At 43.6% G+C, this 144179-nt stretch overlaps 3 protein-coding genes and 1 pseudogene across 6 annotated transcripts in view; 1 reads left to right on the top strand and 3 right to left on the bottom strand.

The window, feature by feature from the left end:
• The window catches only part of LOC121276896 (atrial natriuretic peptide receptor 1), a 55869-nt gene extending 4485 nt beyond the window's left edge, over positions 1-51384 (bottom strand). For 2 of the 4 annotated variants that reach the window (XM_041185512.1, XM_041185514.1), the window contains exons 1-22: positions 51239-51384; positions 50715-50820; positions 41674-41806; positions 38372-38495; positions 37713-37817; positions 34526-34628; positions 33382-33521; positions 33185-33257; positions 28695-28833; positions 25655-25741; positions 22640-22783; positions 21279-21400; positions 20748-20889; positions 19986-20034; positions 18074-18178; positions 17854-17973; positions 15676-15769; positions 14760-14847; positions 7069-7208; positions 5065-5217; positions 4822-4920; positions 1021-1112 (exon numbers count right to left, since the gene is read on the bottom strand). In XM_041185512.1, coding sequence (XP_041041446.1) covers positions 1021-1112; positions 4822-4920; positions 5065-5217; positions 7069-7208; positions 14760-14847; positions 15676-15769; positions 17854-17973; positions 18074-18178; positions 19986-20034; positions 20748-20889; positions 21279-21400; positions 22640-22783; positions 25655-25741; positions 28695-28833; positions 33185-33257; positions 33382-33521; positions 34526-34628; positions 37713-37817; positions 38372-38495; positions 41674-41806; positions 50715-50820; positions 51239-51292 — 2412 coding nt within the window. In that variant the 5' untranslated portion in view covers positions 51293-51384. Of the gene's footprint in view, positions 1-1020; positions 1113-4821; positions 4921-5064; positions 5218-7068; positions 7209-14759; positions 14848-15675; positions 15770-17853; positions 17974-18073; positions 18179-19985; positions 20035-20747; positions 20890-21278; positions 21401-22639; positions 22784-25654; positions 25742-28694; positions 28834-33184; positions 33258-33381; positions 33522-34525; positions 34629-37712; positions 37818-38371; positions 38496-41673; positions 41807-50714; positions 51121-51238 lie in introns of all 4 variants that reach the window. The other 2 variants (XM_041185513.1, XM_041185516.1) reach the window with 2 other exon arrangements.
• A 10543-nt stretch (positions 51385-61927) lies between these two features.
• LOC121276865 (thioredoxin-like) lies at positions 61928-85904 on the bottom strand. Its single transcript, XM_041185446.1, has 5 exons — positions 85751-85904; positions 74671-74775; positions 67629-67688; positions 65924-65989; positions 61928-63445 (listed from the first exon to the last, which is right to left on the bottom strand). Exons 1-5 carry the CDS (start codon positions 85775-85777, stop codon positions 63383-63385), a joined length of 321 nt encoding a protein of 106 aa, XP_041041380.1. The 5' UTR covers positions 85778-85904; the 3' UTR covers positions 61928-63382.
• Positions 65305-65404, top strand: LOC121277547 (annotated as a pseudogene).
• A 7736-nt stretch (positions 85905-93640) lies between the features above and the next one.
• On the bottom strand, positions 93641-143949 carry LOC121276775 (thioredoxin-like). The gene is made up of 4 exons (XM_041185319.1): positions 143878-143949; positions 140057-140161; positions 99287-99352; positions 93641-93703 (listed from the first exon to the last, which is right to left on the bottom strand). The coding sequence occupies exons 1-4, from the start codon at positions 143947-143949 to the stop codon at positions 93641-93643; spliced, it is 306 nt and encodes a 101-aa protein (XP_041041253.1).
• Between the last annotated feature and the right edge of the window lie 230 nt (positions 143950-144179).

The raw sequence follows: 144179 nt of genomic DNA, 5'->3' as shown, positions 1-144179 counted from the left end.
CATGAGGGGTGGAACTTCAGTTGAAATCCACGTGGGGTAAGTCAGAGACGGAGACAGTCACTGAGAAAGGAGATATGGCTGTGAAAGCAGGTTTTAGTAAACACCTTGTCAAACACCAGGAGAGAAATGGAAAGCAATGAAGGTGAACAAGGCTAAAGAGAAATACGGAAATCTTGTCGCAGAGACGAACAAAACTTCTTCAAGGTAGGCATTTCTTGAAGAGGAGTGGCAGTCAATTAAACACAGAGAGTGCGGTGATAGTACCGCCACACTACCATCTCCTTGTGGTAGCAAGTTCCACATTCTCACCATTCTTTGGTAAAGAAGTTTCCCCTGAATCCCCCCATTGGATTTATTAGTGACTATCTTATACTTATGGCCTTTAGTTTTGAAATTCCCAGACCGTATACCCCTGATGTAGGTCCTTCTGTCCTACTGGTCTATGCTGGTGTTTATGCTCCACAGAAGCCTCTAGCACTCTATTTCATTTCACCCTATCAGTATATCCTTCTAGTTTTTTCCTCCCTCGAGTATTTATCCATCTTCCCCTTAAATGAATCCATACTATTCACCTCAACCGCTCTCTGTGATAGTGAGTTCCACATTCTCGCCGCTCTCTGTGTGAAGAGGTTTATTTGGAAATCCCAATTGGATTTATTAGTGGCTCTCTTACATTGATGGCCCCTAGTTTTGGATTCCCCTTTAACACTGCACAGTGCTTCACATGCTCTCATGGATGAAAGCCATTCCGAGCAAACGCTATCAAGCCCGACCCTGCTCACATTCACCTTCTCTGAGATATGCACACTCCACCCGGAATGCGATTTAAAAATAACTTTGACACATGGATCTATTAGCCTGGTCAGTGGATTAAATTAACTCATGACTCAAGCATTTTATTTGATACCGTGACAAGGCTAAATTTTCATTAGAAAAGTTATTTTACTCACGTCATCATCATACATATTTTTCACTTGTTTCACTAAAGCCCAACATAGGATGCAAATGAGATTCACTTACTTTTATTTGCAAAGTGCCACGACATACTAAGACATATCCTCCAAATTGCTCCAGTAGCATGTTTGTGCTGGAACTGCACTGTATCTTCAGAGCTAAAATATAAGTAACAAAACAGCTTGGTACTTAGAATCTTACAGTGTAGAAGGGTGGCCATTCAGCCCATGGTTCTGTTGAAAGAGCTATCCAACTAATTCCACTGCCCTTGCTCTCTTCAGGTACCATGTTCTGAAAGGGCATCAGTGACTATGGATTCTACCTTGGTCTGTGATTATGCTTGGCAAAGTACTGCTGTTGTTTACCATTGCCTTCTACAGATGGGTGACCAGGAAACTCTTCTGCTCTTACCATAGGTATATCAGCAGGATTTACAGATTGAAAATCAAACCATTTGGCCCATGTTGTGACACATTTTCTATGGCCATCAAGTCCTGAAGTGGAACTTGAACCCAGAGCTTCTGGCCCAGAAGTAGGGATGCTACCACTGTGCCACAAGACCTCCTCTTTCTCCCTAGCACTGAAATTCTTTCCCATTCAACTCTCTAGGCCTGTTTCACATCATCTTTTGCAACAAGACTCAAAAGTGTGATGATTTTTTTTAATAAGCTTACATTTTTCCCAGCCATTTTCCTACTGTCTACCTCTTCCTCCAGTGATTTCTTATCTCCGTATGTACAAACGTAGGAAACTGATGGGAAGGAAAAAATCAGCTGGTGTTGATTGAGCCTGGCACACATGCATGATGCCTGGAGCACTTCTACTGTTATCGCCATAAATAACTTCTAGTCTTTAGCTTTGACTGGCAGCTCATGGTACAATCTTGTGTATAACTTTGGTTGGGGGGGGGCGGGGTGCAGACTTTGACATTCTCTCTTCCATATTACTCCTTTTTGTTTAACTCTTTCATTGGATATGGGCGTCACTGACAAGGCCATCATATATTGCCCATCCCCAACTGACCTTGAACTAAATGGCTTGCGAAACCATTTCAGAGGGCAATTAAGTGCCAACCACATTGCTGCCAACGGCTGCCATAAACCCATGTCTCCAGAGCATTAGCCTGGGCCTCTGGGTTACCACTCCAGTGACATTGCCACTGTGCCACCGTCTCCCTTAAACAGAACTTACTATCACTATACCTTTTTTTTTAAGCAGTGCGGGTAGTAAAGGATGTTTAATTGCTGACAGAGCTGATGGTATAATACTATAGACAAAATGAATATTGACAGCACCCTGTCAGCCAATGAGTCAGAAGTGGGACAGGCTTATGGCAGAGCTCAGAGCAGTCTATTTTACAGCAAACAAAATCTATTTAATCAACAAACAGAAAACAGAGTCCTTTTAAAAGGCACCCTGCAGCAAACAGTCTACAGAATCTATTCTCAAAGAGTTTCCTCAAACTCCATCATCAGAACTCATGACTGAAATTAGGGCAAAGGCTCCCAATAAAAGCAGGGTTATTTCTCTAGCAAAATGCAGTGAGTGGAGGGTAGTTACAAAATACAAATTATGGGCTTAAAATCAAGCTCAGTCTTGAGGCAGTATGGTCTCCAGGCATGATTGTGGTGGGGAGGGTGGGGAAGGGAAAATTACTCAGTCATCTCCATTCTGACCAGGGCTTGTTGTGTCACTATAGGCAGCTTACCATAAAACAGGGATGTCCAAGGCAAGACCTTTGACTTAATGCCGACTGTAAGCTTCTCTGTTTCAGATCAACCACAGCTTGTGTGTAAAATTGATTGTGATACCATTTTAAGTTGTTTAACATTCCCAGTCTGGACAATTGGAAAAGTCTACTTCCGGCTTGCTGGGTTGTGACTGATCAGGGAAGAAACCTTGTCTAGTCCCTCAAGACCTGCAATTTTAGGGAATTGATGTGTTCTCTCCCTCTCTCTCTTGCTGTCTTTAGTATTTATCTATGCACCCATCAAAATCAAAGGTGTCAAAACAATCAGTGTGTATCAGAGAGAGTTCAGAGAAGGTTTACGAGAATGGTTCCAGGGGATGAGAGATTTCAGCTACGTGGATAGATTGGAGAAGCTGGAGTTGTTCTCCTGGAGAAGAGAATGTTGAGAGGAGATTTGAGAGCGGTATTCAAAATCATGAGAGGTCTGGACAGAGTAACCAGAGAGAAACAGTTTCTGTTGTAGGAGGGTCAGAAACCAGAGGACGCTGGCTTAAGGTGAATGGCAGAAAAACCAAAGACGACATTGAGGAAAATGATTTTTTTACACGGCGAGTGGTTAGGGTCTGGAGTCCACTGCCTGAGAGTGGTGGAGGCAGATTCAATTGTGCTTTCTAAAAGGAATTGGATAGTTGCTGAAGAGAAAAAAATTGCAGGGTCACAGAGAACAGGTGGTGGAGTGCAACTAGCTGAGTAACCTTGACAGAAACCTGGCATGAACATGACAGACTGAATGGCCTCTTTCTGTGCTGTAACTGTTTTATGGATTCAGAAGGTCCTTCCTTAAACTTTCCAGCAAAATAATTCATATGACGGCAAATTAGGTCTTAACAGCTCCAGGGGCAGTAGCATGGTAAGCTAACTGGTCGCCTTTATAGATCCCATTCAGTTTTCACTTTGTTTAAATCAACGGTCCATCTCCAAACCATCTATAATAGGCTCGTCCAACCTTTTTGGGTTTGGGTTTGGGGGTGGGCGGTGGGAAGGGGGCATATTTCAATTTTTTTCCCTCACTCAACAGGCCGATGAGCATATTTCAGAAAGAGGTTTGAGCCCAACGCAAAACGTGAATTTCAAATAAAACATCAGCTGACGTATAAAAAGAAACAACATGCCGAGCAAAAAACAAAATGCCAAAACGATAAGGGGAGAGAGACCTGGAGTGAGGCCTGAGGCCTAAGGGCACCTGACCGCGGGTGCGCCCTGAGGGGTCGTGAGCCTATCAGCAACAGACATGGGAGGGAAACAGGTGGTGACTGGAAGAGCAGCCCCTTGAAGAAATCTTCAATTTCACTGACCAGTTTTAGCGGCATTTTGATCAGTGGCTCCGGGAGGCCATGTGGAGGGGCTTCTTGGGCCACGTGGAGGGGCTTCTTGGGCCACATTAAGGCCCACGAGCCTCCATTTGCTCGAGCCTGATTGATAACCACACAGTGGAAATTATTGAGCGTTCCTATACACAGGGCACCTCACCAAGCTCCTCCCTGCAAAGCCACTCTTCCATCTCCTGACATGACACTCTTCTTTGCTCTGTTTTATTTACAGATTCAGGTGCAGCATTCGAATGACGAGATTGTTGCTCAGCCCTCATCTGAAAACAGAACCTCAATTATAAATCAAAACAGAAAACGCTGGAAATGCTCAGCAGGTCAGGCAGCAGCTGTGGAGAGAGCAACAGGTTTAACGGTTCAGGCCGATGGCCTTTCATCCAAATCAGCGCTACCAGCAGAGCCAAAGCTGAATAACGTGGATACATTTAAGAAAAATTGAGACAAGTACATGAGGGAGAAAAGAATGGAAGGATAAGTTGATAGGGTGAGATGAAGAGAGGTGGCATGAGATTCCTGTGGAAGATAAACACTGCTTCTATACTCTAGAATTATCTGTAAGAATGGCTAATCTTCTTGAAGCCACAGCTCAATTTCCTAATTGCCATCGTTTAGAATTTGGTAGGGGACTCAAGCCACTTCAAAAAAGGTTCCAAAGAGGAGTGATATTGGACTTGAAAATGCTCTCTATAGATGCTGCCAGGCCTGTTGAATTTTTCCTGCACTTTCTGTTTTACTTTCAAAAAGATTTGAATTGGGAACAAAGTGGGAGAATAAATATTCACATTCTACCTTGACTTGTTGACTCCATCCTTGAAGCAGTGTTTACGGTGTCACCAAATAAGCAGTAACGAGGCATCTTTGTTCCAACCACTCCGGCAACCACAGGCCCTGCAATTGCCCGTGTTAGAAGGAAAAACAACTTTCAGTGTCATTGCAACTTGTTGGCAGGTACATGCGCAAATGTTGCGATAAAATGAAACAATCTTTATAAGTACTATGTCAAAATGATTAATTATGGTAGTCTTCCATCACCTGAGTGGATTCCAGCTCGAATCTTGAGTTTTGTCTGTGGCTTGTGTGGAATTTTGAAAGTGTTACATACAGCAACCAAATCCAGGGCCATGCTTGCTATCTCACTGGCATGAGCAATGCCGTTTTCTTTTGGCACGCCTGAGACTACCATATCTGCAAAAAAAAGATCAGGCCATTTAGCCTTCACAATCTTTTCTTATTGAAATCCTACTGTTTAAAAACACTGAGGCCTTGCAAATACTGCTCCTCCTTGGATCAGTGTTGGGGCACAGGGACAGGGACAGCGACAGGACTGGAAGAACCTAATTGGATGGAACTTGTGGCCGCTTAGTTTTCGCCCTACCATGGCACGTTCTGATGGAGAGAGAAGAGATGGTGCCTCTTCTGCCGGATCCACTCCTCCACCCCACACTACCCTCCAATAACTTTCGTCTGGATGTCAGTTTGGGTGGACGTCAGGGTGGGGATGGGGTGGCCTGGAATGCTGTCAGATGTGCAGCTTGAAGCAGACCCATGTAGGCTGCAGCAAGATGAAAATGAATGTCAATCAAACCCTGGATTCACCATTAATTTGTGTCCAGATTGTGTGGCCATATTGATCTATTTAGCTGTGCTGAAAGGTTAAACCACTAACCATTTTACTATAGAGCTGCCAACTCTGATACGATGCATTCCTGGAAGATTCACCACATGAGTGTAAAGTTCTTGAGACAGGAACAGTTATATATTCAGCCAGAGACATTTAGGGCAGAATTTTACGGCCCCGCTTTGGCAGGGATGGAGCTGTAAAATGCGGCGAGACATTCTAAACCACATTGGCTTCGGCGGGAATGTAAAATCCCACTGTCGTAAAATTTTGCCCTTAGAATTAAAAATGCACAAGCTGTTAAACATGGATCATTTATTATCTCTGCCTAGTAGACCCCTTCTGCTGGTACATGTATGTATGGTAGCCTCAAGTGGACAAATGCACATTGCAATTTTCAATATACTACAATGATCGCCTGCCTCCATCACCCTACCCCAGTCAAACAACATTCTTTCCCATTTCCAGTATTTTGTAACTAAGAAACAAAAGTGTTCAAACAAAAGCAAAAATGATTTTTTTTCTAATACACTGCAACCTCTAGTGTTCAGAGTGCTCAGGACTGAGGCATTTCAGGATTTTGGAATTTTCTGGATTATAAAATGACTTTAGAATTCCAAACAACAAGTGTATGAAATAGAAAACACTTTAGATATAAATATTTACCTGAAAAATAGAAGTGACAAAACCTTATAAAGCAGTAATAAAAATTGTTTTACATATTCAAATATTGTATGTTCCAAGTTTCTGCTTTCCAAATATTGGACTAAAATGATGTCGATGACATCCAGAATTTTCTCAAAAAATTTTTGGACAACTGGTGTTTCCAAACAATATTTCTGGACTGGAGCGATTACAGTGTATTTTTTTTCTCTGGTTGCTCATAACAGCTTAATCTTTAATTTCCGGACACTCCTGGCGGGTTGGTAATCCTATTTTACCAGCACAACCCCACATTCAAGATTTGACCAATATGTCTATTCAATGGTTGTGGTGTGCTTGCTTTCAAATCCTTCCATGGTCTCACCTCTCGCCCCTCTCTTTCTCTGTAGCCTCCTCTGCCCCTATAACCCTCTGAGGACTTTGTGCTCCTTCATTTCTGGTCTCTGTACAGCCCCTATTTTCTTTACTCCACCATTGGCTGGCTGGGCTCTAACCTCTGTGATTTTCTCCTTAAACCTCTCCAACTCTCTCTCCTTCTTTATGAGGCACCTTAAAACCTGCTTCTTTGGCCAAGCTTTTGGTCACCTGTCCTAATATCTCCTTACGCAGCTCATAGTCAAATTTTGTTTGATAGTGCTCCTGGGCAGTGTCTTGAGAATGTTTTACTTCATTAAGGATGCTCTACATAAATTAAGTTATTGCAAAAGAAACAATTCACAACTTTGATTTTTAGAAAATCCACGTGAAATACTTACATGCATCTCCTATAGTTTCTACTTTGTAGACATCATAATTGTCTATAATTTCATCGAAGGTTGTGTATAACTTGTTTAACAATTCTACAACTTGATATGGTGTACTCGTACTGGACAACTGTGTAAAGCCTTCAATATCACTGTGGAGCAGAAAGAAAAATGGATAAATCATAACATAAACTTCTTTACCCAGAGAGTGGTGAAAAGGTGGAATTTGCTATCATATCGCACACCATTTTCTCAAGGGCAATTAGGGATGGGCAACAAATGCTGGCCTAGCCAGCAACACCCACAACTCATGAAAGAATTAAGAAAAAACTTGAGATAAATAGCATGTTTGCATTTAAGGGGGAAGCTAGATAATCACATGAGGGAGAAAGAAATAGAAGAATATGTTTCAGTTCTGATGACGAGTCATACGGACATGAAATGTTAACTCTGTCTTCCTCTCCACTGATGCAGTCAGACCTGCTGAGTTTTTCCAGCTATTTTTGTTTTTGTTTGAGAAGAATATGCTGATAGGGTGAGATGAAGAAGGATGGGAGGAAGGTCATATGGAGCATAGGCTAGATGGACAAATTGGGCTGAATGGCCTGTTTCTGTGCTTTAAAATTTGATATAAAACTCACTGCAAGTAACACACCATAATCTGGTGCACCTCAGTAATAAAACCAAACTGTTTGTATTCTACAGGTATATAAGAACATAAGAAATAAGAACAGAAGTGAACCATACACCTGGAACCTGCTCCGTCATTCAATTAGATCATAGTTGATTTCCTATCTCATTCCTGCCTTCCTGCGTTATCCCAAAAATCTATTAACCTTAGCCTTGAATATACTCACCAAGTGAGCACCCAGAGCTCTCTGGGGAGATGGCAGTGTAGTGGCTTATGTCACCAACATGTAATCTGGGAATTTGAGTTCAAATCCCAACATAGCAGCTGGTAGAATTTAAAATTCAACTAATAAAAATTCTCTAGGGCTGAGAATTCCAAGGATTTATAAACTTCTGAGTGAAGAAATTTCTCCTAAATGGCTGACCCCTTATCCTGAAACTGTGACCCTTAGTTCTAGGTTCTCCAGCTGGAGGAAACAGCCTCAACATCTACTCATTTAAACCCTCTATGAATTTTACATGTTTCAATGTGGTTACCTCTCATTCTTCCAGCTCCAAAGGCTACAGGCCCATTCTACTCAATAGAGGAGGTTCCATTACATGGATATCTTTACTGCAATTGTCACACTTCCACAACTGTTTGTTCCCCATCTATGAATGTGAGTCTACTGTTGACAATCTATTCAGCCACAACACAACTCATTCCTGTCTAAGCATTCAAACCCTTTCCATCTGTTTCAGATGAAGTCACATTGTTTCATAGTTTGCCATTGTGAGATTTGAACTCTTGATAATCTTTTAAATGAAAACCAAATCAACAAAATTGGGATAAATCAGGCACAGCCCCCAATCCAGGCCAGCTGCAAAACCAAGAACAAAGTTTAAAGGAAACTTACAAACTTTAAATCAAAATGTGATTAAAGGGGTCAACAAAACACCCCAGTCCCCGCGGTGCCCACCGAGCACGGAAGGCCTCGAGAGTGCCAGCAGACACCGCGTGCTCGCTCTTCAGGGACATCCGGCAGCGAACGTAGCCGCGGAAGAGGGACAAACAATCGGGCGGGACTCCCCCGTCGATCGCCCGCTGCCTGGACCTGTTAATGGCCAACTTGGCCAGGCCCAGGAGCAGGTTCACGAGGAGGTCCTCCTCCTTCCCGACCCCCTTCCGCACCGGGTGCCCATAGATCAGGAGCGTGGGGCTGAAGTGCAAACAAAACATCAATAAAAGGTTTTTCAAATAACTAAAAAGGGAGTGCAGCCTACAACACCCTATGTATACATGGTCCACGGACTCCACAAGACCGCAAAAAAGGCATGTGTCCTGAGAGTCCGTGAACCTATGCATCCTCTTATTATAAGGGACTGCCGCATGCAACACCCTCCAACCCAGGTCCCCAATAGAAAGGGGGAGGACACCTCCGTAGAGGGCCTCCCATCGAGGGCCTCCGCCGCCGGACGGCAACAAGGCACGCCAGGGCGTGTCCGGTCAACGGACAAGGGCGAGAAAATGGAAGGTGTGCAGCAGCAGTCCATACAAAAAAACCCTCTTTGCCGTGCCAAAAGGCACAGAGGGCATGTCCCCGAGGCGGCTCATATTGCGGGGCACCAGCACCCGAGGGAGGGTTCGGGGCTTGGGGCCAATGTGGAATTCCGTCCGAACAGGGGAACGCTCAGACGGAAGACCACCGCGCACCTGGGCCACCTCAAGACCCAAAATAACGTCGGGTCCGAGCACGACCGTTCTCAGGTCTTGGATGGCATCGGCTGCGACCTGGACACTCACAGACGCGCGTCGCGCCAACTCCTGCGGGAGCATCCAGCCCAGTCCTCCGCCACCCAGCACGTCCCCGATCCTGGTCACCCCTGCGGCCACAGCCCTCCTCTCCGCCAACCACTGAAAAGGACGGAGGGGCGGATTCCTGAGCAGCAGCTCTCTGACGATAGCCGCTACTCCTGACGGGGGAGAGCTGCGTCGCGAGGCGACCACTTTCCAGACTTTGATCAGGTCCTGGTAAAAGACGGACAACGCCTGCAAGGAGCCACCGAGGCCCAGCTGTTCTATAAAGAGGAGCTGCACGTCATAATTCAGGCCGTGCGCCTGACGGAAGAAATACGTCATCAGGGCACACCATCTAGGAGGAGGCTCAACGTAGAGGTATCGCTGCAGGGTCTGAAGGCGGAAAGTCGCCACCTGTGTGCGTAGGCACACTAGCGCCTGACCACCCCCCCTAAGCGGGAGACTCAGAACCTCGGCAGCGACCCAGTGCAATCTTTTGTCCCAGAAGAAGTCGACTAACAATCTCTGGATTCTTGTGACAAAGTCCGGGGGAGGGGTCAAAGTGACCAGCCGATACCACAACATGGCGGCGATCAGCTGGTTTATGACCAGAACTCGACCCCAGTAAGATAGCACTCGGAGCAGTCCTGTCCAGCGCCGCAGGCAAAGTGTTTTGCCATGTGTTTCCGCCTTGTTGCACTTGTTCCCTGGAGGCAGGTTTGCAATGTTTCATGATTTTAACCATTGTGAGATTTGAACTCTTGATCTTAGGGTTACAAACCCAGTACCATAACCACTTGGCTATTTAGGCCAAGCCTGTCTGAGCATTCAAGGTGCTCCATTTCCATCTTAGTTGAAATTAGCTAACTCAGTACAGGTGGTTCAATCCAGCCTTGAACCTTTCTGGTTTATATGGTTTAAGCCCTGAGCCACTGAGCCACTCCATCTTGAGATTTCTAAATGGTTAGCGACTCCTTCTCACCAACTTACCAAATCAACTTGAACCATACAGTGAGGGAAAGGAACCAATCCTCTGATGTAGGGATGGGAAAAAAATCCAACTTAAAAAGTTACTCGAACTGTCGAATCATTGAATGATACATCGTAGAAGGAGGCTCTTTGGCCCATCATGTCTGTACTCTCTCTTTGGAAGAGCTATCCAATTAGTTCCATTCCACTGCTCTTTCTTCATGGCCCTGCACATGTTTTCCTTTCAAGTATTTATTCAATTCCCTTTTGAAAGCTACTATTGAATCTGCTTCCACTGCCCTTTCAGGCAGCACATTACAAACCACAGCTTGCTGCATAATAAATTTCTCCTCATCTGCCCTTGGGTTCTTTGGTCAATTATCTTAAATCTGTGTTCTTTGTTTATAGACCTTTCTGCCACTTGAAAGTTTCAACTTATTTACTCTGCCAAAGGTGTTCATGATTTTAAACACCTCTATTCAACCTTCCTAGCTCTAAGGAGAACAATGTCAGCTTCTCCAATCTATTGACTTATTGAAGTCCCTCATTGACAGTACAGTCCTAGTAAACCTCTCCTGCACCTTCTCTAAGACCTTGACAACCTTCCTAAAACATGGTGCACAGAATTGGACATAATTGTACACATTAAGATATGATGAGGCATGCTGCAGGAGGTCTTGGGGTGCAGTGGATAGCATCCCTACTTCTGGGCCAGGAGCTCTGGGTTCAAGTCCCACTTCAGGGACCATGGCCATAGAAGGTGTGTTCATAATGTAGCCAAACAGGTTGATTATCAGCCTATAACTCCTTCCAATATGCCTAGTGGCAGGCAGCAAGCACAGGAGAGTTTCCTGGTCAGCCATACTGCAGAAGGCAATGGCAAACCACTACAGTACTTTTCCAAGCGTAAGCATGGGCCAATCCAATGGAAATCCATGGTTACCGATGCGTTCTAAGAGCATGGTTACCTGAAGGAGGAGGAGTGCTATTGAAATGAAGCACTGTGCCATAATGGGGGTGCTTTTGGGAGAAATGAGGAATTAAACTATCAACACCCTCCCTTAGCCAATCACAAACAAAATTGAGCAATGGTCACAGAGGAGTTTACAGCTTAGTATCTTACTCTCGTTTTTTTTTAATTCATTTGCGGGGTATGGGCTTCGCTGGCTGGGCCAGCATTTATTGCCCATCCCTAATTGCCTTTGAGAAGGTGGTGGTGAGCTGATGTTTGAAAAACTGCAGGTGAAATAAAGAGTGAAAGAACTTCTGTTTCTATTGAACCGTTTGCAATCTCAGGATGTCTCAGAGTGCTTCGCAGCCAATGAAGGACTATTAGTCGTTGTTGTAGTGTCGTGGAAACATGGCAGCCAACTTTTGCACAGCAAGATTCCAAAAAAAACCAGCAATGTGATAATGACCAGTTAATGTGTTTTTGAGATGCTGGATGAGGGATGGCTAATAATAGAATGGATTTAAATGGGAAAGATTTTTTAATTTAAAGAAAAGTGCCAAAAAAGGGTACATAACCCTCAGCAATTTTCAGTCTTCAAACGATTGTGGTCAACAAATTCACATTGGAGCTGCTGTGCATCTTCTGTGACAGGCAGTACAATAATGGGCATAAACAAATTAAAGATTGGTTGGAAGCTCAAAAATGGAAGATCCAGATTCTATCATATTTTACCAGATGCCATCCACTTTAGATTTTTAGTCTCAGATTCTACATTTAGCTTTCTCTTACTTTACAGAGCTGGGCAGGAATTTTCTAGTCTTCACTCACATGTGTTTCATCACTCTGGTCTTGAAATTAATCGTATATACACCTGTAAACTGTTCTATGCAAAACTGCTTTCTCTGGATATTTTATTCTAGTTCTTCAACCCTCCAAGGACTCTGAGCTCCTCCAATTCTGGTCTCTTGAGACCCTCCACATACCTTCACCCCACTATTGGCAGCCGTGCCTTCAACTGCCTGGGTTCTATGCTCTGGAATTCCCTCCCTAGACCTCTCCAGCTCTCTACACCTCCCGTCTCCTTTAAGACGCTCCTTAAAATCTACCCCTTTCATCAAGCTTTTGGCCGCCTGTCCTAATCCCTCCTTGTGTGGCTCGGTGTTACATTTTTGACTCATCATGCTCCTGTGATGCTCTTTGGGATGTTTTACAATGTTAAAGGCGCTATATAAATGCAAGTTGTTGGTGCTGTGTTAACCTATTTATTTTAAACATAATTAATGACATCGGTTTTAATAGCAGAGAAAGAAATTTTATGCAAATGCATTATTGCATGAACTGCCGTCCTATGATGGAATTGCAAAGTTAGTGTACTTTAGTAGATCATATATACATCACAGATGATCTTGTATCTTGTATCACATGGCAAGCCCACACTTGACACATGGATTAATTGCCAGCTCATACATTAGGACAGACCTTAAGGTGACACTTAGTTATAATTCTTCCAGGAAATGTTTGTAACATTCTTCAAATGAATGAGGTGTTAAACAGTCTGCCATCTCAGTGGGATGTAAAAGATCCCATGGCACTATTCAAAGAAGAGCAGGGGAGCTCTCCCTGGTGTCCTGGCCAATATTTATCCCTAAAGCAATGTCACTAAAACGGGCAATTGAGTCATTATCTCATTGCTGTTTGTGGGAGCTTGCTGAGTGCAAAATGGCTGCTGCATTTCCTGCATTGCAACACTTCATGAAAAAGTACTTTATTGGTGGATTGGCACTTTGGAATGTCCTGAATTTGTGAAAAGAGCTATATAAATGAAAGTTCTTTCTTTCATTTAATTGTTACCAGAATGCATTCTGCATTTTCAAAAAATCATTAATCACTGGATAGGCCAGCATTTATTGCCCATCCCTAATTGCCCTTGAGAAGATGGTGGTGAGCTGCCTTCTTGAACCACAGCGCAAACTTACTTTAATAAGTAAAAGTGCTTCTATTTTAACAGCATTTATTTATAACAAGTGCAGATTTACTTCAGCAAACAGCTGGTCATTTTACATTTGTATGCTGAGTATCGAAGTAAACATGACAAGGTGAGAAACGGTGTGACATATACGTGGAATCAATTTTCTTCTAATCTGCTTTCACGTGTTTTTGAAGTGTCAGATGGCCCACAATTTTGGGCCAAAATACATAAACAATTTGGATTTGGGAATTGGAGGTACCATTTCCAAAATTTGTGGCCGACACCAAATTGGGGGGGTGGGGGCTGGGGGTGTTGTTACTTCAGAGGAGGGCTGCGGCAAAATACAGGAAAGGCATTCATAAAATTGCAGAATGGTCATGTAATGGGCAAATGAGCATGGTTAACAGGCGCAAATCCTTTTTATACTCCACACCACGACAGTGAAGCTTGATTCAATTTGGATCATTTTCTTCGCTCCCAAACACATACTCAAAGATAAAAAAAATCTGGTGAACTGTTTTTCAGTCACAAAGAGGCATAGTCCCTGTTTAATACAACATTGACATTGTCAGGATCATTCGCTTGCTAAGCAGGAAGAGCTGCTGACAGTGGTAGCAAATATAGACATACATCTTAGCTTCCCATCACTCAGGTTGAAGACATAGCTCTGTAATAGCTTGCTGACACTTTGCTATTCAAGACTGCTCAATATAAGCTGGTTCTTTTAATAGAATGCCTCTCACTTTACAATACTCTGGCCTTTATAGCTGGTACAGTATGCAGTCAAAATCCTTGGAGTACAGTTTACAAACTGGGTTGGTCAGGAAGAAATCTACAGGTGTTGCACATTCTAACTATTCCAGCTCACTCCTGGTTGGCCTCCCACATTGGCCTCCCACATTCCCACCCTCTGCAAACTTGAGGTCATTTGAAACCCTGCTGCCCATGTCCTCTATCGCACCAAGTCCTGTTGATCCATCATCCCTGTGCTTGCTGACTTGGTCAAGCAACATCTTGATGTTAAAATTCTCATCCTTGCTCTCCAATCCCTCCGTGGCTTCACCACCCCTCCCAATCTCTGTCATCGCCTCCAGATCTACAGCACATTAAGATATCTGCACTCACCTAATTCTGATCCCTGATTTCCGTTGCTCCACCATTGGCGGCCATGCCTTCAAGCTGCCTGGGCCCTAAGCTCTGGAATTCCCTCCTTAAACCTCTCCACTTCCCTCACTTTCTTCCGTTAAGCTGTTTAAAACCTATTTCTTTGACTAAGCCTTCGGTCATCTTCTCTAATATTGCTTTATTGGGCCTGGTGTCTTTTATAATGCCCCTGTGAAGTGCCTTGGGTCATTTTATTACATTAAAGGCATTTTATAAATAAATATTGCTGTTGCTGTATTTACCTGAAGAATATTGTTGCGCTAGCATAGTTTTGAGCTTGAGTTGTGATTCCCTGCCTTAGGTCATCAGCCACTTGTTTTGGCAACATACCTAAAAGAGGAACAAATACCTTAGACGCATGCAAAACCTAACTGTAAACATAGTGCAACCTGTCAAGCAATATCCCCTTCTCATGTTGTCCTAAAAGGGTCAGTGGATTATTATACATATTGCATAATGTATGGGGGAGGTGGTGGAATAGTGGTATTGTCACTGGACTAGTATTCCAGAGACCCAGGGTAATGCTCTAGGGAGTGGGGTTCAAATCCCACCATAGCTAGATGGTGAAATTTGAATTCAATTTTAAAAAATCTGGATGACCATGAAACCATTGTCAATTGTTGTAAAAACCCACCTAGTTCAGTAATGCCTGTCCTTAGCTGGTCTGGCCTATGTGTGACTCCAGACCCCCAGCAATGTGGTTGACTCTGAACAAGGGCAGTTAGGGATGGGTGATAAATGCTGGTCTAGCCAGTGATGCCGACATCCCATGATGTAATATAAAAAAAAGGCAACATATATGTAGTATATATTTTCACATAAGATGACCGGCACTACACTCCAATCAGTAAGCGTTGATGAAAAATGGCCCATGTTACAAGAAGGCCCATTCTGACCCGTTCTCATTGCTCTGCTGAAAAACACATGATTGCTTTTGCTTATATAGTGGATATATTAATATAGCCTGATACTTGTTAGGCATCCATTTTCTAACACTGCTGATAATAATTTCTAGGCTTGCCTTTAATCAGTTTTATTCAGAACGAAGCATAGCAGGGAAGGCTTTTGTTTTTGAATCCACAATTAATAATCATTGTTCTATTAAACTGCTGGAATGTGAGTGGGTTTTATTGAAGGTGCTGCCATTTTTGGACTCACTGTAAAGCAGACGATCTGTTTTCTGTTTCTCATGAACCAGGTCTTGTGTCCTTTCAGCTACCAGAGTTTCCAGGTGTTTGCTGTATTTCTCCATCTTAACACAGACATAAATAAGTTAAGAGCTAGCCAGTCATGTAACAGAATCAGGATGAGTCCTAACTTCTTTACTTCAGTGCAGTAAGAGATGAATATTTCCAACCTGAACTCTGGGCCAGGTGTGGTGACCTCTATTTAGCCCCAAGCTTGGACCTTGTGTCATATCTTTTTCACATTCTTATGGCAAACCTGCTTGGGCCAATTTCCATCATGCCGTTACCATTTATGTATCTGTGAATGGGGCATTGCCAAGATTAAAACTAGGAACAGAGCCAGCCAATTAATGCCAAAGACCCTGCCCATTTACCAGAACAGGCCCTGCCCACTTACTGGCATTGGCCACATCTAATGCCCACTGGATGATATGCCCACTGACAGCCAAAGGAACTGTCCGTATTCCACGGGAGACTCCACCCATTTACGGCCAGAGGACCTGTCCACTAACTGCCAGAGAATTTGCCCACATTTCACTGGAGACTCCATGATTTACCAGCAGAGGATCCACCACTTACCACAAGGGAATCTGCACATGTTCCTCTAGACGCTCCACCCACTTACCTCCAGAGGACCTGCCTACTTAGCTTTGAAGGCCCCACCCACTTATTAGCTGTGGCCATGCCCACTTACTACAAGAAGGCCTGCCCTCTTACTCCAGAGACCCTACCCACTTATTGCCTGATGACCCATCCACATTGCACACTTTTTTTTTGAATAACTTTTAATTTTGTGAGACACTGCTACAAGAGACAGTTTGGGGTTCCCTCGTGATCCTTCTATCCTTCTGGAAGTCAAATCAACAAAAAACAAGTGATTATTATTTCTCTGGCGAGCACATAAGTTCAGAACATGTGGCTAAGTTGTTGTTTGCAGCTCTTTCATTGGATAAGATCATTCAGTCGCTAGTTAGGAATTTTAATCATTCGATGCATATATTTTCTGATATGCTTTGAAACTGGATGAGGGAGTGTGTCTGTACACACTTACTCAAAGCAAAGCAGTTAATTGGCACACTGAATTGAACAGCATAGATGGAGGCCATTCCGCCCATCGTGCCTGTGTCAGCTTTTTGGAAGAGCTATCCAATTAGTCCCAGTCGCCTGCTCTTTCCCTTAAAAGCCCTGATTTTTTTTTTCCTTTTCAAGTATTTATCCAATTTTGCTTTTCAATTATTACTATTTTTACACTTTTACTATTGAATCTGCTTCCACCACCCTCTCAGCCAGTGAATTGCACATCATGACAACTTTCTGTGTAAAAATATTTCTCCTCATCTTCCCTTTGTCCTGCGATCTTAGATTCCCTGGCTTTGACCGTTCTCCCAGTATATACAGTTTCTCTCTATCTACTCTATCTAAACAATTCCAAATTGTGAACACCTCTACTAAATCCCCTCTTAGCTTTCACTGTTTTAAGGAGAATGCCCTAGATTCTCCAGTCTCTCCACCTGTGCTGCTTAGATGCAGCTCTTGGTCAATTAGTCAAGTTGCAACACAACCTTCTCAGGCCCAGGATTCCAACAGAATCCTTGAAGAATTCTCTTGGGCTCTGCTGTCTGCCTAATGGATTGCATCTGGGTATCTGGGGAAGCATAGTGTCAATCATAAAATGAGAGAACATAAAAATGGGGTCATTCGGCCTAATGCCTCTGTGCTGGTTCTTTGGTAGAAATGCTCTTTCACTTTTTGAGAGCTGTTGAACAAAGTGGTGCAACATTGACATCAACTTAAATCCAATACAGAATTCAGGAGAAACTCCTTTATCCAGAGACTGGTGAGAATATGGAACTCGCTACCAGATGGGAGTGGTATAGATAGATTTAAGGGGAAACTAGATAAGAACATGAGGGAGAGAGGAATAGGAGGATAGGGTGAGGTGAAGAGGGATGGGAGGAAACTCATGTGGAGCAGTTGGGCCAAATGACTTGTTTCTTAGTTGTATATTCTCTATAACTGAAACATAGAATGTGTAACACTTAACTGTGGGTTTTTGCAGAAACCATTAGGGAAGATACTGGCACTTGAACTTACTGTGATTATACAGTTTTAAATAACATATACTTAAATTCCAATTTTTTATCAGTACCAGGGTCATCATCATGTCCACAGGGCTGACTTTATTGGGGTTAATTTTGTGCAGGTATTTCTTTATTTGTTCAAACGTGGGTCGATTGGTTGGATTCTTCACCTGGCATTTCCTTATCAGCTGTGGAGCAGAAGGAGAAATGTGTGAAAGAGGTTGATTTTACTCATAAAGCCGTTTAATAATTCCTCTATTGCTTTTTTGTTTGTGCCAGCTTCCTTACCATGACATATTCAGCGGGGCAAGGACAGGCATTTTCCGATTTTCCACTTATTAATTCAGGTAGAGGTGGGCATTGGCCACATTCAGTAGAATTTCCATCTTCCTTCTGCAGTGCAATGTAAGGATATGTAAGGTTAAAAATTCCCTTGGTCACTGTCATTTTCGACTAAAATACCGAGTCACAATTTTCTCGGTGTCAGACTGGAGCCTTCTCAAACTCCTGTTTCCATGCCAATGCAGACCATTGATACAAAATTCATTTCCCTTCCCTCAAAGCTGCACGAATTTTCCAACTCACTGCCTGAGTCACACGCATCAGGGACTCTGTTAAAACCTTATGGATGCTTTTTGCCGCATCTCAGTGTTTGTGGAGAAAATTACTGCTTTGAAGCTGTGCCTCAGCAAACAAAGTATGGCGATTTGATTTTAAAAAATGACACCTGATGACCCCTAAATAATTAATTACAACAGCGACAAGGAGCGGAAATACCTTGAGGGATTCTCTTGGACACCGACTTCTACCCAATAAAGTGCATCTGGGGTAGAATGGTGTAAATCATAGAATCATTGGATGATGGAACGCAGGAGGAAGCCATTTGACCCATCATGACTGTGCTGACTCTTTGATGGAGCTATCTAATTAGTCCCGCTCAGTCCCCACAGCTCTGCAAATGTTTTCCCTTCAAATATTTACCCAGTTTTGCTCTGAAAATTGCTATTGAATATTACTATTGAATAATGCTATTGAATATTACTATTGATTCGTACTATTAAATATTACAATTGAATATTACCATTGAATAGCGCTACTGAATATTACTATTGAATAGTTTGATTAAATATTATAATTGAATATTACCATTGAATAGTGCTACTGAATATTACTATTAAATAATATGCTTAAATATTACTATTGAAATTTATATTGAATAATACTATTGAATATTACTATTGAATATATTATTGATTATTACTATTGAATATTGCTATTGAATGTTACTATTGAATATTATTTATTAGAACTATTAAATATTACTATTGATTAGTACTATTAAATATTACTATTGAATATTACCATTGAATAGTGCTATGAACATTACTATTGAATATCAGGATTGAATATTACTATTGAACAGTGCTATTGAATATTACTATTGATTAGTACTATTAAATAGTGATATTGAATATTACTAATGAATATTATTATTGATTAGTACTATTGACTATTACTATTGAATATTACTATTGAATAGTGCTATTGAATATTACTATTGAATCTGCATCCACCATCCTTTCTGAATAAATTTGAATAGCTAAAAATAAACTGGCCTAAAAATATTCTGCATGTGATGGGGAAAGGGCAGTCTTTCCTTAATATGATGCTGTTGAAGGGAGAAAAGGACAATAGCCTTGTATTGAGAAATGTACTGGGTGTGGTATTCATACTGCAACAAATAATTGCCATGGGCTACATAAACAAAACAAAAGGGAACCTAGCAACAACTGAAAGTATGGGAAAGACACAACTGTTGTAGGAATATGTGGCCTGATTGGGCTGTTCAGGGATGATGGCAAGAAGCACTTCTTCACACAAAGGGTCATGGAAATCTGGAACACTCTCTCCCAGAAAACTGTTGAGGTCTGGGGGCTAGGGCTGCGATCAATTGAAAATTTCAAAGCTGAAATTGATGGGTTTTATTTTTTAGACAAAGGACTACGGAACCAAGGTGGGTAGATGGAGCTAAGCGACAGATCAGCATGAGCTAATTGAATGGCGGCATAGGCTTGCGGGGCTGAATGGCCTCCTCCTATTCCTATGTTCCTTACAGAAATACAATTATGGAGCAGGTTATCGTAGGGTCTGGATCAAAGGATAGGGCTGGATTCTGCCTCACCTTTTTAAGTAAACTTACCGGCACAAGGTCGCTTCTGGTTGCAATTTCTAGTAGAATGATGCCATAGCTGTAAGAATCACAAAAACTTCCTTTAACAATCTTTTCCACAAGGGATAAATACCAACACAAAATTTCAGTCCTGGACACAAAGCTATAATGATCCCCATTCTACCTGGGTGGCACACATGCATTACTTCAATACATTTATTTAAAATCCTCTTTCTCTTTATACAATTTCCATGTCCAATTCATCTTTCCCAGCTAAGTTGGAGATCAACTTTGTTTTCCCCTAATGGTACTCCTCCAGTACAAGTTGTGCACAGGAGACCAAGCTAGGTTGGGACTTCTGGTGGGACCTGGGAACACCTTGGGCTGGATTTTCATGTTGAGCCATTTGCTGACTTTAGAAACCTGAGCCGAACACCTCTTCCCATATCCACCATATTTTTGTCTCCTGGAGATGTGGGTGGGCAGGATTTGGGCTTTCCAAATCTCAAGGCAATATCAAAGGGGTGCTGAGGGGAGCTGGTTAGAAGACCCAACTCTATACATAGTTTTCACACCCCCTAACCTATCCCCATACCCCTTATATCCCTCATGCTGCTTCCATGCTTCTATACCCCCTCATACTTCCATGACCCCTCATGCCCCCATGCTAGATTGTTGTGCCCAAACCTCTGGAGTGGGATTTGAACCCACAGCTACCTTAGTTGGATGCAAGAGCATCAACCTACTGAGCCTGGTTTAAACAACATCCATTGGATATATTCTCCTAGTTACCTGTACACATCTGTAGTCAGGTTGGGCTCGAAGTTTGGCATCATCTGGGCCTCAGGGGGTAAGTACACTTGAAGTAACCTCTGTCGGTATACTGTAAGGGGTTCTGCAAAGTCCTCCTTCCTGTAAGTTGGCAAGCAGAAATCTGGTGGAAAATACAGGACAGTTTATGAATGCAGGACAGAATTTTAAGGCAATTGAGAAAAGAACCGGGGTGGGGTGGGAGGGTGGGGGGGATAAGGAGAATTTGTTTTAAGCAGTGAGTTGTTGTGATCTGACAAGGTGGTGGAAGCAGGTTCAATAGTAACTTTCAAAAGGGAATTGGATAAATGTTGAAATGGAAACATGTTGCAGATCAATGGGGAAAGAGCAATGGAGAGTGGGACTGATTGGATAGCTCTTTCAAAGAGCCGACAAATATACGATTGGCTGAACGGCCTCCTTCTGTGATGTATGATTCTATGATGAGAGTCTTAGAATATTGTATGGATTCGAAAGCTGGTCCAGCTGACTTTAGATACTGCCATTCCTCACCTGTAAGTTTGCAAACCCAACGGTCATCAATCATTGTATTGGTGGATTTTAAGCTGCCGTGGTAAATTTTATGCTGGTGAAGGTAAGCCATCCCTCTGGCGATATCCGTGGCAAAGGAAAATCTGGGGTGGAACCACACAGAATCAACCAATATTCATCATATAAACCACACAAGACTGAGGTATAACTGTATCATTTAAAATTATGCTAGATCTTCAATATTCAGCTCAAGTCAAAGGGTTATTATCTTCATGACACTATTTTGGCAAACTATTCAAACTACTTTTTGTTTCTTGACAAAATACACAATTTTGGCCCAGATTTTATTGTCAAAATAATGGTGAGGCTAATGGAGCTTTCCATTATTTATGTGAAAATAGTGCAGCCACTTCAGGCATGGGACAGTTAAATGCAGTTAAACACAGAAGTCCAAAGGTTGCAGTCTGAATTGTGACACTCTGCTGCTAGCTTCACAAAACCAAGACGTCGTTGTCTGCCTCACCATTGACATGCAGTGAGTGGTGGGAATTTGCATGGTTTATAAAGTTAAAACCTTGTCTATTTCAGTCTAAGTACTTTTTTAATTACCTGTTTAGAGTTATTTACTTACGAACAACCTCTCTAGCACTGAAAATTTAGCTTTATAAGTGTGGAGGCGCTTTCCTTCAGGAAATTTTAAAAATGTATAATTAAAAATGTAACGATTTTGCTTTTTACATTTCCATTCCATCTCTTTTCTCTAACATAATCCATCTTTCCTTTCTCTCTTTTTATTTCTCTGTACCTGATGACACTGAATTCACCCGCTCCAGTTTATACAGTACTTTCTTCTCAGTCTTTGTATTGTTATTTCTCAATCTTTCAATTGGATCGGATAAGGAGATATCCAATTCCTTGCCCTGTTCGCTCAGGTCCTCGATGCCTGTTTTCCCTTGCTGTGGCATTATCAGCTCACACTTACTCAGAAACATAAGCTTGCAAGGGAGACTAATTGACAGCAAAGACCATTCGATGCCCTGCTACAGCAAATGCTGGATTGAGGATGCGGAGAACATCATTGTTTTGGCTATGCACAATGCTGTTTTAATAAAAGGAAAACACAAGGCTCTTTTCTCTCCACAAACACAGTACAATTATCAAGTCCCTTTTGCAAGAAGGCAGAAATGAACAACCAGAATATTACCCTCTTTGATATCCCTTACACACAGGAATTGAAGTTGTTCTTTTAACCATGGCCCATTTTTGGATGGTTTGTGATATTTTACTCTATTAAAATGCTTGAGAAAGAAAGAGCTTCCATTTGTATGGTGGGTAGGGAGTCTAATTATAAGGTAGTGGAATTCTCCACTCTAAACCCTTACCTGAAACCCCAGTTTAATGGGATGTCTTCATTGAGGAGGACATCATTCAAGCTGCCTTTCGGGCAATACTCTGTTATTATTGCCACATTTGGAACTTCAATACAACCTCCAATAAACTTGCAGAGGTTTGGATGGTCAAGTTCACTGTCAAATCCAAACAGGCACAGATTATAAAGTTAACAGTTTCCTTAAACTCCTGATGAACAGTGAATGTTTGCCTGATAGAGGAAAAAAAGACTTTCATTTCTATAAGCACCTTGCACAGCCTCAGGATGTCCCAAAGTGGATTACAGCCAATAAAGTACTGTTGAAGTGTAGTCGCTGTTGTATGCAGGAAATGCAGCAGCCAATTTGTGTACAGCAAGCTCCCACGAACAAAATTGAGATCATGATCAGGTCAGGTAACATATTAGCCTGGATAGAAGATTGGCTGGCTGGCAGAAAATAGAGAGTATGCATAAATGGGTCTTTGTCTTATTGGCAGGATGTGACTAGTGGGGCCCCACAGGGGTCTCTGAGGCCTCAACGTTTTACAATTTACATCACTGGCGTAGATGAGGGGAGCAAAGGCTTGGTAGCTAAATTTGAAGAGAACATTTTGTGAAGAAGACATAAGGAGTTTGCAGACGGATATAGATAAGTTGATTGAGTGGGCAAAAATCTAGCAGATGGAGTATAATGTGGGAAAATGTGAAGTTGTTCACTTTGGCAGGAAGAATAAAAAAGCAGAGTATTACTTAAACAGAGAACAGCTGCATAATTCTGAGGTGCAGAGGGATCTAGGTGTTCTCGTGCACGAGTCACAAAAATGTTAGTATGCAGGTACAACAAGTAATCAAGAAGGCTAATGGAATGCTATCCTTTATTATTAGAAGAATTGAACAGAAAAGTAAAGATGTTACGCTTCAGTTATTCAGGGCATTGGTGAGACCGTATCTTGGATATTGGTTTTGGTCTCTTTATTTAGGAAGGATGTAAATGTGTTGGAGGCAGTTCAGAGGAGGTTTACTACATTGATACCTGGAATGAGTGGGTTGTCTTATGAGGAAAGTTGGACAGACTGGGCTTGTTTCCACTGGAGTTTTGAAGAGGGAGGGGTGACTTGACTGAAGTATACAAGATCCTGAATGGTCTTGACAAGGTGGATATCGAAAGTATGTTTCTTCTTGTGGGTGAGTCCAGAGCTAGGGGGCACTGTTTTAAAATTACGGGTCATCCTTATAGGACAGAGATCGAGAGAATTTTTTTTCTCTCAGTGGGCTGCGCAATTTTGGAAATCTCTGCCTCAGAAGGTGGTGGCTGAAAGTCACTGAAAATTTTTCAGACAGAGGTAGAAAGATTCTTGCTGGGCAAGGGAATCAAAGGTTATTGGGGGTAGATAGGAATGTAGAACTTAAAACACAAACAGAGCAGCCATGATCTTATTATGGCAGGGCAGGCTCGAGGAGTCGTCTGGCCTACCTCTGCTCCTATTTCGTATGTTGATATGATTGTCAGCCTCAATTGTGTGCTCAAGTCTCTGGAGTGGGACTTGATCCAATTGTGGCCTTTCAACCAAGAATTGAAGTGGCTTAATTGATCAGTAGGGACATGTTAACTCTGGACTTCAGTTGGAAATGAATTCTATCTAGTTCCATTGTTGCCTAATATATTTCCTCATACAAGTGGACCTTCCAGGGCATTAGTTGGAGGATACCCTGTTTATAACGACAGGAACCATCAAACCACATTATGCACATTACGTTATTATGTAAGATAATTATGTGAGGTCAAACCCCTTCTCCCTGCATTTTCTGGGACCCCTCTGTAATATGTCAACCATGGTCTAGAGTGGGTTCAGGGTCACTGTTAGTATTCTAATGAGGTGAAAGGGAAGTTACCCAGTTGCCTGCCTCATTTTGTGATTATTTGGAGTCCCTGGTTCAATGGATCCTGATGAAACACTGTTCAAGATCCTGTCCTCTGAACAGTGTGAAGCAATTATATCCCATTATCAACATCCTGGGAGTTACCATTGACCAGAAATTGAACTGGGCTACACAAATAAATACTGTGGCTACAAGAGCAGGTCAGAGGCTAGGAATCCTGCAGTGAGTAACTCTCTCCCTGACTCCCCAAAGCCTGTCCACCATCTACATGGCACAGGTCATGAGTGTGATGGAATATTTTTCACTTGCCTGGATGAGTGCTGCTCCAACAATACTCAAGAAGCTCAACACCATCCAGGACAAAGCAGATGGCTTGATTGGCACCCCATCCACAACATTCAACCCCTGCACCACCAACGCACAGCGGACGCAATGCGTACCATCTACAAGATGCACTGCAGCAACTCATGAAGGCACCTTCCAAACCTGTGACCTCTACCATCTAGAAGGACAAGGGCAGCAGATACATGGGAACACCACAACCTGGAAGCTCCCCTCTAAGTCACACACCATCCTGACTTGGAAATCTATTGCCATTCCTTCACTGTCACTGGGTCAAAATCCTGGAACTGCCCCCCTAACAGCACTGTGGGCGTATCTATACGACATGGACTGCAGCGGCCCAAGAAGGTAGCTCACCACCACCTTCTCAAGGGCAATTAGGGATAGGCAATAAATGCTGGCCTAGCCAGTGATGTCCACATCCTGTGAAAGTACTAAAAAAACAATGAAATGGACAGGCATGAATTTTTTAAGCTCTTCTCCAGAATGCCTACAGACCTCTGGTGTCTTCTTGCTAATGTCTTGCAGGACATTGGCAGATGTCAAGGTGTGAGGCCTAGCTGGATGTGAGCCTGCACTACCAGTGAGCCTGGGCTCCTCAAAAGACCTTGGGAGAGGAAAGCCGCATGGTTCTTCTTCAGGAACAGGTGCAACAGAGCTGAATGCTGTGGGTTTCTGTGGATCAGGATGAAGCGGATGGTGCAAATGGCCTCCTTTCATGTGTACTTACCAAGGTGACTGGAGCCAAGCCAATCAGAACACCGCATCAGTTAAAAAAAGATACCATTTACAGTTTGTGACTCACCGGATGAATTTCACTTCTTTGCGAATGGCTTTCGAAAGGGCAAAAGTTCTTTTCTTAATTTTCTTAATGGCAACAGTTCGGCCATCACTGCAATGACAAAAAGAGTTAAGAGCAGTGGGTTTCACATTTCATCATTAAGGATTACTGCTAAAAATGATTACAGATCGTCAATTCAACCAGATGGATTCACAGTGAAGCATCTATTTATTACAACCTTGAGATCACAGAATCACACAGTGCAGAAGAGGCCATTTGGCCCATCAAATCTGCACTGACACATGAGAAACACCTGACCTACCTAAATAATCCCATTTACCAGCACTTGGCCCATAAACTTGAATGTTATGACATGCCAAGTGCTCATCCAGGTACTTTTTAAAAGTATGTGAGGCAACCCACCTCCACCACCCTCCCAGGCAGCGCAGTCCAGACCATCATCACCCTCTGGGTAAAAAAGTTTTTCCTCACATCTCCCCTAAACTTCCTGCCCCTCACCTTGAACTTATGCCTCCTTGTGACTGACACTTCAACTAAGGGGAACAGCTGCTCCCTTTCCGCCCTGTCCATGCCCCTCATAATCTTGTACACCTCGTTCAGGTCGCCCCTCAGTTCTGCTCCAACGAAACCAACCCAAGTCTATCCAGCTATTGCTAATTAAAGGACAGAGCTGAAGAAGTGAGGTGTTGGAGTGGGTAGTGGAACAAGTCCCTAGACAAGTGCCGCAATGTGTGCATATGATTTCAGCAGCGGAGCTGTAAACAGGCATTATATAAACGCCTGTTGTTCTGTCTAACCCGTGTTGTACCTCAGTAGCAGCAACATACATTTGTGTGTAAAGCAGAGAATGGAAGGGAAAGAATTAAAGGGAATGTCTGTGATAGGGTGGGAGGCAAGAGAGATTAAATGACAAAAGGGATGATGGTGCAAGGCAAAAGGAGACAGTAGTGGGACAAGTAAAGAAACAAAAGACGGGTCTAGAGGAGGTGTAAATAGCAACAATGGTATCATCATCAACAGCTGCTCTCTGAAAAAATGGAAGCAAAGGTTCTGATCTGAAATTGTTGAGTCCGTAAGGCAGTAACAGTGTCTAATCGAAATCTTATGAGGAAACGTTAGACAGACTGAGCTTGTTTCCACTGGAGTTTAGAAGAGTGAGAGGTGGCTTGATTGAAGTACATTAAACCCTGAATGGCATTGACAAGGTGTACGTGGAAAGGGTGTTTCCTCTTGTGGGTGAGTCCAGAACTAGGCGGCACTGTTTTAAAATTAGGAGTCGCCCTTTTAGGACAAGGATGAAATTTTTTTTCTCTCAGGGGTTATGCGACTTTGGAATTCTCTGCCTCAGAAAGTGGTGGAGGCGGAATCATTGAATATTTTTAAGGCAGAGGTAGATAGATTCTTGTTAATCAAGGGAGCCAAAGGTTATTGGGAGTAGATGGGAACGTGGAATTAGAAACACAAACAGATCAGCCATGATCTTAATGATTGGTGGAGCAGGCTCAAGGGGCCTATTTTGTATGTTCCTATGAAAGGTCAGGTGGTGTTCCTCGAGCTTATGTTGAACTTCACTAAAACAGTGCAGGAGGCCGAAGGCAGAGAGGTCAGAGTGGGAGTGAGGCGGAGAATTAAAATGACAGGCGGCTGGAAGCTCCGAGTCATGCTTGCGGACTGAACGGAGGTGGCCCATAAAGTGGTCACCCAATCTACGTTTGGTCTCCCCAGTGTACAGGAGACCACACTGCCAGCAGGGAACACCATATACTAAACAGAAAGGAGTACATGTAAATCACTGCTTCACTTGGGAGGAGTGTTTTGGACCCGGGAGTGGGGAAACTACATGAAGATGACATCATTGCTGCTGCACACTGAGAATCTCCATTAAATTGCACTCCAATTCACTACACGACGAGAGAGTTAAAGTTCTCACAACAACGATTGCACAATCTCTCTGCAAGGCTACCTTCGAGGTCAGTGGTGAGCAGTCTTGTTTTGCTGCGAACTGCAAAGTTCGGGATAAATATTTGCACTTCTAAAGCACCTTTCATGATCTTAGCACATTCCAAAGTGCCTTACAGCCAATTAAGCATTTTTTCAACTGCAGTCACCATTTTATTTAGCAAACACAGTAGCCAATTTGCACACAGCAAGATCCTACAAGTAGCAATGTGAAAATGAAAAGGTAGTTTTTTTTTGGCTGAGATATAAATTTTGACCATGTCACCGAGAAGAACATCCCTGCCCCACCCTGCTGTTCTTCAAAATAGTAGCCATGGGATCTATTACCTCCACTAGGGAGGGCAGCAGGGACTTTAGTTTTACATCCCACCTGAGAGGTGACATCTCCGTCAGTGCCACAGTGCTAAGATAGGCTTCAACTTCCTGCACATTCATTGCAGGAAGCCAAGAAGCAAAGCAAGTGGTCAGTAAACAATGGGCCAGATTGGAAAACAATGATTTTCATCACTACACAAGAAACAGGAGCAGGAGTAGGCAATTCGGCCCTTCGAGCCCGCTCCGCCATTCATCTGATTGTGGCCCCATTTCCACTTACGTGCCTGCACCCCTGCCCCCCCAAAACCCCCTCCCCCACCCCCATAACCCTCAACCCTCTTTTCAATCAAAAATCAGTCCTCAGCCCTGAACATATTCAATGACCCAGCCTCCACCGATTTCTGTGGAAGGGGGTTCCACAGACTAACGAGCTGAGAGAAGAAATTCCTCTTCACCTCAGTTTTGAAACTGTGCCCCCTAGTCCTAGACTCCCCCCGTGAGGGGAAATATCCTCTCAACACCTACCCTGTCAAGCACCCTCAGAATTTTATATGTTTCGATAAGATCACCTCTAATTCCTTTAAACTCCAATGAGTATAGGACCAACCTGCTCAACCTTTCTTCATGAGACAAATCCCTCATCCTAGGAATCAGCCTAGTGAACCTTCTTTGAACAGCTTCCAATGCAAGTATGTTCCACCCTGAGGAAGGTGACCAAAACTGTGCACAGTACTCTAGGTTTATTAATGGATACATTCACTTCACTTACAATATGCCCGTCTGGGTAAAATGCTGTTTCCTGGATGCATTGAGAGCTCCAGTACAAGAGCTCACTGTGGTCATACAGCTGGCATTGGAATCACTGGCTCCATTTGGAACACTGACCATGCTACCCATCATGGTATGATCTGCAAGAGAGTTCAAAAATATCACATCAAGAAGGCTGGCTTGGATTAGACACAAAGCCTTCAGGTATTCGTCTCACTGTACTGAGCAGAGCAGGATGGAGTGAGCTTCAGGAGCCGAATGGCTTTCTCCTGCTCCTATGTTCCATTGGTTTTGTCAGTTAGCTATATGAAATTGGACAGTGTTTTTTGAAAAGAAAGGTATGAAAGAAAGAAAAAAACAGACTTGCATTTATATAGCACCATTCATAGCTTCAGGGGGTTCTAAAGTGCTTTACAGCCATTCAAATACTTCTTGAAGTTGTAATGTGGGAAATGAGGCAGCCAATTTGTGCAAAGAAAGCTCCCACAAACGACAAAGAAATAAAATTATCACCTGGGGCAACTATTGGCCAGGACATTGGGGATATCTCCCCCCTGCTCTTCAAAATCGTGTCGTTGGATCCTTTACATCCACCTGAGAGGACAGCAGGACTTCAGTTTAAACATCCAATCACATCTGACAGAATTGGAGCATCAACTCAGATCATGTACTCAGGTCTTTGGAATGGGATGTGAACTCACAACCTTCTAGCTCAGGGGCAAGAATGCTACCCACTAAACCATAGCTGACATTAGCACATAGCTTGTCATTGCTAACATATATGTCGCTTGTTGTGGTCCTGTTAAAATTTACAACAACAACCGCTTGCATTTATATAGCATCCTTAACATAGTAAAATGTCCAAAGGCACTTCACTGGAGTGTTATCATTCAAAATCTGACACTGAGCCACATAAGGAGATATTAGGTCAGATGAACAAAAGCTTAATCAAAGAGGTAGATTTTAAGGAGTGTCCTAAAGGAAGAGAGAGAGGTCGCGAGGCAGGGAGGTTTAGGGAGGGAATTCCAGATCTTAGGGCCCAGGCAACTGAAGTCACAGCCAACAATAGTGGGGCAACAGAAATCGGGGATGTGGAGAGGCCAGAATTAGAGGAGTGCAGATATCTCGGAGGGTTGTGGGGCTGGAGGACATTACAGAGATAGGGAGGGGTGAGGCCATGGAGGGATTTGGAAACAAGGATGAGAATTTTAAATTGAAACGTTGCTGGACTGGAAACAAATGTAGATCAGTGAACACAGGATCATGGGTGAAAAGGAATTACTGTGAGTTAAGATATGGGCAGCAGAGCTTTGAGAAAACTCAATTTGACATTTTCTATACTCCAGGAATTAATTTAATCTTTCATGGGACATGGAAGTCACTGGCAAGGCCAGCATTTGTTGCTCATCCCTAATTACTCTTGAAGTGAGTGGCTTCCTAGGCCAGTTCAGAGCACAATTAAGAGTCAACCACATTGCTGTGTACCTGGAGTCACATGTAGGCCAGACCAGGTAAGGACGGCAGATTTCCTTCCCTAAAGGACATTGGTGAACCGGATGGGTTTTTATAATGACAGTTTCATGGTCACCATTAGTGAGGCTAGCTTTCAATTCCAGATTTTATTAATTGAATTTAAACACCACCAGCTGCCATGGTGGGATTTGGACCCATGTCCCTTGAGCATTTGCCTGGGTCTGCTGGATTACTAGTCCAGTGATATTATCATTACGCCACCATTTTCCCTAACTGAATAATCCAGGAAGATACTGAATAGGATGGGTTACAATAGTCATTGAAGGTTTGATCATTATTTTGCCTGTTGCTACATCTTCCAATCATGAAAATAATGTTGTGCAAATAGAACACACAACATACGCTCCTCAGTGTCAACAATACAGTTCTGATGCACTCAGTATTGCTGTCACACGAATGAATATGCTTAGATGTGTGTTAAATGTTACAAGCAACAAACACCAAACATCCTACCAACCCAGGAACCAAGGAGTTAGGATACAGATCAGCTATGATCTCATTGAACAGGCTTGAAGGGCTGAATGTCTTACTCCATTGAATTTTCAAAAATTCACTAGATTCAGGGAAGGTTTCATTGGGTTGGAAAATAGCCAATGTAACTCCTTATTCAAAAAGGGAGGGAGACAGAAAGTAGGACACTATAGTCAGTTAGCTTAATATCTGCCATAGGGAAAATATTAGAAGCCATTATTAAAGACATTATAACAGAACACTTAGATAAATTCAAAGTAATCAGGCAGAGTCAACATGGTTTTGTGAAAGGGAAATCATGTTTAACCAATTTATTGGAGTTCTTTGAAGAAGTAACATTTGCTGTGGATAAAGGGGAACTGGTGGATGTACTGTACTTAGATTTCCAGAAGGTATTTGATAAAGTGCCACATCAAAGGTTATTGCGGAAATAAAAGCTCAAAGTATAGGGGGTAACATATTGGCATGGATTTAAGATTGGCTAGTTAATAGGAAACAGGGAATAAGCATAAATATTTCATTTTCTGATTGGCAAGCCACAGAGATCAGTGCTGGGGCCTCAACTCTTTACAATTTATATAAATGATTTGGATGAAGGGACCAAAGTTTTGGTTGCTAAATTTGCTGATGATACAAATATAGGTAGGAAAGTAAGTTGTGAAGAGGACATAAGGAGGCTACAAAAGGATAGCGATAGGTTAGGTGAGTGGGTAAAGACCTGGCAAATGGAGTATAATGTGGGAAAATGTGAAATTGTTAATTTTAGCAGGAAGAATAAAAAAGAAGCACATTACTTAAATGGTGAGAGATTGCAGAGCTCTGAGATGCAGCGGGATCTGGGTGTCCTGGTGCATGAATCACAAAAGCTTAGTGTGTAGGTACAGCAAGTAATTAGGAAAGCTAATAGAATGTTATTGTTTATTATGAGGGGAATTGAACGCAAGAGTAGGGAGGTTAAACTTAAGTTATACAGCGCATTGGTGAGACCACATCTAGAGTACTGTGTACAGTATTAGTCTCTTTATTGAAGGAAGGATGGAAATGTGTTAGAAGCAGTTCAGAGAAGGTTTAATAGACTAATACCTGGATTGGGCAGGTTGTCTTATGAGGAAAGGTTGAACAGGCTAGGCTTGTTTCCACTGGAATTTAGAAGAGTAAGAAGCGACTTGATTGAAACCTTTAAGATCTTGAGGGGTCTTGACAGGATGGAAGTGGAGAGGATGTTTCCTCTTGTTGAAGAATCTAGGACTAGGGAGTCACAGTTTAAAAATAAGGTGTCACTCGTTTAACACAGAGATGAGGAGAATATTTTTCTCTCAGAGGGTCGTGAGTCTTTGGAACTCTCTTCCTCAAAAGGCGGTGGAAGCAGAGTCTTTGAATATCTTTAAGGAAGAACTAGATAGATTCGTGATAAGCAAGGGGGTGAACAGTTATCGGGGTAGGCAGGAATGTGGAGTTGAGGTTACAATCAGATCTTATTGATCAGTGGAGCAGGCTCGAAGGGCCGAGTGGTCTACTCCTGCTTCTAAGTTGTGCGTATGTATGTACGTACGTCCTATTCCCCAATTCTTGACTCAAGGTGCCTGTTTATTACAGTTTCATAGGTTCATATAATCTGTGCTAAGCAACACACATCGTTTTCCATGTTCTTTCTGTTCCTTGTTCATGAGGAAAAGGCACTGGAGTTTCTGGGCTAGGGGAATAGAGGGAATTGGGAGTTAGAGTATGGGAGCCTTCCTCAAACTCATGGAGGGTTTCATTCTTTGTTTTTAACTCTTCATCTCCTGACTCTTTCATTCACACTATCATGAACAGGCAGATCTACGGCAGAACATTGTACCATCTAAGCTCTGTTACAAAAGCTCAAAATAACTTTCATTTTTGGAATTTTCTTTGAATTAATTTATTATGTTAGGACAACGGAAACTATTGCATTGTGGAACTTGCATGAGAGCCATAACTATCCAGGGATCATGCCTCAAGTATCTCCACGCAAATTTGTTTGAGCTCCAAGTTACTGAGTTTGAGAGAGATACTGAGTTGGAGATATGGTAGATCCCACTCCAAGAACACTGGAGTTACAGGAGCAACCCAATTGATGCAAATTGACAATACCACAGCAACAAAGTTTTCGGACCAGAGCAAAGTGTCACAGAATTCAATTCAAATGCAAACATCCTGTGGGATTGTTTACAGTGCATGCTTGACAGGCAGTTTTATTTGTGCAGAGCAAGTGTTCTTCTGAATTTTGTGGCTAGCTGATCTTCCGCTGCAGTTAAGAGAAAGGCAGTTTATGTTCTGGAATATCATCATGGAACGACTGCAGTCAGGCTTTGGCTGTAAACAAAAATCCACATATCTGTGCCTTCATATATTATGTACAACTGGCATTACCAATTTAAATGTGTGCAAATAGCAAGAAAGAACCCAATAAATGATCCATCAAACTTATGTCTACAGCTATTAGCTTCACAGAAACGTACAAACCTTGCTTAATTTGATTGAAGTCAATTATCCAACTTTCATCCCACAACATCTTCTGCTTCTGGTACTGAAACCACTGAGATAAAAGAAAAAGGAAAGGTCTGATGATGCTGCATATTCCATGTTAAGATCTATTATGTTTGTATCTCGTTTAGTGAAAATGGGTAGAAAGTTGCGGAGAACATCAGAAAGACGCCTACCACCATGGTAAGGATGAAGCCAGCGCATGCCAGTGAGATGGGGAAACTGATGGCAATTTTGATGGTTGCAGTGCAGTCACCGCAATCTGCCGGACAAGTGGAGCACGTTTCATCTTCATCACAGTTATCATCTCCACACACTCGACAGAGAAATAGAAAGATGCTATTAGTACGCTACTACAGTGCTTGTCAATCCATCACATATTTCAGATAAGTTACAACACAGGAACAGGCCATTTGGTCCATGCTAGCGTTTATGTTCCACATGAGCTTCATCTAAGCATCTCCTTCTATCCTTTTCTCCTGAATGTAATTTTCATGTTTCCCCTTAAACACATCAATGCAATTCTCCTCGACATTCTCACCACTCTCTGGATAAAGAAGTTTCTTTCTCTTGAATATCCAATTGGATTCGTTAGTAGCTATCCTTTAGATTGTATTTTATATTATCTTTTATTGACAGTTTGGCTATTCAAAATGACCATCATTCTCCAGATATCTACAGAGGTCGTTGGGAGTGAAAGATACTCACAATTTCATCAGGAAGGATCTGCAATGTTTATTTTGTGTGCTAAGGGAGTCACAGAGGCACATAGGAGAGCCATAGTTACAAAGGCTGAAGAGGCTTGAATGATACAGAATGTTTCACAACCTCAGGACGTTCTGAAGTGTTTTATAGCCAATGAAGCACGTTCAGGAGAATAGTTACGCTTGCGACGTAGGGAAATACAGCAGCTAATTTGGAGTAGCAGGATCCCACAAAAAACAGTGTGAGAATGGACAAATCATCTGTTTCTTTCGTGGTGTTGGCTAAAGGGTAAATATTGACCAGGAGCCTTTTTTGAAATAGCGACCATGGGTTCTTTTATGTCTCCTTGAGAGGGCAGACGCAGCCTCACTCTGATATTTCCCCCCAAAAGGTGGCACCTCTGACAGAGTAGCACTCCCTCAGGTGGGGTCTTAAAGCAGTGCAAACCAAATTAGGGTTGTCTTAGGCCTATAGATGAAACTCAGCCCATGGCATTTACAAGAAAGAGGGGTCAACCAATTGAGATGGCATGGTCCCTGTAAAATTATTCCAATCTTGCAGTGCTTTTCGGATCAATTCTTACACTGATGCTTAGTGCATTTTAGTCTGAATTACCTCTTGCAGGTAACACGGTGGTTTTAGCTTCCAATGCAGCTTGCATTCGACCCACCTTTACATGAGCTATTAAGGAGGTTACACCGAGATGGACAAGGACCACCTACAATCAGAAAACACCAGAAAATACGATCAGTATAGTCACTGTATTACACGTTGATGATTGTATTCCCTTTCTAAAATAACTGGTTTCTCCTGATGCTATCAACCAAATATAATTGTACCCCACTATTAAAGGGACACAACCACTAAAGAACTTAACGAGAAAAAACACAAAGGGGTCTGATAAACTTAATTAATAATATTATTGTTGATGCTCAGTGTGCGCTCAAACCCTCAGTTCTGAAAGGGCTCAATAGACAGCGGTGCTTGGTATTCCTGCCCTGACTGTCTCCCACCCCAAATACTAACCAGGCTCTGTTTCAGACCAAACCAGATTGGGTGCAATCAGAGCACCATGGAAGTCGCAACTGTTTGAAATTTAAAAGGAAATGGGACATTGATTGATTTGTTCAGATGCCTCAATCTGCTGGGGACCACATTTGGAAGAATAGCTCTATGATGCAGTGAACACATGAAAGGCAATGAATATGCATTGACCTGAAATGTTAATAAGGCAATTTTAGCAGATAGGAAGCTGATGTGATCAGATACAAACCTGGTGGGACCTCATCCATTGAAATCAGTCAAGACAAATTGAGATGTAGGCATTGCTGGCTAGCCCAGCATTTATTGCACATTCAGCCTTGAACTGAGTGGCTTGCTAGGCCATTTCAGAGGGCAGTTAAGAGTCAACCACATCACTATGGATCTGGGTTCACATGTGGTCCAGACCAGGTAAGGAGGGCAGGTTTCCTTCCCTAAAGGACATTAGTGAACCAGATGGGTTTTTACAACAATCAATGATGGCCCTGTGGTCACCATTATTGAGACTAGCTTTCAATTGCAGATTGAATTCACAGCTGCCATGGTTGGATTTGAACTCATAATCCCCAAAGCATTAGCCTGGGTCTCTGGATTTACCAGGCTAGTGACATTACCACTACACCACTGTCTCCCCCCAAGAATATTGGACATGATGTGAAACCGGCATTCACCCCCACCAACCCCAAAATCCTGTAGGATTCCCGCCAGCACATGAGGTTACAATTGTTCCTTGTTAACCCTGTTGCTCTCTCCACAGTTGCTGCCTGATCTTCTGAGCATTTCTAACATTATTGTGTTTATTATTCCTCACTTCTACCTCCTGGCTCAGACACTACTGCACCTACTCAGATCATCAGTGCTATCTAACCATTTATAACCATGCCAGCTATGTTTAACAAGTACATTGGAGGTTCACTTGAATATTTTATAAAATCAGAGCCCTGTTATTTTCCATATGATGTGTCAGAACAGGGTTGTGCGAACTGGGGGTTCACATACTTGTTTTCAAATCCCTCCATGGCCTCGCCCCTCTCTGTCTCCATAGCCTCTCACAGCCCGAAATCCTCCGAGATAGCTGCGCTCCTCCAATCCTGGCCTTTTGCCCATCCCCGGTTTTCATCATGCCAACATTCATGCTTGGCCCCCTTAGCTCTGGAGATGCCCCTGTAAACTCTCTTCCTGCCTTTCACCCTTTAAGGTACTAAAGCTTACTTTTTGACCAAGCTTTTGACCATCTATCCCGCTGTCTCCCTATGTGACTTGGATGTCAATTCTTGCTTGATAATGCTCCTGTGAAACCTCTTGGGGATATTTACAATGTCAAGGGTGCTGCATAAATGCAAATTGTTGCTGTTGGGATGGTCTAAAATAGTTTCACCACCACAAAAGTTGCAGCATAAATTCAGCTGAAGTTTCTTCCTCGATGGGACTCTATACCCTTGCTCTACCTCTTAGCCCCATTGAGAACAGTTTGTAGTCAGGAGCTTCAATTTACATGGTTCTCATGTACATTGGCTCTAGCAAAGCTGTTTTAGCCTCAAAATATATAGGCCATGGGAGCTCCCATGATCTTGATTTTTCCAACAGCTATCCCTCACCCTGCTGACCTTCTACATGATGTCACGCGATGCACCCTCTTCTGATGGAAGGTGGACAGCCCTATATGCTTTCCCTGCCTGCCAAAGGCTTGTTTCTTGTGGTCTCTCCTGCCCGACCCCCATAGAGTTTAGCAGAATGCAACTAACCTGCACATTTTCCAACCCAGAATGTGTGGCTTTAAAAGGTGTACTGGATTTCACCTTCATTCGTCCAATTATCCCTGGCTCCATTTTGTCCTGCCTTCCCATGACAGGATGGCCGCTAATATATATTTATCTGCTTTCAAACAAAAATGTATTTTGATTGGCTGGGGGCACCAATGAGGAATTTCCGACAATTTTTTTCCCACAAATTTGCCTGGGTTTTTAAAACTGATTCAAGAACATAAGAGATAGGAGCTGTAGTAGACCACTCAGTCCCTCGATTCTGTTCTTCCATTCAATACAATTATGGCTGATCACAGGCCTTAGCTAAAATTTCCCACCCACTCCCCATATCCCTTGATTCGTTGAGAGATCATACCCAGGATATCACATGGGCTGCAGAGTATGCAACATGATACACAGGATATAACGATTCTGTACGATAGGCTAGATGGACCATGGAATCATAGAATGATAGAGCTCAGAAGGAGACCATTCAGGCCATCTTGCCTGTGCCAGCTCTTTGAAAGAGTTATCAAATCAAACCTACTCCCCAACAATTTTCCTCTCACACTGCAAATATTTTTCTTCAAGTGTTCATCCCATTCCCTTTTGAAAATCATTATTGAATCTGCTTCCACTACATTCAGTCTGTGCATCCCAGATCCTAACAACTCACTGAGCTATAAAAAATTCCTTATCTCGCCTCTGGTTCTTACACTAATCACCTTTAATCTTTTTTCCTCTGCTGACTGACCATCCTACCAGTGGAAACAGTTTTTCCCCATTTACTCCATCAAAAACCCCTCATGATTTTGAACGCCAAAATTAAATCTCCCCTTGAAGGAGAACCATCCCAGTTCTCCATTCTCTCCACAAATGTGAAACCATCCCCCCCACCACCCCCCCAACCAACCACCCCAACCTCCCTTGTACCATTCTGGCAAACTTTCCTCACTAAGGCCAGGGGATCTTTTCATGTCCATCATTGTTCATACCTTCACATGTTCCTAAGTTACCTTGGCAGTCCAATTTATTTGACTGATTTTTCCTGCTGTAGATATTGTGTGGGTAACTATCTGGCCATCATCAGGGATCCACGGTCCACAAATCCCCCCTTTCACCTTCATTGAAGAAAATAAATGTAAGTTAAACATCAGCGCTATGCAATAACTTTGATTTATTCAGCTCGAATATAGAGAACAGGTCACTGATCTGCCGACTACACTGTTCCCATTGCAAGTAAGGGACACAGAAGTGAAAGTTCAATAATTTGCATATGCTGCAGAAAAACGAGGCATGCTGTTGAAGCTTTTCATCTTGCACTCATCAGGACAAATGCAAGAATGTCAAATACAAAGGGAGCAATAATTTATGCTGCATGAGATAAGAGTGTTGATTGGTTGGCAAGGTGACTCTGATTGGTCGAGGCATTGACATGGGGATGAATCAGAGTTGACTTGCCATCCAATCAGCGCCCTTTTCTCATGCTGTATAAATTGTTGCTCCTTTTGAAGTTTGGCATTCTTACATCTGTCCTGATGAGTGCAAGACAAAAAGCTTTGACAGCAAGTCTCTTTTTCAGCAATACTCAAGTTCTGTACTACCAACGACTATTTGTATATAGTACATTCCTACCCAAAAAAGTCTCAGACTAGGCAGAGATCTGATCACTAACCATAAAAGCGAGTGGGCAGGAGTGGATGTTGGCATGATGCACGCAGCAGTTGTCTTCATTTGCATTCTTCCAGTCTGAGGGGCACTCCATATCTTCACAGAAAGCTTTAGCTTCAGTTGGATTGCTAGATTTTTAAAAAATAGAACTTAGTTAATGACAAAGAAGGTGGTGGTGAGCCGCCTTCTTGAACTGCTGGTGTAGGTAGGGAGTTCCATGATTTTGACCCACTGACAGTGAAGGAATGGTGATATATTTCCAAGTCAGGATGGTGTGTGGCTTAGAGGGGAACTTGCAGGTGGTGGTGTTCCCATGTGTCCACTGCCCTTGCCCTTCCAGGTGGTAGAGGTCGTGAGTTGAAGGTGCAGTTTAAGGAGCATTGGTGAGTTCCTGCAGTACATCTTGTAGATGGTACACACTGCTGCTACGGTGCGTCAGTGATGGAGGGAGTGAATATTTAAGGTGGGTGATTGGGTGCCAGTCAAGTGGGCTGTTTTGTCCTAGATGGTGGGGAATGGAACCCTTTCATTAAACACCCAGCCTAAAGCAGTTGCAGGGTCACTATAGCACAGTAAAGTACAGGGCAAGCTCCCACCACCCTTCCCAAATGATGTGCATTTACATCAATAAAGGACTATTGAGCAACCCAGTGTGCAATTTTCCTTGACTTTTTTAGTATGACATTGGCAATTAGGGATGTTTTATATTAGAGATCCATGTCTATTGCAAACTGGATCGAGACCCCAAAGACACAGGTCACAGAGCAGCCTCATAGATAGTTGACAGAGGAGATCTTTAACTTATCAATCTAACATGCCTATGAACACAGGTCTCAGAAGGTGATAGTTCAGTGTTTAATTCACAATGGCACCCTACTTCCCTTATACAGGGAATGTTAAAGATAAAATTAATATTGCAAGTGAGAAGTGAAGAGCCTTAAGTATCTTCTCTGATACTACTGGACACCCAGAAATTCTAAGTGTATATTATCTGTAATTTACAATTCATTTATAACCAGCTTTGGGAGCTGGTGTTAGCTCAGTTGGCTAGTGTGTGGTTCAGAATAACATCTAACAGCACAGTTCAGTTCCCAATCCAGCTGACTTAGGACTTGCCTCCACACCTGCCCCATGCTTGGTGCAGACTGATGCCCCTCAAGCCATATAACCAATTGTCTCTTTCTAATCAAGAGAGATGCCTACAGTCCCTCATGGGCTATGGCTAATTACCTACCTATAGTAAGCTTTAAACCCACTTTGTTTTACTCTGTGCAAAGTGCAGATTTATTGGCTCAAGTTCTGCGAAACAACAACAACTTGCATTTATATAGCATTTTTACCATAGTAAAACATCCCAAGATGCTTCCTGGGGGCCTAATCAGATACAATTTTACACCGAGCTGCAGAAGGTGATATTAGGACAGGTAGGTTTTAAGGAGCATCTTAGAGAATGACAGCGAGAGGCGGAAAGGTTTAAGGAAGGAATTCCAGAGTCGAGAGGCTCAGCTGCTGAAGACACTGCCGCCAATAACGAGGAGATGGAATGTACAAATTGAATCTGATCTGCTCCTCTTGTGCTTTACCATACTACAGCAGTTGTTTGGATGCTGTATAATCAATCAATGCCTCTCTCAAATTACTCTCATTAAAGTTAATTTTATACCAGAGTGTTAGCAGCCTCCCTGTTCCTATTCCTGATTTACCAGTGATAGGGTTTATTCAGTTGTTGCTGTGAGATAGAGTAGGGTATTGAAGCATAATTTGCTTTCCACCTCTTCTGCCTGAGTTTACAAGGATAGCTGAAGGGAAGTGACAGCTGAAATTGAAAGGCGAGGAGCATCATATTGAATCACAGAATTGCTGCAGCACCAAGTGAGGCCATTCTGCCCATCATGTCTGCATCAGCTCTCTGAATGAGCAGTTCATTTAGTGCCATTCTCACGTTTTCTCCCCGTAACTCTGCACTGTCTTCCTTTTCAGATAACAGTCTAATTTCCTTTTGAATGCTTAGGTTGAAGCATCACATTCTCAGGCAGTGCATTCTAGACCTTAACCACTCGCAGTGTGAAAAAATTTTGCCTCATGCCGCTATTGCTTCTTTTGCCAATTACTTTAAATCTGTGCCCTCTGGCTCTCAATCCTTCTGCCAATGGGAACAGTTTCTTCCCATCTACAGTGTCCATACCCCTCATGACTTTGAATACCTCTATCAAATCTCCTCTCAAATTTCATATAACATCTACGTATATACACAAAATACATATAGGTGTCCCTTCCATATAAGATGCACACTCCAATTTGTGACTTCCTCCCAGATAAATATAAGAATTATTACTAACTCAAGCAGATGGCACCCTCAACTTAAACTCTTCATTTAATGTCACTAATTTATTTAATGAGCAGGTTAATAATGTGTCAGCTGTGGCTTGGTTACACTCTCATCCCTGTGTCAGAAAGTTGTGGATTCACTCCAGCACATGAGCTGAGGCTCCAGTGCAGTACTGAGGGATTGCTGCACTATCAGCGGTGCTGTATTTTGGGTGACCTATTAAAATGTGGCCTTGTCTGCCCTCTCAGGTATATAACAGCTCCCATGTCACTATTTTGAAGAAGGGCAGGAGGAGTTCTACCCAGTGTCTTGGCCAATACTTATCCCTCAAACGACATCACAACAAAAACAGATTTTCCGGTAATTATCACATTTCTGTTTGTAGGAGTTTGCTTTGTGCAAATTGGCTGCCACATTTCTTACACTAGAACAGTGGCTACACTTTAAAAAGTATTTCATTGGCTATAAAGTGCTTGGGATGTCCTGTGGTCATGAAAGGTGCACGATAAATATAAATCTTTCTTCTTTTTATTTGTTCTTTTCTGAAGACCATTTATAAGATAAGAGTGTAGATGGAATTAAAACTATGGTGACAGAGATGGAGGGAGGATGACTGCCTCGCAGTGGAGATTTTAATTCTTTAGGAAGTCTTTTTTTTGAACCAATAGCAGCACAGAAGGGACTAAATGTAGCACTTTCCCAAATGAATCATTAACTTGTTGAAGCGCTGGAAGAAATTCAGCTACCCTTTTGAATACTGCATTAGCTCGTCAAGCTGTTGGCATGAAAGAGGCAAGTTCACCCATCATGCAGTGGGGAGCATCACCCAGAAAGGTAGAAGGTGACAGAGAAGTGGCGCGACAGTATCTGTGATTTGTGTTCCCTTTCACGTGTGGCTCCCAGCTAGTGCTGTGCGATCAATGATCATATCCATTCAAACATCTACACAAATAACTGTGGGAGAAAGCAGTACCCACGCATGAGAGAGGATGCTGTTCGCCACTGCCCAGTGATAAAATTGATCTGACACCGTTACTGCATAGGTCACGTTGAATTCTGTGCCACTGAGCACCTTCTCTGAAGGTCTCTGCACCCAAGCCATTTCTAGACCTGCAGAAGAAAGAAAGAAGTTTATTAAAAACAAGCAATGCTAGGGATTCAATGCAAGCTAGAAAAAGTTTGTCAAATCCACTAAAGATAGAAAGACATGCATGTGTGTAATTTGAGTCTTCTACTGTGAAGACAAACACAAAATATTTATTCAACATCTCTGCCATTTCCTCATTTCCCCATGATAATCTCTCCTGTCCCTGACTGTCCTTCAATTCGGAGTGTGCCGGTTGTATGTACACTGGATCTCGGACTTTCTCAACAGCCAAAAATAAAGTATTCAATATGAATCAAGTACTTCCAGTTGGATAATGCTAAACACTGGGGTCTCACAAGGAACCAGGTTAGGCCCTACTATAACTTAAGCCATCATAAACAATGCCTGTATAGACATCGCCACATCTATTCATCGTTATAAATATGGGGATGACCTGACCCTTTTGGATTATCATAATCAAGGCAATGCATCTCACACACAAGGGGAAATCACTTCATTCAGCAAATGGGTGACAGCAAATCACCTGAGATTGAACCCCCAAAAGTGAAACTCTCAAGAATTGTTTCATGCACAACCATCTCATCAATTTAGACAATGCTCAGATTGTGCAACAAGCTGACATTAAACTATTAGGAACCTACATTCAAAGTGATCTCAGATGGGATTGCCAAGTATGTGAAATACTTAAGGGAGCATATGGAAGACTTCACATATGATGTCTTCTCAGGCATCACAATGTACTGCAAACTGATCTATTCACTGTGTTTAATAACTTAAGGCCCATTGTTGAATACGCAGTGCCAGTTCGAATGCTGGACTTACCAAAGAGCATGTAAACAAGCTCAAAAGTATTTTGAAATGAGCACCGTAACACGTGCCAAAGCTACTCTGACACAATCAAACAACTGAATATGTGTTCCCTTGCTGAAAGGCAGCATAAGCTCTGTCTGGACTTTGCTTAAATACTCCTGAATCCCATATCCTATTGCCACTTTCTCTTGCCAGAACTACATAAAAGTAAATGTGCTATGGATTTAAGGAGAAAAGACACCACTCCACAAATAAGATATAGAACGAATAGAGACAGTCCAATCCCTTACTTTATAAAACTCATAAATAGTATGTAAATGATTGAGGATTTAATGAATTCAACCTTCTCGAGGGGAATTAGGGATGGGCAATAAATGCTGGCCCAGCCAGCAAAGCCCACATCCCATAAACAGATGTGAAAAAATTTGATCCATGGACTTTAATGCATAATGCAAAGTGCAGTAGACCTTGCATTTTTATTCTGTAAATTAAGGAGACATACATTTTGCAACATATTGTAATTATTTGTAAACTGAAATGTTCATAATTGTGCAATCCTTTTATTATTTTATACATCAGTTTATTTTAATGATTGTCTATAACTGTGTTATGAATTATGATTACCTGTTTCATTTGTATTTGTACCTCATTTTTTTGTACTTGCTGCCAGGATGATTTTTCAATAAGCTAATTATATATCTCCCTACCTCTCACAAGCTCAGGATATCTCAAAGTGCTTTACAGCCAGTGGAATCACTGTTGCAACTTAGGAAATGCACCGGCCAATTTGCACAAAGCAGACACCCAGGAGCACTATTGTTAACTCCTCTGCCCTTTCACCCATTGGGCAGGACTTTTACCTCATCGGGCGGACACTGTGGGCGGGCCCTGGAGTGGTTGGGAAACTGACCGCTGTCCGTGATCGGACCCCGACCGCGATAATTGGCCAGCCAGTGTGAATTGCGCGCTGCAACGATGAGCACCGTTGGGGCAGGGGCGGAAGGAGGGAGAGCGTGGGGGGGGGGGGGGGGTGCGCGCTCAGTGAAAGCTCCCTGAAGGCACGGAGCTGCCTCAGGGAGCTGAAGATTTTTAAAAACATAAATAAAGCGTTTAAAAATGTTAAAAACGCATTCCCTCATGTGACCCTGCCGCATGAGCAGGGACATGTCATAAATCAGACTTCAACATTTTAATTTTATTTTTAATTCCTGTTGGAAACCTCATCCAACCCGTGGATGAGACTTCATAAAAAATCCAAAGGCCGCTTTGTCTTTTCACCTGCCCGCCAACTGAACGGTTGGACGGGCAGTGAAAAATCAGATTTAATTAATTGATTAAGGGCCTCAATAGGCCTCTTATTTGCCTGTGGGCGTGCTGCCACCTCTCACGTGCATCTGCTGAGCGAAATATCAGAGTGCGCAATGATGTCGGGACACTCACCCGACGTCTTCGAACACTGTTTTGCTCTTGTTCGGGTCAGCCGTGCGCCCGCCTGATGAGAGAAAAATTCTGCCCATTGAGTGTTTCCAGCATTCCCTGGTTCCCTTTCAGACTTTCAGCATCTGCGGCATTTTGTCTATTTCCCCTCAACTTTAATCGTGGTCTGGAATCAGAGGATGACAGAGCCCAGTGGGTGTGTTCAGGAAGAGCCAGAAGGAAAGAAACCTTTTGTGGGAAACAATCCTTTGCTGAAAAATCAGCCTTCTTTTCCAAGATTCTTGATATTTTTCGTCTCACGTTCACATTGCCAATTGAACTATTGCTTCTCAGCACATACTAGTGACTGCACTTCAGAATTAATACATTCATTGGCTTTGAGGGAATATCTCTGAGAAGGGATCAGGCATTTCATAAAATCTAAGGCCTGGATTTTAATGGCCCTGCAGGGTCGTGTATCCCCCGGTGGATGCAGCAAACCATTTAGTTCTCCATTCAGTTCGGCAGGACCGTAATATCCCGTCAGTCATGAGGGGCCGTAAAATCCTGGCCTAAGTCTTTCTACTTAGCCAGAGCTAGCTCATTATAAAACAAAAGTGATTTGACAATTAATGGCAAGGTGAAATAACAAATATTAATTGCTAACCCACCAGAGGTAAGTATGGCTCTTGCCCTATCTAAAGTACTTTCAGATATAAAGTTAAATGCTTAAAAAAGAAAAAAAATGCAGGGCTATGGGGAAAGAGCAGGGTGGAGTTGGACTAATTGGATAGCTCCTTCAAAGAGATTTTAAAGTTTCTACGAGTGTATAAAAAGGAGAGTAGCTAAAGTAAACATTGGTCCCTTAAAGGCAGAGACACAAGAAATTATCATGGAGAACAGGGAAATGGAGAGATGTTGAATAATTATTTTGTGTCTGTTTTAACAATAGAAGACATAAATTACATACCAGAAAGAAAGAGTAACCAAAAGGCTAATAAGGGTGAGAAACTTAATGTAATTACTTATAAACAGGGAAAAATTATTGGAGCAAAAACAGAAAACGCTGGAAAAATTCAGCAGGTCTATCAGCATCTGTGGAGAGAAAGACAGAGTTAACATTTTGAGTCCGTATGACTCTTCTTCAGGAAAGTCCAAAACTTCCAAAAGTATTGGAGGCCTGATGGCCTATATCTTAGGGTTCTAAAAGAGTTGCTCTAGAGGTAGTGGATATGCTGGTTATGATTTTCCAAAATCCCCTAGATTCTAGAACAGTGTCAGTGTTTTGGAAGTTAGCAAATATAACACCGCAATTCAATAGAGGAGGGAGAGAGAAAACAGGGAACGACAGGCCAGTTAGCTTCATGTCAGTCATCAAGAAAATGTTGGAGTCTTATAATAAGAAACTTATAACAAGGCAGTTAGGAAATCATAGTATGATTGGACACAGTCAATACAGTTTTCTGAGAGAGAAATCATGTCTGACCTTTTATTAGAGAATTTTGAGGATGTAACTATTAGGGTAGATAAAGGGGAATGGGTAGATGGAAGCCAGAATTTTATGTCCCCTCTCCTAGCGGGTGGGTTGGGGTGGGGGGGGGTGGGGTGGTGGGGGGTAGGGGGGGCGGTGGGAATGGTGTGTGTGTGTTGAGGGGGTGTAAAATTGGGTGGCTGGTGGGGGATGTTACGCCTGTCACCAGTATTGTAACAGAGGCAGAGGGGGCATCAGGCAGCTCACCTGCCTTAGGGCCAATTGAGGCCCTTATGAGGCCAATGAATGGCCGTTGCTGGTATTTTATCAGCAGTGGGGATGCCCATGCCATGTGGTGTGGTCACCTGTTGAACCACGGCAGCCTTGTTGCGGTCCTGGGGAGGTGGGTACCTCCTGTTAGTGCACCCTGTGCCCAACAGAGGCCGTCCCCCACAGCACTTACCACTCCTGCTTGTTTCCCCAGCCTGGAGGCTTGTGGGTGTTCCATCATTGAAAAGGTTGAGATAGACAATCTTTTGGTCTTTTAGGGAATCAAATGACATGGGTACGAGGGCAGGAAAGTGGAGTTAAGGTCAATGATCAGCCATGAGCATATTGAACGCTGTAGCAGGCTTGATGGGCGGAATGGTCTACTCCTGCTCCAATTTCTTATGTTATTGTGTTCTTATGTACAATTGACCAAATGACTTATTTCTGTGGTGTAGAATTCTATAGTTTACACCTCAATTACACAGTCATGGAAATCTGCAACTCTCACCCTAATCCAAAAAAGGCTGATCCATCTGAATGATACTGGAACAAAATGGGTTTGATTATGAGGACATAGAACAGGCTTGTATTCCCTTGAGTATAGAAGATTTTGGTGTGATTCATTGAGCTGTTGGGGAGCCCAGGACAAGGGGACATAACTTTAAAATTTGGAACTGGGTCATTCAAGAGTGATTTCAGGAAACACAGAAAAGGTAGTGGAAATCTGGAACTCTCTCCCCCCAAAAAACTGTTGTGGCTGGGTGACAATTGAAAATTTCAAAACAGCGATTGATAGATCTTTGTTAGACAAGGGTATTAAGGGATACATAACCAAAGCAGGTTGATGGAGTTAAGAAACAGAATAATCTTATTCTAAATGAATGATAGAGCAGGCTTGAGGGGTTGAATGGTCTACTCCTGTTCCTATGTTCATCCACTGAAAAGCTGACAGTGAGCTCACTGACGCCAGCCCAAGAAAGTCTGATCTGTAGCTTGCTCTGTATCCTGCTTTTGACTGTAGGCAGGCACTAGTCCAAACTAACAGGTACTCGAAGATAATGCTTTACTCGACTGGGCTAATTTTGATTCATCTCCAGACAGTTCCCATGTTGATCCTGTGCAGCAAGCTCTCTGACCAATTGTACCCCTGGATGTGGGGCAGGCTGGACTTTGGTTGATGTCTTGGAACAAGCCACCACCTCTTTCTCAGTGTCGCTGCGCTCACTATATGAGCAGCCCACAGGTTAAACTCAGTGTTTGCAAACATTCCCGAACACTTTTATTTCCATTTATGCAACAGTTCCTCTGCTGAACGTTACTACTGACCACCCCCACCCCCCGCCAAATGCTCTGTTAATCCATAAACTGTTTTTTAACATAACAAATTGCAACCAAACACCAGCCAATATATAAACAAACAAACAAAACTATCCCGAGCATACAGCCTGAAGATTGAAAGAGAATTAAACAGAAATTCACTGTGCCATTTAGTGTCCATATAGTCTGGGGTGTTGTTCATTTTAAAATGTTTGCCTCTGGCAGTTCATTTTCAGGTTTGAAGTATGTTTGTGTTTGCATCTCTGGAATGGATCCGTGGACCCAGTTACTTAGGAATAATTAAACTCCAAGAGATTATCAGGCATAGAGGTTAGAAAAATAGAAAGTTTACAGCACAGAAAGAGGTCACTTGACACATGGTGCCTGTACTGGCCGAGGTTGTGGGAGAAGATTCAATAATAGAGATTCCCCCCAGAGGGAATTGGATGAATGCCAGCAAGGTGGGGGGGATGGGAGGGGGTAGCTGTACTTTGGGAAAGAGTAGTGGAGGGGACTAATTGCATAGCTCTTTCAGAGAGCCAGCACAGGTACAATGGGCCAAATGGTCTCCTTCCATGATGCATCATTCTATGATTCTATGATGCCGTGCCCCTTTAAATATCACATGACTGGGTGGAAGAGAGAGCAGGCCTAGAGAATATCTGCCATTGAAGAACTGGGAATATTTCTAAATTGAACATTGCTGAAGAGAGAGACGTGCTGCTGAAGCTTTCCATCTTGCACTCACCTGGACAAACACAAGAATGCCAAATTTCAAACAATCGCAAGCCTATAGTTCCCTATTGTTTTTGCCATGGCAACTCATCAACCAATCAGAGTTGATTTGCCAACCAGCCAGGGCCCTTTTCTCCTGTAGTATAAATTGTTGTGATTGTCAGTGGGCAAGGAATAAGCGAGGGACAGAAATGTCAAGGGAAAGGCAAAAGTGCCAAAGAGCAAATCAGGATGGAATTAAACATTGGAAATGTACATACGAAGATACAAATTAGGAAAAGGAATATGCCACTTGGCCCCTTGAGCCTGCTCCGCCATTCAATAAGATCATGGCTGATCTAACTGTAATCTCAACTCCACATTCCCACCAACCCCCAATAATCTTTCACCCCTTTGGTTATCAAGAATCTATCTACCTCTGCCTTAAAAATATTCAAAGACTCTGCTTCCACTGGCTTTCGAGGAAGAGAGTTCCAAAGACTCACAACCCTCTAAGAGAAGAAAATTCTCCTCATCTCTGTCTTAAATTGATGACCCCTCATTTTTAAACAGTGACCCCCTAGTTCTAGATTCTCCCACAAGAGGAAATATCCTTTCCACATCCACCCTGTCAAAACTCCTCAGGATCTTATATGTTTCAATTAAGTTGCCTCTTACTCTTCTCAACCCTAGCAAATACAAGCCTAGCCTGTCTAACCTTTCCTCATAAGACAACCTGCCCATTCCAGGTATTACTCTAGTTAACCTTCTCTGAACTGCTGCCAATGCATTTACATTCTTCCTTAAATAAGGAGTCTGGCCACCAGCTTTGAGGCAAGACAGTGGCGTAGTGGTAATATCACTAGTCTGGTAATCCAGGCTAATGTTCTAATGACACAGGTTCAAATGCCACCACAACTGGGTTAATAAATTTGGAATGCAAAGATATGGTGACCATGACAACTATCACTTTTTGTTGCAAAAAAAACCTGTCAAGTTAAACAGGGAAATTTAGCCCATTTGTGACTCTTAACTGCCCTTGGAAATGGCTTAGCTTACAGGGCAATTAGGGATGGGCAACAAATTTTGGCCTTGCCAGTCACATCCACATCTCACGAAAGAAGGAAAAGGTTGCTTATTAATGACGCAATTAAGCCCCTCCATGCAAACCTCTCAATTCATCCTGTGGAAGTTACCATATGGAGTATAATTTATGGATTGCAATTTGTTAGAGCAATCAGGGCTCCAGTCACTAATCGAAGAGGACACTCATCCCAAAAACTGCTGCTGCTTCTGAAACAAATGCGAGGAGGGATGGAGGAGGAAAATCTCTAGCAATGATAAAAAGAAAGATACACCTACAGTTATATACTGCAATGACCACAGGATGTCTCATAGGACTTTCCAGCCAATGAAGTGTACTCACTGTTGTAATATAGGAAACACGGCAGCCAATTTGCACACAGCAAGATCCCACAAACAACAATGTGATAATGATGAAATAATTTGTTGTTGTGATATTGATTGAGGAATAAAATAATGGCTGGGGATAGCTCCCCTGCACTTCTTCAAAATAGTGCCACAGGATCTTTAACACTCACCTGAGGGCCTCAGTTTAACCTCTCATCTGAAAGGCAGTGCCTCTGATAATGCAGCACTCCTTCAGAACTGCATTGGAGTGTCAGCTTTGATTTTTTGTGCCCGAGTCCTGGGGTGGGACCTGAATTCACAAACCTTTGGACTTGGAGAGAATGAGAAGGCTTTGTGCCGGTACAGATTACAAAGTGCAGCAAAAATTGCTTCTAACATTTGATGAATTAGAGAAGTATAATGTAAACCCCCCACCCCAGTAACTTTATATTGTCTTTTGGTGCCAGTCTGCATCCTCAGATTATTCCAGAAAGAATAGAGGGCAGCTAACCCTGAGGCTAAATGGAGACATCAGCATCGGCCAGCTGGCATTCTAGCTCCTTGCCTCTTGCTCACCATTTCTTTCTGAACATGTTTCGTGGCCCACAGCACTTAATAGCACTTAATTCTTTTACTTTAACCTCATTAATGATGAATCCAAAATTTCTAAGTGATTAAAATAATCCAGGGTTTAACTTTCCATTCCTGCCATATTTTTCCATCACAGTTGCCATCTAATCTCTGTTCACATCTCGGTTTTTAAACTTTGTAAAGCATCTTCAGTGCTTCAAATTCGAAAATGTTCAAGTGCTCCCACTCAAATTCGCCAGTAATTTGTGGAGGTACAATGGAAAGGGCCACTGAAAACCCTGTACAAACACAGCAAGATAAACAGCAAAGGGAGTCCTCACAAACATTGGCCCATCTCCTTTGACCAGGTGACCATGTTCCTGATGTGAACTCTCCAGCTTTTCCCTTTGTAAACACAACACATGCATAACATACACAAATGTGATTCCTTCTTTGTGAGGAATATTGCAATTCCCAGCTACAAAGTCTTTAGTGTGTTTTCTAGAGAATAATCCTGTAGTTTGAAGGCTTTGTCAGTATTATTTCTTATTGCCACTCCCAGTTGTGTGTGTGTGTGTTTAAGTGCTGCTGCTTATGGCAGAAGAATCAGAGGGGAGATTAAGAGAAATATTTTTTACACAGTGAATTGTTGGGCACTGCCTGAAAGGGCGGTGGAAGCGGATCCAATAGTGACTTTTCAAAAAGGGAATTGACTGGGCAAAACTTGTAAAGGAAAAAAAATTACAGGATTAAGGGGAAAAAGAGGGGGTGGATGGGTGGATGGGTGGGGGTTGGGGTGCTAAGTGGATAGGTCTTTCAAAGCTCAGCCCAGGTAAGATGGGCCGCATGGTCTCTTTATGCGCTGCTTCATTCTGAGACATTGCCTATGGCATCGCTAGCTGTTAATAGTGGGAGAAATAAGGGCGACTCACCCCCGCAGTCTATCATGTTGTACTCGTGCGGGTTCTCCGAAGGCCAGCAATCATACTCGGTGTTGTCCAGGTCATGCCACTGTCGCGTACACTTCGTTAGCATCGCCTTTCCAAACATGTGAGGAGAAAAAGAAACGAGAGACAAACCGTTCAGGGTGATCTGGTCAAAACTGCCACTTCTCCCAATAGGAGCCTCCCAGTAAAAATGCTGTAAGCGTTAATTCAAAACTTCCCTTTCACCAACTGAAAGCCATTCTGATGCTCGATTTAAAGATTTATAGTTGCAGGGGTGTGTCGCATATGTTTCCAAACTGAGTTTCACAAACGAATATTATTCTGTTCCTTCAAGTTTCAGCAAGCTGCCTTTGTATTTCTACAAGTCACCGTCTTCTCTCCGGATTCATTTCTAAATTGTATTTTACATACAGATTACATGGAATTTATAGACTTCGTGTTATCGAGTACAGAACTATATATATATATATATATAAACGAGTACTGTTTCAATTTTAAAAAATACCTACCAGCAAATAGCAAGTAACAAAATGAGCAAGTCTTCCCGACTTCGAAGCTGACATAACCCTGTGCAGCGTAGCCCAGTCTCCAGCAACTAGGTATTTTAAATTGTTGTAAGATGCCTGTGATTTCTCTCTCTCTCCACCCCCCCCACTCCCTCCTCTCCGACGCTGGACTGGTGTATTCTCTGCACGCGCGTTTTACTGGGGTTTCTATGAGCATGCGTTGAAGCCTGGAGCATCTAAGAAAGTGGGGAAGAGCAGGTGGCAATGGGCCAGGGGAGACAGGGCCAACTCCAGAGCTAAAGATACTGATGCACGGGACCGAAGATTAAATCCGGGCTCACACTGACAGTGGCTTTGCACAACCCAAATTCTTGAACCCACCCCCTCCAAATGTAAAATTTGCTTGTGCTAAGCTTTGGCGAATAGTTGGCACACCAGATAACGTTTAAGGCGCGCCTGACTTTCAGGGGCTGGCCTGTAACGCTGGTCCTCTGTGTGTTTGCCACACACATGGAGGCTGTTTTAATAAGGCATCAATTATAAAGTGCCTTAAGGTGGACAATATCCCAAAAAAACCTGGGGGGGGGGGGGCAGAGTCAGAAAACAACTCCATTTAATACAAAAATACTATAATCATTCACTCTCACTTCAGAAGGATGAGGGCTGACTGACCATTTAAGACCAGCAGGAGGCCGTTCAGCCCTTCAAATATAAAGGCAAAATACTGCTGATGCTGGAAATCCGAAACTAAAAGAAACCCAGAAAATGCTGGAAAAACTCAGCAGGTCTGACAGCATCTGCGGAGAGAGAAAAACAGAGTTAAGGTTTCGAGTCTGTATGACCCGTCCCCAGCCCCCCGAATCCGTTCCGCACTTCAATCAGATCATGGCTGCTCTCTCCCTCTTAATACCCAATAAAAACCTTCACATTCTCAGGCTAGACATTTTCAATACCTCCCCAGACCCCAGACCCCACCACCCACTAACCCTCAGCAGCTTCTTGGGAGGAGGAAGTTCCCAGACTGTGTTCCTCTCCGCAGATGCTGCCAGACCTGCTGAGTTTTTCCAGGTATTTTTGTTTTTGTCCCAGATTTCCACAACTTGGCTAACAGACAGACATATATAATAGAAGCTGAAGCCACTCGCCATCCTCCCACTGCCCATTTCTAAGGAAACTGTTCCCTTTGAGAAAGCCTCATTAGAGGAACCGAATAATGTGCACCTTATTCTTAAACTCTCTCTGCCGGTTATATTTTCTGGCATTCTGTCTGTCCATTCGGGTTTCTCTTTTGTTTTTTTTTCTCTCTGTCCATCCCTCTAATTCCTCCCTGTGTGTTCAGCAAATTCCCCCTGACGACATCCTGGTTCACCCCCCCCCCCCGCCCCCCCCCACCCAATAGGGTTTATTAATCTCCATTGCTTGTTTCTTTTTTCAATGTTTTCACGGCATGCGGGTGTCGCTGGCTAGATGGACATTTATTGCCCAACTCTCGGGACAGATATTGCTAACTGCAAGTCACTGTGCATATCACCATAAACCATAATACACGTATAACAGAAGATTGTAGGTCAGTAATGATTGTGTTAGAAGTGCTTCTGGAGTCAATGCCATTTCTCCACATAGACGGGGACAGATAATTAGTGCTTCGTGTTCCCTGATTGTTTTCCACTAAACTATTTTCTCATATCGCTGATCAGGTAGAAAGTGGCATATGAATCACAGCCAAGAAAGATCCAAAACTTGAATCAAGACGCTTGTGTTCATGTTCAAGGGAAATGTCTGGACTGAGAATGTTAAGATTTTTAAAACAAAAATAAAAATACCTGGAAAAACTCAACAGGTCTGGCAGCATCTGCGGAGAGGAACACAGTTAATGTTTCGAGTCCGAATGACTTCTAAGATTTTTGGTGGATGAGGGCTTTAAGGGTGAAACAACTAAGACAGCTCGATGGAGGTAAAACACAGAGCAGCCATGATCTGATTGAATAGCGGGACGGATTCGAGGGGCTGAACGGCCTCCTCCTGTTCTTAATAACCGGAAGCTCTTGGGACAGATTTTTGAGCAGCCCAGGTGTGTGTTACCCCTGCGATTGTGTCAAGACTGGAAAATGGGAGAATATTGGTCCCAGTGTGCATCCTCGCAATGTATCTCAAGGTGCATCCACAGCAGAGTGGGTGGGTGGGCTTTGCACTATACTTGCAGCCACGGGTGTAAACGCTAACCTGAATTCACAATGAGTTCTGAAACGTTAACCTCTGTTTCTCTCTCCGTCGATCCTGCTGCGGGCTTCCAGCATTTTTCTGCTTCTATTTCAGAGTCAGGGCTCGGACGCTCCCTGACCACTGGCGGGTGAAGCAGAGTGAAACTTTCTGGAGGTGTTAATCTCACCCCAGTCCACTCCCGCGGACATTCGATGCTGCACTTGTGGTGCGAATGCCCTGTGAAGACGAGATCACCATTGCTAGGCCTGTCTGTCTCCACAAGATCTCAATGCTGCATTTCAACATGGCTATTCCCCGCCTTCACTGAGACTGACTCACTTTTGCCTCAATTGACCATAAGTCATTTAATATTTATCTTAGCCCATTGGATGCATTTAAAGATAACATGCAATTGAATGGCAATAGTAGTGTTACGTGATTTTAAAAAAGCTGTTCATTTTCATTCATTTTTTTCTCTATTGTAAAAAGCGTTGGATGATATAAAATATATAAAATGTATATGATATAAAATATATAAAGTACAAAATATACAAAATATATGGCGTAAAGTATACACGGCACAATATATATAAAATATATATGATATAAAATATATAAGATAAATATGTATAAAATATATGGTATAAAATATATATGGTACAAAATATATATGATATAAAATATATAAAACAATATATATAATAAAATATATAAAATATATATGGCACAATATATATAATATATATACGGTATAACATATGTATGATCCAAATTTTTTTGATCTAAATATGTATGATATAACATATATGAAACACCAGATACATCCTGGAATGCTGAAGGGAAAATTTATCCTTCAACACATTACTAAACAATGTCTTTGGAGGTTTAATTGAGGTTCAAAATTATGAAATATTTTGATAGAGAACCCAGGGAGAAACTGTTCCCAATTGGCAGAAGAATTGGTGACTCCGAGGGAAGAGATTTATGTTAATTGGAAAAGGAGCCAGAAAGGAGATAAGAAGATATTTTTTCTTGTGCAGCGACTTGTGCTGCTGTCTGAAAGGGCGGCGGAAGCAGATTCGATAGTAGCTTTCAAAGGAGGATTGGATAAAGATTTAAAAAGAGAAAAATGCAGTACTGTGGGGAAGAGCAAGAGTGGGCCTAATTTCAATGTGAAAATATCTTGTTTTTAAGAAACCGTTAGTTCAAAAATATATTAAGAGGAGCAGGAACCAGACTGCGGATGTATAAATTGGGGAAAATGCCCCTTAAATTATGGATGCAACTTGGAGTGTGCAACGCAGTACATTTCTCGCTCTGCTTTTGGCCATCATGACACACTCTGTAACCTCTGAAGTAAAACACACCTAGCACACACAGGCTGGAATCTCCCGGGCTTAAAACACTCTCGGGCTCAGGGAGGACTTTGCACATCCCGACTCTCCCCTGACCCTTGCTATGTCAGGATTGTTGACGGCGGGCGGGAGACCGGGTCGGCAATACCATGCATATATAAAAGGCGTATAAAAAAAACCTCACCATGCAGAGGAAAAACTCAGCAGGTCCTGGCAGCATCTTGTACAGAGAGAAAGAGAGTTGAACGCTTCGACTCCAATATGACTCTTCCTCAAGAGGGATGTGGGCAGTGGGCGCAATGTACCCCTCGCCCCCACTAATGACTCCCTCAAAAACGCTTCACACATTTGCTGCCTTGGCTCTCTGAGTATTCTGAGAAGTGGAGAATCACTTGTTGGGGGCCCTTTTAGTCCGTCTCAGGCTTCCAGCTAACTTATGTTGAAGTTAGGAGCATCACACTGAGGCAAAGTTAAGGTGTTCAATATTCTCTCCTCGTATTCATGAGGCGAGGAATCATCTATTTTACTAACAATCCCGGGCTCAAATTCACATTCTACTTTGAATACACCTCTTCGCCTACATTTTTACTGTTGTGCCCCTGAAACACTAACTTTCTGTCGTGTTCTCTATCTTTAGTCACTTTGTGTTTGTTAAATTCTCTGCGCATCCTACGTATGTTCTACATTCATCCCAGTGAAACTCCTTCACCCCTCTCCCTACGGGATTTATATGGTATTCTTTCCTCTTAGTCTCTTCTGATTCATTAGTTAATTGCATGTAGTCCTGCTTGGAGTGCTGCAGTTCTGTTGCTTTGTTGATCTGAGTGTCTGTCAGTCGCAGGCAGTGATAAAAACAAAAAAAACTGCGGATGCTGGAAATCCAAAACAAAAACAAAAACAGAATTACCTGGAAAAACTCAGCAAGTCTGGCAGCATCGGCTGAGAAGAAAAGAGTTGACATTTCGAGTCCTCATGACCCTTCGACAGAACTTGAGTTCGAGTCCAAGAAAGAGTTGAAATATAAGCTGGTTTAAGGTGTGTGTGTGGGGGGCGGAGAGAGAGAGAGGTGGAGTGGGGGTGTGGTTGTAGGGACAAACAAGCAGTGATAGAAGCAGATCATCAAAAGATGTCAACAACAATAGTACAAAAGAACACATAGGTGTTAAAGTTAAAGTTGGTGATATTATCTAAACGAATGTGCTAATTAAGAATGGATGGTAGGGCACTCAAGCTCTAGTGGGGGTGGGGAGAGCATAAAAGGTTTTTTTTATATAATGGAAATAGGTGGGAAAAGGAAAATCTATATAATTTATTGGAAAAAAAAGGAAAGGAAGGGGGAAACAGAAAGGGGGTGGGGATGGGGGAGGGAGCTCACGACCTAAAGTTGTTGAATTCAATATTCAGTCCGGATGGCTGTAAAGTGCCTAGTCGGAAGATGAGGTGTTGTTCCTCCAGTTTGCGTTGGGCTTCACTGGAACAATGCAACAAGCCAAGGACAGACATGTGGGCAAGAGAGCAGGGTGGAGTGTTAAAATGGCAAGTGACAAGGAGGTTTGGGTCATTCTTGCGGACAGACCGCAGGTGTTCTGCAAAGCGGTCGCCCAGTTTACGTTTGGTCTCTCCAATGTAGAGGAGACCACATTGGGAGCAATGAATGCAGTAGACTAAGTTGGGGGAAATACAAGTGAAATGCTGCTTCACTTGAAAGGAGTGTTTGGGTCCTTGGACGGTGAGGAGAGAGGAAGTGAAGGGGCAGGTGTTGCATCTTTTGCGTGGGCATGGGGTGGTGCCAAAGGAGGGGGTTGAGGAGTAGGGGGTGATGGAGGAGTGGACCAGGGTGTCCCGGAGGGAGCGATCCCTATGGAATGCCGATAGTGGGGGGTGAAGGGAAGATGTGTTTGGTGATGGCATCATGCTGGAGTTGACGGAAATGGCGGAGGATGATCCTTTGAATGCGGAGGCTGGTGGGGTGATAAGTGAGGACAAGGGGGACCCTATCATGTTTCTGGGAGGGAGGAGAAGGCGTGAGGGCTGATGCGCGGGAGATGGGCCAGACACGGTTGAGGGCCCTGTCAACGACCATGGGTGGAAAACCTCGGTTAAGGAAGAAGGAGGACATGTCAGAGGAACTGTTTTTGAAGGTAGCATCATCGGAACAGATGCGACGGAGGCGAAGGAACTGAGAGAAATGGGATGGAGTCCTTACAGGAAGCGGGGTGTGAGGAGCCGTAGTTGAGATAGCTGTGGGAGTCGGTGGGTTTGTAATGGATATTGGTGGACAGTCTATCACCAGAGATTGAGACAGAGAGTTCAGGGAAGGGAAGGGAAGTGTCAGAGATGGACCACGTGAAAAAGATGGAGGGGTGGAGATTGGAAGCAAAATTAATAAGTTTTTCCAAGTCCCGACGAGAGCATGAAGCGGCACTGAAGTAATCATCGATGTACCGGAGAAAGAGTTGTGGAAGGGGGCCGGAGTAGGACTGCAACAAGGAATGTTCCACATACCCCATAAAGAGACAGGCATAGCTGGGGCCCATGCGGGTACCCATAGCCACACCTTTTATTTGGAGGAAGTGAGAGGAGTTGAAGGAGAAATTGTTCAGCGTGAGAACAAGTTCAACCAGACGGAGGAGAGTAGTGGTGGATGGGAATTGTTCGGGCCTCTGTTCGAGGAAGAAGCTAAGGGCCCTCAGACCATCCTGGTGGGGGATGGAGGTGTAGAGGGATTGGACGTCCATGGTGAAGAGGAAGCGGTTGGGGCCAGGGAACTGGAAATTGTTGATGTGACGTAAGGTGTCAGAGGAATCACGGATGTAGGTGGGAAGGGACTGGACAAGGGGAGAGAGAAGGGAGTCAAGATAACGAGAAATGAGTTCTGTGGGGCAGGAGCAAGCCGAGACGATCGGTCTACCGGGGCAGTTCTGTTTGTGGATTTTGGGTAGGAGATAGAAGCGGGCCGTCCGGGGTTGGGCGACTATCAGGTTGGAAGCTGTGGGAGGGAGATCCCCAGAGGAGATGAGGTCAGTGACAGTCCTGGAAACAATGGCTTGATGTTCAGTGGTGGGGTCATGGTCCAGGGAGAGGTAGGAGGAAGTGTCTGCGAGCTGACGCTCAGCCTCCGCGAGGTAGAGGTCAGTGCGCCAGACAACAACAGCATGGCAGTGATGACTGTTTTCACTTCTCCTCAGTTTATGGCGCTGCACTTGGTGAAACAGGGGCAACTTATACATTTAATCACGAGAATTGGCTTCCCGCCGCGGCCAGTCCGCCTCCGATAAAATGGCACGGCGACGGGGACACAGGGGGGAACCCGCCTGCTGCTTCCCTTTTAAGGATTATTTTCGCTTCCCCCATGCCTCACGAGCCGTGTCCACGGGTCTGGGAAAAATTGCAGTCACAGATTCCCACTGAATGGGGCTGAGACTGATAAACTTGATCTGGGTTTGCTCTCTAGCAGAGTCACCTGGTGGAAGTGCCAAGCATTGCAAAAATTGCCACGGCGTTGGAGATGTGTTTAATTTTAAAGATTGACCTGCTGACCATGTCGCACTAGCAACACCTGCAGCAGCAAGTGGACAGACACTCACGCGGCAAAGAGTTTGGTTTAACCATGGGCATCAGGGAGGCAAACGTCTTGGTCCAAGATGTTGCCATAGCACCATCCATGGGGGAGGCAGTGGTATCGTGGTATTGTCACTGGACTAGTCATAGAGTTATACAGCACAGAAACAGTCCCTTCGGCCCATCGTGTCCATGCCGTTTATTTTTCACAGACATCTTTGAACTTAATTTTCAACCTTTAAAGAATGGTGACCGCTTCATTTTAGCTCCCATCCCTACAAAAAAACTGCAATTGAATCATTCATAAAAGTGAGATGTATCTAAACATAAGAGATAGGAGTAGAAGCCAGCTGTATGACCCCTTGAGTCTGCTCTGCCATTCATTAAGATCATGGCTGATTCTCCCAGCCGATTCCTCCATATCCCCCGATTCCCTCAGTGCCCAAATATCTATCGACCTCCTTGAATGGACTCAACGACTGAGAATCCACAGCAATCTGGGGTACAGAAATCCAAAGGCTCACAACCCTCTGAGTGAAGTAATTTCTCCGTGTCTCCATCCAGCAGGGCTGACCCCTTATTCTGAGACTGTGACCACTAGTTCTAGGCTCTCCAACCAGGGGGAAACAGCTGCAGTACAAAGGTCTGGCATATAAAGGGTTAATGTGGGACTGGGTACCATAGCGCCTACAGAGTGATGTAAGAAGGCACATGATCCAGAGCAAGGGTCAGTCTAGAGATGGACACAGTTAGGTTAATACATAGATGGGGTCAGCTCCTTACCCATACCTTCTACTGTAAATATGTCCCTAGTTATGAGTTGTTAATAAAGACTTACTATTAACATACTCCAGACTGGAAGCCGACTTCATGTGTCTGAAGCAGAATTCTTCAACAACCTCATAGCATCTAGCCATATTATACTTCATTCTTTGCACCATGACTGCAGGGTCATTTCACAAGTGATTGAGTTTATATGCTCTTGTTGGATCATGATATTTCACAACACTATTCCCAATGCCCTTTAACAACATGCATTTGGGATAGTACAGCCGGCTTGTCTCAGGCCAGCTCAGTGGGCAGAGCTTTTGCCTTCAGTCAAGAGGTCGTGGTCTTCAAAATCCACCCCAGAGACTTAAACACAAGTATCTGAGTCAGCATTTTACAATCAGGGTTCCACGAATATCCCTAAGGGATTCTGCGCAATTTTCAGGTCATTTGATAATTGAACCAAATCCAGATTCTGTGCAAAAGACTAAAATGAAATAATTATATGTTGGCATTGTATAATCCATAATAGTATATTACAAATATGTGTATTTAACAGTAGAGTTTAATTTCACATTGTTTTAATCGTGTTGTACTTTGTTTTCATTTTTGCTTTAGTGGGAGTGGAAGGGGGATAGAGGGTTGGGGTCCCACAGGATTTCACCTCATTAGGTTCCTTAATCAAAAAAAAGGTTGATCTGAGGACTCTCAGCTTCTTCCTCGAACAGAGGCCCGAACAATTCCCATCCACCACTACTCTCCTCCGTCTGGCTGAACTTGTTCTCACACTGAACAATTTCTCCTACAACTCATCTCACTTCCTCCAAATAAAAGGTGTGGCTATGGGTACCTGCATGGGCCCCAGCTATGCCTGTGTCTTTATGGGGTATGTGGAACATTCCTTGTTGCAGTCCTACTCCGGCTCCCTCCCACAACTCTTTCTCCGGTACATCGATGATTACTTCGGTGCTGCTTCATACTGTCATTGGGACCTGGAAAAATTTATTAATTTTGCTTCCAATCTCCACCACTCCATCATTTTCACATGGTCCATCTCTGATACTTCCCTTCCTTTCCTTGACCTCTCTGTCTCAATTTCTGGTGATAGACTGTCCACCAATATCCATTACAAGCCTCCCGATTCCCACAGCTACCTCGACTACAGCTCCTCACACCCGCTTCCTGTAAGGACTCCATTCTCTCAGTTCCTTCGCTTCCATCGCATCTGTTCTGATGATGCTACCTTCAAAAACAGTTCCTCTGACATGTCCTCCTTCTTCCTTAACCGAGGTTTTCCACCCACGGTCATTGACAGGGCCCTCAACCTTGTCCGGCCTATCTCCCGCGCATACGCCGTCACGCCTTCTCCTCCCTCCCAGAAACATGATAGGGTCCCCCTTGTCCTCACTTATCACCCCACCAGCCTCCGCATTCAAAGGATCATCCTCCACATTCAAAGGATCATCCTCCACCATTTCCGCCAACTCCAGCATGATGCCACCACCAAACACATCTTGTCTTCACCCCCCCCCCCTATCGGCATTCCGTAGGGATCGTTCCCTCCGGGACACCCTGGTCCACTCCTCCATCATCCCCTACTCCTCAACCTCCACCTACAGCACCTCCCCATCCATATGCAAAATATTCAACACCTGCCCCTTCACTTCCTCTCTCCTCACCATCCAAGGGCCCAAACACTCCTTTCAAGTGAAGCAGCATTTCACTTGCGATTCCCCCAACTTAGTCTACTGCATTCATTGCTCCCAATGTGGTCTCCTCTACATTGGAGAGACCAAACGCAGACTGGGCGACTGCTTTGCAGAACACCTGCGGTCTGTCCACAAGAATGACCCAGACCTCCCTGTCGCTTGCTATTTTAACACTCCACCCTGCTCTCTTGCCCACATCTGTCCTTGGCTTGCTGCTTTGTTCCAATGAAGCTCAACGCAAAGTGGAGGGACAGTACCTCATCTTCCGACTAGGCACTTTAAAGCCTTCCGGATTGAATATTGAGTTCAACAACTTTAGATCTTGAACTCCCTCCTCCATCCCCACCCTTTCCGTTTCTTCCCCCTCCCTTTTGTTTTTTCCAATAATTTATGGATTTTTCTTTTCCCACCTACTTCCATTATTTTTAAATCTATACCTTTTATGCCCTTTTAGTCTTATTTCACCCCACCCCCACTAGAGCTGTACCTTGCATGTCCTGCCATCCATTCTTAATTAGCACATTCTTTTAGATAATATCACCACCTTCAACACATTTGTTCTTTTGTCTGTGACATCTTTTGATTATCTGCTATCACTGCTTGCTTGTCCCTACAACCACCACCCCACCCCCCACTTCTCTCTCCCCACCCACCTTAAACTAGCTTATATTTCACCCCCCTCCTATTTTTACTTAGTTCTGTTGAAGGGTCATGAGGACTCGAAACGTCAACTTTGTTCTTCTCCGCCGATGCTGCCCGACCTACTGAGTTTTTCCAGATAATTCTGTTTTTGTTTCTTCTTTTACTGACTTGTGTAGCATCTATTTCCTTGGTAAAGACAGATATAAAATATATATTCAAGGGTACCCAGAGCGTTTCGATGAAGTGATCACGTCTTATTCAATCACAGCTGAAAACGCATCCCAGACTCGAAATATCAGCTCTATTTCTCAGCTTCACAGATGCTGGCTGACTTGCTGAGTATTTCCAACATTTTGTTTTAATTTGATTTCCGGCATTTGCTGTCCTCTTTTTTTGCTTTTTGCACAGCTCTGAGACTACTGTTTGTATTGTGAGAGACAAGAATAAAGCTCAAATTTAAAAGAATCAAGTTTCTTTTTAATAAAACACATCTTGTTAGGCGCCAAAGGCACTTTTAACAATCGGGACATTAAAACATACTTACCATCATGCTTGTTACATTTTTGAATTTAGAAAGTACATGAAGTGAAAATGGCATTGGCAGCTATTTTAGCGAAAAAAAGACTTTCAATGGCTGAAAACCTCATTTAACAGTTAAGTTTCAGTAAATTATAAATATTTATCCAGTCGATCCAAGTTCATTTTGTTATCTGTAAACACAAAACTACCCACAATGTAAAGAATGAGGCAGAAAAATGATATAATTTAAGCTTTGTCTATTTGCACTGATTGTCATGGCTCTCTCAATGATTGTAATGTCTGGAGACTGAACCTTTTAAACTTCAAGAGGTAAAGGCTGTGTTTAATTAGCTGTGCTGGGTTTATATATTGTCTGCATTAAGTGCAGTTTATGCAAGAACCAACTGAAGGGTTAATATCTGTTCTCATTTTCACAAAATAACGTGTATTTTGAATTTCATGTCAGCATCGAGCACTCCGAGGTTAAGATATAGCATGGGGCACAAATTCTTGCAGAGAGAAATGGTTTAAATTCGGAAGCAGTAAGTTTGTGATCAATCCAATTTTAAATTTTCAATAAGAACCCCATTTGTCCTGTAATTAAATAATCCTCGGATGCGCTTTTACATTAAGCAGTAATTAGTGGAAACGTGGAACGAAGGGGGGAGGGAGGGAAACAGAGAGAGAGAGAGAGAGAGAGGGAAAAAAAATGTATAAAAATGCAAACAGCAATTTCAATTTGCATGACAGCACACTTCAAAATCAGATCCACCACTTCCCAAATTTCAGGGCAGCAGAACACAGTTTCTAAGTCAGATCTAATGTTAAATAAATGTGTATAAGATAGAGGCAAAAGGTTTTCATTCCTTCTTTAAAACAGGAGATTGGAATAGAAAGAAAAGTGAGAAGACTCAAAGAGAGAGTGCGCACTTTCTTTTTAACAGTTTATAAAGTTTCTCCAATAGAGCAACTAGGGACTTAAAAATGTGCTTCAGTGCCAGCTGGAATTACATTACTGCCTGTGCAAACTTCAACGGATGTGACCCTACCAACACAAAAAAGCAGTCTCACGTCTTCCCTTCAACATGCTCGGGTAGTCGGACTAACGCCCGATTCCCAGCCTGGCAATCTACAATGATGCAAGCTGAAATTGTTTTTGCATTAAATTTAACGTGGCCTGTATTATTGCACCCTTACACTGTCCCCAATGACCAGACAGATAACCAGACTTTACAATCATTTCACGTCAAGAGGAAATGCGTCTTTACAGTTGGAAACCTAACTGAAATGATTTTCATATCGTAGACAATTAAATACCCTCACCAGAAACTAAGATTAATTATTGATTTATTTTTGGTTTGAAACACAGGTTTCATTAAGATTAAAGGCCATTACTGCAGCTCTCGAATTTTGTCTTCCAGTGTTGTTCGATTGGCTCCAGCAAAGTCAAACACCTAAGGAAACAGAAATTCTACTATTAATATTAAACATATATTTGAATAAACCCTAACATGATTTAAAACTGAAGTCTTTCAGGGCAGCTAAGGAGGACATTCAGCAAAGCAACATTTATTATAAAAGGTGGTAAAAACGTTGTACAGAGGAAGTCCTCCCGATTTTATGTATATGCAGAATCAAACCTCAACCAGCATTGGTGCAATTGCCCAGGTGACTTAGACTGCTGTGCTCCATATTGTGAAGGACAAGTGCAAAAGCCTTTCCTTCCCTCTTACTGTTGAAACCACATTCCAGAGAACTCTAGTCATTAGCTCTGAGGGTTGAGAGTCTTTGGAACTCTCTCCCTCAAAAGGCACTGGAAGCAGAGTCTTTGAATATTTTTAAGGCAGAGCTAGGTAGGCTAGATAAGCAATGGGGATGACAGGTTATCAAGGGTAGGTGGGAATGTGGAGTGTAGGTTACAATCAGATCAGACATGATCTTACTGAATGGTGGGGGAGGCTCAGGGGAGTGAGTGGCCTACTCCTGATCCAAATTTGTATATTCATAGGTCAATTTAAATCTCGCATTTCCATTAACCAAGTTCCAATTGCTACAATTTATGATGCAAAAAAAGACAAAAAAGTGGTGAGCACAGAATTTAAACTTTGGATTCCATAACCACAATCGTATATAATATTCATTCTGCCCTTCACAGAAAAATCAAACCACAAGACTTCAATGCACATCACTGCACATGCTCATGGAGGATAGTGGTCAAACAAAAAAAAATCCAAAGTAATTCGTGATGATTTCCTGCATTTAATATTAGGAATTCATGGACACAACAGGCAAAATTTAATGAGTGCATTAGGGGGTTTCACTCTCCGGGTGGAGAATCAGTAGGAGCCCCGTGTTACTTCTCAGCCCCTCCCACTTCATAAAGCCAGGTCTCTTGATCAAATACAGAGAGCCCGAGTGCGAAGGACCCCTCCCCACTACCATCACCACCACTTCCCCCGGTAATGATTACTTAAGGGCCTCAATTGGCCTCCGAGCAGGAAGGCTGTCCTCCACCATTCTTGCCTGAACCTTGACTGGGGGAGGGTGGGGGTGGGGGCCAGTTTGGGAAGGTGGTGGGGTCACCCCTCCCATACCCTCCCGCCCAAACAGCCCCCGCCCCCCAGCTTCATTGTATCAAATTTTGTTAATGTTGCTAAGTCACATAAGAGACATTAGGACATGCAATCAACATCTTGGTTAAAGACACAAGCTTCAAGGAGTTCCATTTAAAGAGTAGAGAGAGGCAGAGGGGTTTAGGTAGGGAGTTCCAGAGCTCATGGCCACGGTAGCAACATGGGTACGAATTTGGCTGTGTGACAGGAAACAATAGTGGTTAATGGTTGTTTTTCAGACTGGAAGATGATTTGTAGTGGAGTTCCCCAGGGGTTGATGTTAGGACACTTGCTGTTCCTGATATAAAATGACCTAGACCTTGGTGTACAGGACACAATTTCCAAATTTGCAGATGATATGGGGGCATTGTGAACTGTAGAGTAGAACTTCAAAAGGACACGCTCAGGTTGGTGTAGGGGACATGTGTAGGGTTGCCAAATTGTAACCTGGATATTTTTTCCCCTCTTGTGCGTAAAGGCTTTTCTTCCTAGTACAGACATTGAGGCAACTTTAACGAGAGAACTTGACAGTATATATCAAAAAGGGAGAAAATGTAATTTTTATATCATTAACATTACATTAACAAGGATCAGTATAAACAGTTTATATTTCTCAAGAGACAGAAAGACAGTCATATTTTGGAAGTGTTTGTAGTGCGTTCTGTAGAGGGGTTTAGGTGCCGCTGGGTTAGCTCCTCCCACAGCTATTAAGGAGAGAAGGTTAGCACTCCCTTGATAAGGATGTAAGTAGCCTTACAACACGCAAATGGTTAAGGCATTGCCATCTAACCATGCATTTTTACCCATCATTCTGAAAGATGGAATTGCAAATCCATTTGAACACCGTGCCTACAAAACTGACCCAATGCTAATTAAAAATATAGATCTTATTTAAAACAAAAAAAAAAACACTCACACATGAACCCCCAGTTGGGCAAGATACTAATGACAGCTGCAACCTGTAGAACTGCAATCCTATATAAGGCACACTCTGCATGCAAGTCAACATTATTTATTTGCAGAGAAAAAAAGTGAAAATCTAGAACTCTGATCAAGTTGGATTGGACACAAAGGATTAAAAAGCCTTCCTTTGCTACACCGCGGGCCTTGGATTTTCATATTTATATGATGTATATGATGTGTTGATCTATAACATGTGAAGCTCAATAATTAAATACTGAATGTTCCTATGCTGTTTTGCTTTTGTTGGCGTCTAGGGTTGAGTGTTAAAATGGGGCAGTATTGGGAAATAACTTGGGAAGAGCTGGCTCAGATACCAATGTCACAATTGTGATAATCATTTAACTCTCCAGAACTTACCCTCTCTCCTTCCTTGTAGAAATGGAATGTTGGCATGCAACTTATTTGACATTGTTCAGCAAGATCCTAAAGATGACAAGCCACAAGTTAGTTCAATAGAACGTAACACAACTCAAACAACATCAGGTAAAACTTGTACAATGAATATTAACTTGTATGATGCATTACAGATAATGAACGTTTCTAATCTCTTATGCAGAAAGGATTAAAGGGGTGATGTAATCAAGGTTAAGCTAATTAAAGGAGTTGATAGGATAGTTCAAAGGAAAGGAGTAAGGGGAGAGTGTCCCAGGGGCTTAACCCTAAAACACAAACTATGGCACCCGGGGGTGATGTCAGGAAGCTATGCTTAAGGTAGTGGAAATCTGGAACTCTCTCCCCTATCCCCAACTGCTGAAAAAAAGTTCAGGCTGGAGGTCAACTGAAAATTTCAAAACTGAATTTGATAGGTTTTTGCTATCCATGAGCATTAAGGTATATGGAAGCAAGGCAAGTAGAGGGCTTTAAGATACAGATCAGCCATGATCGATCTAATGGAATGGCAGAATAGGCTCAATTAAAACAGTTTTCTAAAGTTACACTGAAATCCAGGTTATCAGGTTGCAAGTTAATTTGTAGTTGGGCAAAACCATGAATAACAAAGGATTTTTGTTCAAACTATACATCAGAGAGCGATTCAGCAAAGGAAGAGGCCATTCTGCCCATCGTGCCTGTGCCAGCTCTTTGAAAGAACTATCTAATTAGTTTCATTCCCCTTCTCCTACCCCATAGTGCTGCACATGCTTCTCTTCAAGTATATATTCAACTTCCCTTTAAAAACCATTCGTGGATCTGCTTCTGGCAGTGCATTCTACATCATAACTTGCTGTGTAAAGTTTTATTTCCCTCCTTTCATGTTGTACCTAGTTCTTTTGCCAATTACCTTAAAACTCTCTCCGCTGGTTACCAACGCTTCTACCACATGAAACAGTTCTGCCTTGCTTAGTCTATCAAAACCTTTAATGATTTTGAACACCTCTATCAAATCTCCTTTGCTTTATTCTAAAGAGAATAATCCAGTTCCTCCAGTCTCTCCAAGTAACTGAAGTTTTTCATCCCTGGTACCATTCTAGTAAATCTTGTCTGTGCCCTCTCTAAGGCCTTGACATCCTATCTGAATTGTGGTGCCAAGGATTGGCCACGGTAGTCCAGCTGGGCCAGTATTTTATAAAGATTGGAGATTTATTAGAGGTATTCAAAATCATGGGGGGTCTGGACAAAGCAGATAGGGAGAAACTTCCCACTGATGAAAAGATCGAAAGGGCACAGATTTAATGTAATTAGTCAAAAAAAAAGCATAAGTGATTGGAAAAGAAACTTTATTAGTGAGTGGTTAGGGATTGGAACGCACTGAGAGTGTGGTGGAGGCAAGTTCAATTGAAGCTTTCAAAGGGGAATTAGACTGTTATCTGAAAAGGAAGAGTATGCAGGGTTATGGGGAGAAGACGGGGGAATGGTGCTGGGTGAGTTGCCCACTTGGAGAGCTGGTGCAGGCATGATGGGCCGAGTGGCTTCCTTCTGCGCCATAACAATTGAGAGATTCAATTCTGTGAAGATTGTTCTTGTGTACACTAACAGATCTCTAGACTTGGGCACTTAATGTTTTCATGTATTGAACTACATTTGGGATAATCTGAATTATCCAGTTTGGTGGGTTCCAACTTACTGGTGCATCATCCACATCTACCTCACAGAAAATTACACTTGGGTTTTTCTCTGCCAATTCCTGTAGAGATATAAAAACATTCCATCAGTGAAGAAGTACTGAAACTCACTCCGTAACTGTTTAATTGTGTGGCTGGGTATTCCACAGATCAGTTAACAGTGCAAAACACAAAGAAATAAAAGTAATAAAAGACACATGAAAAGTGAGGGATGGACAAAGATCATTCTAAAATTATAAACATTCTACTGGGATTGGTAAATTTTTGTTAAGTATAGTAAAAATTACAGAACCTAGGCAGGTAAGATGGAGTTGGGATACAGATCAGTCATATTTTAGTTGAATGACAAAACAGGCTGCTTCTTCTAATATTCTAAATCTCACAATATATCAATTTTTAAGATCCTTAACTTTTGCTAATATTATCTCACTTGGTTAAAAGTTTCAGACTCAGTAAAGACTTATTGTACATCTTTAAACTATTTACCAATATTTAATGGTTCAGTCTAAGTTTCCTGTCAAACGGAATAGTCCAGGAGTACACCAAATTAATTTAGCATTTTATTGACATACTAAAATTCATTTAACCATTTTCACCAAATGCTTGAGGAGTCCATGACATGGAATGCATGATGACTGGCTTATATTTCTTGTTCAATTAAAATGCAAGGGGTCAAAAACACACTAACATTGAATCAACGAACACTCATAACACCCATTTAGGGTTAACAAAAAAGAGGAGCTTAATCACCAAAGAAGGGTTGCCCAACTTGGGTATAGCTGTGAAAACCACCTTCCTGCACCAATCAGGAAGCAAATGGGCCCCTCATTCCCTGATTGGATGGTTCTTGACTGTCAACCAATATACAACCCAAACTTAAAAAGTGATAGCATTAGTTATAATGATACAGAAGGTGGCCATTCAGCCCATCGAGTCCACACTGTAGAGAAATCCATTCCCGTGCTCTATCCCCCGAGCCCTGCAATTTTATTTCCTTCAAGTCTCCATCCAATTTCCTTTTGAAGTCATTGATCATCTTCACTTCCAGCACCCTCGTTAACAGCAAGCTCCAGGTCATTACCACTTGCGGTTCTTCCTCACATTCTCCTGCATCTCATACCCAAAACTATGTATGTGTGACCCCTAGTCCTTGTACTGTCAGCCAATGGGAATGGTATTTCTTTGTCTACCTTATTTAAATTTGTCATAATTTTGTACACTTGCATCCAATCTCCTCTGCTCCAAGGGGAACAAAAATAAAAACAAAAAATTGCGGATGCTGGAAATCCAAAACAAAAACAGAATTACCTGGACAAACTCAGCAGGTCTGGCAGCATCGGCGGAGAAGAAAAGAGTTGATGTTGAGTCTGTTGAAGGGTCATGAGGACTCGAAACGTCAACTCCAGGTAATTCTGTTTTTGTCCAAGGAGAACAATCCTAGTTTCTCCAACCTAAATTTGCAGCTAAAATTCCTTATTCCTGGAACAATTCTGGTAAATCTCCTCTGCACCCCCTCAAAGACTCTCGCAGCCTTCCTTAAGTGTAGCGATCAGAACAAGATGCAATACGCGAGTTGTGGCTGGACCACAGCTTTATGAAGGTTCAGCATAACCTCCCTGTTTTTATAGAGAGTGTGCAGAAAAGATTCGCGAGAATGATTCCAGGGATGCAGAATTTCCTTGAAGAGAAGAGAAGGTTTGAGAGGAGGTTTGATTTTGTATTCAAAATCGTGAATGATCTGGACAGAGTCAACAGGGAGAAACTGTTCCCACTGATGGTAAGACCGAGACTGGGAGAGCACAGGTTTAAGGTAATTGGCAAAAGAAGCAATGGAGACATGAGGAGAAAACTTTTCACACAGCGAGTGGTTAAGAGTTGGAAGTTGCTGCCTGAGCGTGTGGTGGAGGCAGGTTCAATCGAGTCAGTCAAGAGAGAACTGGATTACTATCTGAAAAGGAAGAGAATGTGCAGCACTGCGGGGAGAAGGCAGAGGAATGGCACTAAGTGCACTTCATTTGGAGAATCAGCACCGACATGATGGGCATGCAATGTAATGACTGAATCACTCGGCAGAAGTTTCCGGTCTTGCCCGCTGGCAAGATTTACTGGTGCATCGAAGTCAATGGACTTTTGGCTGGCTCGCCACATCTACTGCAGTGAGACCCACCTGCTGGGGCCAGAAAATCCCAGCCCCTATGTTTTTAAAATTTATCCACACCCTTCAAAAGGAGCAAGGGAAAGCTTCTTCCAGATATTCAAAGTTACAGGTCCACAGTTTCCCCTTCAACACTAAGGACCATCTGTCACAGACTTGAGTGTGAATATTAAAATTAGTGGGTGGAAAGTCAAAGGGCGATCCCTCCAGGCAAACCTGGTATTCCTGGCCACTGGATAGAATCCAACTTTCTCTATGCAAACCCTAATCAAAAAGCTACCACACCTCTTTACCTTGCTTCGTTTCGCCTTCAGTTTACCTGTGCCCATTGACAGAATTGCTTCTGACCACTAGTGGAACTCCCAGTTTCCCTCCATTCTAACACCAACTCCAACAAGCTCAATGTCCTCATGTGCCAAATGTTTCTTTACCTTTACTCAATTCTTCAACCTGTCTTAAAAACTCATGGCCATCGAAGACTTGAAAACTGTTCACTTACTTGAAAATCCCAACCCATCAAACCAAAACCCAAACTTGGCATCGCCTAATCACTAATTTTTGATTTCAGCTTGAGTGGCAATATTCGGTATTCCGGAATAAAAACATATCAGTGCAGGAAACACTCGGCAGGTCTGGCTGCATATGTGGAGAGAGAAACAGAGTTAACATTGAGTCCAACATGACTGTTCTTCGAAATTGCACTCTGGACTTTGCTCACCACCGCTGACTTATAAATGAAGAGGCTAAACATGAAAGTCAGGGTAGCTCCTAACTGCACACAATTATGCCAATTGCACAATTGAGAATGGGAAATGTCACCCCTTGTTCACATGCATTACAGGAAATGGTTGTGACTAGTTATTTATTCTTTTATTCACTCACACCCGATAATAGAAAAATCTCAGTACAGTAATGCATCCCAAAGTATTTACAAAGATAGACATCCAAGTTGAAGCAGAAAACCACGAGTGATTCAAAGGCTATGTGACACTGTGATATGGATAGTGTTAAAAAGCCAAGGTAGTTTGAGTGTCATTTAGGCTTGAGATTCAACGTGGACAAAGAAAACTGCAAGGCCACAGGAAACTTTAGCTTACAAAAATAAATCTTAATCGCTTACCAGTTGATCACTAATGTTATCTGTATTCATCTTAATAAAAGGTGAGGCCTATCTTATTTCATTTAGCCTAAAAAGACAGATCCCTCCCCCCACCACATCACATCCAAGAAACCCCCAAGTTATTGAACACTATGCCTCTACTGGGTTTCTTGGAAATCTATTTCAGGGGTTGATTGCTCACCCAGACCTCAGCCTTAAATTAACCCTGAATTAGTTTAAACCTGTGCCACCCTTGTGCTGCTTCTTGGTTTACCTTGATCAGTTGGCTAGGGGAAATAGAAAATTGCCACATGGGTGCGATTTATAGAATTATATCCACTGAAGGGGTAAGTGGATACAGGGGGACTGTTGGACATGTGGAGATTTATGGTTTAATAATTAAACAAGCCTTTGGTCTTAGAGCAAGATAAACAGGGAGGTTTCTGTATGGAATGTTTGAGATGTCTTATCACCACCTACAAGGGATGTCTGTGCGAAGAGATTTTGAGCATCAATGAACATAAGTGACTAATACATAGCTTTAGTTGCTCTAATCCAGATTTACACCTTATATTTTTATTTACTGAGACACACATTACAAGCATGCACCTCCAAACGTAACAACCAAAATTTCAATCTATTTATGCCTCTTTTGTAAACCCATTACTAATTAAGTGCCACATTTACAAGAGGCACTACTGACCCACTGTAACAAAAGCAAACCAAAGTTTTAAAGAAAACTTAATAACTCGAATTAAAATGTCATTCCCAGAGTGGATAATGCCCTTTAGTGCTGCTCCTCTTTTGTAAACCTGTTTGCTCTCATTTATAGGAGCATTAGTGAATCCCCAGTTAATGCCCACCAGCAAATGCAATTAACACTCAATTAATACCCAATGAACATCAGTGGTGGCAGTGCATTACAGTTCACTTGGAGTTGGAGTTGCTCAGGCAACATGCACTTTTACATACATGTTGTAGTCTGGAGCTATGGATAATGATGATAGAGACTTCAATGTTCTTTCCATCACATGGCTGACCAGGAATCTCTCTCTTTTACCACCTGCTACTGGCATGTGTTGGAAGGATTTTGCAGGTTGATCAACCTGTTTGACCAAAGAAGGATGGATGGCCTCTGGCTCAGAGGCAGGGACGTTACCCACTGCACCACAATATAGAACCATAGAACCACAGAAAAGCTATGGCGCAGAAAGAAGCCATTCATCGTGTCTGCGCCAGTCATAAAAAGCAGCTAGTCACTCATTTTTAATCTCACTTTCCAGCACCTGATCCATAGCCTTGCAGTTTACAGCACTTCAGGTGCGCCCAGGTACCTTTTAAATGAGTTGAGCTCTTCAGCGTCAAGCACCAACTTGGACAATGAATTCCAGACACCCATCAACCTCTGGGTGAAAACGTTTTTCTTCATGTTCCCTCTAATCCTTCTACCAGTCACCTTAAATCTATGCCCCCTGGTAATTGACCCCTCAGCTAGGGGAAACACGTCTTTCCTGTCTACCCTACCTAGGCCCCTTATAATTTTGTACACCTTAATTAGGTCACTCCTCAGTCTCTTCTTCTAAGGAAAACAACACTAGCCTACCCAATCTCTCTTTATTGTTGCAATTTTCAAGCCCTGGCAACATTCTTGTCAATCTCCTCTGTACTCTCTCCAGAGTAATTATGTCCTTCCTGTAACATGGTGACCAGAACAGTACACAAACAGATACCCCCGAGCATTAGTGACTGATATAATAAACATAGGCACAGGGGTCAATTTACCATAGTACAGAATGCACAGTTAGGTAAATAATCAGTCAATAACCTGTCCTTGAGGGAGTCCAAGAACAGATAGATCATCAAGTCTTGCTTGTGTAAAGTACAACTGAAGTATAATGACCAAGATTATTTCTATAAATAAGCTGTTCTTGAGCAGATCCAGGCCAGATAAATCACAATGTGTTAGTTCTGAAATGCATCTTTGAAGTAAGCAAATTGCGCTGTATGAAAGAAAATCATTTCCCAATGTAAGTTGGAGATCTGAAGAGAGAATTCCAAAGCTACATTTTTTTTATTGTACAGACTGACCCCCTGCGTTGTATGAATCAAGTCTGTTTCCTACTTTTGTTTCACACTTACTCGAAGTGTGTTGTTGCGAACCACTGGAGGAAGGAAGTCAATAGGGGATGGGACAAAAATCCAGACAGCCATTAGAACGGGTTGAACTATCCTTTGAAAACCAGAATCAAATACCAGAGCACTTTGCTGCACCAAATCTAATTTCAGGTTTGTAAAACGAACATCATGCTGGATGGGTAGAGGAAACACTGCCATCTTTGGCATTCCGCAATGCCAACACTGCCTACAAGAAACCAAAGACATAAAAGACAAGGCCTGAAGGCAACTTGCAGCATTGCCAGCAGTGCTAAGAGTGCAGGTCGAATTATATTAGAAGCGCAACTCTTTCTGAGCCTCACCACAGGAATCCTGGAACTATTCTAGCTTCAGTCATAATTTTATTGAAAGCGGAGCAGGTTTGAGGGCGTCTAACCTATTCCTGCTTCTATTCCTTATGTTAAAAAAAACCCTGTCTATGTTTCCAAGTTGTAGAGCAACAGTAGTTGGGAAAGTCATCCTATGGTGCCAACTTCACCTGCCTGGAATCCCTTGGTTGCTCTTTCTCTTCCTTCCAAAAAGAGAGATTCCAGTGGGGTAATCCATATCTCACATCCAGGGGGTGGAAACAAATGTTGGCAGTGCCAAAAACTGTGGCACAAAGACTTATCATCAATTAGGTAAGCAATACAATTTTTAAAAAAATGAATAGAAGCACACAAATACTTATGAAACATTCTTCAAACTAGTAGCTCATCTTCTTCCTTTCCTGGTCATCTCTGCATTCAACTGCTACCCAACAATCCTGGATGCCCTTCATACATGGACATGTTGACGAATGATTCAAGGTCAGAGAAAATCCGTGCATTGCCTAACTAGTCAAGTGTATTTACATATTTTGAGATTTATTTAATGGCAATTCAGTGTTTGGCAGTATTGCGACAAATCGAAACTCACCTCTACTTTGTTCTGTTTTGTTTCTGTGCATCGACAGGAGTTGCAGAGTTCCAAAAGAGGGAACAACCATCCTCGAGTGTTCCCGAGCTCCAAAACCGGTGGCCGTGTCTTCAGCTGCTTGGTCCCTAAGCTCCGGAATTCCCTCGCTGAACCTCTCAACTTCTCTGTCCTCTATAGATGTTTCTTAGAACTAACCTCTTTTACCTGCCCTAATAACTCCTTACATGGTTCACTCCAAAATGCTGTTTGATAACACGTATGTGAAACACCCTGGAACACTTTTACTGCATTACCAGATAAATGTAAGCTGCTGCTGGGACTCAGTCATCGGGTGCTGGCTGGAGTCTGTACTTAAGTCAGTTCTCAAGGCATGGTCTGATCAGAGTATTGTACAGTTTAGTACATACTTCCTAACCTCTAGTCTACTGACTTGGCACTATAGCTCTGAATTCTGCTTTCTTAATGTTCCACAGCAGTTTAACAAGTGTACAATATTCCCAGATCTCTTTCAACATCACCTAGCTAATTCGACTTTTTAGGCACTTACAATTAAATCTATATTTAACCTATTTCTCTGGCTTCTATAGGTCCCAGGCTGTTTCCCGTCATGAGTTTGGCACCTGCTGGCACCTGTTAGTGCCATCACTGAGAACTTATCTGTCTAGGACCACTATAAAAGGCTTTCTGGAAATGGGAGAATAGTTTTATTAGTACTTACATGGAATCGTGGCTTGATAGTTTGACAAGGTCCACACCATGTTGCGGAGAAGTCAATAACCACCAGTTTGCATCCTGCCTCCTTCAGCACCATTTCAAAATCTTTCTGAAAAATAGCACAGTATTGCATCAGGAGCATTCAACTTGCCAAATACATTGTAGATCACAGCCTCTGCATACTGTGCTACTCAGAATCAACGTACATGGCTTGCCAAAAAAGATGGTTCTTTGGGCATTCCTCGAAACAAATGCCACAAACATGGAATTACCGTGGCTCCTTTTCCTCCACTTTAAGTCTTAATTTAATCAAATTTCTCTCTCTCTTCCCTGTTGAAATCAAACAGGGCTATGGGCAAAGAGCACAGGAGTGGGGTTAACTCGATAGCTCAGGGGTCACAGTCAGTGATTCAGGAGCTGCCTGTGCCTCTTTACCGTCTCATTTTCATATTCCAACCTTTTCCAGTTGGATCGCACTAACATGAACAAAACCTAAAAAATGTTAAGTGAAGGAAAGTAAGAGCTGTGCTTTTATTGCTCGGATAAAAGGCCAAACATCATGCTGCACTTCATGGTTTCAAATGATTATTTTAACAAAAAAATGATGGTGCTCTAAATAACCTTTGAGTGGTACAACTACATAATGGTAATAGATAATGACTTTTGCTCGAGCAACACGTTTTATAGTTTTTTAAATTCATTCATGGGGTGTGGGTGTTGCTGGTTAGGCCAGCATTTACTGCCCATCCCTAATTGCCCTTGAGGTGGTGATGGTGAACTGCCTTCTTGAACTGCTGCAGTTCATGTGGTGTACTTACACCCACAGTGCTGTCAGGAAGGGAGTTCCAGGATTTTGACTCAGCGACAATGAAGGAACGATGATATATTTCCAAGTCAGGATAGTTTGTGGATTGGAGGGGAACTTCCAGGTGGTGGTGTTCCCATGCATCTGCTACCCTTGTCCTTCTAGGTGGTAGTGGATTTGGAAGGTGCTACGAAGTGCTGATGAATTCCTGCAGCGCATCCTGTAAATGGTATACACTATTGCTACTGTGTGTCAGTGGTGGAGGGAGTGAATGTTTGTGGCTGGGGTGCCAATCAAATTGGCTGCTTTGCTCTGGATGGTGTTGAGCTTCAGGTGTTGTGGAAGCTGCACTCATCCAGGCAAGTGGGGAGTATTCCATCGCACTCCTGACTTGTGCCTTGAAGATGATGAATAGGCTTTGTAGACTCAGGAGGTGAGTTACTCGCCGCAGGATTCCTAGCCTCTGACCTGCTTTTGTAGCCACGGTATTTACTTGGCTGGTCCAGTTCAATTTCTGGTCAATGGTAATCTCCAGGATGTTGATAGTTGGGGATTCAGTGATGGTAATGCCATTGAACGTCATGAGGCGATGGTTAGATTCTCTCTTGTTGGAGATGGTCACTGCCTGTCACTTGTGTGGCACAAATGTCAATTGTCACTTGTCAGCCCAAGCCTGGATATCGTCCAGGTCTTGCTGCATTTGGACACGGGCTGCTTCAGTATCTGAGGAATCGCAAATGGTGAACATTCTACAATCACCAGCGAACATCCCCACTTCTGACCTTATGATAGAAGGTCTGTCGTTGATGAAGCAGCTGAAGATGGTTGGGCCTACGACACTACCCCGAGGCACTCTGCAGTGATGTCCTGGACCCGAGATGATTGCCCTCCAACAACCACAACCACAATCATCTTCCTTTGTGCTAGGTATGACCCAAACCATCAAAGTTTTCCCCCGATTCCCACTGACTCCAGACTTGCTAAGGCTCCTTGATGCCACACTCAGTCAAATGCTGCCTTGTTGTCAAGCGCAGTCACTCCTGCCTCACCTCGGGAGTTCAGCTCTTTTGTCCATGTTTGAACCAAGGCTGTAATGAGGTCAGGAGCTGAGTGGCCCTGGTTGAACCCAAACTGACTGCCAGTGAGCAGGTTATTGCTAAGCAAGTGCCGCTTGATAGCACTGTTGATGACCCCTTCCATTGCTTTACTAACGGAGAGTAAACTGATGGGGTGGCAATTGGCTGGGTTGGATTTGTCCTGCTTTTTGTGTACAGGACATACCTGGGCAATTTTCCATATTGCTGGGTAGATGTCAGTGTTGTAGCTGTACTGGAACAGCTTGGCTAGGGTAGCGGCAAGTTCTAGAGCACAAGTCTTCAGTACTATTGCCAGAATATTGTCAGGGTCCATAGCCTTTGCAGTATCCAGTGCCTTCAGCTGTTTGATATCACGTGGAATGAATCTGATTGGCTGAAGACTGGCATCTGTGATACTGGGGATCTCCAGAGGAGGGCAAGATGAATCATCCACTCGGCACTTCTGGCTGAAGATTGCTGCAAATGTTTCAGCCTCATCTTTTGCACGGATGTGCTGGGCTCCCCCATCACTAAGGATGGGGATATTTGTGGAGATTCCTCCTCCAGTGAGTTGTTTTAATTGTTCACCACCATTCACAACTGGATGTGGCAGGACTGCAAAGTTTGATTTGATCTGTTGGTTGTGGGATTGCTCAGCTCTGTTCATCGCATGCTGCTTACACTGTGTGGCACGCAAGAGTCCTGAGTTGTAGCTTCACCAGGTTGACATCTCATTTTTAGGTAAAACAAAAACAGAATTACCTGGAAAAACTCAGCAGGTCTGGCAGCATCGGCGGAGAAGAAAAGAGTTGACGTTTCGAGTCCTCATGACCCTTCGACAGAACTTGAGTTCGAGTCCAGGAAAGAGCTGAAATATAAGCTGGTTTAAAGTGTGTGTGTGGGGGGCGGAGAGATAGAGAGACAGAGAGGTGGAGGGGGTTGGTGTGGTTGTAGCGACAAACAAGCAGTGATAGAAGCAGATCATCAAAAGATGTCAACAACAATAGTACAATAGAACACATAGGTGTTAAAGTTAAAGTTGGTGATATTATCTAAACGAATGTGCTAATTAAGAATGGATGGTAGGGCACTCAAGGTATAGCTCTAGTGGGTTTTTTTTTTATATTTTATATAATGGAAATAGGTGGGAAAAGGAAAATCTTTATAATTTATTGGGAAAAAAAAAGAAGGGGGTAACAGAAAGGGGGTGGGGATGGGGGAGGGGACTCACGACCTAAAGTTGTTGAATTCAATATTCAGTCCGGAAGGCTGTAAAGTCCCTAGTCGGAAGATGAGGTGTTGTTCCTCCAGTTTGCGTTGGGCTTCACTGGAACAATGCAGCAAGCCAAGGACAGACATGTGGGCAAGAGAGCAGGGTGGAGTGTTAAAATGGCAAGCGACAGGGAGGTTTGGGTCATTCTTGCGGACAGACCGCAGGTGTTCTGCAAAGCGGTCGCCCAGTTTACGTTTGGTCTCTCCAATGTAGAGGAGACCACATTGGGAGCAACGAATGCAGTAGACTAAGTTGGGGGAAATGCAAGTGAAATGCTGCTTCACTTGAAAGGAGTGTTTGGGTCCTTGGACGGTGAGGAGAGAGGAAGTGAAGGGGCAGGTGTTGCATCTTTTGCGTGGGCAAGGGGTTGTGCCATAGGAGGGGGTTGAGGAGTAGGGGGTGATGGAGGAGTGGACCAGGGTGTCCCGGAGGGAGCGATCCCTACGGAATGCCGATAAGGGGGGTGAAGGGAAGATGTGTTTGGTAGTGGCATCATGCTGGAGTAGGCGGAAATGGCGGAGGATGATCCTTTGAATGCGGAGGCTGGTGGGGTGATAAGTGAGGACAAGGGGGACCCTATCATGTTTCTGGGAGGGAGGAGAAGGAGTGAGGGCGGATGCGCGGGAGATGGGCCGGACACGGTTGAGGGCCCTGTCAACGACCGTGGGTGGAAAACCTCGGTTAAGGAAGAAGGAGGACATGTCAGAGGAACTGTTTTTGAATGTAGCATCATCGGAACAGATGCGACGGAGGCGAAGGAACTGAGAGAATGGGATGGAGTCCTTACAGGAAGTGGGGTGTGAGGAGCTGTAGTCGAGATAGCTGTGGGTGTCGGTGGGTTTGTAATGGATATTGGTGGACAGTCTATCACCAGAGATTGAGACAGAGAGGTCAAGGAAGGGAAGGGAAGTGTCAGAGATGGACCACGTGAAAATGATGGAGGGGTGGAGATTGGAAGCAAAATTAATAAATTTTTCCAAGTCCTGACGAGAGCATGAAGCAGCACCGAAATAATCATCGATGTACCGGAGAAAGAGTTGTGGAAGGGGGCCGGAGTAGGACTGCAACAAGGAATGTTCCACATACCCCATAAAGAGACAGGCATAGCTGGGGCCCATGCGGGTACCCATAGCCACACCTTTTATTTGGAGGAAGTGAGAGGAGTTGAAGGAGAAATTGTTCAGCGTGAGAACAAGTTCAGCCAGACGGAGGAGAGTAGTGGTGGATGGGGATTGTTCGGGCCTCTGTTCGAGGAAGAAGCTAAGGGCCCTCAGACCATCCTGGTGGGGGATGGAGGTGTAGAGGGATTGGACGTCCATGGTGAAGAGGAAGCGGTAGGGGCCAGGGAACTGGAAATTGTTGATGTGACGTAAGGTGTCAGAGGAATCACGGATGTAGGTGGGAAGGGACTGGACAAGGGGAGAGAGAAGGGAGTCAAGATAACGAGAAATGAGTTCTGTGGGGCAGGAGCAAGCTGAGACGATCGGTCTACCGGGGCAGTTCTGTTTGTGGATTTTGGGTAGGAGATAGAAGCGGGCCGTCCGAGGTTGGGCAACTATCAGGTTGGAAGCTGTGGGAGGGAGATCCCCAGAGGAGATGAGGTCAGTGACAGTCCTGGAAACAATGGCTTGATGTTCAATATCCATTACAAACCCACCGACACCCACAGCTATCTCGACTACAGCTCCTCACACCCCACTTCCTGTAAGGACTCCATCCCATTCTCTCAGTTCCTTCGCCTCCGTCGCATCTGTTCCGATGATGCTACATTCAAAAACAGTTCCTCTGACATGTCCTCCTTCTTCCTTAACCGAGGTTTTCCACCCACGGTCGTTGACAGGGCCCTCAACCGTGTCCGGCCCATCTCCCGCGCATCCGCCCTCACTCCTTCTCCTCCCTCCCAGAAACATGATAGGGTCCCCCTTGTCCTCACTTATCACCCCACCAGCCTCCGCATTCAAAGGATCATCCTCCGCCATTTCCGCCAACTCCAGCATGATGCCACTACCAAACACATCTTCCCTTCACCCCCCTTATCGGCATTCCGTAGGGATCACTCCCTCCGGGACACCCTGGTCCACTCCTCCATCACCCCCTACTCCTCAACCCCCTCCTATGGCACAACCCCTTGCCCACGCAAAAGATGCAACACCTGCCCCTTCACTTCCTCTCTCCTCACCGTCCAAGGACCCAAACACTCCTTTCAAGTGAAGCAGCATTTCACTTGCATTTCCCCCAACTTAGTCTACTGCATTCGTTGCTCCCAATGTGGTCTCCTCTACATTGGAGAGACCAAACGTAAACTGGGCGACCGCTTTGCAGAACACCTGCGGTCTGTCCGCAAGAATGACCCAAACCTCCCTGTCGCTTGCCATTTTAACACTCCACCCTGCTCTCTTGCCCACATGTCTGTCCTTGGCTTGCTGCATTGTTCCAGTGAAGCCCAACGCAAACTGGAGGAACAACACCTCATCTTCCGACTAGGGACTTTACAGCCTTCCGGACTGAATATTGAATTCAACAACTTTAGGTCGTGAGTCCCCTCCCCCATCCCCACCCCCTTTCTGTTACCCCCTTCTTTTTTTTTTTCCCAATAAATTATAAAGATTTTCCTTTTCCCACCTATTTCCATTATATAAAATATAAAAAAAAACCCACTAGAGCTATACCTTGAGTGCCCTACCATCCATTCTTAATTAGCACATTCGTTTAGATAATATCACCAACTTTAACTTTAACACCTATGTGTTCTATTGTACTATTGTTGTTGACATCTTTTGATGATCTGCTTCTATCACTGCTTGTTTGTCGCTACAACCACACCAACCCCCTCCACCTCTCTGTCTCTCTATCTCTCCGCCCCCCACACACACACCTTAAACCAGCTTATATTTCAGCTCTTTCCTGGACTCGAACTCAAGTTCTGTTGAAGGGTCATGAGGACTCGAAACGTCAACTCTTTTCTTCTCCGCCGATGCTGCCAGACCTGCTGAGTTTTTCCAGGTAATTCTGTTTTTGTTTTGGATTTCCAGCATCCGCAGTTTTTTTGTTTTTATCATTTTTAGGTAAGCCTGGTTGCTGCTCTGGCCTCCTGCACGCCTCATTGAACCATGTGACCATTACCGTTACTACTATAAATGAGAAAATAAATTATCCTGAATTATCCTAAAACCTCTTTTTTAAAATCATGAGAATCAATAGCTGAGAAAATTGTCTTAATTTTAGGCATCTTAAGTTTTAAAGACATGTTTCCTAACAAAATTATGGTAAAAAATTGTGATAATTCAGTGAAAGGTCAAATATAATTTTGATTTTTTTCTATTAGTTTTTTTTTAAAAAAGGGTCCCAAAAAATCCGCTATGTTCTAATAAGTTTGGAGACTTGATGTCGTGCATCCTGGACATAGTTAATACTATACCCACAGTCACAGAGGGCTAACGATGCCTCGAGTCCAGGGGCCGAGGACCTAGTCAGTAGATGGTCGATTCTGGGTGATATCCAGGTTCATGTTATTTTTGTTGCTGCACCCCTCCAGACAAGCAGTGATTTATACCATTACACCATGGCTGGTCAATGGTGGAGGATTTCTGAGGGATCAGATGCAGAGTAAAGTGTGATGAGGAGAATTTTTTGTCACAAGACATGTATTTGATATGAGCTACTGGAGCAAAGGATGTGTTTTATGCTATGTAATGTACAATGCATCATCGGGATCATGAACATGGCTCTCATTTCTGAACAGTTACACTGCAGAAATAAGAGCTGTAGCCAATATTGTTTGTATGCAGCAGAAATTAAAGCTGTTCCAAAACATATCAGTTACAACGCTGACTCTGCCTAGTGGCAAAACGCTTGTCGTGTATATGAGAAATCAGATAAAAGGAGTCTTGATCCAATAATTTAAGTGGCTTACTTAAGAGCCTGCACTCACTGTTGCTTCTTCAGAAGCAATTAGTGGATAGCTCTTCCATGTGATGCAAATCGTAGTCCGACTTGCAGACAATAACTGCAGCTAATGGGACTGTGCCAAGTGCCACATCAGCAAGTCCAAGCTAAACCACCACCACCGAAGCAGCAACTGCAGCTGGCAACAAGGATCAACAGCTTCACAGTTGCCTGTCTAACACATCCTCCAGGCAGCTGTTAAGGAAGGTTCATTAATTGCTGCAGCAAGTAATGCCCAAAACACTCATTATCGGTCACTGAAAGCACCAAAAGAGAGATCAAGGATGCATTTTGCACAACTCAGGTTAACTGCTACAAAATTCCACTGTTCTTTTTTGCTTTTACAGTGATACGAAATGAACAGCCTCACATTATTTTGATTCGCGGTTGAATTTTAGAGCTTTTACAAAGTACTACAAGCTTGAGTTGTAGGGCTGTTTGCACCACTGGCCGAGAATAGTATTTGAATTCTATTAAATTTATATTAATTGTGCTGGTGTGTGGGTTATTTACTGAGTACAAAGTTACTGGGGCAGCTTTCCATCTTTATTGCTGGGGCAGAATGTAGACAGGGAAGTTGCACGGGGACAACTACATACCCAATTTTATGCCCATTTCACTGAAGAAGCATTGTGCAGACTGTGTTATGGGGAGGGTAATCCTGCACCCCAGCACACATCTCCCCACCTACCCCGATATTCCTCTGTACTCCAACAGCTGATGCTTAACACCCAGGCGGTGAAAATTAAAAATCCACTTCTCTGTGTGTTGTGGTAATGCCATGGACAGATGCATGATGGTTAGCATTCAGACTGCGATGAATCTGGAAATATCTGAAGTTAAAGCTATGTAGAGTTGAGTGAAAGTTGCCTCACCACCCCCTTCCATGTTTTTGTAATATCTTGGTATGGAAATAAACATTTTTTGGTGAGGTGGATCAAAATGCGTTATAAGTTTTAGTAAGTCTCTGCCAGTTCCTTATTCCAAGATAATAGTGATCCTTATAATCCTTAGCGTCATAGAGTTTACAGCACAGTAAGAGGCCCTTCATGTCCGTGCCGGTCATCAAAGCCCCTATCTACTCTAATCCATTTCCCAGCACTTGACCTGTAGTCTTGTGTGCCATGGTGTTTCAAAAAGAAGCAAGAACCAATCCAAATATGCCAAAAGCAGCTACCCGAGATTTCACAACCTGACAGATTTTCACTTGGAAATTGCACAGAGTTTGGGCGGTCACTACAGAAGGAGAATCATGCAGCACAGAGGGAGCCCATTTGGCCCATTATGCCTGAGCTGGTTCTTTGCAAAAAAAAAACTATCCAATTAGCTTCACAGCCCATCTCTTTTCAAGTTTATAGGCAATTCACTTTTGAAAGGTACTATTGAATCTGCTTCCATTCCCCTTTCCAGCAAGCACATTCCAGATCACAACAATTTGCTGAGTGAAAAGAATTCTCAACTCCTCTTTTTTTTTGTGCCAATTATCTTAAATCTGTAACCTCTGGTTACCGATCCTCTGGCTGTTGGGAAAATGTCTCCCTTCTCAAAACACTGTGGGTTAGATTCAACAATGAATTCGCAGTAGGTGTATTAACTAACTCACTGCTGTAAGAATTAGGTATATTTTTACATCTCTTTTCAAAAGACACTTCAGCTAATATAGTTAAACCATATCAGCAAATCAACACTGTCTTGACTTGTACACAGTCAGATCCTAACTATAGATTGCAATGACACCCAGGACAAAACACTAGAGGTCAGAAGAGCAAATATGCAGGAAGCAAGGGCTTCTCTGAAGAATTAAACTCCAATGACATAGCAGGATTTTGACCAGAATACTAATCATGGTCGGAGGTCTCTACCATTGCATGTTCAATGACTTAAACCCAGCAGGCAATGAAAACTTGTCTTTTTTAAAAAAAAGCATAAACAAAAGAAAAATGCAAAGCAAACCTCTGTAGCAAATTTAGCTATAATCAGGGCGAGGGCAATACCTGGTCTTGATGGGCATCGCTCAATTTCCAGGAAGCTCATGAACTGATTCTATACGTATGTCTGCATGTACTGCTCCATACTTAATGTTAACACAGATATTGTAAAACAATAATTATGTTTAATTATCACACATACTTTGAATCTGCTGTAAATGGAATTATCCTAGCATTGCCCTCTATCAAGAATGTTATTCTTAAAGCCGGTCAGCCCACTCTCAAAATGGCATGGTTAAATTTTGACCACAAGAGTGACTCTGACCACCCACAATGCTTCTCGCGGAGTGGTAAACTGTGGAGAGTCTTCTGACCACTTAGGTGCAAAAGGTCCGGTTAAAAGTGAAAAAGAAAGAATGAGTACCTACTTATGGTGGTCAAAAAGGTACTGTTACGAAACTTGTTACGGAGTAATCCAGATACAAAAACAGCCCAGAAGCTTGCCCAAAATGCTGGGCTCTAACATAGCTTCTTTGTACCAAGAGGATCAGAGCTCTCTCTTTCAGGCTTTGTACAATGTTTGTTAAAGACAAAAATACCAAACTTAAGAAAAAGTATTGTAGCTGAAATACCAGCTTTGCAACATTGATAAACTTTTTGTTATTTGCATTATAAAAGCAATGATAAGCAACAACAATTCACTTATTCTGCGACGCTATGGGTCATTAATGTTGACGGAAATGGAGGGAGCGGAGTTTATGCTAGATGCCAGAGTTAGAAGGATAGAGATTTTGGGAGCAGTGGGGGAAGTTGTGGGTCTAGAAGAGGTTATGTTAAGGAGGGAGGAGGGATGAAGAGATTCAATGGGAAGATGAGAACATTTTTTGCATGTAAGGATTTGCAGACCGGGAGCCAATCAACAATATCGGGTCTAAAAAAAACTCAAGCAGCATGATACGCATTGGAAAATAAGATATTTAAAGAGCATTTATTCCCAAAGAAATATTGAATCCATGAGAACCTGTCAGAATAAGTCACTGATGTCTTTTAAAAACTCAGATTTGGGGCCATTTCAGTTCTAAAAATTAGGGGGGGGGGAACCTCAACACCCACAACCAGCTTCGAGATAAGTTGCTGAACTCATCGATCCCAAAGAATTATTCGCCTCAGAAACAAATGGAAAAGGGCCATTTTCAAATGAAACTGCAGTCATCCATCCATCCATCTTGTTGACCCATTTCACCACATAAGGGTGCAGGAATTCACCAAGGCTCCTTCGACAGCACCTTCCAAACCCACGACCATTACCACCTGGAAGGACAAGGGCAGCAGACTCATGGGATCACCACCACCTAGAAGTTCCCCTCCAAACCACTCACCATCCTGACTTGGAACTATATCGCCGTTCCTTCACTGTCGCTGGGTCAAAATCCTGGAACTCCCTACCTAACAGCACTGTGGGTGTATCTACACCACAGGGACTGCTGCGGTTCAAGAAGGCAGCTCACGACCACCTTCTCAAAGGCAATTAGGGATGGACAATAAATGCTGGTCCAGCTAGCGAAGCCCACATCCCGTGAATGAATAAAACGGGGCAAAAATAAACACTACATTTTCTTCAGCAAACTGGAACGCCAAGAGGCTCTAACGTGTCGACCAAACCATCATGGTGAAAAAGTGGGGCATATAAGATAATTTTCCACCACTCCCCTCCTCTCCCGCCTTCCCTAACCCACCTCACCTCTTGTGGACCGGGAAATGGCGATGGCGAAAATGGCTTGGCCCTGGTCCCATCCCTCCTCCCCGCGCCCGCCCGCATAACGTTCCATCCCAGCCGGAACCCGAAACAATCAATCCAATCAAGCAAGGGTCTGCAGACCCCAGGAGAATGGATCCCTGGCCCGGAAGAATCAATTCATCAAAGCGTCTCAAGGCTGCAGGGCCCTGGGAATGGAACGCCGGCCCTGGAGAATCAGTCCATCAAAGCGTCTCGAGGCTGCAAGGCCCCGGGAATGGAACGCTGGCTGGCGTGCGCTGCCCAACGCGGCTTTGCTAACCTGGTTCTCCAGCACACGGACTCCCATCTTCAGGCTTCTCGCACACTCCACCAGCCAAAACCTTTATGCAGCAGCTCCGTGTTCAACGCAGGTTCAGTCCCAACGCACAGCAAGCGTGTGTACCTTTGCACGCTGGGATATTGGAAGAAAATGCGAGGGTTGGTTGCAGAGGGCGCAATTTTTTAAAGATATATTTGCAAGCACTGTGGTTTGGGTTTTTGCATTTTTAAAACGTTCGTTTGTGCAATTTGCAACAGTGTCCATTGAATGTTTTCTGAGATATTCTCGTTATTTATATGTAGCCCACGTCAATGGATCTGACATTTTGATGGTCAGCATAGCTCAAGTATTTCAATATGTATTAACACATACTATATATATTATATAATATATCTAATATATTAACACTTATTATATAACAAGTGTTAACCATTCCATTTTATACATTTGTAAAATGGTAATCCCAAAAAATGCACAAAGCTCGGTCTGAGTCTCTTTTGGCCAGGTTTTACTTCAATTTCTTTGCAAAGCAATCACAGGCTTTACCTTGAGTTTGTATTGAATTTGTCTTTTACCCTGCAATATTTTTATATAATCCTAGTTTAGCTGTCCTAACATCTTTTGTGGCCCCTGATGTGAAGCACTTTGGGATGTATGATGTTAGAAGTGAAAGGGCAGTGCAGTGCATTCAATAGTCAAAGTCAAAAGGGAATTGGATAATTACTTGAAGGGGAAAAATTACAGGGCTACGGAGAAAGAGCAGGGAGTGGTATTGACTGTTTAACTCCTCTATTCTCATAACGAAAGTGAATAACCTCACACTTTCCCTCATTATGCTCCATCTGTCACCCACTCAATTAACCTTATATCTTTCAGCCTCTTTGTGTTCTCACAGCTCACATTCCCACTTAGCTCTGTGTTGTCAGCAAACTTGGATATTTTACTCTAGGACTCTTTGTCTGTCATTAACATAGGGCAGAGTTTTGCTGTCAGCGAGCGGGGGTGGGGCCCACTTGCCACTGCGTAAAATGACATGGGATAATGTTGAGGCCATTGACAGGACCATTGAAACAATTAATGGACCTGCCCGTCCAACCTTAAGGTTGTTGGGCAGGCCAGGAGCCCCGACGGGGAATAGAAAAAACATAAAACCTCATCCACCGGCGGGATGAAGTTTCATGCAGGGTTTTAACAATTTTAATAAAGTTATTATTTAAATTATGAACATGTCCCATCTCGTGTAACATTGTCACATGAGCAGGACATGTTAGGGAATTTTTTTCTATTTTTAATATTTTTCAGTGTGGAAGCAATCTCCCTGAGACAGCACTTAGCCTCGGGGAAATCTGCGCTCTTTTGCACTCTTAATTGGCCCGCCCATGTAAAATGGCAGCACAGCCCACTTCTCCTGCGGGGATCGGCACCCCGCCCGCCGGAAATTGGGTCAGGCCCACCTGCCTGACAGGCAGAAAATTCTGCCCATAGATTGTAAATAGTTGAGGTCCCAGCATTAATCATTGCGACTCTCCACTAGTTCCAGCTTTCCAAATTGAAACTGCCCTGTTTATCACTACTCTGTTTTCTGTCCATTACAGTATGCTATTCGTGCTAATGTATTAGTCCAACACCATAGCCTTTATCTCTTAACCTTTTGTGTGGCACCTAATTAAATAGAAATCCAAGTACACCATATCTACTGATTCCCTTTTATGTACCCTAATAGTTATACCCTCAAAAAACTAATAAATTTGTCAAACATGATTTCCCTTTCGTAAAAAAAAAACCATGTTGACTCTGCCTGATCATACTATGATTTTTCTAAGTGCATTTTTAAGACTTCCTTAATAATAGATTCCAGCATTTTCCCAATGACTGATGTCAGGCTAACAAACTTCAATTATTTCTTATTAATACTCCATCTAACAGTATTCCCACCAGTGTTATTCCTAATCTCCACCCATACTGGTTCTATTTCCTGATCATCGAAACCTAGATTCTTTTTTACAACTGTCCTTATGTCATCCTTTATGAGAAGGTTACTGCTGCTGCTTTTTCCAATCTCTTTGTCTTTTCCAATTGTTGCATACCCTGGAATATTAATTGATTGGAATATTAATTAATATTAATTTCCCAATCATGTCTCTACAATGGCAATTAGATCCAAACCATTTATCTCTATTTGTGCTGCTAGCTCATTTTCCTATTATGAATGCCTTCTAATATAATAAAGAGCCTTATTTTCAATTTTTTACCATTACTCTTTACATGGACCTTATTCTCTGATGCACTATTACTGTTAAGTCTTTTGTCCCTTCTGGTCCCCCATGGCTTGGCTTTACTCTAATCGTTGCACTGCTCTGTTGCCTCACCGTTTCTCTTTAGGTTTTAAATCTCCCTTCAACTGACCCCTCTTTAGTTTGAAGACCTATTCCCAGCCCTGGTTATATGATTCATCAGGATACTGATCCTAGCCTGGTTTAAGTGGAGCCCAATCCAGTGGAACAGCTCCCTCTTCCCCCAGTACCAGTGCCAGAGCCCTACGAATTGAAACCCCTTCTTCCCACACCACTTTTTGAGTCACCTGTTTTAGTCTGCAGTCTGCTTGACCCTATGCCACCTGGTGCATGGCTCATGCAAACAATCCAAGGATTATTACGTTTGAGGTTCTGTGTTAAGCTCTCGCAGCAGAACAACCATGTTGTTGGCTCTTAAATGGACCACGTCAACTGGATCCTCCTCCTCTCATAAGTTTGTCTACAGCTGTGAGGAGATGTCTTTAACCCTGGCACCGGGAAGCAATTCCTGATTGCGGCTGCAGAGAACAGAATATCCCTGATCGTACTGTCCCCTATTCTTTTTATCTTCCCCCTCTTGAATGCCTTCCTGCACCATGGTCAGTTTGCCCATCCACTCTGCAGTCCTCATTCTGATCCACACAGATAGCAAGTACCTCAACCCTGTTGATCAAAGTCACTGGCTGAGTATATACCCTTGCCCTATTTATCTTGCCAGTCGTAAAAATCTTATTTCTCTTTGAAAATCCACTTTTCCCCTTAATTAAAAATGCAAATTTCATTCACACCCTATCTGCTGACTTTATCCTAGCTCACTCATTAACATTTCAGATGGTCTTTTTACACCTAACTCTTGATAATTTCAACTTTGCAGTCTCTCCACCTCTAATTTAATTAAAACAGACACACACAAGACCATCCACACACACACACGCACATACACACACACACACAAATATCCTACTTTATAATATCCTACTTTAAAATATCTCACAATAATATTATGAAAAATATGATAGTTTCGTGACAGATGTGACTGCCTCCTGGAAGAAAATGCTCTGATGTCCCACACTATGAGCTCTGGCTGAACAAGTCTGAGCCAAAGTTGCTGGAACTGGAAAGCACAGCTGTGGTTGCCTTGGACTGCCACCATCTTAAACATTCACCTATAATCTATTCAGATAGTCAACAGAGCTACAAAACAAAAGAGAATCATTTAAATTAGAAGCTCTATGATTGAATTCAGAGCTAGCTGTTTAGATAATCCTCTATTAATATATGTGCACTAACTGCATGGGTGCTGTTGCAATGTCCTAATTTCCATGGAAACATCATCAGTTAGCTGAGGCTTTGATGTTCACAGGTACCATTAGCATGGGATACCCATTGATGAATCAAAGCAACCTTATTAATACAGCAAGATCAGAACCTATTCATTAAACACAGATGTTCCCTGATGTAGTGGTTGTTTCCATAGAAATCGACCCCTTGTAGATGGCGGAAATAATTCAATGCTAGCTTCTAGTTGAATGGATGCTATGGTGATATAACGAGTTGGCTGAAATGAATTAATTTTGTTAGTTTAATCTCACACAGCTTTTTGGTTAAAGCCAATCTACAGAATATTTTGGGAAAATGTTGACAGATTTTCCATCTTTTAACCTAGTTTTTCATCTACAGCACCTTGCAGAGTACCTTGTGCTGTGCAAAAATGCAAACAGTGAAATCACTTGTTATCTACAAGTTTCACTAAAGTATTGTTTTAAAGTATTGCATAAATTGAGCTGATGATTCTAGCATAGCATTAAACTACTGATTGAATGATACACAGTTAACTTAGACTGAATGGTATTCAAAGAACAAAAACTGAATGGTGTACACGTAAATTTTTTAAATTCAGTCATGGGATGTAGATGTCAAAGGCTTAGTCAACATTTATTGCCCATCCTTAATTGCCCTTGAGAAGAAACTGGTGAGCTGCCTTCTTGAACTGGTGCAGTCCACAGTGCTGTTAGGGAGGAAGTTCCAGGAATTCAACCCAGCAACAGTGAAGGAATGCAATATATTTCCCAAGGCAGGATAGTGTTTAACTTGGAGGGGAACTTGCAGGTCCAATGCACCCGCTGTCCTTATCCTTCTAGGCAGTAGAGGCCATGGGTTTGGACAGTGCTGTTGAAGGAGCCTTTGGTGAGTTGCTGCTGTAAATCTTGTAGTTGGTAAAAACTGCTGCCACTGTGAACCTGGTTAAGATGGTGGATGTGGTGCCAGTTAAGTGGACTGCTTTGTCCTGGATGGTGTCGAGCATCCTGAGCGTTGTTGGAGCTGCACTTGTCCAGGCAAGTGGAGAATATTCCATCAAACTCTTGACTTGTACCTTGTAGGTGCTAAAATTGAGTGTTTTATATATAAATGACCTAGACTCGGGTTCAATTGGATATACACATAACTAAGACAGAATGATATATGAAGAACACATAATGGTAAATCCATTGGTAGATGTTGTACATATGGACTTTTAAAATACATGGTATTCAATGGATAATGGTAACTTGCGTACGTGACTAAGGGATATGAGGCAGGTAGAGGTAAAAAAGACATTCTGCCTACCACACAAATGAGTAATGTGGTAAATGAATTTCAGTGCTGGTGTGATGTTAGGTACATACGCCCAAAGACTGGTGCATCATATCAAACAGCATGTCCCTGCAGCTGATTGCAATAGGTGGAGTACAGACCATACTCAACTAGCCCAAGCCTGCAATACACAGAACATAATGCCTAAAGTTGGATGTGATACTACGATCAGACAGCACCAATCAAAGGGCTGGCAGCTCAGGAGCCTCAACAGAACCACCAGGAGCAGTGGCCACTGTTGAGGAAGGCAGGTGCCCCGGTAGGCTGAAAAAGTTTTTAAAAAGCTTTAAAATGCCAGCGATGGAGGGAGCTGCTTTGTGCTACATGGTGTTGGGCTTCTTGAGTGTTGTTGGAACTGCACTCATCCAGGCAAATTGAGAGTATTTTACCACACTCCAAACTTGTGCCTTGTAGATGGTGGACAGGCTTTGGGGAGACACGACGTGAGATACTTGCCACAGAATTCCCAGTCTCTGACCTGCCCTTTAGTCACAGTATTTATATGGCTAGTGCAGTTTTGTTTCTGGTCAATGATAACCCCCAGGATATTGATGGTGGGAAATTCAGTAATAGTGATGTCATTGAATGTCAAAGGGAGGTGGTTAGATTCCCTCTTGTTAGAGATGGTCTTTGTCTGGCACTTGTGTGGTGTGAATTTTACTTGCCACTTATCAGTCGAAACCTGAACCTTATCCCAGTCTTACTGCATAGGGACATGGACTACTTTAATATCTGAGGATTCAGGAATGGTGCAGAACATTGTGCATTCATCAGTGAACATCCCCATTTCTGACCTCACGACGGGGAGAAGATCATTGATAAAGCAGCTGAAGATGGTTGGCCCTAGGATACTATCCGGAGAACTCTTGCAGAAACGTCCTGCGACAGAGATGATTGTGTTTAGAAGTGTTTCCTGTTATAGTATTACACTATTAGTAAAGAGCGAGAACTAATTATTCATCTGAGTATATACCCTGGGGTGCCACATTCACTGATGCACTGCAGTCATGTGTTGAGTAACAATGTGTCAGTCCACCAACCTCATGGAGCGATGGAAGAAATACACTCACTGAATCTTCAGCATCGACTTCCAAAGTGATTATTTCAAACTTATGGGAACAAGAAGATGTAACATGGTGGCAGCAGGTGAGCAAAATCCCAAAACATTTAAAATGAATTTAGTGTTAAATTAGAATGTAAAATCAAACCAAATTAGTGCCAGAGAGAGAAAAAAAGCCTGAGTGAATCATGTTAAAAATGGCCACCACAGCGATAAGGACACGGCTCTAGCTCATGATGAATTGGGAGGCTGATGTTGTCATAGAGATCTTTGAGAAGTTTTAAACAGAAGGGTGGAATGACATCCAGTATCTGTCTAAATAGCACTAGTGAAGAAGAAAGGGTCAGTTACATCCTTTTGACATCAGGAAAGATTTTTTTAATTGCTGGGAGCTAAGTGAAGACAGCAGAAACCCAGACAAAATATTTGAAAAATTGAGCACATGCCTCTGGCCAAAGTCAAATCATTGGATCAATTGCTATGAATTTCAAGGCCTGACACAGGAACCAGGTGAGCCCGTTGACAATTTCATAACAGGACTGAAAAATGCAGCCAGAAAATATAAATTTAAGGATACAGATGAAAGGCTGCTAGATCAACTCATTTGGGACTCTGCAAACCCTGAAGTACCAGTAGAATTGATTGGAAAGGACACGCTCACAATATCACAGGCTGTAGACACTGCCAGAGCACATGAAGCCATGAGTAGACAGGCGAAGACGCTGACCATCCAAATGGCTAGCCTTCAGATGAGTCAGTAGAAAGGCAGCAGGGTTGATGCAGTGAAAAAGCAGCATAAGAAGTACACCAGACAGAGAGAAAGATGTGCAAGATATGTCAATAAGCACAGACAGAAAGTAATATCCTGCATATGGATCAAACTGCAGAGCCTATTGGAAAACCAATCACTGAAAAAAGATGTGTCGAACAAAGGAAGAAAATAGTAAGAGTCAGAGACAGCGTAACAGGGAAACCAAAAAGTCCATTCCCTAGAAGATGACAATGAGTTTGAGGACACAATAGACATAGGGACCATACAACTGCATGAAATGGCTGGATGTGACAGATCCCAGAGGAATGAAAGTCACAACAATTTCAATAAGGAAGAGGATTAGAAAATTCCATAACCATAATTCTGAAGCTGGACATTCAGATTAGACAAAATCTTCCCTGAAAATTTGAAAGAAAATGGGTACCTAAGGAAAGGCACTCTGAAACTCAGCAATTGTCACGTTAACAGCAAATGGAGGGAACTGAGATTTGACAGATAGGAACAGCCAAATCAAAGGGAAAAGGGAAAGGTGTTAACTGTATGTTCTACATCACTGAAAGATGGCCCAGCTATCCTGGGGTTGAGCAGTTCTGAAGAGCAGCAGCTGATCAGTAAACGATGAGATGAAGATGGCTGCATTGAAGGTTAAGGTAGCACAGCCATTGAAAAGCACCCACTGATTGGAAGCAAGGATGATCTGGTCCAGATGTACCCAGAGTGTTTTGATGACAGTTGGCTTTGAAGACTGAGCATCACCTCACTATTAACCAATTTCCTGCTAAATTCTATTTGCATTCTTGAAAGGGCTTCCTGCTTCACTGTAAAGCGTGAGCTGGAGAAAATCTTATCGTGTTTGTCATTAACAGGAAGTGACCACACAGCAGAAATCTGCTGCTTTCCTCTCATCCCTCTCAGTAGGCAGGTGATCAAAGTTTTGAGGATGTGCCTTTATAACACTTAGTGTCATTTTTCCACAATTCACACAAAAGAAACATCTTTTACACCAACACATTTAGTATTTTATATAAACTTGGTTTGATGAACATAGAATTATCACTTAATTTGCATTTTACTCCTAATCAGCATCTCAGCAAAAGATTGGAGAAATTTAAGATGGGACATCAAATGGATCACTGCAATGCTTCGATTTTTTCTTTCAAATGGTTCTCACTTGCTCCAAGAATTCCAGCTGCCTGAAAAGACAAATTGATAAATTAAACTGGTTAAGAGAGAACTGGATGTTCTGTCTAAGAAATCTCTTATAGAAAATGGCCAGTCAGTCCATTGAGTCCATGCCAGCTCCCTTAGGAGCTATCCAGGTCATTCCCACTCCCCTGCGTGATTCCATAACCCTGCTACTTCATATCCCTCAAGTGACCATCCAATTTCCGTTGGAAATCAATGATCATCTCCGCTTTCACCACCCTCGTGGGCCATCAGTTCCAGGCCTTTCCCACTCACTGTGTAAAACAGTTTTTCCTCACATTCCTCCTGCATCTCTTGACCCAAAATGTTAACTGCGTCACCTCACATTATCATCTAATGGAAGAGTTTTTCTTTGTTTATCTGATCTAGTCATGTCATACACCTCTATCAAATCTCTCCTCAATCTCCTTCACCCTGAGGAGAACAACCTGAGCCTTTCCAACCTAAACTGGTAACTAAATCTCCTCACCCCTTCACCCACCTCCAGAACCATTCTGGTAAATCTCCTCTGCACCTTCTCAAGGACCTTCACGTCTTCCCTGAAGTGTGGCGACTAGAACTGGACACCATACTCCAACTGGGGCCTAACTATAACTTTATAAAGATTCAGCACAACTTCCCTGCTTTTGTACTCAATGGCTGGAATTTTCCAGCCTCCCCCCACCCCCCAACTCCGCCGGGGGTTCCTCCATGGTGGGGCTGGTGAGCCATTGAAATCTCTGTTCACATCAGTCGGACTGGGAGATCTCACTAGCATGAGGAGCTGGAAAATTCTGGCCAATGTTTCTACTTATGAATCCCAAGATCCCATCTGCTTTGCTAATCACTCTCTCAATATGTCGCACCACCTTCAAAGATTAATGCACACGTATATAGGGGTGGAAATCGTGAATCTTTCATAACTGGGAACAGTTTCTCCCTGTCTACTCTGTTCAGACTCTTCATGATTTTGAATACCTCAATCAAATCCCCTCTCAACCTTCTCTTCTCCAAGGAAAACAGCCCCAACTTCTCCAATCTGTCTTCATAACTGAAGTTCTTCATCTCTGGAATTTGATAAGGGAGCTAAAGGTGAAGGAACCCTTAGGAGGAAGTGACCATAATATGATAGAATTTACCCTGTAATTTGAGAGGAAAAAGCTGGAATCAGATGTAACAGTATTACAGTTGAATAAAGACAAGTACAGAGGCATGAGGGAGGAGCTGGCCAGAATTGACTGGGAGATGAGCCTAGCAGGAAAGACAGTGGAACAGCAATGGCAGGAGTTTCTGGGAGTAATTTGGGAGACACAGCAAAAATTCATCCATAGGAAGAAGAAGCATACTAAAGGGAGGACGAGGGAACCATGGCTAACAAGGGAAGTCAGGGACAGCATAAAAGCCAAAGAGGAAGCATACAATGCAGCAAAGAGCAGTGGGAAACCAGGGGATTGGGAAGCCTACAAAGACCAACAGAGGACAACTAAAAAAGAAATAAGGCGGGAGAAGATTAAATATGAGGGTAAACTAGCCAGTAATATAAAAGAAGATTGCAAGAGTTTTTTTTAAATATATAAAGGGTAAGAGAGAGGCAAAAGTGGACATTGGGCTGCTGGAAAATGATGCTGGAGAAGTAGTAGTGGGGAACAAAGAAATGGCGGAGGAACTGAAGAGGTACTTTGTGTCAGTCTTTACTGTGGAAGACACAAGTGACATCCCCAAAGTTCAAGAGAGTTGGGGGGCAGAGGTCAGTTTGGTGGCCATTACCAAGGAGAAGGTGCTAGGAAAACTGAAAGGTCTGAAGGTGGATAAATCACCTTGACCAGATGGATTACACCCCAGAGTTCTGAACGAGATAGCTGAAGAGATATTGGAGGCATTAGTGGTGATCTTTCAGGAATCACTGGAGTCAGGGAGGGTCCCAGAGGACTGGAAAATTGTTAATGTAACCCCCCCTGTTTAAGAAGGGAGTGAGGCAAAAGACAGGAAATTACAGGCCGATTAGCCTGACCTCGGTCATTGGTAAGATTTTAGAGTCCATTATTAAGGATGAGATTTCAGAATACTTGGAAGTGCATGGTAAAATTGGGCAAAGTCAGCATGGTTTCATCAAAGGGAGATCAAGCCTGACAAATCTGTTAGAATTCTTTGAGGAGGTAACGAGTGGGTTAGACAAAGGAGAGCCAATGGATGTTATCTACTTGGACTTCCAGAAGGCCATTGACAAGGTGCCGCACAGGAGGCTGCTCAGTAAAATAAGAGCCCATGGTGTTAGAGGCAAGGTACTAGCATGGATAGAAGTTTGGCTGTCTGGCAGGAGGCAGAGAGTGGGGATAAGGGGGTCCTTCTCAGGATGGCGGCCAGTGGAGTTCCGCCGGTGTCAGTGTTGGGACCACAACTTTTTACTTTATACATTAATGATCTAGATGAAGGAACTGACGGCATCCTGGCTAAGTTTGCAGCTAATACAAAAATAGGTGGAGGGACAGGTAGCACTGAGGAAGCGGGGAGGCTGCAGTAGGATTTGGACAGGTTAGGAGAATGGGCAAAGAAGTGGCAGATGGAATACAATGTGGGGAAGTGTGAGGTCATGCACTTTGGTAGGAAGAATAGAGGCATAGACTAGTTTCTAAATGGGGAGAGAATTCAGAAATCTGGAGTGCAAAAGGACTTGGGAGTCCTAGTCCAGGATTCTCTTAAGGTTAACTTGCAGATTGAGTCGGTGGTTAGGAAGGCAAATGCAATGTTGGCATTTATTTCGAGAGGACTAGAATATAAAAGCAGGGATATGCTGCTGAGGCTTTATAAGGCTCTGGTCAGACCACATTTTAGAATATTGTGAGCAATTTTTGAGCCCCGTATCTCAGGAAGGATGTGCTGGCCCTGGAGAGGGTCCAGAGGAAGTTCATGAGAATGATCCCAGGAATGAAAGGCTTAACATATGGGGAACGTTTGAGGACTCTGGGTCTATACTCGATGGAGTTTAGAAGGATGAGGGGGGATCTGATTGAAACTTACCGAATACTGAAAGGCCTGGATAGAGTGGATATGGGGAAGATGTTTCCATTAGTAGGAGAGACGAGGACCCGAGGGCACAGCCTCAGAGTAAAGGGAAGACCTTTTAGAACAGAGATGAGGAGAAACTTCTTTAGCCAGAGAGTGGTGAATTTATGGAATTCATTGCCACAGAAGGCTGTGGAGGCCAGGCCATTGAGTGTATTTAAGACCAAGATAGATAGGTTCTTGATTGGTAAGGGGATCAAACGTTACGGGGAGAAGGTGGGAGAATCGGGTTGAGAAACTTATCAGCCATGATTGAATGGCAGAGCAGACTCGATGGGCCGAATGGCCTAATTTCTGCTTCTATGTCTTATGGTCTTATGGAATCATTCTCATGAATCTTTTCTCTGCTCTCTCCAATGCATTCACATCTTTCCTAAAGTGTGGCACCCAGAACTGAACGCAATACTTCAGGTGAGACTGAAATAATGTCTTATACAGGTTCAACATAACCTCCTTGCCCTTGTACTCTACGCACCTTTTAGTAAAACCTAGGATGTATATACTTATTAACTACTCTATAAACCTGTCCTACCACTTTCATTGACTTATGCACATATACACCCAGGCCCCTCTGCTCCAGCACACCCTTTAGAATTCTACCCTTTATATAGTCTCTCCAAGTTCACCAAAATGAATCACTTCACATTTCTCCGGATTGAACTTCATCTGCCACCTCTCCGTCCATTCCACCAACTTGCTTATGTTCTTTTGAAGTTCTACACTATCCTCCTCACAGTTCACAATGCTTCCAAGTTTCGTATCACCTGCAAGTTTTGAAATTGTGCCCTACGCACCAAGGTCTAGGTCATTAATATCAGGAAGAGCAAGTGTCCCAACGCTGACTGTTCCGCTACAAACCTTCCTCCAGTCTGAAAAACATCCATTAACCACTACTGCTTTCTGTCACCCAGCCAATTTCCTATCCATGTTACTACTGTCCCTTTCATTCCATGAGCTAACTTTGCTCACAACTTTTTTGTGCGGCATTTTATAAAATGCCTTTTTCAAGTCCATGTATACCACATAAACAGCATTACCCTCATCAACCCTTTCAGTTATCCCTTCAAAAAAAATCCAGCAGGTTAGTTAAACATGATTTTCCCTTAACAGATCGTGCTGGCTTACCTTAATTAACCTGTATTTGTCCATGTGTCTATTAGTTTAGTCCTGAATTATTGTTTCTAGAAGTTTCCCCACTACTGAAGTTAAACTGACTGGCCTATAGTTGCTGGGCTTATCTTTACACTTTTTTTTTGAACAAGGGTGTAACATTTTCAATTCTCCAGTTCTCTGGCACCACCCAAGTCTAAGGAAGACTGGAAAATGAAGGCCAAGGCCTCTGCAATTTCCACTCACTTCCTTCAGTATCCTTAGATCCATCTGATCTGGTTCTGGTGCCTTGTCAACTTTAAGTACAGATAGCCTATCTAATACCTCTTCCCTATCAATTTTAAATCCTTTTAGTTTATTAATTACCTCTTTTCACAGTGGTCTGGGTATTTTCTTCCTTGGTAAAGACAGATGCAAAATATTCATTTAATACCTCAGCTATTCCCCCTGCCTCCTTGTGTAAATCCCCTTATTGGTCCTTAATTGACTCTACTCCTCCTTTTACCACATTTGTACTATTTATACACCTATAGAAGACTTTGGGGTTCCCCTTTATGTTAGCTGCTAGTCCCACTTTATACTCCCTCTTTGCTTTTCTTCTTTACCTTCTCACTTCCCCTTTGAACTTCCTATATTCAACCTGGTTCTTCAGTGTATTATCCAGCTGACCTCTGCCAATAGGCAAACTTTCTTCTTCATTTTAATCTCTATCTCTTTTGTCATTCAGGGAGCTCTGGATTTGTTTGCCCTACCTTTCCCCTTCATGGAATATACTTTGACAAAGTGCCCAAACTCACTCTTCTTTGAAACTAGCCCATTTTTCAGTGACCATTTTTCCTGCCAAACTTTGATTCCAATTCATTTGGTCCAGATCCATTCTTACCCTATTGAAGGTGGCTTTCCCCCAGTTAATTATTCTTACTCTAGATTGTTCTTTGTCCTTTTCCAAAGTCAACTTAAACTTTACGATACAATAACTGTCTCCTATCCACCACAGGCATCCAATTGCTCTACACTCCACCCCACACCCCAACACCAGGACCCCTGGGGATTCCCTGCTTGTCTCTTGACAGAGTGGCATTCTTAACTCCCTAAAAATAAAATGCCTCCACTTTTACCAAAGTCTGATGCACCAATTTATTCAATCATAATATACCATCCTCAAATTTCTAAAGCAGGATTAAAATCATATCAGAGTCAATGTTGTTTAAAATCAGGCTCACACTGGAAGGGACCATTGATCAAAAGATGCAGTAATGATGGTTTGTGTTCCCTTAGAGCATGGCATTCCCTGGGCACACAGCAATCCTGGGTAGAATCCTGAATTAACCCAATGTCTCCACATGAAAAGGAGACAAGTCAGCTAAGACTCAGAGGAAGTGTGATTAATTTACAAGTCTAAAATACCATCACTGTACCTTCTTTCCATTCTTATAAAAATGGAATGTTGGCACAGCACTGATATGACATTCTGCAGCCATGTCCTAAAGGGGATAAACAAACAAATACAATTATAGAAGATTACAGCACAGAAAGGAGCCAATCCAAAAATCAAATCTGTCCTAGTGCTGTTTCTCCATCTGAACAAACTATGCTAATCTCAATGTCCCTCTTCTTGCTTCCCATATTATTTAAATAGTCTTCATTCATTAGCTGAGTGCAGCTCTGAAAGAGGTCCTTCTTTCCTTTTCAAAGAGATCTACATGTCCCAGTGCCTGGGCCAACATTTGTCACGCAACAATACCTCTGATAGATTATCTGGTCATTCATTTCATTGTTGTTTGTGGAACCTTGCTGTGCAGAAATTGGTAAGCACATTACCCAGTATACTAACAGTGACTATACTTCAAATATACTCTAGGTAGCTATTGAGTGCTGTTGGATGTCCTGGGCTCATGCAAAGCTTTATACAAGCGTAAGTTGTTTCTTCCGATGTTAATGTTTGCAAATGGAGTGTTTTATTCCCCTCCTTCCACATTACACTTGGCCGGTGCTATGATCCCAGTGAGCAGGATTGAGGGAGATGTTGACTAGTGGCAACGTCACTGGATTATTAATTCAGAGCCTAATACCCTGGAGACACAATTTTGGATCCCACCCTGGAAACTGGTGGAATTTGAATTCAATCAATTGAAGTAAAAACAAAAATTGAAAGCTAGTCTTGGTAATGGTGGCCTTGAAACTACTATCGATTGTTGTAAAAATCCATCTAGTTCACTCATGCCCTTTAGGGAAGGAAATCTGCCATCCTTACTTGGTCTGGCCTACATGTGACTCCAGACCCACAGCAATGTGGTTGACTCTTAACTGCCCTCTGAAATGGCCTAGTAAGCCACTCAGTTCAAGGGCAATTAAGGATGGGCAACAAATGCTGGCATTGCCAGCAATGCCCACATCCCATTAAAGAATAAAAAAGTCTTAATGTTTAGAGAAATTTGAACACCCAGTGATTAGCTGAAAGAATTATACCACAAGATTTAATGTTTTTAAATGAAAGCAACCTTTACTGTATGTAAAGAGAAATTAAACAAAGCAACGACCGCTAACTTAATATCATTCATAAAGACTCATGCTATAAACGCAGTTCTACTTTTTACTCCACCCACTACCACCACACCATCCCCAGCACCCCAATAAGAGTTTCCTTATACTTTATATGAATCTTCAAAAGTTTCATTCACTTCTTCTGGGACAAACCCAAGGATGTGTCACAGATCTCCAGAATTCATTTCAATTCTGCTCAGTATTCCAGCTATTGCTGGAGGTACAATATTTTTATGCACTTTTGACTCTACATTTGTTTTAAGGTCTCAAAGCTGTGAATTCCTCTGTTCAAGTGTTAGGTTCCACTGTATTCTTGCTTAGTGTTTCAAATGGCCTCTATACTCCTAGTCCCAGCTTTTGCTGACCAACCAAGCTGAGTGTTTCAAAGCTAAATGCAGACTACCTTCCATGACCAAAATCACAGACATATATATATTATAAAAGAATGGGCCTAATCTACCACAGCCCACCTCTTTGGCAACGGCATGCTGCCATCAGAAAATTAATATTTTTACCTTCAGTATAACTTTGATTCTATGATCCACATGAATATCTCTAATGGATAAGATTGTCTGATCTCCAGACTTGCTGGCCTCATTGTAAAACCCCCATTGTTTGGAGAAGGGTCTTTGTGCACTTGGCTTGCCATAGTCATGTGACTTATGATGTCATCCTTTGTGTACAAGTGCTTCAGAGCAGAAGCCATTTCATCCACCACTGGAACACCCATGTTGATAAACTACTTCTAGCTTCTTTTCATCTGGGGAACTACATGAATTAATTTAAATCCCCATTTACAATAACTGCAAATGTCATGGCTCTACCAAAGCTTCAAAGCTAGGATCTCCTACTTTCAACTCTGACCTCATTAAATTAGCAAAGGGTACCATTAATGGTAATTAATACATCTGATTTTTGTTTACCAGTTTCCAGTGTTTCCACCTATCTATGTTTTTAATAAATCCAATCCACACTGAAAGTTACATCAAAAACATAAGTTAAGTTTCTAAAACATATGACTTATGGAATCAGATATTCACAATCTCCAGTGAGTGAATATTCTCAGCCTCAATATTTAGTGCTAGCACTGGAGACATTTATATATAAGGATATCTTCTCATGACTAATTTCTAAAATTTTAAAAATTGGACAATGACCTCTTAAAATGGCTGAAGCTATGTTTGTCTGTGACCCTTGAACAAAAGGAGCTACCTGGGCAGTTTCGCAGAAACTTACACCTCATTATCTCCAAAGAGAGAGTAATGACCACCTGTGGGCTGCAGAGACCAAATTCAAAGAGAACTATACAATGTTCCATCTGCATTTCAAATGCCTGGCCAACCCGGAGCCTATTCATCTGCTAGGACAAAGAACCCTGCAATCATCTTTTCAAGTCTTAATGGTTGGAACATTTAACAATCTCAGGGACCCAGACAAAGGGATACACACCCTTTGTCAAAGCCAGAGTGGAGAGGTGGGAATCATGTGACATGAACATCCAGCTCATGGAACCAGTTATATTTGCCTTGCTGTACTGCAAAGTTAAGTTTTGCCATGAGAAACGTTAGAAACATAAGAAATAGGAACAGGATTAGACCACTTGGCACGTCAAGTCTGCTCCGCCATTCAATAAGATCATGGCTAATCTGCTGTGTTTCGAATTTCACATTCCCATCTATCCCCGATAACCTCTGATTCCCTTGCCTAACCAGAATCTGTCTACCTCTGCCTTAAAAATATTCAATGATCCCACCTCTACCACCCTCTGAGAGAAAAAGTTTATCCTCATCTCTGTCCTAAAAGGATGACCCCTAATTTTAAAATAGTGACCACTAGTTCTGGACTCACCCACAAGAGGAAACATCCTTTTCACATCCACCTTGTCAAGACTTTTCAGGACCTTGTATGCTTCAATCAAGTTACCCCTCATTCTTCTGAACTCCAGTGGAAATAAGCCCAGTCTGTCCAACCTTTTCTTATAAGACAAAGCACTCATTCCAGATATCAATCTAGTAAACCTCCTCTGAACCACCTCCAATGCATTTGCACCCTTCCTTGAGTATGGAGACCAAAACAGTATTTGAGATGCAGTCGCACCAATGTTCTTATACATGAAGCATAACATCCCTACTTTTATGTTCGATTGCTTTCATAATAAAGGATAGTATTCCATTAGCCTTCTTAATTACTTGCTGTACCTGCATACTAACTTTTTGTGAATCATGTAGTAGAATACTACTACACCTTGGAATTATGCAGCTGTTCTCCATTTAAGTAATACTCTTTTTTTGTTCTTCCTGCCAAAGTGAACAACTTCAAATTTTCCCACATTAAACACCATTTGCCAGATCTTTGTCCACTCACTCAGCCATTTTAACATCTACAAGCAGCAGCAGCGCAGATTGAATACCTGGCCCCCATCTACGCTGTTTCTGCTGGAACCTCTTGTACCATCTCCTATAAGACTGATCCATCTCTGTGTGCCTTTTTCCTTGTTTGTAGTCAATTCTACTGGAAAAGTGAATGATACAGTATCAGGTTTCAGCCTGTGGACCTCCGTGAAGGGATACCTCGTTGGAATTTGATTCTGGACTCATGGGAAGCAATATTTCTTTTCTCTGTGGTCTTTGCCCTGTATATCATTCTTTTCTCTATCCCTCTTTTAATGTATGAGTGAAAAGAAGGCAATGTTGCTACCCTCTTCCTGTATTTGAGTGTGTGCAAATAAAGTAACCCTTTGAGTTCATCCTATCTCAAGTTTGCTGTGGGGTTATTAATAGTAAATTGGATAATACCAAAACCAAGGGGTTGGGAAATATGCCCATGCTTTTAAAGGGGGAAGCAAATCAAACACCTTTCTGTTTGGTGGTGAGAGGAGAAATGAGAGCTGTTTAAATTAATCAGTTCGTAACATTAGGGTTAAGTTGCAAATAAGCTTCAGTTACTCTCTGTATTTGGGTAAGGTTTCCCTCCATAGTCTTCTAGAGAATTGTCACAGGAGTTGCACAATAAGCAAAGTTGATGGTCACATTAATTTTAAAAAGTGCAGATATTCCTAATGAGCCCTTTGAGGGTGTGGAGATTAAGGTTTGTAGAAGGTTGTTCTAATCTTTAATTGCTCTGGGTGGAGAGGCAAAAGAAAAAAAGTGTTAGAAAAGGAAGCACATTGGGGTGTATACGATTGGGCTGATGTACTGCTTAGGAATATTTAAATGTACAAAATTTTATAGAGGCATGTCATCCCGTGGGCCTTCCTTTGGTTCTGGAGACTATGCCAGCCTGATAGCGTGACCAATGGAGAGACAATGTTACAAATTATTACACCTGATATCAAAGTGAGTTGCTCTCTCAAGAAGCATAATGTTTTTTAAGCTGTATAAGGGCCCCAAGCAGCTACGGTGTACTGCAGGTGTGATCTAACTGGTGCAGCATTTCCATCACTGTAGTTGAAGAATGATGGAAATTCGGTTTCATGAGCCCAAGCATTTTGGAGGCAGCTCGTTGACTGTATGGACAGGGAAGGAGACACAACCAAAACCCTGACTCCCTTCTGTCTGCAATCTGTGTGTTTTTTTTTTAAAGTAGATGTGTATGAGTTTCTAAACCCCAGTTAGTGTGTGGTCAATATAAAAATTATATCAGCAGCAGATTTCTGTGGATTTAAACAAAGGGGATCATTTATTTGCACATTCATCCTGAATGATCTAAATGCTACATCAGTCACACACTCAACAGATTAAATGTACACTTCTACATATATCAAACCAAAAGCACAGTTCACAGTTTATATGTCTTTGCAAGTCCAGTGACAGACGAAACTTTTCTCCCGACTCTTGGAATTGTAGTTCTGATTGGTTCAGGTTGCTGTATATCGGTGTTACTGCAGGCTTCCTGATGACAAAGATGTTCAGCAGGTCCTGAAGTTAGGCACTTGTGGCTGTTGTATGAGCAGGTTCAATTTCTTCACAGGTGAACACAAGAGCTTTGGAAGACTTTTAATGCTCTTATTAAGGCGAAGGTGGCACAGCCTTTCTCTGGAACCATTGTCTTGTCGGTGTTATTCTGTAGTCTAGCCCCAGGTCTGAGTTTTGGGATAAAAGGATTTCAGTATCGGGGAACCAGTTTCAGTCACATGGTCAACAGCCATGGATATATAACTTGTGGCTAACTGGTCTCATTAGCTTTCCTTTGTTATATTGCAAATCTGGAGACAGAGTCTAGGAGTTCATTAACTAAGCTTCAAACAATGGCAGGTGTGAATTCCATAGGATTGTAGTGTTTAGCCACGTCCATTCAAGGGGAGACTCCTCCACCCAGCATGATTCAGATCAGAACTTTCCAGAAGATGGATTGTCTAGGCTGAAGTTGCAAAAGTCACTTGACACCCTTTGCAGCCGTTGTAACAGCCCATTGTCCATTTTTAAATAAACGGAGGCAGACCCAGAAGCTTCCATATGAGCAATCCATATTTAAAGTTACAAACATGACTTTCACTGGGTATGACTGCACATTCCCCTGAACTATTTTGAATGCGGATTCCTAAATAATGGCATTTGGTTCGGGGTGGGGCAGTGTGAGATTGTGCAGTGCGTAGCTGGGTACTGTGTTGCTGATTCACATGGGGGAGAATTTTCTCCCCGTCGGTGGGGGGTGAGCGGGAGCGGGCACAGGCGAGCGCACAGCTAATCAGCTGCATGCCACCATTTTGCGCTGGCCCACCCAGCATGACGCGCACCTGGAAGCATTGAGCGCTCCCTGTGCGGGTCGGGGGAGGGCTGAGTCGGGTCCTGCGCTCTTTCATGCATGCGGGCAAAAGAGCGCAGAAATCTCCCTGAGGTACAGAGCTGCCTCAGGGAGATTAGTTTGATTGTTATGAATTGAAATAAAGAAAAAAAAATATTCGGACATGTCCCCTCGTGTGACAGAGTCACATGAGCTGGGACATGTCAATGAATTTTAATAAAAAATTTAATTCAATTTATAAAGCCTTCATGAAATCTCATCCCGCCCGTGGATGAGGTTTCACGATAAATGCGAAGACCACCTGGGCTCTTCGCCTGCCCAACAACCTTAAGGTTGGACAGGCAGCCCAGACAACCAGCTTAAATAAATTATTAACGGCCTTAATAGGCCTTTGACAGTTCATCGAGTTGCAGCCGACTCCGGTGCGCACCCGCCAAACCGAAGATCGGAATGACGCATGATGATGTCGGGACGCATGCCGACGTCACCGTGCATCACTTTATGTGTCGGTGAGCGGGGCCCGCCCCCGCACGCTGACGAGATGGTTCAGGCCATGGTGTTGCATTTTTCCATGATGGATTTTATTGCCCATATATTGGCCCATTTGAAAAGATTTAGATCTTCCCGAAGGCTAACCTCCTTCAGTAATGGCTCTATCATCTCGGCAGTCATCTGCAAAGGGAATGATCCAGCTTGATATTCCATCCTGGATGCCATTTATAAAGAGGAGAAACAAATGTGGGCCCACGGCGGTACTTTTGATGCATGCTGCTTAAGTCTGGTTTCCAGTTAGGAGCTTCTCCATTCATTGTGACTCTTAGTTGTATTCTTATCCATGGCTTAGTATTTCCTCGGACTCTATAATGATGTGGTTTGTCCAGTACCTTCTTCTTTGGTACATGGTCAAAAGCCTTGGAAAAATCTAAAATAGTTGGATATGTGGTGATGCAGTTGTCAAGTTCATACGTCAGATTGTGGATGGTGAGGATTCATTGCTATTTCTGTTGATCTGGTTTTACGAAAGGCATACTGTTCATCGATGAGGATATTCTGCCCTGTGTTCTGGTAATTTACAGCATTCACTGCATTGGTAGAGCCAGGGTTTTTTAATGACGCAGGAAGCGACCATTTGGCCCATCGAGTCCATGCCGGCAGTCTGAGGAGCAATTCAATCAGTCCCACTCCCCTGCTCGATCTCTGGTCGAGAGTCCCAGTGAATTGGAGAGACGTTAGCTCATACCCAGTCAATGGTTACTGCAGTTTTAACTGTGTGGCTTGTGATGTCGTCAGCACCATGAGTTTTAGATGGATTAATTTTATGGAGGAGTTTCTCAACACCTTTTCTTGTAATTCTAATATCAGGCATTTTCTTTCAAGGCAGGCTGCCCTTGTGCTACAGATTTGTACTCGGCTGCCTCCAATTCCTTCCTGGAAGATGCTCTGGAACTGTGAGCTTCAGCTTTTCGTCATCCAGTAGTAACCTAAGCCCTATATGCAGAATTGACATTCCAGTTTTACCCTCTCTTTTTGATTTAATGTACCTCCAAAATTTCCTGGCATTTTCAGTTCTAGCCAATCTCATTTCATATTGGCTTGGCTTGTCAAAGCTCCCCGTTTAACACAGTTTGGTTCTGTTTAAACTTAAATCCAGGCTTCCTCCGCCAAGAATGTTTAGCATGGGTATATAGTTTCTCCTTCCTGTGGACTTTCTTTGAAATAGGAGTACTGCATGATTTATATGCTCTTAAGAGTAGATTTTGTGAGGAATGTATAGATAGACAAGATAATTTACACATTCAGCAAACACCTTCCCATTCTTGTCCACATTGTTGGATGGAGGAGAGTTCAGTCATAGAGTCATAGAGTTTACAGCACGGAATGAGGCCCTACGGCCCATCATGTCCATGCTGGTCATCAAGCCCCTATCTACTCTAATCTCATTTTCCACCACTTGGCCCATTGCCCTGTATGCTATGGCGTTTCAAGTGTTCATCTAAATACCTTCTAAATGTTGCGAGTATTCCCACCTCTACCACTCCCTCAGGCAGTATGTTCCAGATAACACTCCACCTCCAACCCACCCTCTGCGTGAAAAAACTTTTCCTCAAATCCCCTCTAAACCTCCTGCCCCTTGCCTTAAGTCTATGGCCCTGGTTATTGACTCCTCCGCTAAGGGAAAAGTTTCTTCCTATCTACCCTATCTATGCCTCTCATAATTCTGTACACCTCAATCAGGTCCCCCCTCAGCCTTCTCTGCTCGAAGGAAAACAACCCTAGCCTGTCTAGTCTCTCTTCATAGCTGAAACACTCCAGCCCATGCAACATCCTGGTGAATCTCCTCTGCACCCTCTTCCGTGCAATCTCACCCTTCCTATAGTGTGGGGACCTGAACTGCACACAGTACTCCAGCTGTGGCCTAACTAACGCTTTACATAGCTCCATCATAACCTTTCTACTCTTGTATTCAATGCCTCAGCTAATAAAGGCAAGTATCCCATATGCCTTCTTAACCACATTATCTACCTGTGCTACTGCCTTCAGGGATCTATAGACATGTACACAAAGGTCCCTCTAATCCTCTGTTCTTCCTGGGGTCCTACCTTTCGTTGTGTACTCCCTTGCCTTGTTAGTCCTCCCAAGATGCATCACCTCACACTTTTCAGGATTAAATTCCATTTGCCACAGCTCTGCCCATCTGACCAGCCCATCTATATCATCCTGTAGTTTAAGGCTTTATTCCTCGCTGTTTACCACTCCGACAATTTTCATGTCATGTGCGAACTTACTGATGTTGAGAAATTTTTGTCATCTGTTTAGCTTGGCTCTTAAAGGCAGTAGTATTGATACCCTTCCACTGTTGCACTTTCCTCAGTGGTTTTCAGTGCAGTTGGGCCTTAGTGCAATACTCACCCAAGATTGCTGAATGACCACTTATCCCAGAATGGGGCCTGGCAGATGTCAAAGCAGGATGCGTAATGTTACCATCCCAGCTGATGTTAATACTAGGCAAGTCAGATCCCAGAGTGAAACCTGGCTTGATAGATCCTAATATTTTGTTTAGAAACCGTGGAGGAAAGTTACTGAACAAATTCACAGGAGTCAGCTGATGAACATTTAACACACATTTATTAAACAAGGAAAAATGAACTATATTACAGCAAACAAAAATGTTGGAAAAATCTCAATGCAGACACAAGATGATTCAAATATTCATTATTCCTTTACCCCCAGCAATATCTTTACAGATACATACAAATTCAGAAAGATAAAACAATTTACAGTATCTATGTTATACTCTAACATTCAGGGTAAGTATGAGGTACATGTAACTTAATAGACGAACTGTGGTCAGACACACCACACTCCAAAATAAATGATGGATGCGACCAAACTGATTCTATGGCTTTTTCAACAACATACCCAAACATGTATTGGGAAACTTTGTCTTTCTCATGAGGGTTTCCAATTTGCACATTTGATGAACTTGCCTTGGAATTCTCTTCAAATGTTACTCCCACTCAAACAGCTTCAACAGAGTTCGCTTCCAGGATTTCAGTCTCTCCTTCTGAGTTTCCTTTCCCCTGGATTTCTGAGTACACTCAATCTTCATCTTCCAAGCCCACTTTCAGATCTTTGGCTGTGCCAAGTGGAACACCACTGCTCCAAAAGTCTCGCAGTAAACAGTCACCAAACTTCAGCTGCCTCCGTGGATGTTCAGGGCTTCTCTTAATCCCACTTCACTTCAAGTCTGCTCCTTGCAGCTGTGTTTTTAGCTTGGAGCCTATTTCTCTGCTCATTTCTCTTAACTTTACTAACAGGACCTGTTTCTGACCCTTGTCCTGTCCCTTACCTGGGACTTCCTTCTGAGACCTCGTTCTGTCCCTCTCCCCATGTCCTGTTCCCTGGCTCAACTTCTCTGGAATGGTGTTCCGGTTCAGGTCACCTGACCTGCTTTTTGTGTTGTTTGACTTCCACTCTTCTGCACAGGTGCGCAGGGCTGGTTCCCAGCCTGAAGAATGTTAAAAAACACTAACTGTGCATATTCAGCCATTTCTTGGCCAGCACAAGCGCAGACAGCCCAAAGAAAGTAAAAAGAAAACCCCCCGTACTGCATGTGTGTGACCATTTGCCGGTTGGTGCATGCACAGAAGGCCTAGGGCCCGCTGGGAACTGGAGTTTCCAATCTTCGAGGTAAGTACTCGAGTTTCATAATAGTAATGAGAAGATGATCCAATATATTCTCAGTTCCATTGGTGTGCATCCTAGTAAGGTCACCTTCCAGAGGTATTGGAGGGAATGGTATCTTTGGGGCCAGGTGGGAATGAGTTAAAATTGGGATCAGTGTTTGTCATCAGATACACAGTAAGGAATGCACAGTGATTAACAGCAAATGCGTAAGAGTTAATAATAAACCTTGGCATGGACTTGCTAGTCAATTTGAGATTTTTTTTGCTTTGGTCGAAGGCAGCTCAAATGTTTGTGGAATTTTAAGTGCAGTTTGCATTTGCCACAATCAAGTTGCCACAATCTTTTCTGTTGGTTCCAATAGTATCATGTCAAAGGGTTGATGGATCTTTGGAACTCTGTACCCCAGGGAATGTGGAGGCTCAGTTATTGAGTATGTTCAAGACAGAAATCAACAGATTTTTGGAGATTTAAGACATCAAGGGATATGGGAATAGTGTGGGAAAGTGGGGTTGAGGTAGATGATCAGCCATAATGTAATTGAATGGCACAGCAGACTCGACAGGCTGAAAGGCCTACTCATGTTCCTACGTTTCTCCTCAGCCTTCTCTTTTCTAAGTAAAAGGCCTTAGTCCACTCAGCTTTGCCTGATCATTGTACCTTGCCAGTTCTGGTGTCAACATCTCTTCACACCAATGTTTCTTATCTTTTATAAAACAAAGACCAGAAAAGTGCTGTTCCAAATGTGATTTAGTCAGGTTTCAATACAAATTCAAAAAGACCTCTTGGCTTCCCAATTGAATGATCTAGAAATGAGACCCAAAGCTTTCTTTGAATAAAAGAGCCTTCGACTGCATCAGCGCTTTTAGGTCGGGTATATAGACAGAAAAAAGAATTTTTACCTCGGCGGGTGGACGCGTGCCCGATTCGCTCAAGCATAAAATGATGCGTGTTGATGTCAGGCAAGTATCCTGACATCAACGTTCAGTCGTGCGATATTTTAGTTGGGGGGTGTATGTGGGAATTGGCAGTGCACCCGCTGACAATTAAAAGGCCTATTAAGGCTATTAAAAAGATAATTAACCTCAATTTTTTGCTGCCCGCGCAACCCTACGGTTGGCGAGCAGGCAAAAATGCCAAGTGGCCTTTGCACTTTTTTGGAAACCTCACCCACGGGTGGGATGAGGTTTCCCACATCAAATAATAAAATAATATTTTTTAAATTTCATATATGACATGTTCCTACTCATGTGACAGAGTAACATGAGTGGGGAAGTGTTTTATTACAATTTTTAAAGTCTTCATTTGTAATTTTTAAAACTCTTCATCTCCCTGAGGCAGCTCTGTGCCTGGGGGAGATTTTCAAGCGCGCACTCACGCGCATGCACGAAGTTCGCATTCGCCCCGCTTGCCCTCCTCCCCGCCACCCCTACCCCGCCCCCACCCCACCATGTACAGCCAGCGCCGCTTGCGTTTCACGCTGGGCGGACATTAATTAGCCCACTCAGCATGGAATCACCTTCCAGCCTCAATCGAGGGCGGTGGTCGGCTTCCTGACCAGCCCCACCCACCCCTGCCCGAAAAGGGCAAAATCCTGCCCAAAGTTCAGTTTATGTTGCAAATTATCCAACTTACCCCAGCCTCATCCACATTCACTTTATAGAAGATCGTATTAGTATACTGATTTGAATATGTCTGGAGGAGGAAAGAGAGCAGAGGACAGTAAAATTATCCAGGTAATATTCTTTGTTCTGAAATCCTTAATTAATTTTTCCAAATTCAGTTAATTTAAAAACACATCATGGTGGTTTTATTTCCTCTGGGAATTCATCTGTAAAATTCCTCTGTGCCCTACATTTGCATCTTAACAACAGCTTTAAAACAATATAAGCATCTTACGAGGTGCAACCTGATGAAGTTGAATCTTTTAATTACATTTTTAAAACCAAAGAAAATTCACACTTACACGACAATGTAAATCAGCAAAATCAAACATCACTGGAGAGAAAACCCTTTCATGCCAAATAGACTTGACTGAATTCTCAATCGAAGGAATTCACAGTGACAAAGTTTTATTAATCACTTCATTGAAAAGTAACCTTCAGTCAATGGCCAATATTCACTGGCCTATTCTGTATTCCTATCTACAAGGGGCAAGGGCAGCAGACACACGAGAACATCACTACTGCCAAGTTCTCCTCCAAGCCACACACCATCCAATCAAACAAATCTGCGAAAGATGGGCCTCTCATTCCCAAGATTTGTGTAGAGAGGGTTTAGGAAAATCCATAACATAGAAGAGCTACTAAGTGAAGCATATAAACAAGGTTTGCTGATATAAGTGAGTTTTAACCCCAATCTACTGGTCTTGTAGTCATTTAGGGTTGCTAACTCTGCTCCCCACAATCACCCCAGCTCCACAATCCTGCCATTGGCTGGAATATCCAACTGCATAAATGTAAGCCAGAGAGTGAAGAGACTCATTACCCAATTCTTCACTGCCTGTCAAGCAGCATTCCCCAACCCCTTTCCAACTTTTATACAAAAACACCAAAACATATGTGGAATGTTCAAACAGATTACCTACCCCTCCACCACACACGCAACTGTTCTCATTTTCTGGGATGCTTGCTTCGTTCCCATCTTCTGGGATGCTTGCAACAATGTCCTGGAAATTGGTCTTAAATTCCTGGAGGATTCAGGACAATCCCGTGAATACTTCTTGCACCAGCTGCTCTTGGGCTACTTCCAAAGCCATTAATGAGACAGGGGTTAAAGTGATGCCACCTCAGGGTGAGAGTTCAAGGTAAAAAGCCCTTCCTTAGTTCAACACTCCATGGTAACCTGAAAATGGAACTGCCCAGCACCCATGCTACTAGCATTGTTCACCTTATAGCAGAGAAGGTGAAGGGAAGATTTGACTGGTTTTTCAAAACTCAGCAAATGTTTAAAGCAGAACTGTAGGGGAGGTTGGTAATACATTTTGCACAAATGGCAACTTTTTTTCTGCAATTAAAAATAGTCTTAGATATGATTAGTTCAAAATATTACTTATCTTACTGATGAATTAATTTGGTGAATAATTGAGTTTATCAAACAAACTTAGCACAGGCAGGAGGAAGCTATTGATTACATAGGATATACAGCACAGTAACAGGCCATTCAGCCCAACCAGACTGGCAGAATGCCAGCATTCATGCTCCTCTGAAGCTTTGTCAGACTGTCAACATAGCCCTCTATCCCCTTCTCCCTCATGATTTAGTGTTTTAATCGCAAAATCTTTTACAGTGCAGAAGGAGGTAATTTGGCCTTCGAGTCTGCACTGAAAGAGCATTCTACCTACTCCCACTCCCCTGCCTTATCTCCATAACCTTGCACAATTTTTCATTTTGGATAGCAATCCAATTCCCTTTAAATACCTCGATCGAACCTGCCTCCACCACCCTCTCAGGGAGTTCATTCCAGACTCCAGCCACACTCTGGGTGAAAAAATGTTTTCCTCACATCACTATTACTCCTTTTGCCAATTATTTTGAATCTGTACCCTCTCGTTCTTGATGCTGTCTTGAGTGAGAACAGTTTCTCACTATTTACCCCATCCATACCCCTCAGGATCTTGAATACCGGTATCAAGTCTCCTCTCAGCCTAATTTTCTCCAAGGAAAACAGTCCTAACCTCTCCAATCTATCCTCATAGCTAAAGTTCTTTATCCCTAGAATCATTCTTGTGAATCTCCTTTGTACTCTCTCCAAGGTCTTCACATCCTTCCTCAAGTATGGTGCCCAGGACTGGACGGAGTACTCCAGATGAGGCCTAACTAGTGTCTTATACAAATTCAACATGACCTCTTCACTCTTGTACTCAATGCCCCTATGAATAAAGCCTAAGATACCATATGCTTTATTAACTGTTCTCTCAACATACCCCGCCATCTTCAATGCCTTATGTACATATACATCGAGATCCCTCTGTTCCTGAACCCCCTTTATTTTATACTGTCCCTCCATAGTCTTCCTGCTAAAATGAATGTCCTCACACTTCTTTGCACTGAATTTTATCTGCCACTTGTCTGCCCAATCCACCAACATGTCTATATCCTTTTGATGTTCATGACTATGCTCATCACTGTTGACAACCTTTCCAATCTTCATATCATCTACAAATTTGAAATCATGCCCTGAACGCCACAGTCTAGGTCATTAATATATGTCAGGAAGAGCAAGGATCCCAACACTGACCCCTGGGGAACTTCACTACAAACCTTCCTCCAATCTGAAAACCAACCATTTATCACTACTCTCTGTTTCCTGTCACCCTGCCAGTTTCTTATACAAGTGCCTACTTTCCCTTTTATTCCATGAACTAGAATTTTGCTCACAAGTCTGTGGTGTGGCACTGTATCAAATGCCTTTTGAAAATCCATATACACCACATCAATAGCATTGCCCTTATCAACCTTCTCTGTTACCTCCTCAAAAAACTCCAGCAAGTTAATTAAAAATGACATTCCCTTAATGAATCCATGCTGGCTTTCCTTAATTATCTTGCACTTGTCTAAGTAATTATTGATTTTGTCCCGAACTGTCGTTTTCAGAAGTTTCCCTACCACTGAAGTCAAACTGACTGATCTGTAGCTGCCAGCTTTATCCTTGCACCCCCTTTTGAACAAGAGTGTAACATTCATAATTCTCCAGTCCTTGGGCACCTTCCCTATGTCTAAGGAACACTGGAAGATTATCACTAGTGCCTCTGCAATTTCCACTCTCACTTCCCTCAGTATCGTTGGATGCATCTCATCCAGTCCTGGTACCTTATCTATTTTAAGTAAAAATAGCCTTTCCAACACCTCTTTCTCAATTGTAAATTCTTCTAGTGTACCAGTTATTTCCTCTCTCACCTCAGCCTGGGTGACATCTTCTTCTTTTGTAAAGACAAATGCAAAGTACTCGTTCAATATCTTCATTATTTCTCCCGTCTCCAAGTGCAAATTCCTTTTTTATCCCTAACCGGGCCTGGTCTTTCTTTTGCTACCCTTTTACTATTTATATGCTTATAGAAGACTTTAGGATTCCCTTTTATGTTAGCTGCCAATCTCTTTTTGTGCTTTCTCCTTGCTTTTCTTATTAGTTTTTCCACTTCCCCTCTAGTCCTTTTATATTCAACCACATTTCTCCATTGCATTTCTACATGACATCTGTCATAAGCTCACTTCTTCCTTTCATCTTCACCTCTATCACTCTCTTCATCCAGGGCATTCTGGATATATTTGTCTTACCTTTCCCCTTCAAGTGAATGTACCCTTGACATTGCCTGCAATACTGTTTCTTGAAGGTGGCCAATTGTTCAACCACCATCTTTTCTGCCAACATTTGATTCCAAATCACTCAACTCAGATGCATTCTCATTCCAACCAAGTTGCCTTTCCCTCAATTAGTTATCCCTGACTCTGGATTGTTCTTTGTCCTTTTCCATGACCAACTGAAACCTTATAATACAATGGTCACTGTCCCCTAAATGCTCTCCCACTGACATCTGATCCACTTGGACCAACTCATTCCCCAGTGCCTGTCTTCTCGTTGGACTGGAAACAGACTGTTGAAAAAAATTATCCAGGAACTCCCCTCTTGTCCTTTTGCACTATTCCTATCCCAGTCTATATTTGGATAATTGAAGCCCCCCATTATGATTACTCTATAATTCTTGCACCTCTCTGTAATTTCTTTGCCAATTTGTTTCTCTACATTCCTTCCAGGTCTCGGGTCTACAGAAGACGGTTGCTAAGGTCATTCAAGGCAACAGGGCAAACTGGTCAGCAGGCTGCCTCCACTCTGCTGTGGAAGTGGGGGAGCATCATGAAGAAGTGGTGGGGAATGCAGGATTAAGAAGTTTTGATTTCACATTGGATGCATGGGTGCATGATGATTGTTAATCTTATGACACTTCTACAAATAAAGCACACTTGCACTTTAATGGAGTCTGATGTGGTTGATTTCTGATGTAGGCCTTAAGCCTGTGCATGCGCCACACCATCCCCCACCCACACGCCCCCACCATCTTCTGAGGCACGCCCCAGGCAGGGCCTATGTCACCCGGAATCATGCATGTGCAGGGAGGCAAAGTTATTTGCCAGGGTCCTTGTAAGCTGTGTGCTAGAAATCTGCCACGACGCTGAGAGAGGAGAGCAGAGACACCGGATAAAAGAGTGCGAGGAGAGCGGAGACACAGGATAAAAGAGCGCAAGGAGAGTGGAGACACAAGTTAAAGGAGCATGAGGAAAGCGGCAGAGACACAGGATAAAAGAGCACAAGGAGAGCGGAGACACCGGATAAAAGAGCATGAGGAGAGCGGAGACAAGGATAAAAGAGCACCAAGAGAGCAGTGGAGACACAGGAAAAAAGAGCATGAGGAAAGCGGAGGAGACACAGGATAAAAGAGCACGAGGAGAGTGGAGACACAGAATGCAAGAGCACGAGGAGAGCGATGGAGACACTGGATAAAAGAACGTGATGAAAGCGGAGGCACAGGATAAAAGAGCACCAGGAGAAGGGAGACACAGTATAAGACAGCGTGAGGAGAGCGGCGAAAACACAGGACAAAAGAGTGCGAGGAAAGCGGAGACACAGGATAAAAGAGCACGAGGAGAGCGGAGACACAGGATAAAAGAGCGTGAGGAGAGCGGCAGAGACACAGGATAAAAGAGCGTGAGCAGAGCGGCGGAGACACAGGATAAAAGAGCGTGAGGAGAGTGGCGGAGGCACAGGATAAAAGAGTGTGAGGAGAGCGGTGGAGACACAGGATAAAAGAGCATGAAGAGAGTGGCGGAGACACAGGATAAATGAGCGCAAGGACAGCAGCGGAGACAGAGGATAAAAGACCGCATGGAGAGCAGAGACACAGGTAAAAGAGCGCGAGGAGAGCGATGGAGACACAGGATAAAAGAGTGCGAGGAGAGTGGAGACACAGGATAAAAGAGAGCGAGGAGAGCGGAGACACAGAATAAAAGAGCATGAGGAGAGGGAGGCAGGTTAAAAGAGCATGAGGAGAGAGGAGACACAGGATAAAACAGCATGAGGAGAGCGGAGACACAGGATAAAAGAGCGTGAGGAGAGTGGAGACACAGGTAAAAGAGCGCAAGGAGAGCGATGGAGACACAGGATAAAAGAGCACCAGGAGAAGGGAGACACAGTATAAAACAGCGTGAGGAGAGCGGCAAAAACACAGGACAAAAGAGACCGAGGAAAGCGGAGACACAGGATAAAGGAGCACGAGGAGAGTTGAGGCACAGGATAAAAGAGCGTGAGGAGAGCGGCGGAGACACAGGACAAAAGAGAGCGAGGAAAGCGGAGACACAGGATAAAGGAGCACGAGGAGAGCGGAGGCACAGGATAAAAGAGCGTGAGGAGAGCGGCGGAGACACAGGATAAAAGAGCGTGAGGAGAGTGGAGACACAGGATAAAAGAGCACGAGAAGAGCGGAGACACAGGATAAAAGAGCATGAGGAGAGTGGCGGAGACACAGGATAAAAGAGTGTGAGGAGAGTGGCGGAGACACAAGATAAAAGAGCGTGAGGAGAGTGGAGACACAGGATAAAAGAATGCGAGGGCAGCAGAGACACCGGATAAAAGAGCGCAAGGAGACCGGAGACACCGGATAAAAGAGCACGAGGAGAGCGGAGACAAGGATAAAAGAGCACGAAGAGAGCAGTGGAGACACAGGAAAAAAGAGCATGAAGAGAGCGGAGGAGACACAGGATAAAAGAGCACGAGGTGAGTGGAGACACAGAATGCAAGAGCACGAGGAGAGCAGTGGAGACACAGGATAAAAGAGCACGAGGAGAGCAGCGGAGACACAGGATAAAACAGTGCGAGGAGAGCGGAGACACAGGATAAAAGAGAGCGAGGAGAGCGGAGACACAGGATAAAAGAGCACGAGGAGATCGGAGACACAGGATAAAAGAGCATGAGGAGAGTGGCGGAGACACAGGATAAAAGAGCGTGAGGAGAGTGGCGGAGGCACAGGATAAAAGAGTGTGAGGAGAGCGGTGGAGACACAGGATAAATGAGCGCGAGGAGAGCGGCGGAGACAGAGGATAAAAGACCGTGTGGAGAGCAGAGACACAGGTAAAAGAGCGCGAGGAGAACGATGGAGACACAGGATAAAAGAGTGCGAGGAGAGCGGAGACACAGGATAAAAGAGAGCGAGGAGAGAGGAGGAGACACAGGATAAAAGAGCACGAGGAGAGCAGTGGAGACACAGGATAAAAGAGTGCGAGGAGAGCGGAGACACAGGATAAAAGAGTGCGAGGAGAGCGGAGACACAGGGTAAAAGAGAGCGAGGAGAGCGGAGACACAGGATAAAAGAGTGTGAGGAGAGCGGTGGAGACACAGGATAAAAGAGCATGAAGAGAGTGGCGGAGACACAGGATAAATGAGCGCGAGGAGAGCGGCGGAGACAGAGGATAAAAAACCGCGTGGAGAGCAGAGACACAGGTAAAAGAGCGCGAGGAGAGCGATGGAGACACAGGATAAAAGAGTGCGAGGAGAGCGGAGACACAGGATAAAAGAGAGCGAGGAGAGCGGAGACACAGGATAAAGGAGCATGAGGAGAGGGAGGCAGGATAAAAGAGCATGAGGAGAGAGGAGACACAGGATAAAACAGCACGAGGAGAACGGAGACACAGGATAAAAGAGTGCGAGGAGAGGGGAGGCAGTATAAAAGAGCATGAGGAGAGTGGAGATACAGGTAAAAGAGCGCGAGGAGAGCGATGGAGACACAGGATAAAAGAGCACCAGGAGAAGGGAGACACAATATAAAACAGCGTGAGGAGAGCGGCGAAAACACAGGACAAAAGAGAGCGAGGAAAGCGGAGACACAGGATAAAAGAGCGCGAGCAGAGTGGCAGAGACATAGGATAAAAGAGCATGAAGAGAGTGGCGGATACACAGGATAAATGAGCACGAGGAGAGCAGCGGAGACACAGGATAAAAGAGCATGAGGAGAGCAGCGGAGACACAGGATAAAAGAGTGCGAGAAGAGCAGCGGAGACACAGGATAAAAGAGCGCGAGGAGAGCGGAGACACAGGATAAAAGAGAGCGAGGAGAGCAGAGACACAGGATAAAGGATCGCGAGGAGAGTGGAGACACACGATAAAAGAGCACATGGAGAGCAGAGACACAGGATAAAAGAGGACGAGGAGAGCAGAGACACAGGATAAAAGAGCACGAGGAGAGCAGCGGAGACACAGGATAAAAGAGCATGAGGAGAGCAGCGGAGACACAGGATAAAAGAGTGCGAGAAGAGCAGCGGAGACACAGGATAAAAGAGCGTGAGGAGAGCGGAGCAGACACGGGATAAAAGAGTGCAAGAAGAGCAGCGGAGACACAGGTTAAAAGAGCGCGAGTTGAGCGGTGACACAGGATAAAATAGCACAAGGAGAGCGGACACACAGGACAATAGTGCACGAGGAGTTGGAAACACAGGATAAAAGAGCACGAGGAGAGTGGCGAAGACACAGGATAAAAGAGCGTGAGGAGAGCGATGGACACACAGGATAAAAGAGCATGAGGAGAGCGGAGAAACAGAATAACAGAGCGCGAGGAGAGCGGAGATACAGGATAAAAGAACATGAGGAGAGTGGAGACACAGGATAAAAGAGCACAGGGAGAGTGGTGGAGACACAGGATAAAAGAGCACGAGGAGAGCAGAGACACAGAATGCAAGAGCACGAGGAGAGTGATGGAGACACCAGATAAAAGAGAGTGAGGTGAGCGATGGAGACACAGTATAAAAGAGCATGAGGAGATCGGAGGCAGGATAAAAGAGCATGAGGAGAGAGGAGACACAGAATAAAAGAGCACGAGGAGAGCGGAGACACAGGATAAAAGAGCAGGAGGAGAGCAGCAGAAACACAGGATAAAAGAGCGCGAGGAGAGCGGAGGAGACACGGGATTAAAGAGCGCAGGAGGAGAGCAGCGGAGACACAGGATAAAAGAACATGAGGAGAGCGACGGAGACACAGGATAAAAGAGCGCGAGGAGAGCAGAGACAGGATAAAAGAGCGCAAGGAGAGTGGAGACAGGATAAAAGAGCGTGAGGAGAGCGGCGGAGAGAAAGGGTAAAGGAGTGCGAGGTGAGCAGAGACTCAGGATAAAAGAGGACGAGTAGAGCGGAGACACAGGATAAAAGAGCGCGAGGAAAATGATGGAGACACAGGATAAAAGAGTGCGAGGAGAGCGGCAACACGGAAAAAAGAGAGAAAGGAGAGCGGCGGCAACACAGGATAAAAGAGCACGAGGAGAGCGGTGGAAACACAGGATAAAAGGATGTGAGGAGAGCAACGGACACAGGATAAAAGATTGCGAGGAGAGCAGTGGAGACATAGGATAAAAGAGTGCGAGGGGAGCGGAGGAGACATGGGATAAAACATCGCTAGGAGAGCAGAGACACAGGATAAAAGAGCATGAAGAGAGTGGCGGAGACACAGGATAAATGAGCGCAAGGAGAGCGGCGGAGACAGAGGATAAAAAACCGCGTGGAGAGCAGAGACACAGGTAAAAGAGCGCGAGGAGAGCGATGGAGACACAGGATAAAAGAGTGCGAGGAGAGCGGAGACACAGGATAAAAGAGAGCGAGGAGAGCGGAGACACAGGATAAAAGAGCATGAGGAGAGGGAGGCAGGATAAAAGAGCATGAGGAGAGAGGAGACACAGGATAAAACAGCACGAGGAGAACGGAGACACAGGATAAAAGAGTGCGAGGAGAGGGGAGGCAGTATAAAAGAGCATGAGGAGAGTGGAGATACAGGTAAAAGAGCGCGAGGAGAGCGATGGAGACACAGGATAAAAGAGCACCAGGAGAAGGGAGACACAATATAAAACAGCGTGAGGAGAGCGGCGAAAACACAGGACAAAAGAGAGCGAGGAAAGCGGAGACACAGGATAAAAGAGCGCGAGCAGAGTGGCAGAGACATAGGATAAAAGAGCATGAAGAGAGTGGCGGATACACAGGATAAATGAGCGCGAGGAGAGCGGCAGAGACAGAGGATAAAAGAGTGCGAGGAAAGCGGAGACACAGGATAAAGGATCGTGAGGAGAGTGGAGACACAGGATAAAAGAGCACATGGAGAGCAGAGACACAGGATAAAAGAGCACATGGAGAGCAGAGACACAGGATAAAAGAGCATGAGGAGAGTGGAGACACAGGATAAAAGAGCACGAGGAGAGCAGCGGAGACACAGGATAAAAGAGCATGAGGAGAGCAGCGGAGACACAGGATAAAAGAGTGCGAGAAGAGCAGCGGAGACACAGGATAAAAGAGCGCGAGGAGAGCGGAGACACAGGATAAAAGAGAGCGAGGAGAGCAGAGACACAGGATAAAGGATCACGAGGAGAGTGGAGACACACGATAAAAGAGCACATGGAGAGCAGAGACACAGGATAAAAGAGGACGAGGAGAGCAGAGACACAGGATAAAAGAGCACGAGGAGAGCAGCGGAGACACAGGATAAAAGAGCATGAGGAGAGCAGCGGAGACACAGGATAAAAGAGTGCGAGAAGAGCAGCGGAGACACAGGATAAAAGAGCACGAGGAGAGCGGAGCAGACACGGGATAAAAGAGTGCAAGAAGAGCAGCGGAGACACAGGTTAAAAGAGCGTGAGTTGAGCGGTGACACAGGATAAAATAGCACAAGGAGAGCGGACACACAGGACAATAGTGCACGAGGAGTTGGAAACACAGGATAAAAGAGCACGAGGAGAGTGGCGAAGACACAGGATAAAAGAGCGTGAGGAGAGCGATGGACACACAGGATAAAAGAGCATGAGGAGAGCGGAGAAACAGAATAACAGAGCGCGAGGAGAGCGGAGATACAGGATAAAAGAACATGAGGAGAGTGGAGACACAGGATAAAAGAGCACAGGGAGAGTGGTGGAGACACAGGATAAAAGAGCACGAGGAGAGCAGAGACACAGAATGCAAGAGCACGAGGAGAGTGATGGAGACACCAGATAAAAGAGAGTGAGGTGAGCGATGGAGACACAGTATAAAAGAGCATGAGGAGATCGGAGGCAGGATAAAAGAGCATGAGGAGAGAGGAGACACAGAATAAAAGAGCACGAGGAGAGCGGAGACACAGGATAAAAGAGCAGGAGGAGAGCAGCAGAAACACAGGATAAAAGAGCGCGAGGAGAGCGGAGGAGACACGGGATTAAAGAGCGCAGGAGGAGAGCAGCGGAGACACAGGATAAAAGAGCATGAGGAGAGCGACGGAGACACAGGATAAAAGAGCGCGAGGAGAGCAGAGACACAGGATAAAAGAGCGCAAGGAGAGTGGAGACAGGATAAAAGAGCGTGAGGAGAGCGGCGGAGAGAAAGGGTAAAGGAGTGCGAGGTGAGCAGAGACTCAGGATAAAAGAGGACGAGTAGAGTGGAGACACAGGATAAAAGAGCGCGAGGAAAGTGATGGAGACACAGGATAAAAGAGTGCGAGGAGAGCGGCAACACGGAAAAAAGAAAGGAGAGCGGCGGCAACACAGGATAAAAGAGCACGAGGAGAGCGGTGGAAACACAGGATAAAAGGATGTGAGGAGAGCAACGGACACAGGATAAAAGATTGCGAGGAGAGCAGTGGAGACATAGGATAAAAGAGTGCGAGGGGAGCGGAGGAGACATGGGATAAAACATCGCTAGGAGAGCAGAGACACAGGATAAAAGAGCATGAGGAGAGCAACGGAGACACAGGGTAAAAGAACGCGAGGAGACCAAAGACACAGGATAAAAGAGTGCGAGGAGAGCGGAGGAGACACGGGATAAAAGAGCACGAGGAGAGCAGAGACACAGGATAAAAGAGCATGAGGAGAGCAACGGAGACACAGAATAAAAGAGCGTGAGGAGAGCGACAGAGACACAGGATAAAAGAGCGTGAGGAGAGCGACGGAGATACAGGGTAAAAGAGCGTGAGGAGAGCGACGGAGACACAGGGTAAAAGAACGCGAGGAGACCAAAGATACAGGATAAAAGAGCATGTGGAGAGCGGAGATAGGATAAAAGAGCACGAGGAGAGAGGAGACACAGGATAAAAGAGTGCGAGGAGTGCAGAGGCAGATAAAAGAGCATGAGGAGAGCAGACACAGGATAAAAGAGGACAAGGAGAGAGGAGACACAAGGTAAAAGAGCTCAAGGAGACCAAAGACGCAGGATAATAAAAGAGAACGAGGAGATCAGCGGAGACACAGAATAAATGAGCGCTTGGCGAGCGGTGACACAGGAGAAAAGAGCACGAGGAGAGCAGACACCCAGGATAAAAGAGCGCGAGGAGAGGAGATACACAGGATAAAAGAGCCCGAGGAGTGCTGCGGAGACACAGGATAAAAGAGCACAAGGAAAGCAGACACGCAGGATAAAAGAGTGCGAGGAGAGCAGCAGAGACACAGGATAAAAGGACGGAAGGAGAGCGGAGATACAGGATGAAAGAGCGCTAGGAGAACGGCGGATACACAGGATAAAAGAACATGAGGAGAGTGATGGAGACACAGGATAAATGATCGCGAGGAGAGCGGAGACACAGGATAAAAGAGCGGGAGGAGAGTGGAGACACATGATAAAAGACCATGAGGAGAGTGGAGATATAGGATAAAAGAGCGCGAGGAAAGCGGCGGAGACACAGGATAAAAGAGCACACGGAGAGCGGAGACACAGGATAAAAGAGCATGAGGAGAGCGGAGACAAGGGATAAAAGAGCAGGAGGAGAGCGGAGAAACAGGATAAAAGAGCACGAGGGGAGCGGAGACAGGATAAAAGAGTGCAAGGAGAGCGGAGGAGAGAAAGGGTAAAGGAGTGTGAGGAGAGCAGTGGATACACAGGATAAAAGAGCACGAGCAAAGGGGAAACACAGGATGAAAGAACATGAGTAGAGCGGAGACACAGGATAAAAGAGCACGAGGAGAGTGGAGACACAGGATAAAAGAGCGTGAGGAGAGCAATGGAGACACAGGATAAAAGAGCGCAAGGAGAGCGGAGACACAGGAAAAAAAAAGAGAAAGGAGAGCAGCGGCGACACAGGATAAAAGAGCACGAGGGGAGTGACGGAGACACAGGATTAAAGAGCCCAAGGAGAGCGGAGGAGACACAGGATAAAAGAGCGTGAGAAGAGTGACAGAGACACAGGATAAAATAGCGTATGAGGAGAGGGGAGACAAAGGATAAAAGAGCGCGAGGAGAACGGCGGAGACACAGGATAAAAGAACACGAGGAGAGCAGAGGAGATGCAGGAGAAAAGAGCACAAGGAGAGCGGACACCCAGAATAAAAGAGCACGAGGAGAGAGGAGACACAGGATAAAAGAGCACGAGGAGAGCGGAGACACAGGATAAAAGATCGTGAGGAGAGCAGCGGAAACACAGGATAAAAGAGCGTGAGGAGAGCGGAGGAGACACGGGATTAAAGAGCGCAGGAGGAGAGCAGCGGAGACACAGGATAAAAGAGCATGAGGAGAGCGATGGAGACACAGGATAAAAGAGCGTGAGGAGAGTGGAGACACAGGTAAAAGAGCGCGAGAAGAGCGATGGAGACACAGGATAAAAGAGCACCAGGAGAACGGAGACACAGTATAAAACAGCGTGAGGACAGCGGCGAAAACACAGGACAAAAGAGAGCGAGGAAAGAGGAGACACAGGATAAAAGAGCGCGAGAAGAGCGACGGAGACATGGGATAAAAGAACACGAGGAGACCAAAGACACTGGATAAAAGAGTGAGGAGAGCAGCGGAGACACAGGTTAAAAGAGCGCGAGTTGAGCGGTGACACAGGATAAAATAGCACGAGGAGAGTGGACACACAGGATAATAATGCACGAGGAGTTGGAGACACAGGATAAAAGAGCACGAGGAGAGCGGCGAAGACACAGGATAAAAGAGCGTGAGGAGAGCGATGGACACACAGGATAAAAGAGCATGAAGAGAGCAGAGAAACAGAATAAAAGAGCGCGAGGAGAGCGGAGACACAGGATAAAAGAGCGTGAGGAGAGTGGAGACACAGGTAAAAGAGCGCGAGGAGAGCGATGGAGACACAGGATAAAAGAGCACCAGGAGAACGGAGACACAGTATAAAACAGCGTGAGGACAGCGGCGAAAACACAGGACAAAAGAGAGCGAGGAAAGAGGAGACACAGGATAAAAGAGCGCGAGAAGAGCGACGGAGACATGGGATAAAAGAACACGAGGAGACCAAAGACACTGGATAAAAGATTGAAGAGAGCAGCGGAGACACAGGTTAAAAGAGCGCGAGTTGAGCGGTGACACAGGATAAAATAGCACGAGGAGAGTGGACACACAGGATAATAATGCACGAGGAGTTGGAGACACAGGATAAAAGAGCACGAGGAGAGCGGCGAAGACACAGGATAAAAGAGCGTGAGGAGAGCGATGGACACACAGGATAAAAGAGCATGAAGAGAGCAGAGAAACAGAATAAAAGAGCGCGAGGAGAGCGGAGACACAGGATAAAAGACCATGAGGAGAGTGGAGACACAGGATAAAAGAGCACGAGGAGAGCGGAGACAAGGGATAAAAGAGCAGGAGGAGTGGGGAGAAACAGGATAAAAGAGCACGAGGGGAGCGGAGACAGGATAAAAGAGCGCAAGGAGAGCGGAGGAGAGAAAGGGTAAAGGAGTGCAAGGAGAGCGGTGGATACACAGGATAAAAAAAGCACAGGATGAAAGAACATGAGTAGAGTGGAGACACAGGATAAAAGAGCACGAGGAAAGTGGAGACACAGGATAAAAGAGCGTGAGGAGAGCGATGGACACACAGGATAAAAGAGCATGAGGAGAGCGGAGACACAGGATAAAAGACCATGAGGAGAGTGGAGACACAGGATAAAAGAGCGCGAGGAAAGCGGCGGAGACACAGGATAAAAGAGCGCACAGAGAGCGGAGACACAGGATAAAAGAGCACGAGGAGAGCGGAGACAAGGGATAAAAGAGCAGGAGGAGTGGGGAGAAACAGGATAAAAGAGCACGAGGGGAGCGGAGACAGGATAAAAGAGCGCAAGGAGAGCGGAGGAGAGAAAGGGTAAAGGAGTGCAAGGAGAGCGGTGGATACACAGGATAAAAAAAGCACAGGATGAAAGAACATGAGTAGAGTGGAGACACAGGATAAAAGAGCACGAGGAAAGTGGAGACACAGGATAAAAGAGCACGAGGAAAGTGGAGACACAGGATAAAAGAGCGTGAGGAGACCAATGGAGACACAGAATAAAAGAACGCAAGGAGAGTGGAGACACAGGAAAAAAAGAGAGAAAGGAGAGCAGCGGTGACACAGGATAAAAGAGCACGAGGGGAGTGACGGAGACACAGGATTAAAGAGCCCAAGGAGAGCGGTGGAAACAGAGATAAAAGAGTGCGAGGAGAGCAGCAGAGACACAGGATAAAAGAGCGCGAGGATAGCGGTGGAGACACAGGATAAAAGAGCGCGAGGAGAGCGATGGAGACACAGGATAAAAGAGCGCAAGGAGAGCAATGGAGACACAGCATAAAAGAGCACAAGGAGAGGGGAGACTCAGGGTAAAAAAGCGCGAGGAGAGTAACGGAGACACAAGATGAAAAAGTGCAAGGAAAATGGTGGAGACACAGGGTAAAAGAGCATGGGGAGGGCTGACCTGTTGAGAGGGGCTGTGGGGGTGTGAGATAAAAACCAGTGGCTAACATGTTTCTATCTGTCAGAGCTAAAGTGTGATGTCGCAGGTAAAAAGGTAGTAATTGGTGGGTATCTCTTCCATGTCTCTTTTGATTGGCCAATTGGTTTAATCAGGAGACATTATTACAGCTGAAGAGTACAGTTGAGAAACTCACTTTTAAAGTATTTAATACCAAAATTAATTAATTAATTAGAATAGAGATGGCTGGGCAGGTGATGTGTTGCAGCTGTAGTATGTGGGTGCTGGTGGATGCTGGTGCGTTCCATGGTGACCACATCTGCAGCAAGTGTTGGCTACTTGAGGAACTTGGGCTTAGAGTTGATGAGCTGGAGTCCCGGCTCCAGACACTGTGACACATCAGGGAGGGGGAGAGTTACCTCGACGCTGTGGGGAACCCCCGACGTCATCCCGCACCATTTAAATTTTCAGGAAGGCGGGGCCACAGCCAAATCAGCTGCGGGCCTGCTGACCTATCAATGGCCAATTGAGGCCATTGACAGGATCATTTAAACAATTAAAGGACTTACCTGTCTAGCCTTAAGATTGGTGGGCAGGCCGGGAGCCCTTGCAGGCTTCTGATAAAACATGAAACCTCATCCACAAACGGAATGAGATTTCATGCAGGGTTTTAAATATTTTAATAAAGTTAGTATATAAATTATGAACATGTCCCATCTCATGTGACATTGTCACATGAGGGAGACATGTTAGGGAATTTTTTTTTCTATTTTTAACATTTTTCAGAGTGTAAGCCATCCCCCTGAGACCGCACTTAGCCTCAGGGAGATGTGCACTCTTAAGTGTGCATGGGCGAAAGAGCACACTCTCGTTTTTGGGGAACTCCCCCCAGCCTGCACAGGGAGCGCATCGCGCTTCCTGCCGGATGTCACGCTGGGCGGGCCTTAATTGGCCCACACATGTAAAATGGCGGCGGGGCCCGCTTCTCTGGTGGAGATCGACTCCCCGCCCGCCAGAGATTGGGTCAGGCCCGCCTGCCCGGCAGGCAGAAAATTCTGCCCTGTGTTTCAGGAGTGTCACATCCCTTAGATTAATTATATCAAATTTGGACCGTGGTCAGGGACAGGAGGGTGTGACTACGAGTGAGGCAGGTACAGGGATCCAGAACTTAGCTTTGGAGGAACCTCAGCCAGTGCCCTTGTCCAATGGGTATGATGTCCTTACTCCCAATGTGGACGAGGGCACAGACTGCAGGGAGGATGAGCGAACTGACCACAGCACCATGGTAAAGAGCACCACTCAAGTGGGAAGGGAAAAAAGAAATATAGTAGTAATATGGGATAGCATAGTTAAGGGAATAGATACTGTTCTCTGCAGCAAAGACAGAGAGTCCTAAAGGCTGTGTTGCCCACCTGATGCCAAGGTTAAGAGCATCTCTTCTTGGCTGGAGAGGACTTGGACTGGGAGGGGAAAGATCCAGTTGTCATGGCTCATGTAGGTACCAGTGACATAGGTAGGACTAGGAAAGAGGTTCTGTTGAGGGACTACGAGCAGCTCAGGGCTAAATTAAAAAGCAGAACCATAAAGGTAATGATCTCTGGATTACTACCTGAGCCACGTGCAAATTGGTGTAGGGTAAATAAGATTAGAGTGGTAAATACATGGCTCAAAGATTGATGTGGGTGAAATGGGTTCCGATTCATGGGCCACTGGCACCAGTACTAGGGAAGGAGAGAGCTGTTCTGTTGGGAAAGGCTTCATTTGAACCATGCTGGGATCAGTGTCCTGGCAAATCATATAACTAGGGTTGTAGATAGGACTTTAAACTAAATAGTGGGGGGAGGCTTCAATTGAAGGGAAGTTTAAAAAATCAAAGAGAAACGAGAATGCAGAGGTGCAGCATAGTGAAGAAGTGAACGATAATCAAAGTGTGACAGGAAGGGGCAGAAATTATAAGCAGAAGAGTGCAGCAGAAGTTAGAACCAGGATGAGTAATAATAGTAAAAAGTCAAAGCTTAAGGCTCTTTATCTGACTACACGTAGCATTTGTAACAGGGTAAATGAGTTGATGGCACAACTACAAATAAATGAATATGACTTGTTAGCAGGGCGACCAAGACTGGGAACTCAACATTTAAGGGTATTTGATGTTCTGGAGAAATAGGTGAAAAGGAGGTGGGGTAGCTTTGTTAATAAAGGAAGGTATCAGTGCAGTGGTGAGTAGTGATATAGGTGCAATAGATTGTGATGTGGAAATAAGGAATAGCAATGGAAAGAAGTCATGGGTGGCAGTCGTCTATAGGCCCCTGAAGAGTTGCCTCAATGTAGGACAAAGTATAAATTAGGAAATAATGGAGGGGTGTAAGAAGGGCGCTACAATTGTCATGGGTGATTTTAATCTACCTATTGACTGGACAAATCAAATGGGCAGGGGTAACATGGAAGAGAAATTTGTAGAGTGCATCAGGGATTGTTTCTTGGAGCAAAACATTGCAGAACCTACCCGGGAACAGGCTATTTTAGATCTAGTAATGTGTAATGAGGTGGGATTAATAAGAGATCTTGTAGTTAAGGATCCTCTAGAGGGTAGTGATCACAACATGGTAGAATTTCAAATTCAGTTTGAGGGCGAACAACTTAGGTCTGAAACCAGTGTCCTCAACTTAAATAAGGGCAATTACAGAGATATGAAGAAAGAGTTGCCTAAAGTGGGCTGGGAAAATAGACTAAGGGGAAGGTCAGTGGATGAGCAGTGGCAGACATTTAAGCAGATATTTCATAAAGCTCAGCAAAAATTTAACCAAGTCAAAAAGAAGGACTCTAAGAAGGATGAACCGCCCATGGTTAACAAATGCGGTCAAGGAGGGTATCCAATCAAAAACTAAGGCATACAATGTGGCAAAAACTAATGGTAGGCCAGAGGATTCGGAATTTTTTAGGAATCAGCAGCGGGTGATTAAAAAGCTAATAAAGAGGGAGAAAATTTATGATGAAAGTAATTTGGCAAGAAATATAAAAACAAACAGCCAGAGCTTCTATGGGTATGTAAAAAGAGAGTGGCTAAAGTGAGCGTGGGACCTTGGAGGATGCAACTGGAGAATTGATAACAGGGAACAGGGAAATGGCAAATAATTTAAACCAATATTTTGCATCGGTCTTCACGGTGCAGGACACTATAAACATCCCAAAGATATCAGATAAGTAAGGAGCTAATAGGAGGAGAGATCTTGTAACTGTCTCTATCACGAGGGACAAAGTATTTGACAAACTAATGGGACTAAGGGCAGACAAGTCACCAGGACCTGATGGCCTGCATCCAAGGGTTTTAAAGGAAGTGGCTGCAGAGATAGTGGAGGCATTGATCGAAATGTTCCTGAACTCACTGGATTCCCAGAGGGTCCCAGAGGATTGGAAAACCATTGATGTAACACCCCTGTTCAAGAAGGGAGAGAGACAAAAAGCAGGAAACTATAGGCCAGTTAGCCTAACATCTGTCGTTGGGAAAATGTTAGAGTCCATTATTAAGGAAGAAATAGCCGGATATTTAGAAAAGCTTAACACAATCAAACAAAGTCAACATGGTTTTGTGAAAGGGAAATGTCCTTTCACACACAGAAGACAGAGAGTCGGGATTAATGGGTCTTTTTCAGATTGGAAAAACGTAACTAGTGGAGTGCCACAAGGATCAGTCCTAGGGCCTCAATTATTTACTATCCATATTAATGTCTTGGAGGAGGGGGCAGAGTGTAATGTATCTAAATTTGCTGCTGATACGAAAATAGGTGGGAAGGCATGTTGTGATGAGGACATAAGGAATCTGTAGGGGGATATAGACAGGCTGAGTGAATGGGCAAAAACTTGGCGGATGGAGTTTAATGTAGGAAAGTGTGTGGTCATGTACTTTGGTGGAAGAATCAAAAGGGAGACTATTATTTAAACGGAAAGGGACTCCAAAAAAGTGCAGCACAGAGTGATTGTAGTGCTCTTGTGCATGAAACACAAAAGGTTAGCATGTGGTGTAGCAAGTAATTAAGAAGATAAATGGAATTTCGGCCTGTATTGCTAGGGGGTTGGAGTTTAAAAACACAAAAGTCTTGTTACAACTGAACAGGATGTTGCTGAGGCCGTACCTGGAGTACTGTGTACAGTTTTGGTCCCCATATTTAAGAAAATACTGGCATTGGAAGCAGTTCAAAACAGACCCACTAGGCTGTCTCCTGGGATGAAGGAGTTGACTTATCAAGAACAGCTAAACAGGTTAAGCCTTTATTCATTAGAGTTTAGAAGAATGAGGGGTGATCTTATTGAAATGTGCAAGATTCTGAGGGGACTTGACAGGGCAGATGTTGAGAAGATGTTTCCGCCAATGGGGGAATCTCGAACTGGGGGACATAGTTACAGAATAAGAGGACACTCATTTAAACCTGAGATGCGAAGGAATTTTTTCTCTCAGAGGATAGTGAATGTCTGAAATTCTCTGCCCCAGAGAGTTGTGGAGGCTAGATCACGGGAAGTATTTGAAGAGGAGGTAGGTAGCTTTTTGAAATTTCGGGGAGATGAGGGCTATGAAAAGCTGGCACGAAAGAAGAGTTGAGGCCTGGGGCAGATCGGCAGTAAACTTATGCATGTAAGTGGATTGAGATGTACAAAATTTACTGATTGGTTGTAAAATGTTTTTAAGGAAGTCTTTGTATATTCTGCTTGGAGACAGTACAATAGCTCTCGTTGTATTGTTCTCCCTTGTGCACAAGTAATAAATGGGGTTTCTACGATGAAATGATGCCTTGGTGTGATTAATCTCTGACAGTTTCTGGAGGTCCCACCGAGATGACTAACCCCTAGGGTTGAGTCACGGAGCGCCAGCGTTAGGACTTCGCAGTTCAAGGACTCCTCAGTCCGCGGCAGCCCCATTTGGGCTTCTGGGGTTCATTGACCTGTGATCTGCCTTCGCCTGCCTGTGGCTGACTCTCAGGATAAGTCATCTATTTAAATATTTGGGAGATTAATTTGGCCAGTAATTTATTGTAAGTTAGTAGTAGTATTTCCAGGTGTTCGAGTCTCCTGGAGGTGAAAATTAAGTAATTTCTGTGTTTTTTTTGTGTATATTATTAAGTAAAAATGGGAAATATGGCATCAAAGAAAACCCAGGTTCCCCCTTTGAAGGGAACCGCAAATGCTTATATGTATGTTCGTTATGGTCCTGAAATTGTCCAATATGTTTCTGATTGGGTTAAAGGAGAAAGCTTCCCACCAGCTGGAACTTTTAATCGGGACAGAATTGAGCGCTTATAATATGTTTTAAGAGAGGTAGATAGTCCGCTACTGAATTTTCTGTAACTTAAAAATAAATGAATTGATCTAAGTTACAAGAGCTGTTTGCACTGAAGAGAGAGAGAGGGGGTACCCCTAGGGGGTTAATGAGCAATTGACAAGCAGCAGCAGAGAAAATCTGAGTTTTTGTCAGTTTGAAGGTCCCTATAGGGGAGCATTCAAGATCCCTTTATTCCCCCACTGCTATTTGAAGCTTCGTTTAGAGTTAAGTTCAATATTATATGAGTATCAATACGTACCTTTATCTATGTATTTGTTTGTGTGCAATGAAGCATTTGTATGTGAGCTTTAATGTGTTTTCTTCCCTGAATTGTCTTTTGTGTGTGTAGTTAGTGACTTTAGAGTCGAAAGCCCCATATTAAATTAAAGGAAAAGTTTATTCAAATATTCCAAAGTTTTGAGTATAAGGTTTGAGTTGAGATTTCTGGCAAAAATCGTAATGTGAAGGTAGTGTTAAGATAAAATAGGGCTTGCCTTTGTTTGAGATGAACCAACCCTTGTACCACCCCCTTGCAGACTAGGAGGGAATAACCCTCATCATCAGCTTCCAAGCTGATTGGGATTAATACATATGAGCTCGTATTCTAAAATTCTGAGGAAAAAAAACATTTCTTGAAATTCAGAAAGATTCTAGGAAAACCAAAAGACATAAACACAAGGTCTAGGTGGTTCCAATGGGTAAAAAGGGGTTTCTTATGAAGAGATGAATTAAATATTAAAGGAAATCTACTTTCCAAAAGCACTGGAATTTGAATTTGGAACAATCTTGAGATGTAAAGTGCAGTGTAATTTAACAGGTTACTTTGAATAACGAGGATGCTAAGATAAAGAATGTGTCGATAAACATATGGAAATTATAACTTGGATACAAATCGTTACACATGAAAAAGAGGTTGTTTTAATTTTGATAGTGTAAATTACAGTTCTTACAAAGTTTAAAAATTTGAGGTTTGGTTCTTGATAAAGTTCTCAAAAGGGAAATTTTCATTTTAAACGGCTTTTTGACAACACTTGGCACTAATTCAATGCTGCAAGCTTTTGTTTGTAACCTGTTCCCAAAATGTGAAGTTAAGCTCAAGACCTTGACCAAGTTTGGCAGGAATCCATTTTTTGGCCGAGTTAATGAATCTGGGATAATGCAAAAAAAAAGTCAGACATAATTTAGTGGGTTACTTTTGAGACAATAAGATGTTGTTTGAGAAGAGAAGGAAGCAAAACATGCCAATGCTTGATTTCTATTTTAAAACTGTTGTGAGAATACTTTATTGGACTGTAGAGTCTCTCCAGACAACCTGAACAAGATAAGATGGTAGCTGTTGCATGCGTAAACTGGTATGAGGAAAGTAGGAGAAAGAGTTAGGGAAAGAGGACATAATGTACAAACTGTTCTAAGGGAAATGAATTTGATAATCTGGCCATCAACTGAGACATTGGAACCGCACAGGGGGAGATAAGCAAAGATCGAGAGACAGAGATCCCCGTTGACATGGAATAGTTAATATGGCCTAAAGAATAAGGAAACATTTTAAACAATCAAGGCAATAGAGAAACTGAGCTCAAGAGAATCTTAGGATGATCATGGTCAGGGAAAAAACTTAGAGGTAAAACTATGTGGAATCTGTAGTTCAGGAATTGAAATGTAAGGAGAAATAATACTTAACAATTTGCCACAAAATGGATACAGGTAAAGGGAAAGCTGGAAAAAGGCTAAATAGATGTATTACTGATTATATTAATGTGCCTGCGAGCTACAAAAAGTAAAACCACAGGATTAACACCTTGATGACAGGCAGAGTTAAGCGATTCCCAGAGAGAACCATGACAGGAAGTGAAGATATTGAGCCATTGAAAGATAGGATAAAAAGGTGCATTGTAGAGTTGTTTAAGGAATTGAGGTCTGACATGAGACAGCACAGGAGTGAGTAAACTGGAAGGAGTGGGGGTGCCTACCCAGATGGATTCAGAACAGGGAACTCATTTAACAGGGAGAGTCATTAAAGAAGTGTGTAATCCTATGGAGATTAAACAGAAATCCCATATTCCTTACCACCCCCAGAGTCCAGGGATGGTGGAAAGGATGAACTGAACTTGAAAAAAACATCAATCAAGAGACAGGGAACAGCCCAATATTCTAATGTGCCATGGTCTACCCCAAGCAGGACCGCCGGGTTCACCCCATTTGGAATGATAACAGGAAGGGCCATGCAATTACCTGAAGGCATTATAGTAGGAGGTGTAGGGTCACTGAAAGGAAAAATACAGGACAATGTAAGGGAACTAAGTAGGCAATTGCATGAGTTGAGAGAGGAAGTTAGAGACTGACAGATGATTAAGGACATGGAAACAGGCAAATACAAGGAGCAACAATGGACCCCCCCAAGTGGGGAATAAGGTGATGGTCAAGATGAGCTTGGAGCGAACAGGCATGGACCATACGAGGTAATTATGACTGGTGATACATGCGCACTTGTAGATATGAGAACGAGAGCCGATGTTAATGTCTCCACAGATCTACAATCCTGGTCGTGGGCGTATCAGTACTGGCAACAAGGTTGAGGATTATCACTGCTCATCCCGCACCGCAGGAGGAGCTTTGGTACAGCATGGACAGTGCTGAATGCGACATGCAATGGGGAACGATAAATGTAACAGTAGGAGAACAAGTGCTTTCAAATTGTAGTAAGGGTTTGCTTCAGATCGGGCATGGGAGGTCCGCCACTACCCAGCCACCTTCCAAATCTACTTTCACAGTCCGAGTAGAGATAATTGAAGACCCTCAAACCACACCGACTGACCCATCTTGTCTGACTATGCATCCAGGACCGACAAATGGTTTGGTACTGGTTAATCATAAGTTTTGTATGATAATGTACACCAAGAGCTGGTACCCGCAGTCTTGAACATATCTGGAATTGTCCTGCCCCAGTGGTGCTCAACCCATACCCAAGCACTCTATACGGCTCTGACGTGCCAATTGATGACTGAAGCAGTTCAGTTCAATGGTGAGATGAAATCAGGCTTGGGAGGGAACCGCGTTAAGCGCAGCCTGACAAATGATGCCGCTATGATATTCAATATAAGGACATCATTGGTTATTCTAAAGCCTGGCTACCATGCTCGAAAGTCATGCTGGGACTATCAATAAATTAATTGAATTAGGGAAAGATATTTCAGATGAAGCGATCAGAAATGATGCATGCAGCACCTATGGACAAGAATCATGACTTGACCGGTTGCCAGCTCAGAGGTTTAACACGTGTATATAGAATGAATGTTGAATGTAAAGTGAATAGTAATATGCTAATAGGCATTGTATTAGTAATCCCTCTGGATTCTGACCTTCACTTGATCTTTTCATTGAAAACTGTCAGTGCGACATTAGTTGTCTCAATTTCTCTGCTCCTCTCACCCATTCTAATCTCTCTCTCGCTGAATTTACTGCACTCCATTCTCTCAGGTTCCAACCCTGACATCGTCATCAAACCCGCTGACAAGGGTGGTGCTGTTGTTGTCTGGCGCACTGACATCTACCTCGTGGAGGCTGAGCGTCAACTCACAGACACTTCCTCCTACCTCTCCCTGGACCATGACCCCACCACTGAACATCAAGCCATTGTTTCCAGGACAGTCACTGACCTCATCTCCTCTGGGGATCTTCCTCCCACAGCTTCCAAACTGATAGTTGTCCAACCTCGGACAGCCCGCTTCTACCTCCTACCCAAAATCCACAAACAGAACTGTCCCGGTAGCCCGATCATGTCAGCTTGCTCCTGCCCCACAGAACTCATTTCTCGTTATCTTGACTCCCTTCTCTCTCCCCTTGTCCAGTTCCTCCCACCTACATCCGTGATTCCTCTGACACCTTACGTCACATTAACAATTTCCAGTTCACTGGCCCCAACCGCTTCCTCTTCACAATGGACGTCCAATCCCTCTACACCTCCATCCCCCACCAGGATGGTCTGAGGGCCCTTAGCTTCTTCCTCGAACAGAGGCCCGAACAATCCCCATCCACCACTACTCTCCTCCATCTGGCTGAACTTGTTCTCACACTGAACAATTTCTCCTTCAACTCCTCTGACTTCCTCCAAATAAAAGGTGTGGCTATGGGTACCCGCATGGGCCCCAGCTATGCCTGTCTCTTTATGGGGTATGTGGAACATTCCTTGTTCCAGTCCTACTCCTGCCCCCTTCCACAACTCTTTCTCCGGTACATCGATGATTACTTCAGTGCTGCTTCGTGTTCTCGTCAGGACTTGGAAAAATTTATTAATTTTGCTTCCAATCTCCACCCCTCCATCATTTTCACGTGGTCCATCTCTGACACTTCCCTTCCCTTCCTTGACCTCTCTGTCTCAATCTCTGGTGATAGACAGTCCACCAATATCCATTACAAGCCTACCGACTCCCACAGCTACCTCGACTACAGCTCCTCACACCCCGCTTCCTGTAAGGACTCCATCCCATTTCTCTCAGTTCCTTCGCCTCCGTCGCATCTGTTCTGATGATGCTACCTTCAAAAACAGTTCCTCTGACATGTCCTCCTTCTTCCTTAACCGAAGTTTTCCACCCACGGTCGTTGACAGGGCCCTCAACCGTGTCCGGCCCATCTCCCGCGCATCCGCCCTCACACCTTCTCCTCCCTCCCAGAAACATGATAGGGTCCCCCTTGTCCTCAGTTATCACCCCACCAGCCTCCGCGTTCAAAGGATCATCCTCCGCCATTTCCGCCAACTCCAGCATGATGCCACTACCAAACACATCTTCCCTTCACCCCCACTGTCGGCATTCCATAGGGATCGTTCCCTCCGGGACACCCTGGTCCACTCCTCCATCAACCTCTACTCCCCAACCCCCACCTATGGCACCACCCCATGCCCACACAAAAGATGTAACACCTGCCCCTTCACTTCCACTCTCCTCACCGTCCAAGGGCCCAAACACTCCTTTCAAGTGAAGCAACATTTCACTTGCATTTCCCCCAACTTAGTCTACTGCATTCGTTGCTCCCAATGCGGTCTCCTCTACATTGGAGAGACCAAACGTAAACTGGGCGACCGCTTTGCAGAACACCTGTGGTCTGTCTGCAAGAATGACCCAAACCTCCCTGTCACTTGCTATTTTAACACTCCACCCTGCTCTCTTGCCCACATGTCTGTCCTTGGCTTGCTGCATTGTTCCAGTGAAGCCCAACGCAAACTGGAGGAACAACACCTCATCTTCCGACTAGGCACTTTACAGCCATCCGGACTGAATATTGAATTCAGCAACTTTAGGTCTTGACCTCCCCACTCCATCCCCACCCCCTTTTTGTTTCTTCCCCCATCCTTTTGTTTTTTTCCAATAAATTATATAGATTTTTCTTTTTCCCACCTATTTCCATTATTTTAAAATATTTTTAAATCTTTTATGCATTCCCAACCCCACTAGAGCTATACCTTGAGTGCCCTACCATCCATTCTTAATTAGCACATTCGTTTAGATAATATCACCAACTTCGACACCTCTGTGTTCTTTTGTTCTGCTGTCTGTGACATCTTTTGATGATCTGCTTCTATCACTGCTTTTGCCTACAACCACACCACCCCCCTCCACTTCTCTCCCCCCACCCAACCCCACCCCCCCCACCACCTTAAACCAGCTTATAATTCACCCCTTCCTTGGATTCACCTAGTTCTGTTGAAGGGTCATGAGGACTCGAAACGTCAACTCTTTTCTTCTCCGCCGATGCTGCCAGACCTGCTGAGTTTTTCCAGGTAATTCTGTTTTTGTATTATATTAGTAATACCTGTCATACCTATGTCAATGACATAACCCAGGCAAGACACCCACAGTGACTGCTGGTACAGGACCCCAGCCATGGGGCCCATTTGTACACCTAAAATGGACTTTATACAAATGTCTAAATGTATGGTATATGATTATGTTTTAGTTATAGTATGTTTGTTCTCGCGATGGGTGGAGGCGTATCCCACCCGACGAAATGATGCTATTATTGTTGCAAAATTGTTGTTAGGTGAATACATACCCAGGTTTGGGATACCAGAGATTTTATCGAGTGATAATGGGCCTCATTTTACCGCTAAAGTGATAAAGGAACTGTTGAAGGCCTTACAATGCAACCATCACCTTTCCTGCCCATACCACCTCCAGTCTACTGGGGCAGTGGAAAGACAAAATGGTATTCTGAAAAACAAACTAGCTAAATTATGTGAAGAAACTGGTTTGAAATGGCCTGAAGCTCTACCCTTGGCGCTGATGACTATGCGCTCTCACCCTAACTGTACCACCTCCCTCTTTCCTTATGAAGTTGTAATGGGACATCCTATGCCTCCCAGTGGCCCCACCTTTGTCTGCTAGGGAAATGTACATCCACGCTATGGATGAGGGAATGATTACATACTGTATAGCACTCACTAATTCTCTCAAGAGCTTGCATATACAGGTAGTAGAAGCTCAGAAAAAGCCCACCATCGAAGATTGCCATCAATACCAGCCTGGGGACATAGTCCTGGTAAAGACCTTCAGAAGAAAAGAACTGTTTGGCCCCTCTCGATGGGAGGGGCCTTTCCAAGTCCTGTTCACTACCCATATGGCCGTGAAGGTTGAAGGACGACCCTTTTGGATCCACACATCGCACGTCAAGCGGACGCTGACCTCGATGGAAGTGCTTGAGCAGGAACTTTAACTGAGCCGTCAGAATGCTGAATCTGATTTGGATTCTGTCTTGCGTGGTCCTTGCAGGGGCATGGACTACCAATTCTGTGGTTCAATGAATGCAGGCCGTAGCCTCGCAAGTTAATCGGACTAAATGTTGGATTTGTACTCATTTTCCTGTTAACCCCTCCTCCTCTGAGATGCATTTTCTGGCTTTCTCCTCAGATTCCACATGGTCCCTAGGTAATATAGGGGCCCTCATTAAGCAAACACCCATTTGGAGACGGGAGCCTACCTTTGTGGTTGTTAAGGGGCCGGCCTGGCTATACGTCAGGAGAAATTATACCAAGGGTAGCACTCGGGTAGGCGAGCTGCCATTGGGTTCCTTTGCCTACCTTGCTGATTCAAGCCAGGAATCAGGATTCCACTGAGGAAGAAGCTCGGCGACTAGAATACATAGAACTTGGCTAAGGGTGGTGGATTGTCCTTTTAGGACAAAAGAGGGGGATGTGTGGTAGCCTAGACAACTATAGGGAGCCCACTCAGTATTGAAAGGGTCAATGGAGAAATTGAATTAAATGCTTAGGCCTAAGAGAAAAACACTGCAACCTTGAAGAACAATAGCATCTTGTCTGACCACTATAGCAGGATGGGCCTTGAGACATTCCATGTGTCTCTCTTGAGCCGAATGTAATCAAAGTTGTGATAGTCAAATTATAAACAACTGCACTTGTGGTGTAGGAATGGAAATTTACTGGAACATGGATTGGTCAGTAAACTTATGCAAATAAGTGGATTGAGATGTACAAAATTTACTGATTGGTTGTAAAATGCTTTTAAGCAAGTCTTTGTATATTCTGCCTGGAGACGGTACAATAGTTCTTGCTGTATTGTTCTCCCTTGTGCACAAGTAATAAATGGGGTTTCTACGATGAAATGATGCCTTGGTGTGATTAATCTCCGACAGTTTCCACGTCCCCAAGCCCGTTCGCACCTGCCCATGTCCCCAAGCCCGTTCGCACCTGCACACTTCCCCAAGCCCGTTCGCACCTGCACACGACCCCAAGCCCGTTCGCACCTGCACACGTCCCCAAGCCCGTTCGCACCTGCACAACATCCCAATGCCCGTTCGCATGTCCACAAACCCCACCCCCCAACCCGCACTTCACCAAGGTCCTTTCCAATCTCCTGCTCCACATACCTCACCCATTCTACAACTCCTGCAGCATCTCTTTCATTCGCCTATCACAGCCAACCTAACCCGCACCCCCTCTCAGCCTCCACACCCCTCCCTCTTCTTCATTCCTCTTCACCCCGTCTCTGCCAAGCACAGACGATCAAATCCCAACAACACCTCCTGCAGCTGTCCACCTGCAACTTGAAGATCACTTCCTGGAAGCACTTGCAGCTAGAGGATCCACGTGGTTGATACTCCGCCATCCCACCTGCTGCACGTGGTGTTCCAGGGTCCACGTCGTTCGAGGCCTCTGTCCTAATTTCCACAGGCTGCCCCAGGCCTGCTTCAGCTAAATCCTGCCAATGTGCATGCCACGTTGGTCCAAGTGTGTTCTGGAGGGGCGTGAAAATGCGCTGGCGGCATGGACGATTGGGCAGGCAAGGAAAGCTCCAGTCGTTCCTTTTGTATCCCATTGGTGGGATACCAAATAGTTTCACGCCGGCCTCTGGCAGGAATGGCAAACCGCGGTGATGGGCTGGAGCGCAGAATCCTGCTATCATTTTACAATGGCGGGAGACCAGCTTTTCAGCTTCCACTGCTTTGCTACCCACCGCCTCCCTGCCCCTTCTCCCCACCCCGCCTTATTCCCATGGATAAAGAAATACTTCTAAAATACAAGTTAATGGCATGTGGTCTAAACATCGAGTATAGATGGTGCATGCAAAACTTAACATTGGTTACAAAACTGCAAGGTTGTATAGAATCTATCCTAGACTCAGCACATTGCAAGACTGTGGAGAAATGGTCAGATTTGTGGATTTGAAGCTGAGTTTTTATCATTCAGGAGCTGATGGGCAGATTGGGTCACATGGGCCACTAAGATCACTTGCCAAGTACTCACCTCAAATGTTGGTGCAAATTGCTTACAAGGCCCACACCAGTCTGCAAAGAAGTCAATCAGAACTAATTTGTCTCCAGCCTCTTTCAGTTTGGCCTGAAAATCAGCCTGAAAAATTAGAAAGTATTTTACTCAAATTAAAATGTAAAGTCATCAATCTGCTTAAAATGTGCAGTTTCTCTTCCCAAGCAGAGGGGGGTTGGGAATCGGTGCAGTAGCGATATTGGGGGGGTGGGGGGGAAAACGGGGAGAGGGGCTATGGGTGCGGCGGAGTTTTAAAACATTAATTCATGAGATGTGGGCATCACTGGCTAGGCCAGCATTTATTGCCCATCCTTAATTGCCCTTGAGGTGGTGGTGGGGAGCTGACTCCTCGAACCGCTGCAGTCCATGTGGTGTAGGGATACCCACAGTGCTGTTAGGGAGGGAGTTCCAGGATTTTGACCCAGCAACAGTGAAGGAATGGTGATATATTTCCAAGTCAAGATGGTCAGTGGCTTGGAGGGTCTCTTCCAGGTGGTAGTGTTCCCATTTATCTGCTGCCCTTGTCTTTCTAGATGGTCGTGGGTTTGGAAGGTGCTATCTAAGGAGGCTTGGTGAGTTCCTGCAGTGCATCTTGTAGACGGTACTCTAAAAGAACTATCATATTTTTCCTGATATTACTGTGGGATACCTTAGATAAGTGAAGAGGTTGTTGGCTTTTCAAAGGGACGTGGTAGGATGTTTACAACTGACAAGGTAAATGAAGCAAAGTTCTTACGTTTATTTTTCCCAAAACTGCTAGCCATAATGACAACATGAAAGATTTTTATATTCTGGGAAAAGTAACTTCCAAAGACAAATTGAAACATTGGAATTTACAGATCAAAGTGGAAGAAATATATTTAAAGAAGGATGGAAGGCTCTATGGGGGTGGCTGTGTGAGATCTTGAAAGGTGCACTGTGAAAAATGGCCCCTAGCCATTCTGGAGAAATTTGCTGTTCTAAAAAGCAAGGTTGTGTTAGAAGACTTGGATTCCATTGTCAAGCGAGAGGGAGAAAGAAGCTGTGAAATACCTCCCTTGTAGAAACAGTGGATGCTTGTGGCAATGTTGCTGGATGTTTTATAGATTAAGAATCTATTTTGGACTTTTGCTTAAAAAGGGGTGTGTAATTGGGAGCTGAGTCAAGTAGACATTTTGGGAACTGTTATAAGATTAAATAACTGTAACCTTGTGTGTGTTTAACTTTTTCTTTTCTCAATAAATGTTTTAACTTATTCTTTAAAATCTCTAAAGGTGGTAGTGGACTCATTATTTCTGACTTCAATACACATTCTTGTAATAAATACAAATTGCAAAATCATTGTGATAGCATTGTCAAATTTCCCTTGCGGGTTTGGTCAGCCTGGGAAATACCACCTGCCATATCATAACAGTACACACAGCTGCAATTGTGTTTTGGTGGTGGAGGGAGTGAATATTTGTGCATGGGATGCCAATCAAGTGGGTTGCTTTGTCCTGGATGGTGTTGAGCTTCTTGAGTGTTGTGGGAGCTATACTCATCCAGGAAAATGGAGTGTATTCCATCACACTCCTGCCTTGTGCCTTGTAGATGGTGGACAGGCTTTGGGGAGTGAGCAGATGAGTTACTCACTGCCGGATTCCTAGCCTCTGACCTGCTCTTGTGGCCACAGTATTTATAAGGCTAATCCAGTTCAGTTTTTGGTCAATGGTAACCCCTAGGATATTGATAGTGGGGGATCCAATGATGGTAATGTTATTGAATGTCAAGGGATGATGATTAGATTATCCCTTGTTGAAGATGGTCATTGCCTGGCACTTGTGTGGCGTGAATGTTACTTGCCACTTGTCAGCCCAAGCGTGGATGTTGTCCAGATCTTCTGCATTTGGACATGGACCGCTTAAGTGCCTGAGGATTTGCGAATGGTGAACATTGTGCAATCATCAGCAAACACCCTTACTTCTGAACTTATAATGGAAGGAAGATCATTGATGAAGCAGCTGAAGATGATTGGGCCGAGGAGACTACCCTGAGGAACTCCTGCAGTGATGTCCTGGAACTGAGATCATTGACATCCAACAACCACAATCATCTTCCTTTGTGCTAGGTATGACTCCAACCAGCAGAGAGTTTTCCCCCTGATTCCCCTTGGCTCCAGATTTGCTAGGGCTTCTTGATGCCACACTCGGTCAAATGCTGCCTTGATGTCAAGGGCAGTCACTCTCAGCTCACCTCAGGAATTCAACTCTTTTATCCATGATTGAACCAAGGCTGTAATGAGGTTAGGAGCTGAGTGGCCCTGGCAAAACCCAAACTGAGTGTCAGTGAGTCAGATATTGCTAAGCAAGCGCTGCTTGAAAGCACTGTTAATGACCCTTTCCATCACTATACTGGTGATGGAGGGTAGACTGATGGAGCAGTAATTGGACGGGTTGGATTGTCCTGCTTTTTGTGTACAGGATATACCGGGGCAATTTTCCACATTGCTGGGTAGATGCCAGTGTTGTATCTGCACTGGAGCAGCATGGCTAGGGGTGTGTTAAGTTCTGGAGCACAAGTCTTCAGTATTATTGCTGGAATGTTGCCAGAGCTCATAGCTTTTGCCAGTATCCAGTGCCTTCAGCCATTTCTTGATATCGTGCGGAGTGAATTGAATTGGCTGAAGACTGGCATCTGCGATGTTGGGACCTCTGGAGCGGGCCGAGATGGATCATCCACTTGGCACTTCTGGTTGAAGATTGCTGCGAATGCTTTAACCTTATCTTTTGCACTGATGTGGTGGGCTCTCCCATCACTGAAGATGAGAATATTTGTGGAGCCTCCTCCTCCAGTGAGTTGTTTAATTGCCCACCCACCACCATTCACGACTAGATGTGGCAGGAGTGCAGAGCTTAGATTTGATCCATTGGTCATGGAATCACTTAGCTCTGTCTATCGCTTGCCACTTATGCTGTTTGGCATGCAAGTAGTCTTGTTTTGGTTGATACCTCATTTTTAGGTATGACTAGTGCTGCTCCTGGCCTGGAGGCCACTCCTGCTCCTCCCAGCCTACAGAGCATGTACCTATAGCCCCTCTCTCCTCCCTTCATCCACAGGGTTTCACCAGCCCTTGGAAAGCCAGCCTCCACGGGTTCAAAATAAAACTTTATAGTTCAATGAAACACACACAGTCTTCTTAAAAAGGAAGTTATATTACAAACTGATCTGCCCCAAGAGCAGATCCCATTCCATCCCTGCTACCACCACAAGCGGGCGCAATGGAATCAGGTTTAAAAAATTGTTTCATTTTTAAAAACCCTTCTCACCCACACCCAATCCACTTTTGTTCAATGCCTTTTTCCTGCCAGTACCGTAGAAATATTTGTGCATGCAGATTTAACTAATCACTAAACATCAGGAGATATAAAAAATAGGCGACATAAAAAATCAAGGACACCGTTCGCAGTGAAGCTGCATTTCTGAAGAGTCAGAATATTAGAAAAAAGTTACAATTAAACTTAAATAAACTTCCACTCCTAATCACTAGTACTTGATTATTTGAAAAAAGTTCTGAGTCAGATCCACTTAAAAATAACTCCAGAGCCTGTGCAGGCCCCTGTAAGGCCCACCATCTCTGCAACCCTTGATGTTGCAAATCATTGTGCAAGGCAGTTCCTTTTAAGAGGGATACTATTTACATTTTGGGGGGTGGGGGGGAGAAATGAATAAAGTATTTTTCCTGCTCTGAAGAATCAATTTCAAATAATTCACATCATTGCAAGATTTTATAGGACTAGACAAATAAAATCACTCCAAATTAAAAATAATGTTTAGCTGCTTACTGGAGTTAGTACCTCTTTAATATCCAACTTGTCTCTTCTGGCAAGAGCTTGTTTGACCAAAAATTGCTCCATGCCAATACTGCATGCTTGTTAAAACTAACTGCTCAGAACCCAACTAGACAAACAATAATGTTGTTTCCCCTCTCTCTAAAATAAAGTTGCATGCAAGCTATCTTCAACATGAAGATGGAGATTACAGTTAGAGGGAAAATCAAATTAAAATGGCAGATCAGAGCTTTTCCCCAGCTGAAAAATTCTTGGCTTTTTCCCCCTAGAGATTTTGAAAAGACAGATTCTTGAGA

Source organism: Carcharodon carcharias, chromosome 4, assembly GCF_017639515.1.
Source record: "Carcharodon carcharias isolate sCarCar2 chromosome 4, sCarCar2.pri, whole genome shotgun sequence".
In the NCBI taxonomy this organism is placed as follows: Eukaryota; Metazoa; Chordata; class Chondrichthyes; order Lamniformes; family Lamnidae; genus Carcharodon; species Carcharodon carcharias.
This window is presented reverse-complemented; position numbering and strand designations above follow the sequence as displayed.

Bases quoted from the DNA above. Each gene is read 5' to 3' on its own strand.
- LOC121276865 (XM_041185446.1), bottom strand. From the start codon at position 85,777: ATGGGAGTCCGTGTGCTGGAGAACCAG. The intron at 74,776-85,750 runs GTTAGCAAAGCC...GCTATTTTTCAG, and splicing joins TCCGTGTGCTGGAGAACCAG to AAAGATTTTGAAATGGTGCT. The intron at 65,990-67,628 runs GTAAGTTGGAAC...TGTCATCTTTAG, and splicing joins TAGATGTGGATGATGCACCA to GATCTTGCTGAACAATGTCA.
- LOC121276775 (XM_041185319.1), bottom strand. From the start codon at position 143,949: ATGGAGCAATTTTTGGTCAAACAAGCTCTTGCCAGAAGAGACAAGTTG. The intron at 140,162-143,877 runs GTAAGCAGCTAA...CTAATTTTTCAG, and splicing joins TTAAAGAGGTACTAACTCCA to GCTGATTTTCAGGCCAAACT. The intron at 93,704-99,286 runs GTACAGTGATGG...TTGTCTTTTCAG, and splicing joins TTTATAAGAATGGAAAGAAG to GCAGCTGGAATTCTTGGAGC.